This window comes from Symphodus melops (assembly GCF_947650265.1).
Source record: "Symphodus melops genome assembly, chromosome: 4".
Classification (NCBI taxonomy): domain Eukaryota; kingdom Metazoa; phylum Chordata; class Actinopteri; order Labriformes; family Labridae; genus Symphodus; species Symphodus melops.
Genome location: NC_136694.1, coordinates 16,592,139 through 16,710,780, shown reverse-complemented (window position 1 = coordinate 16,710,780; position 118,642 = coordinate 16,592,139). Strand labels below are relative to the sequence as shown.

Genomic DNA, 118,642 nt, shown 5'->3' with positions numbered 1-118,642 from the left:
GCAGTTCATTCGCTGTGGCTGAGCATGATGTCCATAAGAAGTGAAGGATGTGAGGTTGGGTTGAGCAGGAAACAGGGAGAGAAGTTTCCTGTTATGTATAAGAGCATGTTGTGTACCAATTAGACAGAGCTGTTCGGAGAAACAAGGCAAGTTTAACCAAGACAAATGAGAATGAATGATAAATAACTCCTCATATACAAATGATAAATGATGAACTGTTTTTCATATATGATCAACGTCTACACAGATAGACTTCACAGAACCATTCAGAATGAAAACATAAAGGAAACTTTTGATTTAACTAAAGGAATTGGTCTCTATTAAAGCTGGGGAAATTGTAATTATGGAATTCATAAGCTTGTGAAATGTTGAAAAGTTTTTTTTAATGTGTAAACGTTGTAATTCCTATTTTTTCATTAAAGAGGACATATTACATTATCCATCTTTTCAAACACTTCCCTGTGGTCTAAAAGAAACATCTGTGTTGTGCTTTGGTGAAAATATATCATGAATCAAGCACCAGAAGTTTAACACCTGCAGGCTTGTCATTTCCGCTGTTTTTGATTACTTTTACTAAAACACTATGAGTCAGAGTGTAAATGCATATGGATGTAGATCACATTTTCAAAGTGGACCTGTAACTGCTGCAGAGTATTGTATGGCAGAGTGCAGCTCGAGCTTCTCTCTCCATTTGGTTTCCAGTCTCGTCCTGCGCGCTCTCCTGGACGCACAAACGATCAGCTGAGCAGCGTCTCACTCTCAGAGGAAGATAGATAGGGCTGTGTTAAGTTACACTCCTTTTACGCTCTGTTTGGGGCAATTAATGACTTTTACTTCGTTTTAACATTTTATTTTAAACTGCGTATATCGAGGCTGTTTGGAGAGATGTAGGAGAGGATCGCTCAGCAAAAATGAACACAGGTGAGATTTTTTTTTTTTTTCACAGAATGGTGCTGGTTCATACGGTGTGTTGGTTTTCGCCTTTTTACCATATTTTGAGCGAGATTATTTGCTAGGAGGACCAACAATAAATCGCAGTTTTACTCATATTTTTACATTACATTTGTTCTTATAATCCCATGAATAGAAAGACAGTCCGACGGTAAAGTAAAGTGTGTGCAAAGCATTGTTTTTCGATGTAAGAGTAGAGCACAGAGTAATACAGCCAACTAATTCCTTGTTAACCAATTGCCTTTGTGAAAAGTAAAAAAAAAACTGTTTCAAAAGATTTGGCACCAATAGCTTATTTGTTGTATGAAGGATTGTTCTTGCGTTTCTTTGCTGCATTTAAAGTTCTTTTCTCTCAAAGCAGTAAATACAGTTTAAAAGGGGACCTCATACTTCAATCACAGGAAGTGAGTCAGGAAAATCCCTTGGATAAAAAAAAAAAAAAAACGTTTTCAGAGGATGTAAAGGATTACTCATTTATTGTGTCATTTTTTACCACCATTCTTTTTGTTAAGTTAGCTCTTTCAGTATGATCTGATGACGTTTGATAGGTTGCCAAATGACTTCTTTAGCGAATATTACAGAACAGTTAAGAAGAAAACTGCAACCACATAAGTATCTAAAATTTTTAGCAGCTTTAGGTCACAGGGACACAATACCATTGACCTGTAAGCTATTTTAAAGCACATAATCTTACAGTTTCCTTTTCCTGTTGTTCTCTCAGAGTGGGCCAAGCCTTCTGTTGCTCCAAAGCCAAGGTCTGTTTGTCACGCCAGCCTGAAGTGGCCCTCCCCTCTTATGTCTGCAGCCAGGGGTTCCAAACCCTCTATAGCCCCGAAACCTAAAGTCACACAAGAGCTTAATGGAAACCAGGCAAAATGTGTTCATGGAAGCTTTCTCACTACAGAAGTGGAAGGCGATGAAGAGCACAGGACTGAGAATGGTCTAAACAATGCTATTGAAGTCAGGTTGCCAACAGAGAAAAAACATAAAGTCTACATAGAGTGTCAAGAAGATTTAGAGAGGGAATCATGGGGGAATCAGGATGGAGAGCAAACGGGAGAGGAAGAGGAAGAAGATGCTGTTCAGCAGATGGACGAGGACTGGAGGTTAACAGACAGCGCTCTAACAGAGGAGGTGGACTCCCTGGAAACACTTTGGGTCAGTGATGCTGGACTCACAGCTGACTCTGAGGAGGTGATGGAGATGGTTGACACGGACATGGCGGAGGACATGAACACAGAAGGTTTCGATGCAGGAGAGGCCCTGGCTGACCCAGATGGCCTCTCGGTGGAAGACATTTCAGTAAATAGCATTGATGAGGAGGCAAGATGCTATGCTGCTGAAAATCAGCACATGAGAGAGAGGCAGGAAAGAGTACAAATCAACGAGATTGAAACAGGTGACTGTACCGCAGACGATCTGACTGAGTCCCTCACAGACGAACCTGATCTTCTTATCAATGATGCTGATACAAAAGTTTATCCAACGGATCGAAAGCAGAATGAAGATGAATCTGCTACTGACGGTGGCGTCACATGTAAAATGCTGAAGTTTGGACATGGGTTTAAAACAAAGGAAAAGGGCAAAAATCAGCAGAACAGTTCATTTTATAAACAGGTCTTTGATGCAAAGAGGAATGTGGAAGTGGAGGAGGAGGAGGATTCAATTCATGAACCTTATTATGTCTCTTCAGAGGATATTATTCAAGAAGAGATGAAATCCAAGAATGCCAAACTACAGGGAAATTATCTTTCATCAGCTGGTAACAGAGGAGTATGTGCTGAGAACTGTGACGAAAGGGCAAAAAATGGACAAACGAAATGTATGAACGTCGAAGATTACATGGAGCTTGGTCAAAATGGATACATCAGCAAAAATGTTGATGGAAACTTGGTAGGAAGTGATCAGAAAAGTAAAACTGAGATGTTGCTGAATCATTTGGACTGTGAACCAAGGTTCAGGCTTGTATCCATCTCAGTGCCAACAAACACAGACAGCTCCCTGGCATCTTTTCTCTCCCTGAATGACTCAGATGTCTTCAGAGATGAGGATGATCTAGATGGTCACATAATACCGTTTGTGGGTGATACCACTGACACGGAGAAGGATATCAGTGAGGATCATGTCTATGAAGAACCTGGGAACAGTTCAGAGAGTGAAAATGTTTTTCTCTATAATAGGAGGACAAATGAATTCCGTTCTGGCTCAGTGTCACACCAGATTAATAAAAACATGTCTGAGATGGGGTTGCAGTTCGTTCAGAAGCCCTACATGAGTGGATTTGGACAACCTGCAATGAGCAGCAGCCCCATGTTAAGCTCAGCGCTACACAAAAGCTACAACAAACCCCATTATTTGTCCCTCTACCCCCGCTCCCTCTCGATGGAGGCTCAGGACATGCCACTTGGTGCCTGCAGTTACAGGGAAGGATCCCCAAGACAAGGAGGTGCTATTTGTTCGTCTGGAAGCTTCTCCCGGTGTTCACCTTTGTCTTCAAGTGGCCTTTCCACTCCAACATCAGTGTCAGACATCCCTCCTCCATTTGAGCTGGCCTACATCACCAAGAGGCCCATCACTAAGAGTTCCCCATCGCTTTTTATTGAGGGAGACTCGTCAGAGAAAAGCAGGAAAAAGAAATCCTCCATCAAGCGCTTCCTGATGCTTAAATTCAGGCGGAAAACAGAGAGCAAGCCTGCTGTGGATGTCAGTGTACCCTCCCTTAAGACCTCTGTGGACTTCACCCACCACATGCCCAGCAGACTACTGGATCTTGATACACACAGTACAAGTAGCTCTCCACTGCTCAACTCACACTCTGCCAGTAAATCTAAGTTTTTGTCTGAGCCGGATTCGAGTTTTTTATTCTACAAGGACAGCAAAAGAAAAGGGAACTCTGTGGCCTTTCTTAATCGCAGCGTTGTTCGGGTGGAGTCCTTTGAGGAACGCTCTCGTGTGACTTCAACATCTCTTCCACTGACTAAGCCTCGCTCCATTTCCTTCCCCAACACAGATACCTCAGACTACGAGAATGTACCAGCCATCAGCTCTGACTATGAGAACCTTCAGGTCCCCCAGCGGAGGCCTGTCCGACAAGCCCCCTTTACAGACTTCTTTGACCGTCCCGGTAAGGTGATGTCCTCTGCCAATGACACTGATGGGTATGTGGACATGAGCAGCCTGCCTGGGTTCAGGAGTAAAACTCAGTCATCTGAACAGGAAGCAGAAAGGTACGCAAATAAAGCTTTTCTGGTGTTTAGCAATTTTGTTTTACCAACGTTTATTTGCTCAATTTAGCATGTTTGCATGCAGGCATAGTCAAAAAATGTTTTAGCTGAGAAGTATGGTGTATGCTTATAGACAAAACTGACCTGGTGATGGTGTTAGAGAAGAGGTGAAGCTATCATCAAAGTTCAGCCTGTGATTCAGGGGATGTCAAATAGAAAGTCTTTAATAATTTGATCATCAGTAGTATAAGTTGGTTGGCCTTTATGTTTGGTAACTTGCACACTGTTTGGCTCCATATGTTGTGGTCTGTAGTCCTTTGTGTTAAGCTCATTTCACAAATAAACTCCTGACATTTTATAAATAATTTCATAACATTCAGGCTTTACATTTTTTTATATTTTCAAGGACTGACTTTCAGACATGAACCTCACAGGGGGAGGTTATCTGTGTTGGACACACTCTTACGACTCTAAATACTGTTTGCTTTAGGTGAACGGGCAGCATGGTAGTGCATTATGCATGCAGAAGGAAGACATTCGACCTTAATGATAAATGATAACGATGGTCTCAATATTATTGATGATGATGACGATGGTGTTGTTTAGTAACAATGACTTTTAAGATGTTTCCTATACTGGTTTGAACTCTCAAGAACTCAAATGCACGTTACAGCAGCTCTGTGCTGCTGTAACACTGTAAATTTCTCCACTCGCGAGATGAATAAAGGATTATCTTATCTTATCTTATCTTAAACATCGTTTGCGCTTACTGACATTGTTTTCCTTTTTCTCGATCCTTGCTTATGTTGTCCTTATTCTCTGATGTACGTTGCTTTACAGTTTTATGCTGAAATAATAATTTTCAGGAAATGTTATTTGTTTCAGAGAATGTATGATCATAAAATCATTATTACCTTAAAGTCATGGAAACTCATGGACATTTCCAGGCAAAAACATGTTTGAAACTTGACCTCCAAATCAGGAGAATATGTCCTTTTTGAACCACAAATGTCTACACAAAACATCTTGTACTTGTTGTGATATAACAATTTGAACCAAAATTATGGATTGATGAGGAGAAGACATTTCAATCCATAGAACCATGCAGCAACTCTGTGCAAGTGAGTGCTTGTGTAGCTTGATGCAGCCGGACCCAATATTAGTGATGTCTGCCATCCTTTGCACTGAGCACAAGCCTTTTTTATTACTGCTCGGACACTGAGAACATCACAATGGCCCTGAAGGAGGACTTATAACTATTTATTATGTTGAATGCTGCTCTCAAAGCAGACACAGAGGACAATAAGCTCCTGTACCCCCAAGCTATGAGATGTAGAAAGTATGTTCCTGTGTGTTGTTGGGGCATGCTGGGTGGGTGGTATAGAAGGAAATGCTGGAGGTGATGACCGTGACAACGGTGGTCTCCTCAGATGTAAGTGAAAACAGGCTCATTTTAATCATACATCTAATTTAGTTGCAAAAAAGTGAAAAACATGTTGATGCTTTAAATGAAACCCCTGGAATTCATGTACTGGTGTTTTTATTTTTATTTGATCAGCCACACTGGGTGAACATTAACCCATCCCCCCAGCATTCCTGTTTGCCATGCCCATATCATACGGGCCGCTCAGGAAGATTAATAGTCAGAGCATTGTGGAGTCATTGCTCTTCTCTTAGCAGACCAGAACAACAGGCTAAGATACAATCTCAGTATGCTCTGTAGTCAGCAGTTGTTCACTGCAGCACTTCCCTCCCATCACTGTGGTCATCATGTGCAAGAGCAACAATGAAGGCTCAAAAAACGATGTTTGGTGATATGGAGGTCAAACCTTTGGTGTTTTTTAATACTGATACAGAACTGAGTGTAAGGGAAAATATTTTTTGTATTTTCTAGAATTTTTGTTGTTTTGTTGAATTTTTCTCAACAGTAAGTTGATTTACAGAAACACATGATTATAATCAAACATTTTTAATTTTACTAAACGAGCCCTATATTAGAATAATATCTTTAATCCAGTCAGTCTTTTGTTGAAGTCATGTTTCTATTAATTCCTAGTTAGGGCCTGTATTTGATCCTTTTTTGCACTCCATATGCAACCATAGCCCTATTCAGTAAAAACTTCAATATAAATCGAAAAACAAACTTCTTAACACTTACACAGGGGTGTCTGTAATTATATCAAAGCAATATTTAATTGGGCAGCAGACTCAGTGGTTTAGGCTGTTAGTTTTACAGTAGCCTGAAGGAGCAATATTAGCAGATCATACTTTGGAGATTGTTGGCGTCAGTCTCTCATCACTGGAAATCTTGTAACAAACCTGAGGCAAAAAGAAAATGACTATTTCTTATCTCATCCTGTAATTTATCTCCATAGATTTCCCCTTCAGCCATCCTACAACATGGCAGGAGAAGTGATGAGGGCAGTTTGATTCAAAGTGATATAAAAGCCTAATATAGCTCTGTGCATTTGCTGTGTGGTTCAAGCCCCCCCAGATATCTCATCCAAAGTTTGATCCCTTCAGCAGTAATGGACCGTGTAGCTCTAATGTGTGCAATGCTGAGACCTGAACTGCTCACATATGTTGTTCATACGCAGCTAATTTGCATCTCAGTGGGGAGAAATCCACTGGTGCTTGGAGTGAAACATGGCAGCAACACTTGCAAGGCGTTTGGTCACATACAAGATAATTGCAGATCTACTGTAACTTAAGGATGTTTTTATTTGCATAGTTTACACCCCCTATCGAACTGCAGTCATTAGCATATTAATTTAGGTTCCCTGCAGAAGAGAATTTGAAAGCGTAAAATAACGACATGCATCCCAAGTTGGGTACAGAAGTCACTGCAGGCCTTTGAGGTTTGGTTTATTGAATTCTCTGTATCTGCAATGTTTTATCTATTCAGGTTTGCTTCTAACACTGAATATGTTTATTATAGTAATATTTCAATATAGATAATCAAAAAGGAGCATAAAGATGGGCATAAAGTTGGTAAAATGAAATCCATTTGATTTATTCTTCATGAATAAAAGCTGTAGGGCAGAACACAGTCCGTAGGGTAAAACCAATAAGTCAGATTTGTGGATAATTTTTATTTTTATCTACATTCAAAACTGTAATGCTACATTTCAGACAAGACCAAGGTGTAGTTCAGTCCAGGGGTCAGCAGGATTTAGCAAGATGGAGTCACAATATTATTAAAGGACTAAGACCAAAAGTTTTTTATTTGTATGTTTTTACAAAAAGTTAGGTACGATTGATAATGAACATTTCACATTTTAGGGAATACACTTGTTAGTTTCCTCGCCATATAGTGGAGGGCAGAATCAAAACTTGAATGAAGAGGTTAGAACTAGCAGTCTTTTAGCTTAGCATAAAGATTGAAAATTGGGGGAAGCATAAAAAATGATTATATGTTTTTTTTTTAAATTAATTTTTTGGTGAATGCAGGAGAGTTTTGTTTCAATTGGACAAAGCCATTCAAACTGTCTGTTTTTCCATGTTGTCATTGAAATCTCAAAATAATCATACTATTTCTTTCGAATAAATCAATTACAGGAGTAATATCTCTGTTGGGTTGAAACTCATTAATGATGTTCATGCAGAGGCCTTAACTTACCAGCACAAGTTGACTTGTGTTTATTTTAAGAGGTTTGTTTAAACCATAAACTCATAACTAGCACAGATGCTTACTCCTGAATTATTTTAACCTGTATCAGTAATGTTTCTGTCTTATGTATGCACATTGAAGAATTTCACTGTACCAAATTGCTTATCAATGCATTTCTGCTGCATACAACATTTATTGTCTGCATATTAATGTTGCTCTGTTCAACATTTGACTCTCCTTTTCTCTCACCAGTGCCTATACAGAAGCCTACAACGTGTGCTCAGCGGCTCTTGCTCCACAGAACACTTTAGTGGGTGATATCCTTAAAGAGACAGCAAGCGAGGAAGACCAGGGACAAACATCTGATGAGGAAGATGCAGGTTCAGCCAACAGTTATGACAGACAGGTTAGTTCTGACATGTCCTCTCCTTCAAAAAGGGAATCATTTCTTTGTTCATGTGACGACATTCCCAATCAAAAGGCTGAAAGGATAACATAGTTGAAGAAAAATAGACTAAACTGTTTTCATCTTGGGCAACTGCAGGAAAAAGTCCAGCTTTTAATGTGAGTTAATGTGCTGCTACAAGGCTATCCTCATTATTTAGAAATGTTATTACTGCCTAGAGACAATGATAAGAGGGAAGACAGGGATAATTGTTAAAGCGGTGCAGAAAATGGATTTGTTTTTTAATACCTGGGGTTAAAACGAGTTAATAACATGATTGTTCACAGCCTGATGGCAGATCCAGAGCCTTTTACATCGCAAAAGAGCTGGTGGATACAGAGAGATTGTAAGTCACAGTCTAACTTTTCCATCTGAACTTAATGGTCATCAAATGGTAAGGTTCCCTTCACCCCCTTGGTTAATTGTGTTTTTCTTTCTTTACAGACACGTGAAAGCCCTCAAGCTTCTCCAGGATGTAAGGAATATACTCTTTCAGTTCTATTGCAATGTTATCCTCATGTATCTATCCAGATATTTTTTTATACGTTGTATCATAAAATAGAGTCTGAACTTCAAATAAAGTTGAAGTTATTGTTCATGAAAAGCAATCCATTTTCTGTAGATCAAGTAAACCCCCTCATTCCCTGCAACAGGAAGTTAATGTTCTGTGAACAAACAGGACTTTGTGCCCAACTCAAGGGCATCCCAGAAGTGACAATGATGTGCTAGTGACAACCAGTGCGGCCTGAGTAACCACTGATTCTGTGGTCTTATCAATGATGTGGTGTGATCTGATATTTTATGAGCTCCCTGTATTCACATTATGCTGTAATAATATTGCAGAAGAATAGAAGAAAGAACAAAGAGAGAAAGAAAAAGAAACTTTGTAAAACTATAAAGAAAAAATTTGTGTTCCAGGACTTTCGGGAAGCAGTGGGGGCAGCAGTCGGGGACGAGGGGGACCCTGTGCTGGATGAGGAGAGACTTAGAGAAATTCTCAATGAGCTGCCTGATGTTTACATCCTGCACCGCAGAATCCTCAACGAGCTGGAGAATCGAATTCGACACTGGTGAGGCACTGACACTGTCTCGTGTTGTCAACACAACCTGCACACAAATGGAAATGAATTATTGTGCATTATTGTCTCTTCTGTGAACACATTAATGCAGTTAATTAAGTCTTAAATGTAACCTAAGGACTTCTTGCATCACTTAGGGAAGAGAGCCAGAGGATCGCAGACATCTTTCTATCCAGAAAAGCAGAGTTTTTGGTTTTTACCACTTACATTGGCCACTATGACAGAAGTATGAGCCTGCTTGATGATAGCTGCCAAACATCACCTGCCTTTGCAGCCATTGTTCACCAGTTTGAGGTAAGACCGACAGGGCTTCTCAAACTATTAGTACAAAATGTGGACTGTAAAGCTTCTTACTCGTTTTATTGAAGATAAGAGTGAATATTTAAGCAGAGTTCAGTGTGTGTGCAGTGTGTCTTACATGCAGTGATAAGGATGAAGTGCATGTTTTGTTAAAGTAGAGATGGTGAGAAAAGTTTTTTACTGGACTGTGTATTACAGAAAGGCACCCTTGTGGCTGACATTCACAAATGCAAATCCTTTAAGGTTTAAGCAAAAGGAGAAAGGCTAAATGAAAGCAATAATGAATTCAGAGCAACAGCTACACAAATATGTGTACAGTTAAATGTAACTGTCATGACACCCAAAGGAAAAATAATGGCCTTGTGGTTAGATTTAAGAACAGATGTGTTTCTTAGGAGCCACTCAGAACAACAATTAAATGCTAACGTCTTCCTCAAAACAAGGGAATCCTTAAAATTTATGTTGGTTGCTCATCCCACCTGCTTCTTTATGCTCCACAACAGCACACTTTTATTAAGGAGTTATAATTAGCCTCAATTAAAGAACAGACACAAGACAGCGTTTTCTAACCCAGTCAGCGAGAGAAGCTATTAAGTTGATAAATTTAAGATATGAAACACATTAAACTGTTTGCTTGACAATTCAACAGGGAGACTGTAGCAACAGTTTACTATCCAATATTAAATCCAAAATTACATTTTATTCAGCCATGGACCAAAGACTTTTACAGTATTTTTTTCGTCACTTTATAGACCACAGAGGAGAGGAGTTGGCCGGATGTCTTTGCAGACCTGCGCAGTTTTGTTGTCTCTGATTTAAGGTCTGCAGATTCTGCGACGCACCCTGTGTCTTAATGTTAGTGCAGGAAGCTCAATTATCTGTTTGCCTATAAGCATTATGAGTTCCAATAATTACGAGTTTATAATTGGAAAGAGCTGACAAAATAAAGTGCAGCAGGACAAAATAAAGAAGATCTCTACGACGAATATTCATTTAAATGTTTGTTTGTGTGTGTGAGTCTTTCTTTGTATTGAGACACAGGATGTTGATATAAAATAGAGTCCTGTTCACACTCTCTCTCTTTTTTTTACACATTCAGTGAGACCTTCTGCCTGTTTGATTGCTTTGTCAAAGTTCATGTAGATGTCTGCAGTATATCTGGACATTATGAGCAGCAACGATACCATTAAAATGTTTTATCTGTTTAATTCACATCAGCAGCAGAGTCCAGCAGGGGAAAAAGTGTCTCTGAAACATCAGCTCCTGCAAGTCATCGTGCGTGTCGCCCAGTACCGCATGCTCCTCACTGGTCAGTCTGGTTCAGGTTTCTTTTCTGAATGAAACTGTACTTCACTCTTAGTTGTTGCATTCATTTGTTCTGTCTGCTCTTACAGATTACCTGAACAACCTTTCGCCGGATTCCCAGGAATATGAAGACACCCAGGGTATAGTAAACAAACCGCTGAAGTAGTGTGGACAGAGGTGGCTCACTGTTACTCACAGGGGGGCTGTACTCGCCTGTGTTTGTGGCTCTGTGTTAACACAGAATTTATTTGCACTCATTTGGCATGGAGAAATGGCCATGAGAGAGCCAATTTAGAGGGTTTCTTTGTTTGCAGTGGTAACCCACCAAGCAGTCATTTCAGCTCTTCTTATGTGATGACTGTGATGTGTAATTCATGAGAAGACAAGTCGCAGCAAAACTGTCTCTTACATTCGATAAGGGAGTTACCTTTGTCCCAGCCTGCAGACAAAGTTGGGCATCTGACTCATCAGTTTTATGTTTTTATTCCTTTCTACAGACATAAAACAAAGAGACATCTCAACATTATAAATGCTCATTGTGGAAGCGTTCTTGTCTCTGATCTGTGCTTCTTTGTTTGTTTTTAACAGCTGCTGTGGCCGTAGTATCTGACTTTGCAGATCAGGCAAATGACAGCTTAAAACAGGGGGTAAGTTTCATTTGTAAATCTAAAGGCTCACACACAATATGCACTGGATTAAAAACAATAGCAAATAGCATAGTACTTCAGATAAGTTTGTATATGTGAAACAAAACGTCTCTGGGTTTGAAAAAAGTCAAATTCTGTGAATGCATGAAAAATGGATCTTATGTACCATTGAGCCTGTCATTTGTTCAAAGAAAAGGTCCTGCACCAGTTTGCACCAGCTATCTGTAAATTCAATTGCAGCCTAGATTGAACATAAGTTTGAACTTACTAAAGAGTTGATGCTCTACTTACTTTTAAGGTGTTGCACGAACGGACATAGTTCCCACATAAACCATACAATAACTTATATGTACTACCAGCTCCTACAGTATGTTGTGAAGCACTTTGTGGCCTTTGTCTGTGAAAAGTGCTATATAAATGAAACACACTTACTTACTTGTGGGTGTATAGTTCTCTTTAAAATAACTTGGGATCAGGATGAGGAGGAGCAGAGGGTTTTACTAACTGTTTCGTTCCTCAGAAATATATGATTAAGTTTCTGTGTTGCTAACAAACAATTACACAACAGATGTCAAAACATTTGTAGTTTCAAAGTATTGTTTAGTGTAGACTGGACACCATCACTGAGGACAGAACTTGCCCTGAGCTGGAGCCACGGGGTGCTGCACACATTTTTAGAAGAAACAAAGGAAAGTTAAGTGCTTCCAGCATGAATGTAGCATCACTATTTACATTACAGGTTTGACTAATGTATACACAGGAAGTAATATTAGAGCAATTTCAGTTCAATAGATTAACAGAAAGACTCCAAATTGAGCATGAAGTGCTTGTGAATCCCTTCATCTTTATTGAGGAAAAATCCTCAGTTGTCAAAAAGTGTTGATTTTACTTTTGACCTAAAACACTTATTACATATGTCATAGCACAAGTCAGCTGTTAGTTAGAGTTCTAATTGGCAATAAAAACACTCTGAGATTGGGGCACTGTCATTTTAAGAATGCTAGCATGCTGACGTAGCAGGCTCTGAGCCTCGTACTTGCATGTTGACTTTTTATTAAGGGGATTATTATCACAGTTAATCTAGTTTTGGTCATGAACCAGTGATGGCATTAGTGAATAGTCTGACTCCCTTTAAAGAGAACAATTTATGCCTTACCAACCTGATCCAGGCTAACTTAGCCATTAATGAGTCATTGATAAGGTTATATTTCAGAGGAGACTGAAAAGGCTCGTTCATGGTTTCTCTTATTTCAGTGTCTCATTTGCTCTCCCTGTCTTTTTTCTGTCTTTGTCCCTCAGGAGAACTTGTTGCGTCTGGTCAACATAGAGTACAGCGTACTCGGTCAGAGGGACCTGCTGCAGCCTGGCAGGGTATGACTCTGATAACAGCATTGTTTCTGTTTTAAACTGCCAGCCCACCCTGTCTGCTCCACCACCCCTGCACTGCCCTTTACACAATCATACAGCTGGGAATCCCCAGCTGACCAGTTTTTTTTGTTTTGTCTTTTTTCGAAGTATTTATTTTGTCAAAAACCTGTAACGTGTCATTCTTACTGATCATTTTACTTTAATAATCATGTCAGTTTCATTTGATCCTGTGTATGTGCTTTTTAAAACCAGGTCTTTGTGAAGGAGGGCACCCTGATGAAGGTCAGCAGGAAGAGTAGACAGCCCCGCCATCTGTTTTTGGTAAACATAGTTTTTGAATTCACTTATGTACACATATCCTATTTTTCTGACTTTCATAGTACTTTAAGAGTAAGACGTGATCTTAATGATTTAAATACACTTATTAGTTCTAAATAAACGTCTCTGTCGGGTTGCTCAGCTTCTGCCTGGTCTGTTGCTGTGTGCAGACTGAGCTATTAAGAGCAGGTTTCCTGACAGGATGTTTCTGAATACTGACTTCCTGAGCCGGTTCTCCCCTGACAGCACAGGGAAGGACAACATCAGTTTCTTATATACTGAAGGATCCTGGTACACCTGTGAAGTCTGGGACTCCGATTGTGTTGTCTAAATGATGGTCCAATACATAGAGTAAATATTTGAAAATGTGCGGTCTGTGTTCAACACTTAGAATGTATTACTGAAATACATAGACACATCATAAAATGAATCAATATAAAATAACTTCATCTATGTACTAAAGCTTGTTGGTTTGTTTATGATCATGAAAATTGTTACATTAAAGATCAACAAAGATATTTTAAGAGACTAAAGGCCTGTCTCTTTAAATAATATACTGATTGTGTTAAAATGCCATCTACTCCCTTCTCCTCATTAGTCCTCAATATATATCTAGCTGATGAAACTACAAAGTTTAAATACTATTGTGAAAAGTTAACTACATTTGTTCTCAGTTTGATGCATGTTGTTCCCTCGACAGGACCATGGTTGTCTTCCTGACTAGTTGTGATATCCTTAATTCATGCTTTTATATTCCTACAGAAGATCATGTGAATACAGCTGTCAAACCCTGCACATGCATCAATCAGCAATGTGAAGCTCGTCTGTTCAAATAAAGTAACAATGAGCACTTTTCCTACTGAAGAGGGGTCTTTGTAGATATACTGAACCCTTAAATGAATATGAATGAGAGCAAACAGTTTGGTTCACATATTTCTCAATGTATGAATCAAACATGAGTGCACAGCCAAGTTCTGTTTAAGTCTAGTGTGCCACCTAGTGGAGAAAGGCTGCACATACATGAACAACAAAGCGTCCTGGTGTGTGTTATCGCTGGGATGAGGGAGGTGGAAATAACGTGCCAGGGTTGGAGTTGAAATCAAGCCGTCCACTTCGAGGACTAATAGCCTTTTCACGGGTAGTGCATATCACCACTACAGGCTTTCCCGTGCTCCCATTTCAAGAATTTACAACTGTAAGTAATGAGTGTTATCTCTTTCTGTTATCAGATGAATGATGTGCTGCTGTACACATATCCCCAGCAAGATGGAAAATACAGATTGAAGAATACTCTGCCCCTCACTGGACTGAAGGTCAGAGTCCTCCATTGACCAGGTTTTACATTTCAAATAGACATACGTTTTAATGGAATTACACCTGAAAGCATTTTTCTCCAACAGATCAAAACTAAAGGCAATAAAACATGAAAAAACATTTAACATTTTTTCTGGGGGGGCTTTTTGACTTCATTTGGCCAGGAAAGTGTTTGCCCCTATACTGTAACACTATGTCTTCTTTCCCTTTACTTAGTCTTTCTGGTATTTGACTTATCATTTGATTAATGTCCCAGGTCAGTAAACCCATCATAGAAAATGCCCAAAATGCCCTGAAGATTGAAGGAACAGACATCTCCATCACTCTGTCTGCGAGGTAGGACATATGGTAGTGTTTGAATAATGGATGGTGTTGAATAATGGTAGTGATTAAAGGTTGAAACCTGTTGAACCTTAGTGGGTATAAAATGTGTTACGCTGCAGCTTGGTGTGGATCATGTTATTGCTGACCTCCTTTAGAGTTGTAATAATATAGGGAGTTTTTGTTGATGATTTGCAGTTCCTTCCTCGAAAGAGAAGACTGGTTTTACACGCTGAGTCACACTGTGACTGAACATACTAGGGGTTCTTCGACATTTAACAGCTGCTCAGGAGAGGTGAGCAAACAATAATCTATATTTTTCACTTTCTGTTTTGGTCACCATAAGATTGAGTCCATTTGTGTCATGCGACAAGAATTGTCCCATGTAACTGCCAATCACCACACTGTGATAGTGCTTTCCTGTTTCTGTTTGTGCGTTCCAGGCAAGAGACTGTCTGCGTCTGGCTCTCGGAGAAAAAGCTCCTACACTTGTTCCAGTCTCACAGGTGATGATGTGCATGAACTGCACCTCAGACTTCAGCCTCACTCTGCGCAGACATCACTGCCATGGCTGTGGGAGAGTGAGTCACACACGAATAAAACATTGTGCTCTATAATGCTTTTCTATCTGTTAGACAGGATGCAACAGATTCTGTGTTTTTGACATGAATGCACTGTTTGGTCATATTTTGAGTGTTCCTGAGAAGCCTTTTATGTCTTTTCATTGTTCGCAGATTGTGTGTCGGAGTTGCTCGAGGAACAGATATCCACTGAAATACATGAACAACCGCCTGGCCAAAGTGTGTGATCACTGTTACAGCGAGCTTAAGAAGAGAGGTGACTACTAAGATATCTACTGAAAGACATCAGAGATCTATTTCCAGCTAACTCACTAAAATCTAGAAAGCAGTAAATAAAGGAGCAAGTCAATCTAATTCATCAGTTTAATTTGCACCTAGAAACAGTTATCTTTTGTTAAAAGGACTGCAGGTAAAGGATAAGGATCTAAAATGTATAACAAATTCCTAAATTAAATCTCTAAAGCTGAGCCTGATGTTTGATTGAAGAAAACAAAAGTCCATTTTGCAGACAAACAACAACAACTTTTGTGTTACTTCACAGTATACATGTTACTTGCTTACCCTCAATATAATTCAAGAAGAAGAAGCATATTGCTGTGTTGTTTTGTCATACAGTTAGATTTACAGTTTACCTGCTGTGTAGCTCTGTTAGTGCCGGTGTGACAGTCTTGTCCTCTGCTGTAATGAAATTGTGTATTTCTTTAGGAGGAGATGTGTTCTTGCTGTCAGGTGATGGCAGCCCTCGTCCAAACCGCTCCAGTCGTCCCCTCTCTTCTGTGTTCCAAAACATTCATCCTCCCAACATCTGGAGACATCGCAAAGGAACCGCCTCCTTCACCCAGGTACAGTCCAGTAATAGTATTCTAAATGTTCCTGTTTACTCACTGATTTGACAGCAATGCTATCTAAAGCCATTTACACATTGAGGTTCAGCACAGGGCCATAACAAAGTTCTGCTCTCATTATTCCAGTGTACTAACACATTGCATCCACAGAACCCTAATGGTGGGATTTCACATTGTGTTAAAGCATTGCAGTAGCCTCGCAAAAGTGTGACAGAACACACAGACCAGGAGCTTCACACACATTCAGAGATGCACACACACGGCACTGTTTCACCCCACCAGTTCTGGCATTGCACATTACCACCATCACCACCCTACTACGCCTCTGTTATTCTGTTACTACCTCCAATGGCAGATTTGCAGATGAAGGGCTTTAACATCCTGCCTTGAATGTACCGTATGTAAATGCCATAAGAAACATTACCATCCCTTCCTGCTAACATGCTGTGCAGGTGACAGTGTCGGAGGAGGGTTCCATCAGTGGCAGTCTGCATTGCAGCAAGAAGAGCAAGAGGAGCTGGAAGAGACTGTGGTTCCTTCTCAAAGACAAGGTGCTTTACACCTACAGAGCCCAAGAGGTGAGGGGAAACATGCACTCCCCTTTAACCTAAACAGCATATATTCACACTCACACTGTGAGACAGTGAGGTTTAAAGCTGTCAGGTTTTGTTGTTTAATTACTAAAAGTGCTAAAATGCCATTAGTTATAGTATCTGTATCTTATGATCCATTTCTGTTTCCCTGCTGTATTCTCTGTCTGCAGGAAAAAGTAGCATCTGAGAGTTTGCCTCTGCTGGGATTCACAGTAAAGCTACCTGACAGAGTGCAGGGAGAGGAGGAGGCCAACATTTTCCAGCTTTACCACAAAAAGACCTTGTATTACACCTTTAAAGCCTCAGACAACTGCACAGCCCAGAGGTGAGACAAAGAGACATCTAATAGCTAACTTCAAAATGTTTGAAGATGTACCATGAGAAATTGTATGCCTGTCTCTTTATTAATGTGTTATTACAATAAGGAAAGTAACACCAACATTAAAATGTTTTGTAATGAAGTTTTGTTTGGGATATGCATTAAAACCTCATGGGCAAAGTGTACAAATAATTATTGACAGACTATAGACATCACAAGACCTGAGAAAAGCACAAAACCCAATTCTTTCTGAGCTGTTCTGATTTTTTCTGAGCAGTAGTAACGGACAGCACAGTTCAATATGACCTCCGCTAATAATGTCTGTCATGCTTACAAAAAGAAAAAAAGTTGTGTTTGAACACAACTGCATGTCACATAGTTTTGTTTCTAATTTTATAATCCTATCTTCCTACAGGTGGGTCAATGCCATGGAGGAAGCCACAGTTTTATAGGATCAGCTGTTCTGGGTAGTTGGCTGGAAATAGAAGTCTAATGTCTTTCTTCTGCTACAAACCGACTGTGAAACCAAAGTGGTAATCTGATAATGTCTGCAAGTTGAAACTTGCCTAGCTGGACTGAATAAAATAAGTCATGATGTTCTTTGAGAGGGGACATGATTACCTACTTTGTCAACCTCCTGTGTCCCCCGCCTGCTGCTGCAGCAGGTGTGATGCTGAGAGCCTCGACAGGCGTTGGCCCAGATACCTGCCAGTGTAAAATGTTACATGGTGCGACCTGTATTTCCTCCCAGAAGCTGATATAGACATTCCTCCAGATCAAGGAGAAACTATTGGGGGGGAAAGGCATTTAATGATTTGAATTATTTTTGCACATATCTAATGTTTTAAAACCACATGAGAAATCATCAAAAAGATTGGACATATTATTAGTCATTGTACTGTTGCTTCCAGGGAGGCTGAAAAAACTGTCATTTATTTCACAGCCATTCAAAAATACCAACATCTGACATGGCCTGATGAATAATTTAGTTATGCCTTCATTTTTACATGTGTTCTTTCACTGCATTGATTGACTCATATTTTAAAGTACAGGCTGTGATGTCAAAGAATGGGTAATTTAGATCTTATACAAATGTGTGTTGCTTTATCATGTACTGTATCACAGGAGATTGTCATGCCAGTGAATGAATAATAATTGTGATATTTTCTAGACTTATATTAAAAGTAATTACTGAAAACAGTTTACCTTAATCACATAAGCAAAATAACTTCATTTACTGTACTTAACCTAATTTACTTAAAGTGCTTTTTATCATGACAAATCTTTCCAATGATTTCTTTATTGTTTCAAATACTTTAAAAAAGATGAATGTACATTCTTTTTTGGATTAATACTAAATATCCAGACATGCACAGATCAACTCTGGATCAAACTTTGTACTGTACTTGATGCAATGAATGTTTAAATGTCTAACAATATTATTTTAAAATAAAATAATAAGGCTTAAACGACAGAAATTCTCTTTATATTTTCTATGTGTCCTCTTGCTGTCCTCTAGGGGGCAAGTAAAACATGAAACTTTGAGCAGGCTGTCATTGACTTCCTGTCATTGTGACTTTGCTGAGAGTTCTGTAAACACATGAAGGCTGGATGTTAGCCTCCATGCTACTCAACAATTTACACTCCGGTTAAATACACTATTTATGAGCATATTTCATTCTAACATGTCATCTATGTGTGGTCTGTTTTCATGAAAAGCCAAGCTGGCTGTGTGTTTCAAATCTCACTTTATGCTGCTTAGAAGACTGACTGAGTGACACGTAGGCCAGTGTGCAGTGCGGCCAAAGAAAGGCCAGGCCTGCTCTGCTTCTTGTTCTCCCCTGAGAATTCCTGACCTGAATAATTTCAGGCAGAAAGTTTGCTTTCTGGGGCTGATGAAAAGTTGCTCATACCTCGTCCTATATAGAAGACAGATCATTCATCACTTTGCTCTCCCTATCTAGCCCTATTTCTGTTCTCTCCTCTCTCTCTATCACTTCCCTTTTTTAAAATAAATCTTCAGAGTTGTCCTTCCTTTGTTGCTCTTGGTTATGATACAAACTCCTTACAAAAAACTGTTTTTATAATAGCTTATCATCCCACATTCCCTGCACCTGTTTCTTCTCACTAAATCCTGCTGCTGGGTTAATTTCTTCTAATTGGCTGTTCAGTGCACTTTGTGAATGTTGCATGAAAAGATGAACCCGATTTTATCCTCATAAAACCCTAAATCTGACTCGAGAAAGAAATGTTTGATGTGAACTGAGAGGTGTCACCAGCTATACAGAGCCTTCATGTTTTGTTTTTTTAAACATGCTTCTGCTTATGTTTATCAGGTCATACCACAGCAGCAGAAACAGGAAATCATTCATTTGAGTGTCTAGAAGAGTTCATGCCAAAACTGCAATAAATAGTCATTCAAATGATGAAAGCTTTCTGTCACCAGATGGTAATAGAGATATTTTTTTCTTTATGGCGAGACTGCAACAGTGTCATAATCCAAGTTTACGTCCATATTGCTCCAGGCTGGAGCTATGCAGAGGAGCAAATAATCAATCATACACACAGCCTACTCAATAAGCTTGGACGCTTTCAGCCGTTTCATACAAGCTGGGCCTCAGGAATTTAAAAGAAAAAGGTGTCAAATAAAGTTAAACATTTCTCTTCATCAGTGGCATTTTTTTTTTCATTGACGTTGCTGAGACAGAAGAGTTGTGAAAAACATTTTGTAATGGCAACCTCACTAAGAAACTTTCTGTGCATTTTCTGTTTTAGAGTGAGTACTAAGTGCAATGTTTGTGTTCATGTCGTGAGTTACAACAGCATGCTTTCTTATCTTTCACAGAGTTGTGTGGGCAGCAGATCCTCGGGGGGGGGGGGGGAGAAAAGATTTGATCACATAATAAGCATAAAAAAACACGTGGAAATAGGACATATGTGAGAATATAGCTGGTTCCACTTGACATTGGCTCGACATTTTCGGGTTTACACCATGCCATGTCTTGTGCTTCTCAATGACGAGGGGAAGGGCGGGGGGAAAGTGTGAGAAAAGGCTGGGAGAATAAAGAGATGCACTTCTATGTCCCACTTAGCAAACTCTTTGCAGCCCACACTGCCAAGTCAATGTTACACCTATTCCACCTCCCCTAGCTTTAAATAGCCTCTCCCTCAACAGGAAAAACAGAGAAAAACACACAGCCTTCAGCACACTCCTCACCTCTGACTGAACATTTATTATCCCTGTTGCTCAAACAGAGAGGCTTCATCGTGCTTTTCATTCTTCTGTGACCATTCTGTCACCAGCAGCTAACTGCAGAGACAGTAGTATAAACAAATGTGGGGCCAGCAGCTGTCACTTAGAGATGCTCGAGTCTCTAACCTAGAAGAGAGTAGTCAAGGTGTTTTGTTTCTTGTTTGAGTTTCACTATTTGGGGAAAATTCACTTAAAGGCTCTCTTGCCCAGAATAAGATGAGAAGATTGATACCTCTTTTCCGCCTGTGAGTCCTTTCTTGTAAATATGAAGCTTGCACTAACTGTTTAGCTTCACCTGTAGCAAGAAGACAGGATAACTAGCAGCAAAACCAGCTCAGCTCTGTTTTAATCGGACAAGTTATGTTTTATTGGGGGTTATGTTTGTCAGACCATTTCTTGGCTGGGAGCAGTTGGTAGACAATCAGCAGACTCCAGGAAATCCATTCGAAGAAATAGTCTGGCACACAGCAATAATAAAAATGACATGGTTTTGTGCAATTTGCATGATTGCTCAATTTTAGCATTAAATAATTTCATAATTTTATATTCTTATCAAGATCCAGATTGATTATTTTTATTATACAAGCTGCTCATCTATTTACTACCTATGGAGAGAGCCAGGCAAGCTGTTTCCCCAGTCTTTATTTCAAGCTGTTCCCCAGCATCATGTTTAACAGACACATGGCCTTTAAGAGTAGCATCTAACTCTGAAGAGAGAAAATTTGTTTTTTTCCATTGCAGGACACTTCTTACAGACATCAACAACACAACATGGTTACATTTCAATAAACTGAGACTTATAAAGTAGTATTTGCTGTTTGGAAATATCAATGGGATTAACCTGTTGACTGCATCATGTGGCTAACTATAGGTAACTATAGCTGTACATGCCATAATTACACAGCCTGATCCTCAGCCTATTCATTCGAGAGGTGTTTCAGAACAGTGTGTAGTAATGTGTGGCTGTTTTCTGGAAGAAAAAAAAAACAGAAAGTGAGGTGCTACTTAACATTTGTCAGCATCAGAGAGGAGCAGACTTGTGCACACATCAAGCCTCCACTTTAGACTAACCAAAGTCAGAATCTTCTAGACCTCAAAGGAGGAGAGAGGAGAACATGGACACACGTTTCAGTTTGCTGTTCTTGGAAGATTTCACTTTGCACTGCAGCTGCACATACCATGTAGTCCTTATTCGCTGCACCTAAGCATGCAAGGCGATGTTTGTGTTTTGGTATTCTACTTAATTAAATAGTTAATATATCATCAGATGACACGAGAATAGCTGCTAGTTTCCCAACACATGTTAGCCTATATTTTGTGTGTGTGTGTGTGTGTGTGTGTGAGAGTGTGTGTGTAAATGCCTGGCATGAAATAAATAAAGATTGCAGATAATTTGGAATTTGTTAAAAACAAGAAAATATCATTCAGCTGCAAGGGAGCCAAATCTGACACCTCCTCACCAGAAAAACCTACATCGGTCCTCAAACCACCCCCGCAGCATAAAGCCCAAACCACGGGACCCCATGCCTGCAACGCCATGCTTTAAGATAAAAAACTAAAAACAAGACAACATACTGTAGATAAGGTGACTTGATCTAACGCCAAGCCAGCAACAATAGAGACGTTTAGGGTAGTTTTAAAGCATGTTTTTTCACCAGGTTGGCAACTATTGCTTAAAGATCATGCTAATCACCCAGGAGACTACTTGAAAAATAAAGCTGTGTTTAGAGTAGTCTTGGTAACGTGTGGGGGGGAAAGCATCAACAGACAGCAGACAACAAACGTTTATTCAAAATAGGGCAACTGGGTGCTTAGCCCCAACCGGGACTGCTGTGTGGTTGTGTGTGTGTTTGTGACAGGCAGAGAGATTGTGTGCGTGTGTGTGTGTGTGCGTGTGTGTGTGTGGCAGGTAAACGTCACAGTTTGCCGAGAAAGGCTCCACGGCACGAACGCGCGGCACACTTCCTCAATCGACGGAATCACAGAGCAAAAAAAACACCAACTTTGATCATCGTGCTGCATTGAAAAAGAGCCAGCACCGCGTCTGCAGGGCGAGGTGAGGCTGCTATTTTCTTTATTTGACTTTCTTTAACTTTTAAATGTGGAACAGGGGCTTAAAGAGAGAGAACAAACACTGCCTTCTCTTGTTTCATCTTTGGGGAAACACAGCGTACACTCGTCATCTGTAACCATCGCAGCTAACTGGCTATCTCCCGTCTTTACAGTCTGATTAAAATAGAAAAGTCTGTTTATTTACAGGTTTAATGATTGCGTGTTTTCCGTGACCATGTAAAAACGTGATATTCACGACTTAAGTCGCAGTGCTGATTAAATAACTGGAAACTTTCCCTCTCTAAAAGTTTTGGCTTATTCTATGTGTATGAACAAAAACCAAACAAACCAAAAAAAGAACAACAATGAAAAGCGCAGTATGTTACCTGTTTGACTGTGTGAAAATATTAGTGAATTATGTGGGTTAAGTAAAAGTCACCTTAGTTTGTCAGTCATGGACAGGTGAGGTGTTGCTGCCCTGCAAGCAGTGTGTGTGTTCACCATTTTCAGCTATTAAATGAATTTAACTGGGTCACTTTAAACACTACAACACAAGTTAGCTGTTTTTAGTTAAGGAGTGGCTGATCTGTAATTCCAGTCCAGGTCAGAGAAACACATGGGTCACATAATGCGTCGTAACACCGGGCGGTGAGGAGGAATGTGGGCAGGTCTGTGCAGCAAAGCATCAGCAGGGATTTTGGTAATTATATGCCGACACATGAATTGTCATATAGAGAAACCCTGAATGGAAACGGTTTTCTGAGTAAGACCCAATGTGACATCTGTGTTCAGCCAACTGAAATTCAACCACATCCTTCTTACAAAAATGTTAGAAGTGTCAGATTTCTCCCCCTTCTTTATAACTGCATCTTAAATCATTAACATCTACCCTTGCATGCATTTTGTGACACCCATAGTGTAGTGTTGTCTGTCTGTCTGTCTGTATATACTGTATAGTCTCTCAGGTTCGGCATGGATACTACTTCATTGCCACAACATGTGTTACCCACTCTGCGTTCAATATCTGTTTTGTAGGTGTTCTTTTTACTTCAGATATGGGGTTGAAATGCGAGCATACAAGCGTTTATTTTATTTAGTCATTATTTTAATTTACAAGTTCTTTGATATGATTAAGTTGCCATAGTGCCACACAGTGGATGTTATAGTACAGGCAAAATGAATGAGAAAAAAATCCCAGTCAAGCCAATAAAGTCATGTTTTTGTTTTGTATCAGGAAGCATGGTAAGTACATATGAATATTAGAAAGTTCAATAAAATGTTGAAAGTTACTACATGTGGAGGTTGCGAGGACATAACTACTTAATTTACCAGAAGGGACAAATCGAAACTGCACATGTACAGTTTGCGAGCTAATCGATCTCTGCTGCCCTCAATCACACAGTGTGCTTTTTATTGATCTCCACCCCCCCCCCCCCCCATCAGTGTTGTGAATAAGTGAACATGGTTATCAACCTCCCTGTTAGTCAACACTTTTTTCGGCCCTGTATTTGTTTGTTTTGCTGTCTGATTTTTCTGGTCTCAGTGGGCGGTTATGGGTTTAGGATTGCAAATACCAGCGAGAACTTCTGTGGTGCACTGCATGCTTGTATTTGGATTAACGACATGTTGAAGCTTGCTCTTCCGTTGTAGCACCCCCCACTATTGCAGCTGCAAACTTCAGACTCAAGGAAACACAATGACAGAGAAGCGAGGGGCAGAGAAGCACTAATGATGCCTGCACATGTGACATAGTCGTTGTATGTCACAAACACAGTTGTTGCTTATTAGAATAGGCATGTAGGTGACTGAGCTGTGACTGAAATGACTGCTCATTATATAAGATAGAGAGGCATCAACCCTTACAGTGTATCCAGAGACCAGAGATGCATAGACTGTAACAGGACAAGCTGGGGCTCCGTTTGTAGCACGTTAGCTTACGCAAGCAGTATTGTGCATGAAGCCGCGTCCACCAAGCACACAGGGTGGTATCGATCCCTCACCATTATGTCACTATGAGCACGTATTTCACCTCTAATAATAACTAGTTGCAACTAGTATTACTCTTTTCTGATGTCTTGTTTTCTTTATTCAGTTGTTGGATCTCTAAGATGTATGAACGATGATGAATGCCCATCACAAGAGCCCAAACAATGTTTCACTTTCGTGTAACCAGCAGTGAGAAAATCAGAACATTGTGTGAAAGTCAGGTGTGAGCACTTCCAAGTCTGCTGTATGTGGTCACATTGATCAGTACTGTGATGATGAGTTGGGCTTTCGATCGTCATACAAACACTGAAGTGTGACCATCCTTCATATCCTCATCATCTTCTTCTCATTTCCCTTGTAAGCTGTTATTCTACCGAACTGAGCAGTATTCACCAAGTAAAGCAAGGTGACTTGTACTTTATTGCGGTTCAGGCAGTTTTGAAAAACGATTTAATGCCAAGGTTCATATTGCAATGATTTATCAGTCAACAGGAAAGGAAATACATGAAATCTTTAAGTCCTATAAGCTCCTACTTTTATTCTACTTTGACCTCCAACAATGAGCTTTTTAAATTGATACCAAAAACCTGCAGTTGTCTGTCTTCCAGAGAACAGACGGACGCTGTTGTACTTGTAAAAATGTCAAGTATACCTCTTTCATTTCAAATACTCAGAAAGTAGTGAAAGACTTCATGGAAAGTCACAGTGACCCTTACTTAATGACAAACAGAAGACCCCTGGCACTTTTTGAACGCTTCACTGTGAACTGGCAGTATTCCTGCACACGACTATACAACATTATGCATTATAATGTTTTTATATCTTTTAAAACTGTAACATTTTGTCAAACTAAAGATGTCCTTATAGAGAAATGTCACTTGGGTAACTCTGTGTTTGTCATTCTCTGGGATCAGGTGACCCTGGTACTCCTCACCATGGCTCCTTTTTTGAGGATTGCCTTTAATTCCTATGACTTGGGGGTCCTGCCCCCCCTGGCCGACCCACCTTTCTGTGCAATCAAGATGAAGGAGGCTTTGACAACTGGTGAGAAACACTTGTACTTGTCTGCACTACAGTGTTGTTAATACAAGTAGATAACATTGTAAAAATAAAATAAAAACTGTTTCTTGTCCTGAACTTGAAAATATGTTTTTTTTTCCACTTTCTCTCCCTGTCTTCCTTTTACCAGAACGAGGTAAGACCCTGGTCCAGAGGAAACCCACCATGTACCCGGCCTGGAAGGCCTGTTTTGATGCCCACATCTATGAGGGTCGTGTGCTGGAGGTTTTACTGATGAAGACGGCAGAGGAGCCGCTTGCTGAGGTCACTGTTGGAGTGTCTGTCCTTGCTGAGCGCTGCAAGAAAGCCAACGGCCGCGCTGAATTCTGGGTAGGACTTAAAAAAAGACAATATTTTCCTGTAGGGCAATAACTGTGACTGTTAGTGTATTTGACTCTGTATCTAACGGTGTGTGTACGTTCAGGTGGATCTGCATCCCTCTGGGAAAGTGATGATGGCAGTGCAGTATTTTCTGGAGGGAGGAGATGCAGGTAAATAGAAATGTCTCTGTCTCTGCCACAGTGTTTCATTACATCTCTCGTAAGAGTTGCATGTGGTGGTGCTGTCTTTTGTTTCCAGTCGAGTAAGATCAATCTACATGCCACCAGACTGACAAATGATACCATATATGATGCTCTCAGTTGTTTCATTCTTAGAGTCTATTACTCCTAGAATCACCATCAAGGGGTCTAAGTGAATAGTCTGCAAAATGTTTGATAAGGTTTTCAAAAATGTCGTTCCAGCAAGGTCACTATCCTCTGGCAGCTCCAGAACATGTGACCTAATGATGCTGGAGCAAGCCCACAACGATTGCTTGAAGGATCCACTTCGAGAAATATCTTGTTCTGGGAGGATTTTCCTAACAGAAAATCTAAATGTTCTCTTTAACTTACTCCACCGCTCCCCTTGGGCTTCTGTAGTTCCCATCCTCCCCTTTTGTTTACTTCCTATACAACATGGTTGGGTGACACCAGGTATTTGCAACCCAACCACAAGTAGCTTGCTGAAGCTGCGATGTCTCATCCGTGCTTTTGCAGTACTCTGAACCTGCATTGTGCACTTTAAAGACTTTAAAGTTTACAGCTTGCAATATAACCCAAAAAGAGAAAATGATGTGTTATTAATCCTTGGAGCGAATTTTAGTTCACATTTAAAGTGCAAATCTTGTTTTTAGTCATGAATTTAACATATATGGTTTTTCTAAGAAAAGAAAAAAAGAGATGAATATTGTAAATAAAATAGGTTCTGAACAAAATCAGAGTTTATTTTTAGGCCATGTTGCCCAGCCCTTATTAAGACCATTTGTAAATTAGAAAAAGAGTTTAAACTCTTGATCTCATCAGAACTGAACGTCTGTTGTTTGATTAGACTTGATTGATGGTCCTGCCAACATAAGAAGACAACCTTTAATTGTCACCAGTATCTGGTTCAACTGATTCCAAAGCCCCCACCCTATTACTGTTTTGAGGTGTGAAAAGAATAAAGAACGACCTGCTTTAGCTTTGAAGGATACTGTCTAAGGATCCAACAGCAAGGATTATCTTAAAGTCAATTTAAAAAATAATTGAAGACCTGACAAAGCCTGCATATACTGTATTCCTATTTCAGTCTTATAGATCTAAATACTGCTAGATGATGCTATCTGTTCACTGTGCTTGGTCACGTCTGTCAGTTAAAGCAGAAGAGGTGTCATTAGCTGAAGCTACAGCCAGTCTATGGTTTCAGCCCTGGCTAGTGGCTGGTGGCTGCGTTTAAGCACATCATTTGACCTGCGTTGTGGGCCAACATAAATATGAATTTGTTCAACAGACTAGTGATTCTGGTGCAGACAAACAATGGTGACGTTGTTAAACTGTTCAGTTAGCTCGCCGCACAAATCCCTTCTCTTAAAAAAGAGGGGAGAAGAAGAGTCGCACATTTTTAGTTCAACATTTCCCCTGCACTTCATGTGTCCCTTTTAGCCCCTTTTCAACAATTTCACTTGCTACCTTGTTTTACTTGGTCTCTGGCAGCATTATGACCATTTCTAAAAAATGGTTTTAAAAAGTCTTATTCTGATTGGTGCAAAGGCATATGCATCCATCTTTAAACAAGAGCACAGATGAGAACATGTCTTTAACGTAATGTTAAATGTAGAATCTCCTCAGTCAGAGATAGGGTGGAAAGTTTCTGGGAAATTTCCGTTAACTTTCCATGGCAGGTTAAGCTTGAGAATTTTGGAAATATTCCAAATGACAAATTCCCAGTTGATTCCCGTTTATTCCCATAAATTCCTGTTAATTCCCATGGAAAGTTTCCAACTTTGAAAATTCCCGGAATTTTGCAATGCAGTCAGATGGCTGATTAAAAACTCGATAAGAGAAGAAAACAGGGTGAAGAGTCTTCTATATTCCTCAGCTTTGAGCTTCCACTCATCAGAAAACTAAATACCAGCCTGATGACTAATGTTTAAGTCCACAGACAGATTGTGTGAATGCCACAGAGGCTTTTCAGCCAATCGTCATTATTTAACATTTCAATCATTTACAGGCCATTCATGTGATAAATTGTTCCCATATCAGTAAGACTAGCAAACTGTGGCTAATACCCAAAACAATTGACTGACTGTTTCAAGGTGTAAAAAGAATAAAGGCCAACCTGGTTTGAAGGACAATCCAGTGTGTTATTCGATCGTTTCTGGGCATCAGCCTAAAGATCTTCAAGGAACCAACATCAAGGACTCTCTTGAATTTGATTGAAAAATGAATGAAAACAGACGCAAATATGAGCAAAGTGTTAGCTAGCCGTTTGACTGACTGTTTCTCTGTGCATCTGTTAGAAAGTAAACAGGCTGCCAAGGAAGAAGAGGCTCCTACCCTGCACCGTAGACGAGGAGCCATTAAGCAGGCCAAGATCCACTTCATAAAAAACCATGAGTTCATCGCCACCTTCTTCAGACAGCCCACTTTCTGCTCTGTGTGCAGAGAGTTTGTCTGGTTAGTGCGCCTTCTCCTCCAGCCTGCATCAAACAAACCGTCAAGGCAGCTAAAAGGGAACTCTCAAACTGAAGATCAGATGTACTTAAACCCCAAACAGAAAGAGTACAAGAGTGAAAATGAACACTCTGATATTTAGTTGCAATGGCTCATGCCGACGTTTGTGGATTCTCTTCAGAAAGAGTTGATGACCTTTTTGCTTGTAATGTAATAGAAGAAACCAATAAGGACAGTATGCCTTTCAAGATGTAACATCTGTTTGATGGAGTGATAATATTTCATGCTCTGATGGCCACAGATCTTCAGTACTCTGCTTTGAAGCTCATTGTAGTCTTACTAGAGAGAAAGTTAGTTTAAAAAAGGAAATCGACAAGGCTGTACGACTACTGTTCACTATAATCACCAAGTGATGAATCACCAAACAATTGACATTTACATGATGAACTGAAACTGACCTACTGATGACCTTTTCTCCCACAGGGGACTCAACAAGCAAGGTTATAAATGCAAACGTAAGTGGACAATAGCTCAATATGTGGTTTGAGCAATTTTTGGATTAGCAGACAAATGCAAGGATGTAAAAACTACAAATCCACTTTGTATTTTTTTTTTTTGATAAACCTCTCTTGTCTTTGTTTTATTATCAGAATGTAATGCAGCAATCCACAAGAAATGTATAGACAAAATCATTGGGCGATGTACTGGTACTGCTGCCAACAGTCGGGATACTGTGGTAAGTATCACACAGTGTACTGTGAGTGTTGTCCACATCCGAAGCATGTCAGTTAGTGTTTCATTGTCATGATGTGTCTGTCATCTTACAGTACAAACAACAACGTTTCATTGTTGAACGGGCAGGTGTTGCCAGGTCAGACGATACAACAAAGACACACAACAGTCAGAGTCCACATCCAAAAACAGGCTGTTTTCAATGATCATCAATATAGGTAGATAAAGCCTATCAGAGACAAACTGACTCAGATAGTGGTATCATAGAAATGATCAAACCCCCCCTCACCCCCCCACCCCACCCATGGGTTCAATAAAAGCTAGGGGCCGTCTCACGGTAAACCAGGAGAGATAGAAGAAACGTTTTTCAATCGGTGCAGTCACCTCTCTGACAGCACAGGCACAGAAAGGGAAGCAGAAGACAAAGTCAAAAGAAAAAGATGAGGCGGGGGCGTAGACTTGCAAGATTTTACAGGGCTCACGTCTTTCATGAAGATAATGGATCCCGTTTGTCCACTCAGTTCCAGAAGGAGCGCTTTAAAATTGACATGCCGCATCGTTTCAAGACCAACAACTACATGAGTCCCACCTTCTGTGACCACTGTGGAAGTCTGCTGTGGGGTCTAGTCAAACAAGGACTCAAGTGTGAAGGTACAGCACTGATTGTTAAGGTGCACCTCAAGAGTAATTCCACTTTTCTCTTTAACACATTTATTTGTTCTTTTTTGTAGACTGTGCCATGAATGTCCATCACAAGTGTCAAGATAAAGTAGCCAATCTTTGTGGTATCAACCAGAAACTACTGGCTGAGGCTCTGACACAAGTCAGCCAGGTGAGTTCATGGACACTGTCCTTCAACGTAAGGTTTTATCAGGTTGCTTACAGTTTGGCAGCTAAAGTCACAGTCTAATGAAATTCAAAGATGCATCTTCCTCAAAGTATTAGTACAAATACTTAAATTATAATATTGCTCATTCAGGCTTAGCAGATATCGGATTACATTTGTCTTACATATTTATCACAATACTCGAATGGATTTAAAAAGAAATACAAGGTTTGTTTAAATTAATGAGATTAGAGCTTCAATTAAAGACAATAATTCAATCCATTGTGATGCCTGTCCTTGAAGCTTTACACAGGAATATGCATTTCAGCTAGTGGTGTAACAGTTCACAGAGGTCACAGAGTAATTTGTTCTGTAGGTTGGAGGTCACGGTTTGGTACCATTTTGGTCCAACAGTAAAAAGCAACATAAAGTCCCAGATGCATATTTCTAGATTTATCTCATTTAATTTGAGCGGACAATTGTGCAAGTCATCAAGTGTTCTTTAGAACTACCTGTGACAGATGGTACAAGCTGTCATGCAATAAACGTTTACCAAAAAAGAGAGAAAAAGCAAGAAAATGATGCAAATATAAAAAGTAAAGCAGAAATGACTATTATGCGTTTTTTGTGTGTGTTTTGTTTTGTCTGTTTCTTGTTCTTCATTTGTTGTCTAATTTCTGTTACTAGCATTACCGCCAGCTGGATTGGAGTGTGGATACATCGATGTGTGATTGCCTATTTTTTCTTCCACTCAGGCGTATTTGTTTTATGACTACATTCACAGAACCGTAAACAAATCAAATGACCCTTAAAGGCCAATCATGAGAAGTGTTTTTTTATTCAGGGGTTGTAAGCTCAGAGGCAGTTCTGAAGTGAGCTGTGTATCCACTTGTTTGACTGTTGTCCACAGAAAGCATCTAACCACACTATAGTGTATTAAAAACAAAACATCAATATATTTAGCTTCACAAGGATATACAAGGAAAGGCCAAACTGTACTCCATTTATCTAACTATAAAACCAGTCTCAAGCCAGACACAGTGGGGTCATTATGATTTTGTCATTTACACATCATAATCCCTTCAAAGTTGGTTGATTATAAACCTTCACGCTAAGCCCCACCAGAATTTAAAGTCTTCAGTCGCTGTGTGACTCCACCAATTGTTGAGCGGGACACGTGACTCCAATGGGAGCCTGAGCTTAACTATCTGATGTGTGTGACTGGCCTGTTGTCATAACCCCTGTTGTATTTCTTTGTCAGGCCTCTCGATGTGTATAGTTTTGGAAAGAGTCAGAGTAAACTCTTTCAAATTGTTTGTATCATTGCTCCACTGTTTCATGCCTCATTTGTGGTATTTGATTTTGCATCAGAAATCCTCCACTCGCCGATCAGACCCAAACCTGACCGACCTGCCTGATATAGGAATTTACGATGAAGTTAAGAAGCTTGCTGGACTGGATATCAATGGTAATTATTATTCTTTAATAATATACAAATGTACTCATGTAATCAGTTTTCACTCTGTATGGATAATAGCACCTGAATTAATCGTATGTGGAGTTGATAAGTATCTAGGACAAACCTGTGAATGGGTCATCATGTCTCTGTCTGTTGAAAAGATGGCTCTACCTATGGCCGACTGTGGGAGGGGTCCAGCCCAAGACCTCAGTCTCGTTTGACCCATCTGACACGCATCAACGTGGACAACTTCATCTTCCACAAGGTCTTGGGAAAAGGCAGCTTTGGCAAGGTACAACGTGACTGTGTCTGTTTTAATTATACCATAAGATTCGGGCAACACTTCAATATAGGACTGTCTGGAGCATTGTCCAGTCTTAAGGTGTACAGATGATCCTGGGTGTGCTTCGTCGTGCTGACGTTCCAGAAACAGATCCAGTGGGAATGGGCGTGTACCATCCAAAGGAGAAAAAAAAAAAAAGGTGGTTTAGACAGACCGCTGTGTGCTCGGAGTATGTGTGAATGCATCTTTAAGGATGTCTGTACAGTGCTTTTCAGGCTGTATTTAGCAATGATCACTTCAGTGAAGGTCTTTGATCAAATGTAAAGTTATTAACAAGATAACTCAAGTTTGAAAACATCCCCCCAGGTACTCCTGGCAGAGCTGAAGGGTCGTGGAGAGTATTTTGCAGTGAAGGCTCTGAAGAAAGATGTCGTGCTCATGGATGACGATGTGGAGTGCACGATGATAGAGAAGAGAGTCTTGGCTTTAGCCTGGGAAAACCCCTTTCTCACTCACCTCTACTCCACCTTTCAGACCAAGGTACTCTTCCAGTTCAAATGTCTTTATCTTTTTTTCCCTAATTTACACTAATAGTTGGACTTGTGCCTTTTAACTATCGAAATGACCTGTGCCAACAGGAACATCTGTTCTTTGTGATGGAGTATCTAAACGGAGGAGACTTGATGTTTCATATTCAGGAGAAAGGGCGCTTTGAACTCTACAGAGCCACGTGAGTCCCAACCATCACACTGACATAATAACATACAGACTGTTAAAAAAAACAGCAACAGTTCTGTTGTGCTGAAAGGGCTAATATTTGCTCTCCCTATGTCCCCCTCTTTGTCTCCCTCGCATTATGTTTTGTTTTCTTTCACATGATGTACTGAACCCTGATGGGACTCTCTGTTATCCATTAGCCGATGATCACTAGCAATCATGCCTTGTAAGGGAGTGAGCAGCACTTTGTGTCTGTATATGTGTGTATTGGGAATTTTCAGATATTCCCACCCACATCTCTTCTCATGGCTCTACGGGAACCACTCCAGAAAACAAACAAAGACACACTGTTAAAAAGGTGTTATTGATTCTAAAGCTTGGTAGCACCTACACCACTGCCAACTAAAGTTTTGAAAAGACTCACATTTCCTTGAAGCGTTTCTTGGTTTCAAAATGAAGCTTTTAGGCAATAAGAAGATTATTCAAATGTTAGAAGCAAAGGTTTTGCTTTAAAGCTGTTTCACACATTTCCTGTAGTTAAAGTGCTGGGACTGTGAGATGACAGGATTCTCCTTTTATAAAAGGATAGACACCTGATGTTGTATTGGTATCCTCTGAAATCCTTCTCTCTCATTGGCTGTTTTCAGCCTGGAAGGATCTTTTACTCTCGCGTGAGGGACAGAGAGTGTGCTGTTTCATGTTCTCACATCAGTTTTAAACAGGACACGGTTTAAGTACACATTTGTTTAAAAAAGAAAAAAATGCTGGTGTGCTTCTGCACACATTGTCACAGTGGAATGGAAACGTTGTCATGTATTTGGTTATGCAAGATTTTTTCCTCAGGCAGAAAAATAACTGTAGAGTTTCCGGTGACCTCTTTAAAGCACTACGTTCCTTTTTCTCCTAGTGGCTACTACTGACTGGCTGACTGGGCTGACATTTATTCTAGTAGAAGTGAAGGTTTGTAGTGAGTGAAAATCAATAGATAACAGCCTATTCAGTCCTTGTCAGTTGTTTATTTACAGTGAATGTTGGATTATTGGGTGAGTTTGAAGACTACTCTGTCCCCTCTTAAGTCACAGTTGTTTCAGCAGACACAGATGACGAGAGAAGCAGGTCTAATCAGAACAGTCTAATCTTTTGGTTCACAGCTGCTCTCAGGTTTCATTTTATGAGAGCGTTACGCACCTGTCTACTACTCCATACAAATGTCCTCTTCAATAATTCAGCTCTTCACTAAAAGGAGTCTGCAGTGACACCAGTGTCCAGCTCTCAACAGCTACAGCTCCCGCCTGCAGCATCTCCTCACAGACGAGTCAGTGATATCTGCCTGTCTCTGCCATGTTTGTCCTTTAGGTTCTACTCCGCCGAGATCATTTTGGGTCTTCAGTTCCTACATACCAAAGGGATCATCTACAGGTCAGAGCAAAAAAAAAAAAAAAAAATGTAGACACCGCATCTTAATGGACAGTTCATTAAATACTGTTCTATAATACACGTTCATGGTTTGTACAAAATGTCCCTAAAACGTTACACTTTCAACATACCGGCAAACTTTTTTGGATTGTTTCCCTCAATTACACAATGTGAAACAAACTTCATCCCACGCATTCTCACACAATTTTTTTTTCCTAAAAGTTTTATCATTATTTTGTGGTAATAGTGCACACACTGCACTTTTAGACAAGTTTCTGATCTCTGCAAAGATTGGAGTTTTGAGTTGGTCTCAAATTAACTGGAAGCATTAGTTACATGAAAAAAAAATCCCCTTCCAAGTTATGCTGGGTAAATTGATAAGCAATCCCAGCCTTAAGTAAATACAGTTAATATGTATATAGTCACATGTAATGTTCTTAGAAACATTGTAAGTATTGACTGTTTTGTGGCTTGAGCAGTGAGCAATCAAGATATTACATTCCAGCTGAGCTTTATTACAGGCATGTATCATTTCAAACATGATAGTGTAACCAGGACTTCTGACTTAAATATATCGTAATTGCAAAATCAAAGTAAAACTCATGTTAATTTCTCATCTTGCTGGGTTTTTTTTGTTCCCAGGGATCTTAAGTTAGACAATGTGATGCTGGATCACGAGGGACACATAAAGATCGCTGACTTCGGCATGTGCAAGGAGAATGTGTTTGGGGAAAATCGGGCCACGACTTTTTGCGGTACTCCTGACTACATCGCTCCAGAGGTAAAGTGTTTCATTATATTTTCTACTATTTTAAAATCTGCCAATGATCTGATTTTATCAGTCTGCATAAAAAACAGTGCTTGTTTCTCTTTCATTGATTTATTTTTTTTTGTAAACATTGTGTTTAAACTCAGATCCTGCTGGGACAGAAATACTCGTTCTCTGTTGACTGGTGGTCGTTTGGAGTATTGTTGTATGAAATGCTGGTTGGTCAGTCACCTTTCCATGGAGATGATGAGGACGAGTTGTTTGAGTCCATCCGCATGGATACTCCCCACTATCCTCGCTGGATCAACAAGGAAGCCAAGGACTTACTAGAACAGGTTTGTGCCACACATTAGTATGGAAAAACTTCTGTCATAGGACCACATTTCTATATGTGGGTAATCTCACAATTCTGTGTTTGATTGTTTTATGTTTTAAATGTAAAGTTCCTGTAAACAAGATGTACAGGATGATAGAAATCTACAGCTTTTTGTTTTTTAGAAATATATTCAAATCCTACAAATACATTTGTAAAGCTGCATGTCTTACCCTTACTTGCTTTATCTTCTGCAGTTGTTTGAGAGGGATCCCACTCGCAGGCTAGGAGTTGTGGGTAATATCTGTTTACAACCCTTCTTCAAGTCCATTAACTGGCAGGCCTTGGAGAGGAGAGAGGTTGAGCCCCCCTTCAAACCCAAAGTGGTATGGCTTCACACACAAGTCATTGAAGCTTTAGTTGTGAAGAAAGGATGATTTATGCTGTGCCAATATAAGACTATAATCAGTGATCATCCCCTCTGTTTACTTGTTTTAATTTTCAGAAAGCACCGAATGATTGCAGCAACTTTGACCGGGAGTTCCTCAGTGAGAAACCTCGTCTCTCCTACAGCGACAAGAACTTCATAGACTCCATGGATCAGGCAGCGTTCTCTGGCTTTTCATTCATCAACCCTAAGATGGAGCACCTTTTAGAAAAGTAACTGTCGTCATGACAATCAGGTGGGGATACATCCCTACTGCTAAGAGACAGCCCCCTTATTCTGTGACCTTATTGAACTTTTAAGCACAAGCTAATGTCATGGGGTACGTGTAGAAATAATAAGAATAGAAACGCACCATTTTAATGTATATATTGATGTTACTGTGTATGTAGGCATGTTTATTTTTTCTCTAGGCCTATATGACTAATAACATAAAGGCGGGAGGTTGAAACTACTTCCATTCCACTTGACGTCACTGCTTCTGTCTGCAGCAGTTTTGTGTCTCTTTTTGCTAAAATACTATTTGACTCTTATGAGAATAAAAACTATGAAGAGGAAAATAATCCCAAAAGAACTCAACTTTAATGTAACTTTAGTGTAGATTGTGAGAATAAGGAGACCGCATGTATAGAGATCTCAGACCCAATTCTATCATGTTTAAATGTAAGTTAAGAGTGGAAACTGTCTTTGAAACATTTTTACCTTTGGATAAATTATGTCTAGGTGACGAAGTAAAACTTTTAATTATGTGACTGACTTAAAAGTGCCGTATAAAGAACAAATGTAAAGAACAGATGTAAAGGTTTTGCAGAATGCAGTCACTGAAATGTTGTATATAGGAAATGTATATGTATGTATGTTGTAATGTGTATATTTGTCTGCTGAGGATGTATTTTTTTTACCGCTTCCATCTTTTACATCTGATTAAAAACCATCAACTCCCAATTTTGATGTGCTTTTTTTAAAACAACCATTGTTTGCACTTCATTAAACCCATACCATAAAAGATAACCTCAAAAACAAGAAGATATTTTGTTTATTCCCATCAGAAATGATCTCTAGAGCCATGTGGGGTCAGGTAATAATGTAGGGTATCCTATTTTTAGCATGGACTTTTCCATTATTTTCAGATGTGTTTATTTAGTGTTTATTATTACAGTCTATGGTTTAGTCTAATGAAAATCATTGACTTTACTGTTCCTTGTAATAACTGTGCCATGTGGATGAGCTACTTAGTAAGAATAATGAGTTAAGTTAATCAATTAAACAGAAGTACCATATGTTTATTCCAAAAGACACTTCCATATATTGGTTCACTTTTAAAGAGTAAAATCAACTTTACATTGTTTTTATATATATACAGTATATAGTATAATGTTTAATGAGTTGGGGGAAACCGCCCAAAATGATATTAAATTGAGGAATTTTCTTTTTAAGAAATTGTAAATTGTGAAGAATTCATAACGATAAAAATGTATAAATGTAGTTTTGAAACAAGAAATTATTCGTACTTCTATAATATTGAGCCATTACATAATAATGGAGATAGAAGACATATTTACAATGGGGGTGGGGGTGGGGGAAGCCAGTCTACGGTTTTCGCCCTCTAGCGACACAGCAGTGTTGACAAATCTGTTTTACGTCATCGCGTAACGTGGTTCGTGCTTTGTGTACGGAAGTGCTGTACTACAACTTCTGTCTCCATGAACGCTAACGCGATTCCACACTTGTTCATATGGATTAATACGCAAATTTAAACGGGTTTTGAGGCAGTCACGGTAGCAGCTATTGCAGCATCACAGTACAATGTTGTTGCTTCGTAGAAAAAAAGGCAGATAGAGTGTAAAATTATCTTTTTTCTACCGGTGAAAATGAGTTCTCAAGATGTACTGAAGAATGCGTCCACATTAGCTTCATATAATGTGTTGCTACAGGTACACGAACAGATCCAGTGTAATCATAAGCTCTACATAACCCACTGTTTTAAAACTCAGTAAGTCTGTCGGTATATATTTAACGTTGATTTTTACGTGTGAGGTTTTTTTTTTTTTTTTCAGGTGATGTTTCGTGTGCTCACATTCTTGCTGAATGCATTTACTCTGCGGTTTGTGTCCAAAGAGCTGATTGGAGTTGTAAATGTCAGGTAACGATGACTGAGAAGGCAGAGGAGTGCCACTAACCAAAAAAAGCATTATACGAGAACATTTCACTGCACAGTTTTGCTGCTATGTAAATGTGTGTCTATCTTCATCATACAGACTTACCCTGCTGTACTCCACGTTGGTATTTCTGTCCAGAGAAGCGTTTCGGAGAGCCTGTCTGAGTGGAGTATCTGGGACAAACTACAGCTGGAGACAAGTCATCAACCTGTTGTGGCTAACGTGAGTTGACTTGATTATTGAGGTACAGGACGTGTGTTTGCAGCTTGGGGGTGCGTATAATTGTTTTGCCTTTTTTCCCCTCTCAGTTTACCACTGGGTGTGTTATGGGCAGCCCTGCTGGTCTGTGTCTGGCTGTGGTTCCTGGAGCTCCCCAACCCACAAACTATTCCCTACTACGGCTCTGCTGTGGTGTTGTTTGCTCTATCAGGAGTGCAGGAACTCCTGGCTGAGCCCCTCTGGGTCCTGGCTCAAGCTCACATGTTTGTGCGACTCAAAGTGGTTGCTGAGAGTTTGGCAATGATCGCGAAGTGCAGTATAACTGTGGTGCTGGTGATGTTTGCTCATGAATGGGGCCTTTACATCTTCTCTACTGCTCATGTGAGAAAGAGCTGATGTCTTCAACATTATGTGTGCATTTGCTGCCTCTCTATTAAATCATTTTAATTATAGTTTTTTTCTCTTACCTAGTTGGTGTATACAGGATTTCTGGTGCTGTGCTACGCTGTTTACTTCATTCGTTTCTTGGGCTCTCATGAGGCGTCCAAGAAGGGTTTTCCTCTGAATTGTGTTGGAGATCTGTTGCCCTCTAGAGCTAAAGGAGAGGTAATAAGTCAGGATGATATATTATTTGGCATTCAATCAGGCTCTATTTTGAAAGCCCCTTTTATTCAACAAAATGTTTCACATAGTGTTTTACAGACATCCACAATTTACAAAAAGAGTCAGCTACATCCGCCCCCCTCAATTCATGCACCAGTTTAAAACTAAAAGGGTTAAAAATACAAGACTCTATAACACTAGGAACTGAGAAACTGAGGAAAAGCTATCAAGAATTTTATTTGAGGAAAAGTAGGTGGTGGAATTAAAATAATGAAATTCAAGAATAAGACAGAAATGGGAGAAATTAATAGGATAATAAGACACTAACAGGTAATACATTCAAATCAAAGTGAATGAAGGACATATGATACAGAGAAACTAAAAGACACTTCACTAGAATATACTAGAGTAAGATAATAAGATTATGATTAACAATCTGCTGATACAAGATAAAAAAATAATAATGATTCTCTACGATTGCTCTGTTTATAGCCGCTGATTGATTGGACTCTAGCCCGGCTCACATGGAGCTTCTTCAAGCAGTCCTTCCTGAAGCAGATCCTCACTGAGGGCGAGCGTTACGTTATGACCTTCCTGAACGTCCTCAGCTTCGGAGATCAGGGAGTTTATGACATCGTCAACAACCTGGGCTCAATGGTGGCTCGCTTCATCTTCCTGCCTATCGAGGAGAGCTTCTACATCTTCTTTGCCAAAGTTCTGGAGCGGGGACGTGATGTCAGGAGTCAGAAACAGGTGTGAGTCATGGATGTAAACACAAACATGTATTTGTGGATGGTGGATGGCTCGAAAGGAATCATTGCTGGCTGGACTCCTTGTTTTGTCGACAGGAAGAGGTCGCCATTGCAGCAGAAGTCCTGGAGTGTCTGTTGAAACTGGTGCTGGTGGTTGGACTGATTATCACTGTGTTTGGTTACGCCTACTCTCACTTGGCTCTGGATATATATGGTGGCTCTCTACTGAGCAGCGGGGCAGGTGATTGAGCCAGAACTTGTTGGTGTATTTGGTAAATTTAACGACTTCTGTTGTGTTCAGTGTGTTTCTTTTTAGTCACAGCTCGTTTTTATTTGTTAAAGGGCCCACTTTGCTGCGATGCTACAGCTGCTACGTTCTCCTTCTGGCTATAAATGGTGTCACGGAGTGCTTTGTATTTGCTGTTATGAGCCAAGAAGAGGTCGACAAGTAAGAGTGAAAACATATGCACACTGTACTTCAGTTGTAACACACCATGTCTGTTTGCCAATGTTTGTGTTTTGTCCTAAGGTATAACTTGGTGATGCTGGCTCTGTCTGTGTCCTTCCTGTTCCTCTCCTACGTGCTGACGTGGTGGGCTGGCTCTGTTGGCTTCATACTGGCAAACTGCCTCAACATGGGCCTCCGAATCATGCACAGTGTTCTTTACATACATCACTACTTTCTGCCCGCTCAGTGGAAACCTCTGCGTGGCCTTTTACCCTCCCCGCTCCTCCTGCTGGCACTCGCTGTTAGCATTGTTGTGACAGCGCTGTCTGAGGTACAAAAGAATGACTAATCAGTGTTCTTTAGTCATGTGTTATCTATCAGTATTTAGATTAATTTTTTTTCCTACAATTTTCTAATCTTGAATCTTTGTGTAAACGCTTGCACAGCAGTGGTAGTAACTGGAACTTCTCTATTCTCTGGTTTCAGGGTGTATTCTGCTGTGACGGTGGCTGGTTGCTGAGGCTGGTCCACATCAGTGTAGGAGCAGCATGTCTCCTCATTGTGTTTGTCACTGTGGTTCTCACAGAGACTCGGCTCATCCAGTTTGTGAGGACTCAGCTCTTGCCCCGATACAGAAAAAAACACACTTAAATAAGACAGAGTGTGTTAACTGGACTGGAAGAAAGCTTCTGTTTTACCACAAAGAGGAGCTACTGATTGACTGTACTGACGATACCAAAGCTACGAGGGAACAAGTTGGGTCTTTTCTTGTTTGCGTATGTGTTAGCGTAGCACACGTGTGTACTTGTGCCTTTTGGGGATCTAAAGTAGGATTTAAAAATATGAATTTTTTTTCAGAAAACAGTTGAACTTGTGAGAGAAATAATTGTCTAACAATAAAACAAGGATGCTTTTTTAATACGTGGGATTTAATCTTTATGGAATAAATGTATGAATGTTTAACATAACGCAACAAAACAGCACAAAAAACTATCATTTGAAGAAGAAGATATACTGTATTGATACTGAGAGGAAACATTCAATTTTACATTCTGTTGTTGAACATGCTACACATGCCTGAGCTGGTGGACAACTACTAAACCAATTTCCAGATGTGGTCCGCACTGGGACTCGAGCCAGCGACCCTCCGATTCCCAAACCCAAGTCCCTGCAGACTGAACTACTGCCTCCCTGCAGAAATCCTTTTTTTAACATTTAATGTACAACTACTAATTTAATTGTATCATGTATACAATATGAATGAATATGATTGATTCATATAAGCAGTAATTAGAAAATCTATATTTGATGTCCATCCATCAGTTTTCTTCCACTTATCAAATTGGCAGCAAGCTATGCAAACTGTCCCAGGTGTCCTTCTGCCCATCCACATGTTCTTGCTCCTTCTCAAGTGTTCTCAATCCTGCAAGGTCTGGGTCCTCTCTGAGGTCTCCTCCAAGTTAGATGTGTCCGGAAGACCTCCAAATATTGTAATCTTAAATATAGCCTATATATGTGTTTTTGGTAAGGTTGAGAAACAGCTGAATTCTTTCTTGGTATATCCCTGCTTTAAGTTTTTCAGTTGTTATTCACAGTCTAACATGTTTTTATAATAACACATACTGTCAGAAAGTCTACACTGTCCAGGGTAGAGCTTTCACACCCTGAATGATAAGCTTTATGTCAAAATGTCCATTATGGAAGCTAAGAAGGTTTATCTTTAGTTAGTTTTTCACATTTATTGCAAATCCCGCCGTTCTTTGTTGGCCTTTACTCTGGGAAAGTAAACACTTTCTTTAGGCTCCCTGGAGGGCTAAATGATGTTTTGGTAGAAAAGCAGACGGAAGGGGTGGGGACTTGCTTCTTTTCTTACATGTAATTGTATGAGACTCAGGCATGGGGTAAAGTTTGTTGGCACGTTCGATGTCTTAAACAGACATCTACTTATATTTTGAATCATATTTGTTTTAACTTTGAGAACAATATGGATTGATATCTGAAGAGTGCTGTCGGGAAATGTCTGTATGGTTTGAAGAGGAAACAACATAACACATGAAACACAATTTGTCATAAACTTTCAAAGGTGTTTGCAAGTGTGCAGCAATCTGAAAGTTTTCTAATGAAGCAGCAGAGAAGACAGCAGACCCTGAGAGAAACCAGAGGCAGAAACAAGGAGGAGCCTGAACAGCTATTACTTCGTTTATAACTCTGAGGATCAGATTTATTGTCCACTGGTGAATCACTGCTTGGCTGTGTCTGTTTCTGAGTGTAGCCCCATGAAAGTGAAGGAAGCAATTTCTAAGGAGAGGAGACTTTTTTTTAAAAACATAAAACCATCCACTGCTGACCAAACATGTCTCAAGTAAGTCTGTTCAAAGAAAAGTTTATTGGATTTTTTTTACTTTCAGCAAACATGAAAAACAAACGATTGCAGACGTGCTGTCTAACTTGTTACTACCCCCCAGCTGGCCCCAGAAGAAGATATGTCAATGCAGCGTCCTGAGATGAGAGAAGAGGACCTTACTGAAACAAAGAACAAACTGGGATTGAGTGGGCCTGCGAAGAGTAAAACCATTGAAGTGATGGAGGAGTGTGGTGAGTACACATTAAAACAGGATTTGACACCAAACTTAGAGAGGAAGCTGAAAGGAAACAGCCTTTTGTTTTCAGTATACGGTAAAGCTACAGTCATATTATGGCAGTGAGTTTGAGTGAGGGGCGTTTCCCATGATGCACAAGTTTCCACTCCATATACAGAGAGGAAGGAAGGGTGTAATTGATGGGAGATATGTCGGTGTTTTTCCTCTAGCAGTTTATTTACTATAAACATGACATAACTTTTCTAAGAGTCTCACAACAGATTAATTTTGTGTTTTCTTATTTCACAGAGAAAAAGGGTAAAGCAGCTCCTTCAGTGTTCAGCCGAGCAAAGTCAGGGGCAGAGACAGCATTGAACGCTCGCTCAGCTCAACCAATCAGGAAGTAGCAGCAGACCTTTGGCCGTGATGTGATAACACCTTTTCCTCATTAGGGGTGTGTTGTGTTCTCAAGTTCATGAAAAAATATTTGAGCTTAAAATCTAGTTTTAGTAATTGAATAACACGGCTTGTATTGTATTAAATGGTAAGTTGTTCGGTTTTTTTTTCTTAATGAAGTTACAATTTTTTCAAAGAATTTTAAATTGTTCGAGATCACTTTTTGTAAAACTGGGAATGTCTGCCAGTTTTACAGCTAGAATAAAATCTTTGAGGGAAAAACCAGCATTTAACAATCTTGTATTTTTTTTAATACAAAAAGACCCTACCCGTTCTCAACCAAAACGTCTTTATATGGGATGTGTCCACTTGTTTTTTTTAACAACTGTAACTTCCATGACATACTGCCCACTCTGAAAAAAACACTTGCATAAAATTGATGGAAAATAAAAACTGAAAAAAACTGAGTATTTTTTTTCTCGTTTTATTCAAAAGATTTCATTCACAAGCTGAACAAATAAAAAATGTAAATTTCAACAACAAAACTAACAGTAATCGAGAAACTGGAATGAGCGGTGAACGTGAGAGAGAGTAGAGATGCAGGGAAAAAGAAAGAATGATCAACATGAACCACGTAACAACTGGCTGAGAACCTTACATAGAAAGCCAACTTTATTTCATAAATTTGTTATGTTGATCTTGCAGGATTTTTGCAGAAGACTTAGCATCGTAGAACAGCTCGTTGATTTCCTCTACCTGCTCCCTCTCCACCGACTCTTTGCCCTGAACACGGCCAAGCAGACTGGCTGGTGTAAGCAGCTGCACAGCGTACCTGAAAGGAAATAGGACATACTGTAAGAACTCCTCAGTGTAAAAACACAAATACAGTCTAACCATGGAGGGAAGAGAAAGAGGATTTTCAGGACCCTGGTTGTACTCTTATTGCTAAAAATAGAGGCTTGAAATATCCTTTCATAGCCGTTTCGGTTCATTAACAGTGCACTTAATCCACTATGGACATCTAATGGACATATAAGGCTAATTTCTCACAGAACACAGTGATACACAGTTGTATCTCTACCTGAGGGTGGTCTTGGTGCCGACTTCCGCCAGATGTGCGAGAGCTTCCTCGCTGATAGTGATCCCTTCAGTCTGAGCGCGGATCTTGATGATCTACAAACCACACAATTATAAGCGACACATGCACAGATGTACACACCCAACATGCAGATGTTTGAATGTCCAGGCTCACCTGCTTCATCTCCTGAGGTGTGTACAACATGGTACGGATGATCATGACTCTATCCAGCAGGTCCAGAGGAATCCCATGTGGAGAGCTGATGTCTTCTGTCCCCCTACAGGACATTAAATACACCACAAATCTTACATCTTAGCAAGAAAATCTTTTAAAGATCATCTTGCTCGCAACACAGATGTGTTAGTCCTCCAACCTGATTAAACAGTTCCCTCTGTTTGAGGCGAACACGACGATGGGGGCGATGGTGCTCTCGAGTGCTCGATGGAGGTAAGTGAAGCACTCAATGTCCAGCATGTGCACCTCGTCCACAAACAACACACCCGGGACGAGCTCCGCTACGCCTTGGTCGATGTAGCGGTTCACCACCTTGTTGATCTCGCTACGCAGTTTATCTAAAACAGGAGAGACATGCTCATGAATAATCAACTTATCATCATGTTCAAATAACCACACAGCTTTATAAGCACTGCTATGATGCTACTAGCCCAGAAAGTCGTGTCACCAGCACCAAACTAGACATTCACAAACCAGAAAGTTGATATTTCTCACACTTTTTTTTTTTTTTTTTAATGTAACAGTGTAAATTTCAGACCACGATAGAAAACAATCTAGACTAATCTAACCAAATGCACATCTTCTAAGGCTTTAGTTTGACAACATTTCAGACTTGTAAGAACGTGCAGGACACATTTTTTTAACAATTCCCTATATTCATAGATCTGCTATCCAGCACACAGCAATGTGATGTCATTTTGACCACAGCATTTGGCTTCCTCCTCCTGGACATTGTATGGAGGAAGATTGGCTGCTGTATAAAGGTGGTGAATGAATAAGGTGAACCTATGTTGTAACCATTGTGGGATGTGTGTTGGATGTTGTCTGGTTTATCCACCTGTAATTTCTGTCTTTTTGGGCTTCATCAGTTGTCCCATCATGGAGAGGATGTCCTGGCCTCCCTGAGAGCAAATGTAGATATTAAGAAATATACATCTAACTTTGTTGTCGGGCAATCTGTTTTCTAAGATGTAAGTCATTGTGCTGATATTAACAAACAGAAGGTTTAGTGTTACATACCTGAGGTCTTGCATTTGCAATATCCAGATCGTGCAGAGTGACATCTTGGACTATTTCCTTCTTTTTGTGGACATCACCTTTGGGCAGGGGCACGTACTCCTCTGCTTCAAGGTCAAACTCTGTAGCAAAAGTGTCACAGCGACCTTGTCTCTACAAACACAGAATAACACAAACGGTGTTTAATATTAACTGAAAAATTAATGTCTCAGCATTGCTTCTACCAACAGTAAAGACATTTGCAAAAGTAAAAGCAACAGGGTGGATGAGCAGGTGTGTGTCTGAACCCAGAGCCAGCCCAGCACAGAGAGGAGGGCATGTTACTGAGGGATGAAAGAGTTTCAGAAGGCAGGTCATGATACAGCTGTCAACAGTAACAAATGTGTCGTCCAGCTCGGTCTGTGGCCCACCTGCACTGATTAAAGGAACTGTCATCTTTGCCTATCAACACAGACCACACGACCCGCTGCTAGAAAAGAGGCATAGATGGAGAGATAGAGGGAGCATAAAGAGCTGTGGTAATGACAGAGGCTCATTCCAGAGTACAGTAGAAATGCAGAAGAGCTTTCATGCCAAACTAAAGAAGATGAAAGAACACCTCCATGAAGGACCAAGGAGGGCATGCAAGGGAAAAAACCCCCCAAAACACTCAACTTTAAAGTGACCTGATAATTTGCCTTTTTTATAAACATTTCTTTTTGAGTTTGTGGAGGAAAAATCAGGTTCAGTGCATGTCAACTGTTTGGGGTGAACTAAATCTGAAACTTTTATTTATTTATTCTTTTTAATAGGTCTATGAAACTAAGTAGCTTTACCTTCACGGCTCCACTGTTGGCTTCAATGTAGATGACATCTCCTGCTTCCACGCGCTCTTTCTGGAGACTCTCATAAATACTGGGGTCCAGCTAAGACAAAGAAAAAACATTCATAAGTAGGACATCATTTTCTTTAGTACAGTTTTGCTGGATTTTGCAGGTTTGCATCTAGACACAATCAGGATGCAGATGGAAAGAAAATGACATGCAGTATTAAAAATATGAGGTATTAACTTTTTCTTGGTAAATTGATATAGTTTATGATGCAGTTTAGAGCGTTGTTACAATTTGTACACCTGATCCATAGCTCAGTGTTTAACATGGAGGACAAAAGCTCTGAGTCTGACCTTGAGCTGCTTTGTGCCTTTGCCCGTCTTCAGGCCGATGATGACATGGCTGATAGTTTTTCCGTAGCCACCCATGGGATTCTCGGTCTCACAGGGGGTCAGCTCTGTCACCTCTCCTTCATACACCTCCTTTGTTTCTTTGATACGCAGTCCTGTATGTTGGGCAGGTAGAGTACTGAGAGCTCAATCGGGCCTTTATATTGCTGCATCAACTATTTCCCTCGTCTCCTTCAGTATATTGAACAAGGATTTTTCTCTTGCAAATCGAGCATGCGTCTGCACATGAAATGTGTTGGCATCATCTTGTGTAACTTGATCTCACACTGTTCCCCTTTCATGCAGCGTCCAGCCCACAGGTGGCTGATCCGCTGCGGTGAGGGTCAAAAAAGCAAAGCTTAAGGCAGGGACTGTCTGTCACAGCATTCTTATCAAGATAGTGTTGACAATTCAAAAATGAGACCCCCCTCCCCTCTGTGGAGTTTATTTAGGGGAGGAGCAAAGGTGCTAAAGACCACCTCTCCTCTCTGTCTGTGCTCCATTTCCTGCCTTGCGACAGGTACCGTCAGCAGCAAGGACCCAGCCTTCCGTCCTTCTCAACAAACTCCAACAAACTAAATCCACTGTGGAGTGTAGCCTTTCAGCTCATGACAATGGAGCTCACAGTGCACCTTTCTCTGCCTGCCGTAGGATTCCCCTCCTAGGGACTAAGCCAGGGGTCCTCAAATACAAAACTTAAAGGGCCACAAAGATTTTCTTTAATGACTCAAAGGGTAATTTATTGAGGTCGGTCAGGCCACATGCAATAATACTGTAACATTCCAAGCAAAATGTCCTTTTCATTTAAAACAACAAGAAACAAATTCAAGCTAAAGTAAAAAGTCATTTCTATTTTTGTTGTGACATACACCCTGATTTAAAGCTCTTCATACGTGTGCAAACTTGATACCACCCGCAAAAAAACATGTTATCTATGCTATCTACAATGTGCAGGCCACATCCGGCCCGCCGGCCGCCTTTGACGACCCCTGGACTAAGCTGAACATATCAGGGGCATGTAGTCATACAAATAGATCTTGCTTTATTTTGTTAAACCTGCATGTTTCCTTCCTTTTTTACTCCTTTTGCTCCAACTATAATTTTCAGAAAATTGTTTTGAGTGTTTCAAATCGTCACTTGTAGCTTGTGTGTAATTAATCAAGTAATCATAGATCTTTAGATGACACTCACCAATGGCTCTCCTGAAATTCTCCATAAGTACTTCTGTTTTTTTAATCTCTGACGAGTAGACCTCGCTGCCAACCATGGGGCAGAAAGGCACCTTATTTCCCAACTCCTGTGCTAAGGCCAAGGCGAGGGCAGTCTACAGACAAGAGATGGACAATAATTTGTTAAGATATATTCTGCAAGAGCAGACCTGATTTTCTAGTACTTGAGCTCTCCACACTTACTTTTCCTGTGCCAGGCGGCCCTGCCAGTAACACTGCCCTTCCTGACATCTTCTTTGAACGGATGAGCTCAACAATGATGCCACAGGCCTGCAGAGTGAAGGACATATATGTACATCAGTAAAATGTCAAGAATGTGACATACAAGTAAAGTACCTGAGTTGTGCCATATGCTGAGACAATAATAATAAAGCCCTTTGTTTAATCTTTTTCTCACTCTGTACATCTGTCCATTTATTATTATACAATAACATACTAAAGTAACCTTACTCTATTCTCCCCTGTTTAAAGTACTTATCATTTGTGAAATGGCACACTTCATGTCCCATTGACGTTGCATCAGTCTTACAGTTTTCCCTCTTATAGATTACAATGTCTATTCTTTTTGGTCAGACCATTTTTCTTCATTCATCAAATGTATTTATATATTTATTTTTACAGTCTATGATTTATACATTTCAGTGGTATACGAATGTGCTTTCTTCTTTTCCCCTTTAGCCATGACCCAAATACGAAACAGCGACCCCACCGTGCTGGCGGATAATATCGGTTAGCTCACCTTAGCACCTGCGACAGCAACATTTTACTTCAATAAAATACCTCACCTAACAAAGCCATTGCATCAAACCTAACAAAAATAACTTGTTGTGAAAGGGCCACACTACCTCTCTTGCAGCCTCCTGACCGACGAGCCCACACGCTGACTGTTTAGCATTCCCGGCCTCGTCCAGCCCGAGTCCTTTGACATGACTGTGTGAGGCGATGCGCTGAGTTTTTGTGGTGCTCTTTACCTCCTCGATCTTCATACTTGAGCTTACTTACAAATGTATCAATTCAAAAAGTGTAAAGCGGGTCTATTTTAAACAAAATACCCTAAATGTCTTGGATTTCTTTCACCGCCACAATCGGCGCCGAAACTCAAAACACAGACGAATCGGTTTCCATGTGGGTTACTAGGGACCATCAACGGAAGTCACACCCACTTAGTCAATCGTGAAATCTATTGGACCTTGCTGACAAATGCAACTTATTTATTTGCCAAATGCCCTGTCAATCCTAGCCCCCAAACCCCGCCCATGAGGTTCACTTCCGTTTGTGTTTCACGTTTCTTGTCGTTTTAAAACTGCAAAAAACTTGTGAAAGTATAAATGAGAGGAGCACACACGCTGAACGGACAAGGGAGTGACATATCCCAAAAAGTTCAGTTCAGCAAGTAACCATTCTGGTGCATTTGTATGTTTGTTGGTTTGTTTTACATGTGTTCGTCACTGGGAACTCTTCTGCTTTAGCATGTTGTTGTGGGGATGAAGTGCCGTGACACCAGAGTGAAGGCGCTCCTCTGTTCACACGTCGAGTGAACCCTGAAGTCTTTATCTGCAGCTATCTTTGTTTTTGAGGCCAAAGTAGGTACAATAAGTTGTTATTGAATGAGTATCAGTATCAGCTGTAATATAATGTGGATGTCAGCGAACAGAAAGATGATGGACAGAAGTTAGAGCGTGTCATCTTTGGGTCCGAGCTGAGTTCAAGGTCCATGTCAGAGTTAAAGTTCTCTAATAACTCCTGTTAACTTGACAATTAGACCGCTTTAACCATGGCAGAGTCTGGAGCATGCCGCATCGCGACTTTGAATTTCAACGTGGGCGTGCTCGGACATGTGGACAGCGGGAAGACCTCTCTGGCCAGGGCGCTGAGCAGCACCGCCTCCACGGCCGCCTTCGACAAGAACCCGCAGTCCCGAGAGAGAGGCATCACGCTGGACCTCGGGTTCTCCTCCTTCACTGTGGACCTCCCTGACCACCTGCGGGACGCTGAATGCAAGCAGCCCTCCTATGACAGCCTGCAGTTTACTTTGGTGGATTGTCCCGGGCACGCCTCTCTTATTCGGACCATCATTGGAGGTGAGCTCTTTGCAGGTTTGATTCTAGATAGAGGCTGTTGTATGAAAATCCTTATTGTCTCTAAAACCTCTCGTCTTGAATGCATGGACTCTCAGAGACAGTGTACGGAAAACACACAGGATGAACTGCACCAGGTTTCCTGCAACCGCAGGACATGGTTGCAATTATTCGATCAGTATTGAAAAGGGCAGACCAGACTAATCAATCATTGATTTAATGTGATGGAGCCTATATCACAAGTCTGAAATATTCATGAAAGTATTCATCCATCATTTACGTAGTCTCGTAATTTATCTACCTCTCATACTTTAAATACATATGATACTATTATCCGTGTTTACATTACAAACAGGACATTTTGCAGGACTAAAACCTAACCTTTTTTTATTTACCTCCTACCTAACCTGCAGATGGCAGATTGTCCTGATTGGTGTCTGATGAATGATGACGTCAGTAGCAGCATGCACACAGTGTTTCAGCTTGTGTTAAATGTCCTAAAACAGGCAGGGTAGAAGGAAATGCTACGTTTGTTTTATTTAGAGTAAAGCATGTGCTTAACAAGAACTGAAGTTGTGACATGTCAGGCGTGGAATTGTGCTCATCTCAGGTTTGTCAGGGTTTAACATGAACTTAGATGTACCTGTTCTTTCCCTCTATGTGTTGTCACTCTTCTGGTGTTTTGTTTGTCGTGTCTTGTAAGTTCACATGAGATGGCCAACTTTTGACATGTTCAAAATAACATACTCCTACCCACCTTAAATATCAAACCCAGTCTGTGTTTTTCACTAACACTGTTGGTCTGAATGCAGCAGCCGTGGCCAAATAAGATGCTGCCTTCACTTCATCATCAAGTTAGAACTATCCTGCAGATGGCGCCCTCGTTCCACAAGCAGCCAAATAGATCTTGTTATTTATTTACTTGGCTAGTTGAGACTGTGAGAAATACATACAGATGTGTAGCTATCCAGGGATGTAATGACTTTCTCTTTATGCATTAGTCACACTATGAACAACCAAGATCAGTGTTTTTAAACTGAGAGCGACAGAAGCAGAACTCAAACACTGAATGCTGTTGTGTCATGTAACAACATACTAAATGTAACCCATGAATCAGGGGTGGCATATGCTGTCGATTAGGGAGGAAGGAAAGTAGTGGGATGGGGATATGTATTAAACTTCCCCTCTTGTCCCAAGTGGGGAGAGCACAGGAAAAAGAGGGAGCCAAATCTAAGGAGAGAAAAGAGGGGAACACAGGAAAGAGAGACTACCAAAGTTAGAAAAAGAAAAGAGGGAAAGGAAAGACAACCAAGTGAGCTGCAGATTTAGTTTCAAGCCTCTAGCCTTTTACGCTCTGTGCTTTTGTGCACCCCTCCCCTCATTTCTTTTCTTTTTCCTCTGTTATTTTTGGGTGTCTGGGTCCGTTCCTGTTTGTATTGCTGTTGTCAGCTTCATAGCTTTCACTCACAGTATGAACCTCCTTCATTTGATGCCTAGCTGGAAAGCTTAGTTTCTTTAGCAGCCAACGTTTGTGTGATCTGTGCAAGGTTGCTGCTTTTCTCCTGCATCAATCAAATGTGTCATCTTCTTGATGTTGTTTGTATTTTCTTTTTCTTTTTCTCTAGGTGCCCAAATCATCGACCTGATGATGCTGGTGGTGGATGTGGTGAAGGGGCTGCAGACCCAGACTGCAGAGTGTCTGCTGATAGGAGAGCTGACCTGTCCTCGCATGGTGGTCGTCCTGAACAAAACTGACCTGCTGCCACCCGACAAGAGACAGAGTGCTATTGAGAAGATGACCAAGAGACTGCACAAAACTCTGGAGAGCACCAGGTCAGAACTGTATGGAGAAGGATTGGCTGCTAAGTGAAGGCCCTGGCAGCTTAGTAGGTCTAGGGCCATCTCATACTTTCCAGGACTGAATGTACAGACAAGCTTTCTTGCTTCTCTCTCTTTTTTTGCGTTCGAGATGTTCATCTTTCTGACCCACTTCATTACTATTTAATCAAAGCATGAGGTAATTTTAATGTTATGGGTTTTTGTTTCTCAACCAGATTCAAGAATTGTCCTGTGATTTCTGTGGCAGCGAAGCCTGGGGGTCCGGAGGCTTCTGACACGGAGGAGCCAAAAGGAGTGCCAGAGTTAATAGAGGTAAAGTCCTAAAACACATTGTTGTCCTTCTATTAGAGCTAATTCAACTCAAAAGAACAGAAGTCTCCCTTTTGACCAAGTACTTTAAGTCAGATGAAACTGTTGATGTTTTGGTTATTTCTCAACTTTTTTACTTTGAGTTTATTAGTTTATTTAAACCAGTGACAGTCTAAAAAATAATGAATTAGTCTCTGGAGAGAAAAAATGCTTTGCACCAGATTGAACTCACTATCTAATTTACATCTGTTGTCCCTGGGCAGATGATAACAACAGTAACATTCAATTCAACCAGTCATGCACGCACGTACACATTTCATAAGAGAGAAGACATTGAGGAAGTTTTTGCAATTTTTGCATGCCATTTACCTCGGAACTGGGAGGCCGGAGCTGGGAATGACGTCACTCCTGAGTTGAGCGTGTTCCAGTTACAAGTCAGAAAAGCAACATGGACACCTCCAGGAGTACCTTTGTTTTGTTAGCCAATACCAGAAGATAACAACTCACTAACGCTGCTACATGCATTAACATACGGTTGATGCACGTAGCAGCCATGTTGGATTCTAATCCAGTTGACATTTGCTGGACTGGAAATTTGGAATTTCCCACTTTCTTGTTTAACTCGAACGCAGCAAAAGTTTCAGACTAGTACTGGAGATTATTCAATTTTTTAATGGATTTAATTCAATTTTGAAACAAAGGGTGTCATCCTTTGATATTCATTTCTTACTTTTTTTTTTTTGGTTAATTTTGATCAAGATATTGAGATTTTTTTTTAGTCCTCAGTGTTCTCTGATGGACTTATCTGATTTTATATTTGAGTGTGAGCTTGCGCACACATCACCCCAGTTATCTTTTTTGAGTGGATAAATGTGTGTTTCTTCCTTTTCTTTCGGTTGTCTGTCTCAGCTGCTGAAGAAACAGACGTACCTCCCTAAGAGAGACCCTGCTGGCGACCTTCTGATAGCTGTGGACCATTGCTTCTCCATCCGAGGTCAGGGGACAGTAATGACTGGAACCATTTTGCAGGGCTCGTTGGCCATCAATGACACTGTAGAAATCCCAGCGCTGAAGGTATGTTCCAAAAGAGCAGGCATGAATTATGAATCTGTAATATTTACAAGCCAGAAACATCTCAAGAGTGCAGGAAATTCTTTGGGAGAAACCACAGAGTTGAGGAGGTTCAGAAGTTGACTGGAAGTGGGCAGACGGAGGGAGTATGTCCAAATGGGTTCAGAGAGGATGTGTCAGTTGTGTGAGGGACGGATGAGGGGAATGGGGGTGGGGAAGGGGGTCACTGGCAGCACTGGAGTCAGCTAATTTAGACCAGATGCATGATTCCAGCCAGGGCTAAGCATAGTTTGTCTGCAGTTCTCCTGTTCACCTCTAGGTGGCAGCAGATGGTTAAATTAAAAGTCATTTCTTCACAAGTGTGATGTGTACCGTAGCTGTTCACTCGGTTAACGTGCAAAGACAAAACACCTCAGACACAGCTGTATGAAAGATCTCTCAGTCATTGATGTGCCGATGCAGACAGGTTATCAAGTAACGCATGACTTGTGATTTGTTTTGAGCTGTAGAGTTAAAGCTCATGGTCATCAGCAGACGATCTAATGGTCAACAATGAATACTTTGACTAGGATCTCTTATCTAGTAAGAAGGACCTTCACGAACCATTTGATGATTTGTTCATAGATGTATGTGCACATTCTATTAACAACAAAGCCTTCTGTTGTGATTTCCCCCTCTACTCTTGTTTTTATTTCATTTCTTTATGTTATAAGTATATTCTAAGTTGGCTCTAATGCTGTTTAAGTTTCTAAATGAACACAATTAAAAGTGTAAAATTCATGAACATGCTCATAGAAGCAATGTAAGTTTTCAAACTTTGGAGGAAGAATTTCATCATTTTGTGTTCTAAAATCCGTTCCTTTTGAAAAAAAGATTACAAACATTTAAATTCATTGTTGGGAAGCTATTATTTCTTGTATTGTTTTGCAGGTCACCAAGAAGATAAAGTCGGTGCAGATGTTTCGGAAGCCGGTGTCGGGGGCCATGCAGGGGGACCGCGTGGGTGTGTGTGTCACACAGTTTGACCCGAAACTGTTAGAGCGTGGTGTGGTGTGCACCCCCGGGTCCCTGCGCACCCTCTATGCTGCTGTCATCTCTGTGAGGAAAATAGGCTATTTCAAAGGCTCTCTTGCCACCCGTGCCAAGTTCCACATCACAGTGGGTCATGAGACCGTCATGGCGAGGGTTGCTTTCTTCGGCCTACCACCTCTGGGTGCTTCAGATACTAAACCGTCTGAGCCCTGCTCACTGGAAACAGAGTTCACCCTCGACAGGGAGTACTTCTACCAGGAGGAGTATGTGACCAGCCAGGGAGAGGGAAGTTCAGGAACAGACCCTGAGCAGTGGGCCTTGTTGGAGTTTGAGCGGCCAGTCACATGCCCCTCACTCTGCCTGGTGATTGGTTCCAAGCTGGATACAGACATTCACGCCAATTCATGCCGGCTAGCTTTCCAGGGCTGTCTGTTACAGGGGTTTGAAGATAAAGGCTACGCGGAGACGGTCCTGCCTTCTCTACGCATCTACAAAACCAAACACAAGGAGGGACAGGTGGAAAGGGTGAGTGGAAAACTGAACAGTGTGGTTTTTCTTTTCTTTTGGTCTGCTTTGTTTTGTTTTTTTTTGTCACCTTGAGTGTTCACATTGCTCCTCTGCCCTCACGATGACCGTGCGCTCCTCCTGGCTCTGCCTCTTCTTTAGATGTTTCTCATTGCTGCCGGCACTGGAGCATGCCCTTCAGACAGAGCCCCTATTGTAAATTCGTAAACAGACACGTACGCACAAACAAGCATGCATGTGCAGCCCTGGGGAGGCATGAGTGAGGCATAGCTGGGTATGCATGCCTTAGCATGTGCTGTGACGCGGAGGTGTGCGTGGGTGGCCGCCTGACGCCACTTACACTGTCTAGCTGTTAGACGTTGGTACTGTTTGGACACACATGAGTGGCGCAGGAATACCCACATGACTACTGGAGTTTGCTTCTCTCTTTCTCTCTCTCTCTCTCTCTCTCTCTCTCTCTCTCTGTTCTGGTGTGATAGCTCTCACATTCTGTCCTTAATCCTCGGATACAAATCTTACAGATCTGAACCTCATCTTATCTTAAGTGTTCAGTCGTCAACGTGTAATTTGACATTTTTTACAAACAGTCAACGTCATCAGTCTGAAGATGGGTTCTTTTCACTTGTCCTTCTGCGTTTGTAAGTTACGTTTCTCTTTCTGCGCCCTGCTGCAGGTTCAGATTCAGGTCAGGGGTCAAGTGTGTGAACTAAGTTTCCTGCTGTTAACACCTCGGCCCGTTGAAAGCTCAGTGACTGCCTCAGCAGTAGAGGGAGGTGCGCGAGAGGTCAGACAGTGGTCATGCCACATTTTGTCACTCGTATGGCTCTCAGAGAAAACCAGTCACGTTTGAAGGCTTCAAAGAATTCTTTCATGCCACAGAACACATAACTGGCATTTTTGAGATACGACGTCCTCATCCAGTCACAATTCATATGGTCTGCTGGACGTGTACAGCAACTTTTTTTTTTTCTTTTTTTTTTTATCAATGCATCAGTCATGCTCGAGTGACGATGAGGTCAAATGTTCAGGAGTGAATGAGGGTGAGGAGGAGCAAGAGACGAAGAGCCGACGGTGGGGGCTTTGAGTTGGAGACAGAGCGGTGCCCTCCTGTGATCAGATTAGCGGCGGGTTAGGATCAACTTAGCGATGGATGATAAGAAAGAAATACAAACAAATATAAAATGTGCAGGAGGATGAAAGAGAGAAGGCTTTAGAGAAGACTCAGAGAAAACTCTTCTTCCTCCTCACCCCGCTGCAATGACAAAATGAAACCATGACAGCTTGGTTGTTTTGACTTCATTCTATCTTTTCATATGTGCTGTGCTCATTTTTCTCTTTCCCATTCAGGTGACCGACGATTACACTGTGATCGGGCGCAACCTGTTCAAAAAGGAGACCAACCTCCAGCTCTTTGTGGGGTTAAAGGTCACACTCTCGACAGGGGAGACTGGCGTTATCGAGGGTGGGTTCGGACAGAGTGGGAAGTTCAAGATTCGGATACAAGGTAAGGATGACCTGAGGTGAGGATATCTTTAAGAGGCTGCCACACCAGCGCTCAAACCCCAGAGGCTGTTTCACTGAGGCTGAGTAACATCCAAGTCTTCTTCGTCAACGCACACAGCCAGAGCCCTTCTTATGTCTTTTGTGGAGGTTTTGGGGGACTCCTAGAACACTTCTACGGATGCTTTAAGAGGGGTAGACCCGACATCCTGATCCACATTCCCATAATTCCTCTGGGGATCGCCTGTGTTCCGGGGGAAGTCTGTTCTGTGTTTATTTTACCTTCTGTTGCTCCGAACCCACTGCTCCACACCGGGAGGGAGGAAAAAACAAAAACATTCAGAAAGAGAACCTAACCTACATCCTCTTCACTGCCTCACACACACATATGCCCCAAACTATCCCCGACACACTAACATTCATTTTCATGCATGAACATGAAGCAAACGTGGTGGTGTTCATGTGAGACTCCTTGCAGGCAGAACGGCAAAGGTTGTGCTATTCTGCTGATAAGCTGTAGGTCAAATCAGGGATACCAAGATATATGTACAAATAGGGCCTTTTCCAACTCTATTCATTCACTAACGAAATGTCATGGAGAGTTTAGGTGCATCTGTTCTTCAATGCTGACATTTAAATGTTAATTTTCCTTCACCTTGGGACAGTTTAGTCTCATCAACGTTTTACCTTTGCATGATGTCGCTGCCTGATGCAAAACTCTGAAGTTGCTTGGAGTTAATCATGTGAAAGAGAAAAAAAAAAGTTGATTTCACAGTGCAGTGACGGCAGAATAGTTTCCTCTTTGTAAAGGTTTGATGGATAATAGATTGGGGTTGGGATGAAATATTGATTTGACAATTATCAAATCACTTTTATCAAATGGTGTACTGTGGGGCGGAGACTCTTTGGGTGCCTCATGATTCGATTTCAATTCTCGGGGTCACGATTCGATTCAGAAAAATCGATTTTTCCGAGTTTATGAATCGATTTTAAATCTTAAAAGAGAAGAATCTCGAATTGTTTTCCCCCACTTCTACCGTACAGGTATTTTGATGAAATAAACAGATTAAACAGATTTCTCTGGCAGTTTGACTCACTGCGCTGCTGCTTGGTGACCCCTCATGGTGACATTTTGGATACGACTGAAGGTTGAAATATGTGAACAGAAGAAGATGAGGAAGAGAGCAGAGAAAGAAGTAAAGACCTGAAGTCTGATAAGAGGTGAAACTGCCACCTCAAACAGCAACGAGTGAAAAACAATCCTTTATAGAGACACTTTCTTTTCTGAATTGAATGACTGGTCATTATATATTGCCTTGGATGATATTAGCAGAATAGCCATCAAGTGATATTATTATTACATGTAGCTACTTATGTATGTATGTCTGCATCCCGAATAATACAGCACAGGTCTTGTTGCTGTTTGGTAATATCTTCAGCTTTCTTTGCTTCCGACTTTCATAGAATTTCTCGTTCATTTTCTGTCCTGTACAGCCGTCCATCCACTCCAGTAGATGTTTGATATTTTCTACAAATGAATACTTTGAAATGTGTTTGAGGGCAAACGTAAAACTGCACTAACAAACTGTCAGTTGAACGTGAACATAAACCCTTTAGGTTTGGATGAGTTTTTGTGCCAGTAAACAGACATTCTCAGCCGATCAAAGATAACAAGTTGAGATTTCTGGCTTCACTGCAACCATAATAACCCTCACATTGGCATAACGATAACAAGAAGAATGCTGGCGCCGTGTTGTCCACGAGGTCAGACAGCCTCTGTGAAAAGCAATGAACCCAGAACATTTTCTTACCTTGCAAGCAGCAAACATTTGCTATCTGCAAAACATAGTTTGCATGCAGTAAGACCGGGAGCTGGATATAAAGGCATAGAAGACGTTTTTTAGAGCATGCCGTGAGGAGCGTCAAACAGTAGAGCGATCTCTCACTAAGGGCTGCACACCAGGCCCAAGGGAAGGAAGAGTGACAAGTGTGCATCTCAGAAGATGTAGGAGACACGATACAGAAGTGAGGAGCAACTGACATCTGGCTCTATGCACATTTGCATCAGTTACATCAGGAGGACGGAGGCAGCAGTTGATCTTGAGGTTAGCACACTGAACAGACCTTTGCTCAGCACCTACTTTAAACATAACAGGGAAGTAAAGATCTCAATCAGGCATCAGATATACAGTGACGTGATACGGTTGAGCTCAGCACTGAGCACATGGTAGAGCAGGACAGTATGATCTAGATTGGTTACATAAGGGGACCCAATTCTTACATGTTATGTTTTTACGTAAGCCCTTGTGTTTGACCTGACTGTTTATCTTTTCTTTAGAGGGTCTTTTACCGGACACCAAGCGGTTGTTGTCCTCCACCTCCAAGAAGAAAGGGAAGGGTGGAGGTAAATGCGAAAACGAAGAGGAGCCCAAAATGGATTCTCAGTCTGTGAGCATTCACTTGCATTTTAAGCGGTATGTCTACGATCCCCACAAAAAGATGGTTCAGTCGTGACCTTTGTTGCACACACTTCAGCCTGAAACTGTGCAACAGTGTTTGAGATGGGCAGAGTCAGAGGTCCTGTGGAGGTATAAGGGGGGGAAAGCAGGCCTCTGTATCAGGGCGGTGATTGCTTCTTTCCCCCCCCCCATCAACCTCTTTTTCTGGGGATGGAGACAATCTGATGAAATGCGCTGATTGAGGAATGCTGAACGCATATGTAACAATGATTGTTTTGTCTTCTTTTATGGAGATAAACTAAATCCAGTTTGTTCCGTCACAAGCTGCTTTTCTCTTCCTCAGTTGAGTTGTCTTAAAAAAAAATCGGTAGTTTTCTTCTCCTGCTTCCCTCTTGATTAAATTCATTTGACATGCTTGGCAGTTTTGATTTCTCTTTGTTTTTAATTCAGCACAACATATTAGCCAACATGATAGAAATACTGAACTCTGATGTTTTGTTCTTGCTTTCTGCATATTTCTCTTGAGCTGGTATGAAGGCCAAGTATTTTCTTGGTGTAAAGTCATCGACTTAGGCTGTGGGATATTAGACTTCTATCCATCTTCTGTCTATGCACTTGTATTTACTTGAATGACAGTTGAGAGCTGGGCGTTAACGAGGACAGCAGTCGCACCAGAGGCTGCTTTCATAAAGTCCATTTTTCTATTTTCGCAAAGTGAAATAAAAAAAACTATGCTGAAACTCTTTTTCTGACTGGTGTCTTTTCGTGGGATTTTTGGGATCTTTGGTAATCAAGTGGATGCACACATTAATATAATCGTGGTGGATGAAACAGTTGTGTCCCAAACAAATCTGCTCGTTGTAGTTTGACCGTGGAGGTCAAACTGCTTTGTGTGCATACATATCTTATTACATTTTCTTCACACTGAATATTGACTGAATCCTAAGCTGATAGGTGTGACCAAGCAGTGTTTGTGTGTGTTGGTTTTTTTTCTCTATTCTACAGCATACAATTAGCAAATTTTAACAGAGAGTTTTCTGCTTATGATTCGTGATGTCACGCTTTCTCCTGAACCAATTAGACACATTCACAATCACAGCTGTAAGTAAACATTCATCACTGCTTTACCTACCACTGTGGCCACTGAATCACATCGCACACGTCTGTAGAAGCACAATCAATGCTTGGAGTGTGAGTCTGGAAAAAAGGATCTTTGGCTTATTTTGAACTTGTTGTGTAGTATCCGGAGTTAGAAACGATCTATGTGTAACCACTTAACAAGCTTTACTTTATATGTCTGTAAACAAGTGAAGAGTTTACCACATGTTGTCGGGTGTACAGACGGATCATTGTTGTCATAATAAATAGATTTCATTTCATTTTGGATTTGTTGCACACAAAACACATAGAGATGGTCTGTCTAATTAATCCTTTGGTTACTGAAACCACAGCAACACCAAAACAAATCTGACAATTCAGGGTCTTTGATTTCACTTCAGTCTAACAATTCTTTGCTTGTACATTTCCCTTCACTGAGTCACACTCTCACACACAGCTCCACACATCATTACTTAGAGAATTCCAACAAGCTGATGCTTAAAATGTCTCTGATCTTCTTGATCTGCTGAACTAAAAACGTCTTGGCACACGTAGTGACGGACGTAAGTACGAGTGTCTGTAGTTCAACTGAATCTGATACAAAATGTGTCAGTCCAGTATGATCGATACAAGATGAAGAATATCCACATCTCATCATCTTCTTGATGCTGAGTAACCATTTATTGAGGGACCCACATGTCTCAATTTCATTTTACGTATGTGTCTTGTTTCAAATAACTTTTAAGTTCTTATATAAATACTTTGACAAACATGGAGTTCTGGGTGAGTTCCGAGTTTCACTGGGTTCTTGTTAGTTTAAATGACAGCTGCCTGCATGTGCAGTGAAGCTGTTGAGAAAGAGAGAGCGAGGGAGATGTTAAGCTACATGGAATACGTTGACATTGTCCCTATCAAATACTGTAAATGAACACAGTTTTTTATGATATTATTGTCTGTAGGAATCATTGCAAGAATCGAAGAAGAGGCAGTAGTACATGCTTTTTGTGTTCAAAGTGAAGACCCACACATACAGTGTGACGTTGATGTGTTTACATGAGTGAAGGGTGAAAAATAAATCACAACGAAAAGAAGAAAAATATTATGGATAATTTCACATGACCTCAGAGGATTAATGTGCAAATGTCTCTCTGTGTGACTGTGTATGTGTCCGGGCACAGCAGTGTTGTGGAGCACCGCACTAAGAGTGCAGTGCGCTCGCTGTGAAGCTGATGATGTCAGCAAACTGACTGTCCCTGTGAACGGGAGCTCTATCTCAGAAGGAATCTGTGGAAATGAGAGAGGGAGGGAGGAGCAGCAGGAGCAGGAGGGGACACTGGAGGGATTGTTCCTCTGAGTGACAGTCCTTTTAGTCTTATCTCCTCTCGTTCGTCTTACAGAAAACCACACAGAAAAAAAAAAATCAAATCTGTCGCTTTGTTCTTCTGTGTCTCTCCCATTTCTCCTGTTTGCCCCCCCCCCCCCCCCCCCCCCCCCACACACACACACACACACACACACACTTTCCTACTGAACTCATTTGAGTTTTATTAAGAATCTTTTTTCTCTGTCCATTACTGTTCGGATGTCTCCTCAGTAATCAGTCATGGAAAGCATCTTTTAGGTTACCTAATATTTCCTAGGATACTATGACAAAGCACATGTTCTTGTCAGTGAAGCAGTACAGTCAGTTTGGGATGGAGGTGAAACTCTGTTGGATTCATATCTGATCTGTACCGTTATCTTTTATTTAATCCTTTGTAAAAAAAAAAAAAAAAAAAAAGAATAAAATGCAAACTAATACATAGATTAGCTGAAAGCAGTTATTCTTGAATATTATTAATACTAAATCATGATGTAAGCATGTAATGTTTATAAGATTACTTTCATCAACCTTGTCTTTATATAGATCCTCCTTAATTAATACAGACATGGGAGTGTGGATGCAACATGTTTCCCTCCCTATGTTTTAACATGCATGCTAATCCTGTTGTGTGCGTGTGTGTGTGTGTGTGTGTGTGTGTGTGTGTGTGTGTGTGTGTGTGTGTGTGTACGTACAAAAAAGATTTTGGGTGGACTGAATAATCTGCTTTAAGAGCTGATTGTTGCAGGAGGAAACAAACAGACTATGGGACTGCAGCTATGAGTGTGTTCACGCCTTAGCTCAGCGCACACACACCAAGAGACACCTGACATAGACGAGCGATCACATCCTAGCATTCATTGTATTTTGGTCCACATCTAATACATTTTTTAAACAATTCCCCTGTAGCCTTCCTTTTCCCCCTGCTCTAATATCTCTCCTCTTCCTCCGTAGAGATAAACACAGCTCAGATCATTTCCCCACAATACTCTCCTCTTTTTTTCCTGAAGACCCCTCGATCAGCCAGGGGTCGCAGGGTCAATATCTGAGCTCCTGAATGTTTATAGATGGGAAACAGTGATTATGAGACATAACGAAAAAGCAGAGGCAGGTGTGTGGAGGCTGAGGGTTACTGATGAGGGAAAGGAGGAGGGCAAGAGAAGAGTTTTAATGTGGTTCAAGGCAGAGGAGATTTAAAAGATTTATTTGCAGTCATTTAACTGATAAATGGTTGAATCATTAATTAACAATCTAACCAGTGGGGAGACAGTTAGGCTGCTGATGTTACTGAAATATATTCCTGGCTAACACTTCCATTATTTTCCTGTCTCTTTGTCTGGTTGTACTTTCTTCGCACAAAATGCAACTTCCTTTTTTTTTTTTTTTTTCAGTGGCTCTGTTTTTGATCCAAACATCTCCCTTCAGGTATTGTTGTAGGTGTTTACATGTGACTCACATGTATATCATCTTTAAAAAAAACAAAAAACATTATTAACCTCCTTTGATGTTTATTACTGATTATTTGCATGTGACAGCTTCACCGCACTAATGAGCAGACTCAGATAAAATCACCGTCAGGCCCCTCACTCCTCTCAACCCTCGCCTGCCAATATAATTAACTGGGATGAAAATGGGCATCATTTAATTAATACCGCCGCAGCCTCTTTCAGATGACTCCTCCATTTCCGGTGCTGCTTATCTTCCTCTCTCCCCCTTCAGCCGTAAAAGTCTATAGTTGTTGTTCTTTGTTCTTAAACTTTCCTCTGAATCTTGGCTGAAGATATAAACTGGCCTCTGTCATCAATACTTTTCAGATATCTCTTTAATATGAATAGATTTGTTTGAACATAGACTTAACGTCTAGATTTATTTGCAAATCAAGGCAGTCAAAGAGGAGTTAGTTTTGCATTTATTTTCTTCTCTCCTGGTTCCTTTTCCTGAGTTTGAAAGTTGTTATTTCAACTGAAATCCTTCAAGTTCTTGTGAATAACATGGACACAATACATACACATGTGGTATTATAAAGCTCAGAGCATATAACGATTACATGCAGCAACCCTAGTCCATGACAGATGCTGCTTAATCTAACTCATCTAAAAAGATAACCAGATTTAACTGTTTCAATACGACTTTGTTTTAATGATATTAGCCATTTTAATCTATGTTTTAAAACGAGGCTTATTCTTATAAAACTGCAGTGTTTCAAAATCTCTGTTAAAAATAAGTGAACATGTTTATTTTACTCCAAACAGGATTGTTAGTGGTCAGAAATCTGTAATGTTGAAGCAATTCTGCTTTGTCCTTTGCATATTTAAAACTTTCTCAGTGGATGTTTCCACAAAAATCTTGCCTAAGGAATGAGGAGTCCTAAAGACCAGTGATTCTCAGCTGCTCTGTACATAAAGACCCACCAGCAACTCCATAAAAATTGGTGACTCAAATTTTTACAGCCAATAACATTAATTTGGTGAAAAGTTGTGCAGTTTGGACCTCGGACAAAAACAAACGTGACAGAGCAAAGAAAACATAAAAAACATGTTTAAAAACATTTTGCACATTTTTATTGCAGGCCCTCCTTCTGAACCCTCTAAAAACGGCTCGACCCACCAGTTGAGTACCAACGTTAAAGACCTCCATTGTTCTTCCATCACCTCAGAGTTCTTTGCATATCTATTCCTGTCTCATTTACGTAGACAAAAAAAACCAAACAAAACATGCAAATAAGTGCTGGCACCTCAATAAAGCAATCTATTGATGAACTCGACACACATGCACACAATGTCTTACTGCCACTGTCATCCCCTCCCCTCCCTCCTCACCCTCTCAGGATGAGGGGACAGACAGCGAAAAGGCAGTTGAGAGCTGATGGACAAAGGATAGACCAAATAGTCGATCAGCTGAGCTCAGCAGAGTCCAGTTGTTTAGGTCAGGGGTCATTAGCAGCATCACCTTGAAAAACGTCCGACAGCTCCTCCAGTCTTTGCTGATGTCCTATCCTCTTCTTTGCCTTCACACACAGAGGAAGGGGAGGAGATACGCAGACATACTGTTTAAACACAAATTCTTGCAGTTGTGATTGAAGTGAAAAGGGAAAGCAGGGAAGAAGTTTGTCTTCGTCATGCACCATTTTATCACACTGAGAATGATTTACTACCTTTGGCTATAATAAGCGACAAGGCATTCCAGTGCAGAAAAACATCACATTTTTTTTAAACACAATATAAAATGTCGAACTCGGTTAAAACTTCTTCATGTCATGTAATTATGTTGGCAGTGAAATTGTGAGATTTTATTTACCTCTCTCACTTTCTTAAAATATCCAAAATGAAATGCATCCTAACAATTAAGAAGGCATGCAAACATTGAACACCAATGTCAGGAAGCAAATCTGAAGTCGGTTTTATCCTTCCATTTCTCTCTGACTGTTTTTCTTTCTAGCGTTTATGTCTGGATAGACATTTAAGACGTTACATTTTATTAAAGTTCTTCATTTTGATTTGAGGTCTTAGTCTCTGAAATGTTCCCACTAATTTTGTTAGGTAGCTCGAGTTCACTTGATCAAGATGGCGACAGGTAGAGGCTGCAGGTTGGCAGGTCCTGCGAGCTCACCTTCCTTAATACGTTCTGAGGAGTCGCCAAAATCATCAAAAAACAGTGGACCTGATGCTGAGTCACAGTTGCCTTATCTGAGAAAAAGTGGGCGACTAAATACAAATCAGTATGTAGTTATTGCCTTGTGTGTGCTTGCCGCGGTGTTACTGTCAACGTGGAGTGACTGGCAAGCTCTTTGCAGCCGGTCGAATCACAGCGTGATGCGCCACGTACCACCTTTCAACACATGGAGTAAACACGCCATTTACGCATCTGTTCTAAAACACGGACGCGCAGTTGTGCCATTGTCGATCAGCTCCCGTTCTGATAAACGCCGCCGAGGATCAGCTGTTTCAACCTTGCTGTGCACTTTACTCCTACTGTGCGGGGATATACATCTAAACCCCGGACCTGGCGGTAGGGAAGAGCTAGCGGGAGCTAACGGCGTTACACTCATGTGTGGATCTGCAGCCACGCTCGCAGTGAGTTACCCTTACGAGCACACACAAACAAACGGACAAAATTGCTTGCCATCTACACTAGGCACAGTGGAGGATAGACTTGTTACATCGCAACTTTCTCCTTCGGTAAAGTTAGATGCGCCTTACCCTGACGGTACCGAGACATTGCGTAATGAGATCCTGTCGGGTGCTTTTGCACAGACACCACGCACAGATGTACTTTCTCCGGACACTGGGATAAACAAACGGAGTGGTGCTGTGGAGAAAGTTGGAGCAGCACGTGACTTGGTGCGCTCGTCTCATCCAATCATACCGTGTCACCCAAACGCCGTCACCAAACAACAGAGATACAGACTATTTCAGACTGTTAACCACGCCAAAGTACTCTGGGACCCAAAGGTTAAACCTAAAGGTGTATTTGGGGGACACCTAAATATAAGAAGTGCTGTATCAAAATCTGAACAACTTGAACAGTTGCTGACACATTCCAACCTTGACTTCTTGTGTCTTTCTGAGACTTGGCTAAAACCCACAACCTCAAATAGTGCTGTTCATATTCCAGGTTACAACATTTACAGGCGTGACCGCGGACATGGCAAAGGGGGCGGAGTAATGATCTATGTCAAGGACAGTTTTCAGTGTTTACAAATGGAATCAGTGGGAGATGCTCTGGAATGTGTGGGGATAAAAATTAGGCTTTCCCCGGAAATGTCATTTGCTGTTCTTATTTTGTACAGGCCTCCGACATCAAATAATGTATTTTTTGATCATTTAACTGACATCCTTAAAAAATGTGATGCTAAAGAAATACTTCTCATGGGGGATTTTAATATAAACTGGCTCGATAAACATGGTAGAAAAAAACTAAAGGAGATTACTCAAAAGTGCAATTTTACACAAATGATTGAAAAAGCAACTCGGATCACTAAGACTTCTCAAACACTCATAGACCTAGTCTTTTCAAACAAAGCTGACCGTATTGGTAAAGTTTACAATTTAATAACAGGTCTTTCTGATCATAATTTAACATTAGTTTCAAGGAAACTGTCAAAAGCGCGCTACCGAAATTTACATATGGTTGACTCTAATGAATCTGTATCCTATATCCCCAGGAAAGATATCGAGATGTTTGATAATGAAATAAGAAAGGTAAATTGGTCCCAAATGGTAAATGATAAAGACAGCAATGCAGCTTCTAGTGACCTGATAAATATGTTTCAACAGCTTGTTTCTAAACATTCTAAAGTGAAAAAGGTAAAGCCTAAAGGCAAAATCCCTCTACCTTGGTTAAATGATAATCTATGGAAATTGATGAGAACTAGAGATTCAGCATTAAAAAAATCCCTTAAAACGGGATTTAAAACTGATCGCCTGATCTATAATGGACTTCGAAATAAAGTTACCCAACATTTAAGACAAACAAAAGCAATATTTTTTATGAATTTAATCAAACAAGCAAAAGGCAATTCTAAACAACTTTGGCAAACTATAGACAAACTAACTGGAAAGATGCAAACTAAAAGTGGAATAATAGAGCTAAAAATAGATGATGAATACCACAAGGATGGTCTAACAGTTTCAAATTATTTTAATGATTATTTTATTGATTCAGTGAATGAAATTATCCAACACACTCCTGGACTGCTTTACCCTTGCTCACCACCTCAGCCCTCCACTCTTGAGGTTTTGTGTTTCAAACACATTGAATATTCTAAAACAGATAAAATAATACAGTCCTTATCTAACTCAAAAGCTAAAGATTTCTGGGGACTTGACAGCTCTATCATTAAAAAACACAGGGAGATTTTAACACCAGCTATAACTCATATTGTAAATAAATCTATTGATGAGAGTGTATTCCCCAGTGTCTTAAAAACAGCAGTCATAACCCCAATTTACAAATCTGGAAGCAAAAATGAAACAAGCAACTACAGGCCTATTAGTATATTGCCTGTGGCATCCAAAATTCTTGAAAAAGCAATCGTAGAGCAGCTAACCGATCACCTAAATTGCAATAACTTTTTGCATTCAATGCAGTTTGGTTTTAGACGTAACCATTCCACTGATGCAGCCTGCTGCTACCTGATAGAAAACATAAAGGCCAGCTTGGACAGAGGGGGCACGGTGGGTGCTGTGTTTTTGGACTTGCGAAAAGCCTTTGACACGGTAAACCACTGTGTCCTCCTGTCCAAACTTTCTAAGTATAATCTGTCCATGGAGACATTGCAATGGATACAATCATATCTCTCAAATCGGATGCAGTGTGTGAGGGTAAATAACGCATTGTCCTCACTGAAGCCCTGCACAACTGGGGTCCCACAAGGATCAATCCTGGGACCCTTGTTGTTCAGCATTTACATCAACGATCTTCCGGCTGTGTGCAAAGACATAGACATCATTATGTATGCAGATGATGCTGTCATCTTTGTACATGGGAAGGACATGGAGCAAGTAGCCACTAAATTGTCCTCAGCCATGGACAAAATAAGTAACTGGCTTAAATCTTCTTGCTTGACCTTAAATATTAAAAAAACAGTTGGAATGTATTTCACTAAGTCCAATAAAGCCAAAGATATGCCTAACATCTATATTAATGGACAAAAAATTAACATTGTGACAGAGATAAAATATCTAGGTGTCCATTTGGACCAAACTCTGAGCTTTAAAAAACACATTAAAAGAATGTGCAACTCCATTAAATATAATATCTCCACCTTTAGACACATTAGGAATAGCTTGACTACTGAAGCATCTTTCATGTATCTCAATGCCATGATCTCTTCACACATCACCTACTGTTTGTCCTGTTGGTCTCAGGCCAATGAGACCACAATCAAACAACTCAGATCTGTCTACAATCAGGCATTAAAGGTGCTTGATAGAAAAGCCCTTCGCCATCATCACTGCAATATTCTCAATAAATATAACGTATTAAGTTTTGACAATGTAATTCAATATACAAATCTAAGAACCGTTTTCAAAATTGTTAACAATACTGCTCCACCCTCAATGAAAGAATTCATAAAACTTTATTCTGAACAAACGACCCGAACATCCCGCTCCACCACTCGCAGAAACTGTGCCGTCCCAAAGAGGTCCTCTGTATTTGCACAGACAGCCTTTTCATTTAAATCTATTCAACAATGGAATCAACTTCCTGATAGTCTGAAGCTGTCTGTGGATCTTAATAACTTCTCTAGAAACCTAAAGAAACACCTTCTCAATAATCAGCTGTGTCAGCATCAGCGCACTTAAATTTTACGCATGTAATTTTGTTGCTAAAGTTTTTTACTGTGTTAATATTAATTAACATAGTAAAAAACGTAAAACTTAAAATATTAATTAATTAACAGTTTTTAGGCTGTGATGGTTTTCTGGAAAAGAAACCATCTGATTAGTTTTAAATGACTACTGCTTTTAAATGACTACTGCATGTATTTGTTTTGTGCTACTGACAGTTATTTGTAATGTCATGTTTTAATCCTGTGTGCACCTGCCCGGGGACAGCAGATGGAAACTAGCATTCGCTAAATCTGGTACAAAGCATATTTTCGAAAGATTAATGTATTTTGTACATTGTCCCTGACAAATAAACTAATAAACTAAACTAAACTTAAACTGACAAAGTCATGAAGGAAAGGCCTGAAGCTGTTCCCTTTCCAGCGTTGTGTTACTGCTGAGGGACTTCAAGCAGCAGGGTGCAGCGTTTCAAATTGGGGGTCCAGTTCAACTGAAATTGCTGCTGGTGGGGGTCATGTGATGCGTGGGGTCATGTGAAAAGTCACTTCCACTCTGGATAACCTTGTAAAAGATGTCAAAGGGATGTCAACTATTCTTGGATGTTCATGCTTGTTATACAATTTAATGAAATGTCTTCAGGGAGCCTTGGAGAGTCCACTTAGCTCCCTGCTACCCAGAGGTAGATGTTATGTTTAGATTAGTCCCCAAACATGACAGTCATAAACAAAGAAACGTTTTACTAAGTCTTTCCTTATGAGTCGAGCACATTGTGTGGTTAAGAGGCTCAACCCACTGAGCCTGAACTATATTAAGAATACTATCTGTTTAAAGGTTTGTATTATTTTAAAATCTTTAAGTGTCCAAATTGAGAATTCTCTCATAAAATGGTAATAAAGAGAATCAAATCTTCTGTTTCATTGTTTTAAGCTTGAAATACAAGAAATGCTATGTAGGATAGTTCATTATTAAAATATATTCTTAATAACTCTCTACTATAATACTATAATAATAGTTGCATTCCATTCAAAGTAAAATGCTTAAAATATTGGCAGCATGTCTCCCTCAACCTTTATTTCAGACTTTTCTTTAACTTTGAAGTTCAAACCTGCCATGACCCCATTTTCGTCTCTTGGCAGTAGCACAAAGTTGATGTAAAACGTGACACGGCAGCCTATCTTGAGGAACTGTGGCTGCATTGGCTTCATTTGCTGCTGAGGGACCTGTACAGTGATGATATGATTCATTATTACGAGCTCTTTTTAAAAAATCTAAAGTATAAACATTAGCAGCCCGAAATGAAGACGATTGTGCTTTTTTAGGAGAAAACCCTGATGTTGTTTGAGAGCAGTTAAATCCTTAGACATTGAGTTGCTGCTGTGAGGGTCATGGTTAGATTTCTATTCTTATTGGACAACTGCTGCAGCACCATACAGATGTTTTGATGTCACAGAAAAATGAGGTATAGCCTATTTAAGAACCTCAGGATCAAGACTTTAGGAAACCATAAATGGTATTTTAATGATCAGAGAAAACAGTTTGAGAGTTTGAGGTTCTTCTAAAAAAAAAAAAAATACTAACATATTTAAAACCTCCAAATAACAGATTATCAGATTCAAGGACATTTATTGTACCCTGAGGTCTACGCTGCCTGTACTGTAATGGCCCTGTGTGTATACCTAGTTAATCTTGGACTGACAGCCAGGGACAGTGGTGTTCCGACGGGCCAGGAGAGTTCTTTATGGGGACCCCGACATGGCTCTTGTTCAGTTTGGGACCCGTCTGAAAGCCAAAAAGCATCAGGCTGACCCAAACACTTCCTGATGGGGCTTTTAGCGTAGCAGAGTGAGTGACTGAGGTTTAAAGGAGATCTGACACTGCAGCCTGTGGTGCTGCTGTTTATGTTTGGATGCTAGCTCTCCACAAAAGCTGTGTTTATGAAAACAGTGGCCCGCTGCCCATCAGATAGGAACCCCAAGACTGGGACAGGGACAACTCCTCTGAGAGAACTAAGAAGAGATGAAGAGATGGACAAAGCCAGGGAGAGAAGGACGAGAAAACAGGGGAAAAAAGACAAACAGAACATGTAAAAACATGGAAGGGGGGTTTGTTTGACGAAAAAAAACATCGAAATCAGTTTAAGTAAAAGCTCTCTTCATGTCTCTCAAACTCTTTATTTCCCATGTCCTGCCCCACTTTGTCTCATTCTGTCTTTCCAAATATTTCACCTAAACTAGAAAAAGAACTTTGCCTCTCTCCATAATCCCCCCTCTGTCTGTAATTTGATTTCTTCCCTCAGTTTTACCCCTTCAGTTGTCTTCCTCCTTAATTAGCTCATATCCCTCTGGTTTGCCAGATTGAGGCTGTTGACACGCACTCGGCACAGCCCCAGATCCAACGTATATATAGATAAACTGCCCTCCAGATCAATATATGCTTCCCCATTTCTTTTTACTTCTTTCAAGAAGCCTTAATTGCATTTTTTTGCCTCCTCTTTGTGTTGCTTGGAGACATGCAGCTGTAGTTCTCTGTTATTTTCGGTTTGACATAAATGTGTTGAAACCTCACAGTTGAAAATATTATATTGTAGTTTTATACGTCTATGTCAGGTGAGGTTCACATTTTCTGTATTTCAAAGAGAAAATGTAAATTCACGAGAAGCACTATTCTAAGACTCCAGTATTGCAATACAAAGACGCTTCATGGGTAGTGTTTGGTTCAGTGTTATGCTCTGACACTTTGGCTCTACGAATATTTCAACTGTCCTAGATCATTTTAGTGTCATCAAAGGATCGAGGATGGAAAAGTGCTCCTTAATCAAATTGTTTTACGCAGCTTTCGTTTATTTCCCTAATAATCCCCTGAAGCAGCTGGAAGACTATTTACTGTCTGTAATTTGCAGTCCTGTTGCTTTTTCTTCAAGCGTTAATTAACCTTCAAATGGAGAAATTATTGCAGACACACAAGTATGCAGGCACGACACACACACACACACACACTCACCAAGAGACAGACTGACAATGGAGGAGATTTTGCGTGCTTTTCATCCGAGAGCTCCTTCCCTGCTTCATTGTCTCTCACACGTGTATATTCCAGACCTAAAACATGCGAGTCAACATTTATTCTCCTTTTTTTTCTCCTCTCCTCTCGCATTTCCTTTTGTCCACCAAAGTCCGACTCAATCTCAGCCTCTGGATTCTTTGTGCTCCCGTCAGCGCTGAAAGAACGTGGCAGGTTTAAAGATGACACATATCTGTTTTCTGCTCAGAAACCAGTTAATTTTCCGGCTTCATCTCCATTTGTTTCTTTCTTTGACTCCTTTTTGTCCTATATGTCATCAGTGTGATTACGTAGTTGTAAAACATTCTAATTTTTTTGATATAGGAACTCATTAGCTGTTCATTCTAAATTAAAAAGCTCATTCATATGAAAATGGGGCATTGATAGGGATTTCCTCCGCTACCAATAATAGCTAACCTTACATAGCAAGTCTTAATTAGAAACTGACTTGATTGACAGTAGTAAGCGCACATGCATACGTAAGCATTAAATAACACATTCCTCTATGTACTATTATACTTATTATAATATGTTTTTTTTCTCCTCTCCTCATTAGTTTTTTGGTCACGCCTCATGATGTCAGCCGTCTGATAGCTTAATTCATGCAGTGTTTGCTGTTCCAAAAAGATTCCCTTCAGCCTTCCTCTCCTCCTCTATTTACCGCTTCATGGCTGCATATTAAACATCAGGTGTGTGTACATAAAATCATTGTGAGGAGGCGCAGGGTGGCAGGGAGACAACAGAGCGGAGATCATTCTGAGGAGACACTGAACAGCAGATGCAATGATTGATGGTGCAAAACTAAACAAATAAACCTCCTTTTCTGTCTTCTCTGATTCCACAGCTGCGTCTTTTAATGACCTGTTGATTATTATTGGTTACTATATTGGTTACTTCTCTCTGTGAGAGTAGCAAGTAAAATGAAATTGTGGGTCAACTTACTTTAAGTGATTAAATGCACTTTTATGATACGAGTGTATCCAACTTTACTTTCATCTCCCTTTGTAAACATTTTAAATAGTTTAAAGCAGAAATAATGTTGTTTTGATGTCAGTCTTTAAGATGACCGTTTAATAATGATAATATGATAAATGACCAAAGAAAGTTTAAGCTCTCACCAAATCATGTCACAGACAGGTTTATTAAACATGGTTTATAAAGTGACCTGTTGTTATTGTTGGTACTGTAAACAGGGGTTTCATCTTCCATGACCTGCTTCTTGTATTTGCCCTCTTGTTTTAACAGATACTACAGAATGTAAACAAGAAGCTTTTCAAAAATACCAGTTCATAACTACACACATTTAATATTATGGCAGCAGTAACGAAGTCTGGTAGCTAAGTGGAGAGGTGGCAGGACACTTCATGACTACTGCAGAGGGGCCCTCCAACAAGGCACCAAACCCCCAAAACCGCTGTGGTGCTCTCCCTGCGTAGCCGTGTGCAGCAGCCGCACTCTGACATCTCTCCATTGATGCATGTCCACAGGTCCTGTTGGTGCATGTGTGTGATTCAGGCCTGTGTGTGAGAAGCATGTCTCTACAATAACCAGAATGTCCCTCAGAGATTCATAAAGTTTTAAAACCTTGAAAATAAAAAAATTCAACACGGTGTTATTTTACACTTACAACCATACGTCGAAATAATCAGGGCAGATTTGGAAGCTGCTTCACTCATTGTTGTTGAGGAAATAATTAATGATCACTGAATTAAAACATAATAGTGAGTTAAATGTTTTCTTCTGTTATTTTTAATCAAAGTTGTCTTCATGGTCCAATATTGGTACAAGCTGTCAAAGTAAAAGTACAAAATAAAAGTAGTATAAAAGTATAAAAGTATAAAATACAGATATACAAAAGTAAAAAGAGAGTACAAAAAGATTTGCATTCAAAACAACAGCAACAACTACTGTGCATGGTACAAATAAATATAAGTCACTATCTTTGTGAAAAGATGGTGTTTTATTATTATTATTATTATTTTATTATCTTTTATTGACTATAAATGCTAATGGTAGGTCAAAACTAACTAACATAATTAGGTGGTATTTTTGTCAGAACCTGCAGAGAAGAGAAAGTTCGTAACTGAACTTGTAAAATCATTACAAAGTGATCAGTTTATGATTATGCAGTTTTGTGATGTAAGACTCTGTTACCTTGAGCTTGATCAGCTCACATGTCAACATTTTCAAAGTTGTTTTTCCCCATCGTTCCTTTGCCGTAATAACTTTCTCTTTACATTTAAAAAAACGAGAAGAGTTTTTTAAGCTGTTCAATTCGACAACCCAATACACCCACAGTAATTCATAAGACCGTACAGATGAGGTTATGAATTGTGATTAAAAGTTTAGAAAGTTAAACTTATGCACTCAAAATTCACTCTTCCTTCTCATCACAGTGTTATGTTTCAGTTTTTCAGTTTTTTGTAAAATCGTGGTTACTTTGCCCAGACACAAAGAAACAGCCAGATGACGGTAAATATAATTATTATGAATTCAGCTGTCTTTGCCCCGTAGTTTCACCGGCCCTGTCACAAGCAAGTGTGGCTGTCTGTCTGTCTCAAACTAAGAAATCAGATTAGACATACCCGAGGCTCGTATGCATGCTCACAGTATGTGTGGATGGGAAGATTTAATGGAGGATTGGGGTTGAGGGGTTGTCTCTTTACTGATGTCAGGCCCCAGGCTTCAGGGTAGTGTCCCACGGAAATGAGCCATTAAAATTGAGGATGTATTTATTTTTCTCTTGCTTTTTTCCTTCTCTGCATTTGGTACGGATTGCAGAAGTCAGCCAGGCTATTTGGGAATGAGTTTTTGCGGGATGAAGTAAAGTCTTCAGTGTAGAGTGGTCTGTGAGTTCGATTTCGTAAATGGAAATGCTGCTTCATTTATCATGGCTTAGTTATTTAATCAGCAGTGTTTGTCAACAGAAGTTCGAGCATGAACCAGCAGACATTTCAGTAAAGTTGAATGTGCACCTTGAACTACCCAAAATGTAACATTAACTCAAAATGTAATAAAAAAATGTGACAAAGCCCAAAATATAATAACTGGTCGATAATGTAACAAAATGCTGAGCCCAAAAATGTAGTAATTTTTTGCCCAAAATGTATTGGATATTTAAAACACAAAATGTTTCTTAAGTAATTTCAAAAATAATAATTGTTTCTATGTGTACCATCCAATGGTGAAATCAAGTTTGTTTTTGTAACTGTTTTTACAAATTGTTAAATGTTTTTATACTTTACATAAATCAATTTGAATTCATTTCCTTTTTATGATCCGACAGAAATACATTTAACAGCCCAAAACGTGCACTGTTTCCCTAAAAACAACAAAAGGTACTGCAACCCAGTTGTAGTTACAATAATTAGTTAATACCATCACTGCCTTTCTCCATGTAATGATTAGTCTATGCGGAGGCCTGTCAGCTCTCTTTCTGGCTTCAGAATGATCACAGACATAAACAGGATTTTCAAAGTGGCACTTCAAACAGCTTGACTTGTCTCTTAAAGGATCTGAAAAACATCAACCTTAAGCTGACACAATAAATACAAACTGTATCACCCAACTATACAGAGTCTCATGCTATTTTCTGTAAACACCAGCTCTGAAAGACTGAAGTTTGTCTCCTAATCCACCTTTTCAGAGTCTAGTAGTCGACACATTTATATTTAGAGCTGCACTGCTGTGTGTTTGTGTTATGCAGTGTGTGTTTTTGCAGCAGTGATTTGGTTTGCACAGAGGTCAAGTAAATACGAAACTTCCAGCAACCACGATGGCCATTGTCTGCACTGATCCCTTCCAGTCTTCTCGCTCTGCATATTAATGTGTTTAATAAAATATGTGGTTGATTTAAAGCCTCAGTGATCATCTCACATGGACAAGATTGGCTGACTGCTTCACTCATCTGGAGGCAGTTTTGACTTATGAAAGACACATCTTGGTTCGCTTATTGATGTTCTTCGCTTTGCTAATCTTCTCCTTCCTCTTTATCACTAATGAAGCAAAAGTGTTTTTAAAACACACACAAAATGTGCATCCTGTTCTCTAATCGTTATCTTGTTGTCAGTTAAGTGGATGTTTTAATCCATCTCTATCTCATCTGGTTCTTCTCATGTTTTTATTAAGTGTGTATTTTGTAGTGCTGAGAATTAAATATGTGTTGATAAAATGAGAAGCCAATTCCATCATTGTAACATCTCTTGAATCTGTGTCGTCAACAAGTTAAATTTAGACCAGTCCAAAAATGTAATTCTGAATCTCAACATGTTGCATTTAAAGACACATTACTGAAAAATTAGCATCTCTGTCCAGGTTGGGCCTGCAGTCTTTACATAACGAACTGGTGCACTACTACAACACACCATGCCAGTCCTGTAAATGATGTCTATTCATATTGACTTTCCTCTTGTGTCAGATTAGATCTACTGTTTTATGCTATGTTGACTGTCTTGCTGGTCATGTCTCAGCTATGTACGAGATCATCTTTAACGACCAAACGGACATTTCTCTAAAGTGCCATAAAGAACAGCTAGAAACCTTTATGATTTCGATGTAGCATTTAAATAGTTATCAAACCAGAGCGAGATTAAGAGATGAGATATCAAATCATACTTTAGGTAAGAGTGTACTCCTAAGATGTTTACAGGAACAGATGATGGCTGCAATATAAATGAGTAATAGAAGAAATGAACATGCATACTAAAACTCACACAAAACAACGACTCAAAACATTAAATATCAAAGTTGAATAAAATAGATAAATAAAACGTGTCTTCACAGGGATACGATCAGCACCAGCACAAAGTGGTGTTGATTTTTTCAAGAGCAGAAGTGTGAACGGCTCACTTTTTAGTTAGAATTCAAAGATGGTCACGTGTGAGCTGACGGTGACAATAGGAAAATTTTACAAATCTCACTCTGGAGTGTTCTGTTGTCATAAGTGTAGTTAAATGGTTTGTGACTATTTGCAAGTGTGGCGCAATCCTAAATCATAACGGGGCTTGAGTCCCCAAAATGTGAGACCATTACACATTCAAAAGAAAAAAAAATCTACTTTGGCTCTTCCCTCCTGCCTGTGTATGAGTGGAGGGTTGAAAGAAGTCCGCGATGTTCTCTTACCGAAGAATAACGAACATAACTCTCCATCTATCAGTCCGTTTTTTTTGCCTCAGATGCTCTCTGCTGTGATGCAGTGACTCAGATTTCAGTCCGCCCCTCTGGAGAGTTCTAGGTTTTCTTTTGTATAAATATGAATGAATGTTTCGTCTGCACGCATTTAAAGGAAGGTAATTTCAGCGGCCTGTGAAAACACTGCAGGGCAGAGTACCAAGCGATACGTGAGTGTAACTGACTGTAAACTCACAAATAGGCATGCACTTGATTTTTAACACAAGAGGAAAGGACACATGTAGACATTTACAATCACATTTTCCTGCTTTGAAGTCTGTCGAGGCCCGCAGGCTTTAAAAACCGTTCAGTATCTCTCTGTGAGTTCGACCATATGCTTATTGTGGTGAGTCTAAGTGTAATAATTGAGGCTTAATGACATAACTCCCACCTGGAGAAGCAGGCTTTGAGCAGCCATTATTAAGCCTGCTACAGAGATAAGGTCGCCATTAGCAGAGTCTGTTCTTTTCATGGCTACTGCAACAAAAAGAGTGACAGCCCCTTAACACTAACAGAGCCCACTCAGACTCGCTGCTTTCTCTTTCTTGGTCCTGTCTGCAGGGATGTGGCAGAGAGCATTGTGTTTGGGTCAGAGGCCGTTTTAAATAAGCAATAAATGTTAAATCTGCCTGACATCTTCAGTATCCATTACTGCAAAGAGCATGCTGGGGGGGAGATAGAGACGGAGAAAAGCGTGAGCCAAGCTGGTAGACGGAAAAGATGAGATCAATAGAGGCAGAATGGAGGATTGATTCAAGCTCTTAGATCTTTCAGATTAGTGGCTCGATTAAAGACAAACATGGAGACTTATTCATGTGACCTTAGCAGTGACAGCCTGAACTAAGTGGTCAAAGAGTAATTATGTTCAAACTCCGATATCACACTGATGCTGGAGATCTGCAGATGATTGCTTTGCTAGATTTTCTAAAATCTCAACCAGACAAAAATTTGTATCGCCCAATTTTTGTAAAAGGCCAGTGCACGCTGCACGCTGTCACAAATGTTGCCCTTTTTAGGAGACTTAACACTCTGCCTCAGATCAAGTCCTTGCTTTGCTCAGTGATGCCACATGATGTGGGATCTAATTTCTGGTCTCCTCTGAGAGGAAGAAAATTGTGTTGAATAACAAAATGTGTTCTTGCAAGTCCTGAGGCATTTAATGCAGAGATTATAAACAATGGAGCCTTCATGTGGTGTGCTGTCCCAAAAAAAAATGTACAGGCAAATTGACAATGTTTGCAAATGATTGTGCTATCTGCTGGCGATTGTAGTCTGTCATTTAATCACAACCAGTCTGACAAGTCGTGGCTCCACCCTCTCATCTGAATATGGTCTCTTGTGCCTCCAGCATACAAAGATGGCAACATTTCAAAAGCAAAACTTGAGGAACGACGACAAAAGTTAACAAATCGACACATGACGTCTCAGTTAACTTCTTATATGAAGTGTTTGTGTCAAACTAAACCTGCCGAGCTAGCGACTTACATGCTAAAATGTACTATGGAACAGTCAATGTGTTAAGTGCAGTTCCTGCATCTCTCTGCGCTTTATGTCTTGTGTAATTCATGAAGCTGATGAGTTTTTTATGATTGGCAGATGAAGTTTACTTATGTTGCCTACACCGATACGACTGTGAGAGACACACAAACAAACAACACTTACAGCAAGAATTAGTGGAAGACGAGCCTTGTTTACGCTTCTGTTCGAACGGCTATTTCTAAATTAGATGAATAAATTTAACAGCTTAATTATTTTTGGTGCTTTGAGCTATTATTCTCCTCTATAGGAAAGTGAGGGGTGAGATGAGAGAAAGGGAGAGGATATATGATCCCTAGAAGACAATTACAGACAAAGTTCCTCTTCTTTTTTTTTCTTTTTTTTTTTTTTTTACTTTCTCCGTCTCTTTCATTTAGTCCCCATCAGGCATAACTTTAGTTCTTTCACTCATCATGAGATTGGCTCCAAACAAAATAAACTCAATTAACCTTATTTCTCCTCCTTAATTCCTAATTTCTAGAAGACTCCTTCCAGCAAACACCCACTCAAGGGTTCTAAAAGTGTTCCTTTAAGTTTAAGCATGAATATAAAACAAGCAGTCTTAATCAGAGTATAGAGTCGTTACTAACCACAGCCTGTCAGTCTGTCCACTTCCAGCCCCACACATGGCGTTTTTGGCCGAGCATAATTCAATCAATTCACACTAACTCTCTCCTCCTCCCCTCTTTTCCTGCTGAACTTGCCAGGTCATGTTCTGTGGCTTGTATGTTTGATTGAGGCCTCCCTCTTGTGTCTGGAAGAGAGGGGAGGTGGACTCCGTGGGGAGAGAAGGCCTGGTCGCATCGGGACTCAACTTCCCTGGGCTGGGAAACAATTAACCCCCCCCCCCCATATTTCTCTATTTCTCCTCTGTCTGTCCTCTGCTATTCTTTTCTTTCTCTCTTGCTTTAACACTCTGTCTCTTCCATCCCAGTCCTGGGGCACTACATACCCCCTTTATTTATTTATGTATCAGGAGACGGAAATGGACTCCCACCCAGGGAAGAGGGGTGAGAGGGAGGTGACTCGTGAGTGTGTGCACATGGATCTGAGAATTTGCTTTAGTGTGGACATGCAGGCATCCAGTACATACAGTATGTGTTGTGATTTATGGGGGAGACTCAGTGTTTAAAGGACCTCCAGTGAGATTTTGGACTGTATCATTAAGATGCATGTAGGGTTGATTTTATCCCAGCTGTTTGGCTTGAACACCCTCACAAATATAGCAAGGGTACCAAAAGAGGTGATGTAGAATATTTCATGTACTGTAGGAAATGTAGGAAATCACATTTGTAAGACATCAAGGATGTAACATGAGTAACATTGGAAGTAAACGAAACTTTTCTTTGTTTATTGTTGTGCTTTTTTTTTTCTTTCTTGAGGGGTACACAAACCCAAGAGGATATTGCCATGGCAACAGAACAGACTGTCTGCTCTCTCTTATCCTTTAATTATCTTATTCATGCTTTTAATTTTTGATCACATTGTGAAATGCAAACACAACACATTTTTAGGAAACTCGTTGATATAAGCTGATTTGCATTAAAAAAGCTGGAGGAATTCTGCAAAGCATCCTTTTGACCAAACATGACTCACGGTGCAATAAATGTCTGCATGAATAAATATTGCCTCATAAAATGCGAAAAATCAGCTAAAATGAGAAAAACACAAAGGAAACACTCTGTATAGCTAATCAGGCTCACAGCGAGATGAGACGTTGTGATTGGGTTGTACACGTCCCTGCTCATTCCTGTATGAAGACCTTTGCTTGACCTCTCGGTGACCCCTTTAAAAGAAGTCAAGGACTTCTGCTCAGTTGCTTTGGGCTGGAAGTGGAGGAAGACAGGGTGAGCTGAGGTTCAGCGGGCCAGCTTTCTCTTAGCCCCAGAGTGTGTGTTATCACCTCCATCAGAGCAGCACACTGCAGTAATTTCAGTCTGTGATCTCCGTCTAGCCCAGCTTGAAAACACTTTTTTAACATTCTCTCAAATATTCTCCCCTGCTCCTCACATACTTCAGATACTTGAAAGCAAATCATTTTGGAAGAATTTTTTTTCAGTCCTTGTTCTGAACTATGTGTGATTTATTGTAAAAATCCCACATACGATGACAAACTTAACAATGAATCAGGTCACGTCTGATATCTGCTTCACATTTGTTCTTGTGTTGACAAGGTTGATCCAATGAATTTATCCATTTGGATTTGGACAAATGTCTCACGACAATTTAAAGCAAACACCCTGAGGTGTAATTGTGTCCAAGCAGGAGGCAGTGTCATAAAGACAAATGAATGAGATAATCCGTGTGTGGGATTTACAATCATTTTATTCATATTTGTCCATATACTTGAGTCTAAAAACATCTAGATATGTTATTTATTGACTTATAATCAGAAATGATGAGACATATGTGATATGATGTTAGAGGGGACTCATTCGTTTCACTAATGAGTGTATTTGTATGGTCAAAAACTAATCGTATTATTTTAGTTCCTGTTTTTAAAACTTCAAATGAAAAATAAAAAAAACAAACTAACGTTTCAAAGGTGTTTTAGAGCACTTTCACACATGTGTGAATTATTACCATGATAACTGTGTGTGAACAGTGTATGCTTTATTAAAGATGAACGGTAATCTGTCAGGGTTTATTGGCACATTACAACATTTGATTTCGTCTTTTTTTTATTGTGGACTGACTAGTTTTTGAGTTCGACTGAAAACGTTAATAAGCATTACCGGGATAACTCCAGATGTCACATAAAAATTGTGTTCTTCACAGTAGAGTATGAAACACATAAACAAACACACACATGAAGTACGCTTTGTTTGTGTGTATTTGCATGTGGTTTGCGTGGCTCTAAGGCAGCAGCTTATCACCTGCACGGGACAGGTCTGTTTTCTTATCTCTCTTTTTATTTATATTTTTTCTACCTGTGATTGGCTTTTATCAGCCCTCTGAGCTCTGATTGGCTGTTATCTCTGCTTGCTGCTCTGATTGGGAGGTCAGAACACCTTATTGAAATGGGGCATGAATAGTCTGATAACACACTGATAGTCCAGTTCAACCCTAACTCGCTGATAATGCTCAACGTTATATCCTTTATCCCTCATCCCCTTTTCACCAGACCCTTCAGCCTCTCCATCCATTAGAGTTAGAGTTGATTATGTATGTGAACAATGATCCTCTTTTATAACTACACTCACTGCATGGGGTCATTTCTCTTCATTTTGAATATGTCTACCTTTAATTCCAGTTTTTAAAAAAAAAAAAAAATTACTTACTCTGCTTGTAAAACACGACTTTTACTTCACTAGAGTACTTTGTTTTTCTAAAGCAGTACTTTCTTAATCTGGATATACTTTGCACACTGGTAATACAAGCTGTAGGTGTCATTCAGTAAAACTAATAGAAGGGTTTTTGGTGGGGTCACCACGGAGTTATCTCTGAATTGGTGTAATCATTGTATGAGCTCACACTGCAGTTTCTCTGTATTATAGACAATAGGAGCACATATATAAGACACACAGGCAGATACAGGACTTTGAACTCTTATCCACTACTTGATATCATCTGTTGTGAAAACAGATGATTCATTTCTCCCACATGGTGTCTATTTCTACTGCTCTGTGAAGTGTCCCATCAGCAGGTCCTCCTTTTTTTGTCTCCAGGATATCCGTGTACTTGAATTTGTACCTCTAGGGGGTAGTAGTTATCAAGAATGCTTAACCTGGTGACTGATTGGAGTGTGTGTGCTGAAAACAGTGACGACAGAACGAATAGATTTAAGGACACTTGAATTTCTCTCTGTTTAAATACTTTGAACATTTAATATCCTAAATATCATCATCAGCTTACTACTGTTGACTAAATGAATGTAACTCCCTTCACTTCTGCACAGTTCAGTTCGACTACAAATGAACCCCAAACTCTAAATGTTTAAATGACAAAAGATTGAAGGCACTATGAGTCTTTGGAACCGACCTCACTTTATTGCTGTATTATAACAAAGTGAAAATAGTGTTTTTGTTGTTTTTATAGCACTGACAATAAAGATTTATTCTATAGTCTATGTTCGAAAAGGATGGAAGGGAGTCAGCTCTGTGTTTGCGTTTAAAAAAAGTCTTGATGGAGAGTAACTGTTCAGTACATTAGTATGATTGTTGAAATTCGATAGACAATCTAATTGTGACAGAGCAAGCACAGATATGCTTTATGTTGTATACTTTATATGAAATATGAAGCGGAGATGAATACGACAGAGAAGAGCATGCTCCTGAGGTTTTCCACAGTGGAAAAAAAAGACATACTTTGCCCTGAACTCTACTATTCTCTCCCTCAGATCAGACATTCGGTCTTTAATGTTGTATATCAAACCCATCCAGATCTCAATTATTATTCGTAATGAGGGTCTGACTCTAGAGGAATCCCTGTTCCATCTGCAACCTTCAAAGGTCCTTAAAAAAAAACATCTGAGGCTCTCTATCGGACAAAGTTTCTCCTTCATTTGAATAATTCTCCTTAATCGGCCAGAGGGAGATATGGAAGTAAAGAGCGTGCTTTTAAAGTCCTGAAAGTGAAATGTGATCTGTGGCTCACAGGAGGGAGGTGTGGTGGATATGAATAAGAGTTTGGGGATCTGTATCGATCTGGAACTATTTTATTAATTTCTATCTATTGTAGTTTTACAATGTGATTGCACCGTGTTTTTGGTATATCCAGTATATTCATACACATAATCATGCACACTTCCTCTGAGGTAGAAGAAGAGGTCAGTAGGTGTTGAAAGGGCGTGTGTGAGTCTGTGTTTGTGTGTGTCTGTGTGTGCATGTATGTGAGTGTGTGTTCAGAGGGCCTGTATCTCATTACATAGGAGTGTGATAGCCATCAGAGTCAGAATAATATTTAGCACATGCTGCCTGCTAATGAAGCGGTAATGTCCACAGACTGGAAATGAGAACCAGAGAGGCCTTTCTTTCCTTTATCCGCTCATCTTTAGAGCTTGCTTCTTCCATCCCTGCTTTAATATTGCTAATCAAATAACTGAATGATGCTTGTATTTACTTTGTTTGTGACAACTTTGTTTTCCAAAATCCTGCTTACTTCTTCCGTTTGTTGATTTGGAAGTGTTGGAAAAGAACCGCAGGAGGGTGAAATGACTTATTCTCTCAAAAAGGAAAAAACACTCATTCAAGCATTTTAAATGTAACACAAGATCTAGGATTTAAAATAAATTCAAGATGAGCTTTTTCATGACTTGCGGATATTTATGAGCTAAATTATTCAGGACACACTTTGCTTGACTGACAGGTTGAAGCACTTTTTCTGCCAAAACGAAATGCTTATTTAGCATTACCATGGATTAAATATACATTACAAATAAATGTTCAACCTTTGTGCAAATCTTGTTAATTATTCTCACAAGTTAAATGGCCCCCAATGGTGTCAATTCTGTTGTGGCAGTTAGTGAAAGTAGAGATATTTCTACCACTATGACTGTACTTCAAATAAACTGTACTTCATTTTTTCTATTTTAGGACCTTGTTTTAGATTCTGAAAATTGAATTGGCAAAGTTACTTACTGTGTATTAGTTTTTTTGTCAGAACCACACTAACTGAGAGCAAGAGATACCCGAGATGGAACTGCACCGAGATAAGACTAAGACATTTAGGATTGAAACCGAGTCAAGACTACCATAACCATCTCTTAATTGTGTAGGAGCAGTAGCTTGAAAAAACCTCAGAGTTTTACAAACAAATACCCTTTTCACACATACGGAAATCTCCTGAAAAACCCTATATCATGTAAAGCCTAATTATTCGCTCAGACTCCCAGTGAGCTTGTGAGAACGCTGCAGCAAATTCTGCGGAGAATGCAGCTCGAGCTAATAGAGAGGGGGAGTGACGATTCTATACTGTGACTGCTACACGGTGCATAGAGTGTCTACATGCAACCACTACTATCTCCCTGCACATAATTCAATGGCTGCATTACGTTCTCTTTTCACCAGTCTGTCCTTTGTTGATGTTGTCATTCACTACACATAACTACACACAGCATTGGTATAAAGGAAAATAAACCGTGAGGAGCATAATATGGTGTGAATAGCCAGGTCGGGGGAATCTCCGGAGCAGTCCTCCTGAAATTATCTCAATATTATCCGGAGTGCTGATGTGAAAACAGGTTTACAGTAATTATAATAGTACTAACAATAACAATACCCCACTGACTTACGTTACTGTACATATTAGTGATGAATATTGTATTTGTTGTGTTATTTTGAGATATTAGTTTGCATCATAACGTTTCAGTCATTTGTTGTGTCCATTTATCTGCATTCAGAAACACAGAGTGAGACGACAACAAAAGGGTTTCTTTGTTGTGAATGCAAATCTATCAGAAGTCACAACTGTATCTGTTACAAGCAAATCAACTGCAGGGCGTCAAATGTGCAATGTTTTCTTTTTGGTGTGAAAGACTCTTTTTTACAGTAAGTTCCATCTCCTTCAGCTGCAGCTTTTGTATTTCTCCAAAAGGATAATTCAAGATTCATCTTGCACTCTCTGGCTGATGGATAGACTCACTCATAGAACATATTAACCTTTATAAATGAATTCCTGATTGATTATAACATTATAAAGCAACAGTCACACACTTACATAAAACAGTCTCTCATTTCCCCAAATGTACTTTGAAGATTGTCGGACCACACATACGACTCTGATGGTGGATTAGGTTAAGAGTCAAAACATAAATAAGGTTTTATAGCTGAACAATAAAACATTCATCTTGATTTGATCCTCTGCAGGTTTACTGATCTGCATTTGGGTTTTGTTTATGTCAGCTTGGATTTTTAGGTGCTTTCATCTTTGGGTTCATGTGACTGTTTTATGATCAGTGCATTAATAAAAGTTAATAATAGCCTTGTGTTATCAAGCAGGAAAAAAGACATGAAGTTGTGTATATGGCTAATAAGTTAGACAAAAAAAACAACACAATTCTTCTCTGAAATTAGTCCATAAAAGGTGTACGTTATCTCTCTGCTTTACACACATATCCACACTCTGTCACACACAAATGCACACACAGTCAGTGTGAGCAGTCGCTAAAGGCCAAATGCAAATCCTCTGAAATTTAAACCAATGGAGAAAGCAGGCCTGAACTCAGCTTATTTGGTTAATGTCATTAAGTCTGTCTGTGTCAGTCACCCTCCACACAGCCCATCCTTTCTCTCTTTTTACAAACGCCCAGACACAAAAACACCTGCAGAAAAGAAAAAGTGATTGTTTCAACTCTCACCCGTGCCCCCTGTTCTCTTTCTCTGCAGCCCTCGTCCTTGTCGAGAAGATTTACATGCCCCCTTTTTTGCTCCTTTTATGCAGAGACTCTCTTCTATGGACACCCCCCCCCAACACCCACACAAACACACACACAGTTACTGCACAAACACAGCTGACAGGAGGTGGAGGCGCTGCCATGACACAGTCGCGTGCCGTCCAACAAATCCCTTTCAATCCGCCAGCCAGCAGGCCCCTAGTGGGCTTGTATGCGTCTTTGAAACTGTTCTCAGTTTTGCAGTGTGTGCTTCAGGGTATTTTATAGGGTTTGTAGCTTGTAGTTTTTTTAAAGGCTATTAGGCCTTTGGATCAGGCAGACTTATTGATTTCTGTTTTTAAGACAAAGAAACAAAATCACAGTCACTTGATTGTCTTAAAGATATTGGTATCCTGAACATCAGATACAAGTTTGACTTGAGCCAGCTTGTTGCACTCATCAATCCTCCTTCAAATCAGTCTCTCTTGATTAATCAATATGTCTATCTAATGGACCAGTCTTCCAATAAATCTATCTTATCTCTTTTATTTCTTAAAAAAAGTTTTACTAAGGATTGGTTTCTACTTGACAAATTAGGTTAATATCCACCTTTGTAAAATCCAATATGTTGAAGCGTGCATTGCAAACCCAAGCAGAAAGACAACACAGCAGCCGTTGTAGCAGTTTGGCAAGTTTATTTCTAACATCTGCTATGGTCGCTGACAAAAAGTAAAGCTGAGGATGATGGGACTGCATCTATTCTAAAACCTGTATTGAATCATTAAGACAGGTGTTGGGCCAACTCCATTTTGACTTGAGGACGCTAGACGTCGACTTTGGGGACGATTATTTGAACCATGGCAGTCGATAACTGTCATGTGTGAGGACTGTATTATTTCTTATACCATCTTTAAAAATTGTAAAATAAAATTTTATTTTGCATGCAGTCATAAAGTTAAACCAATATTATTTTTGAGTAAAATATTTTTAAAACTAGAACATTTTAATTACTTAACATGATTTTGCTTTGAGGATGTGTTCAAACCTTAAAAAAGAAAACAGTTAAACAGTTTCATCAGTTGTATGCATTAGCTGTGCCCTTCACACACTACATAAGGATATTGCTGTTTTTCTTTGCTCTTAGGACTGTTTAAATCATGCATGCGAATAAAAATCGCAGACTTAACCTCTAAGTTTGGTTATACATAACATCTTTCCCTCCTTACATCATGTCTAAAAGATTTATGGGATGCAGTCAGTGACGGATGGCTTTGATTTGCGTTGCTGTGTGGCATTTTAACCAGGTCTTTAGAAACAACTCTGCAGCTGCCTCCTGATATATGGCAACTGTGTGTTAACACACACATACACACACACACAAACTCATGCACACCCACGCACACACACACACACACACACACACACACACACACACACACACACACACACACACACACACACACACACACACACACACACACACACACACACACACACACACACACACACACACACACACACACACACACACACACACAGCAGCCCTCCAGCTCTCCTCAGTCCAGGGGGCAGTAAAGTGGTTATCTCTCTCTCTCAGATCCTAATCTGACAGCAGCTTCTGCCTGTTGCCAGGTTACCCCTTGGGCGTCAATCTCTATTTAAATCCTCTTTGCCTCCCGCCCACCCATCAACACCAACCCTGCACACCCACCACCACCCTCAACTCCCCTTCTCTATCCTCCCCAGCCCTGTGATTCCACTCTGGTCCCCAACTCCTCCACCTTCCCCCAGTCTGAGTTTGACAGTGGCGTCAGGCTGGATTCACACAGAGCAGCAGGTGACACATGGATGCTTTGGAATCAGCTTGAGGAGATTTTAGGAGACTCTCTTGATGAAGTTCATTCTACATGCTCTTTTGCTACCCAGTGTATAAGGGGTGTGTTTGAGAGAGCTATGGGAGGATGTGGGCAGAGTCTGCTCAGACAGATGAGGGGGAATGATGGAGAGATAGAGTGATATGGTGGTCTGATGTCTCACAGAACGTTCTCCTCCTCCTCCTCTCTGTCCTGCTGTGGCTCGTGAATGGAGATCTATTGTCTGTGTTGGATAGGGCGTCTTGGATGTTGACCCTTCCCCAGTGGTCACAAGGGGAACAGGGTGCATGAGAGAGCGCATATTACAGCGCAAACACAAAGACAAGGCCACTGAGGGGCCCAGACACTGTGCCAGTTTGACCTTGGATAGGCTGTACAGTAGTGTGTTTGTTTGTGCTGTTGGTTTGATCTATTAACTATTGTTGACTGGTTAAAGAGTGGAGGCGACAGACGACGTATTGTTTTCCATAAGGAGGAAGGAAGAATCCCAGGTGTTTGTTCAAAGGTTCATATGAATAGATAGGTCGATATATAGACAAACTGAGGGGATTGAAAGATGTACATCACACACAGGTCTGTTTGTTGTGTTTTCATGTGTTGTTCAAGTTTGTTGCTTTTTTGAACCTAACTATAAAGATGGTTCTTAAGAGAGAAAAGACTTGTTCTTTCTTCCTTTGTTTGTGTTGATAAAGGTTCCCACTTGTTGGGGGAACATTATGTAAGAATTGGTATAGTGGTTTTATTTGCTCCTTGGTGTGTGTATTTATATTTATGGTATAATTGATACATGGTTTTCAGACATCCACAGATTATGTTCATGGATTCCAAAGAGGGGAAGAACGGGATTTGAGCATCCAATGATGGCTTTACTATTCCAAGTTATTGGTTGCTCCTGCTGTTCTCATGCAATGGCACTGAGCCTTCTTTGGCATTTCACAGCAGTGTTTCATGTCAGGATCCCAGAGGAGTCTGGGGTTTTGGTGGAGGTGTTCCTCTGCTATGTTTTGTGTGTCTGCAGTCCATTTGGCTTTCTCTGGTCAGTGTGTCCGTCAGTGGGTTGTGTTAGAGGGCACGCTCGATGCATCTGAAACCTCCAGGCTGACGGCCGGCAGGCACTGCTCAGCCTGTGGTGCTCCACCTGGCTGATTGATGCGGGCCTGTTTGATGTCCTCTCAGAGAGAATGAGCTCCATTCATAAGCTGCTGAATCCTCCACACTGCCAACCCCACCCCTCACTGCTGTCCCTCCACTCTGTTAACAGCTGAAATGTTACCCCGCTCAGTGCTCACAGTGGTATGAGACGGAGGTGGACCGACAGCAGTGTGACAGACAGACTCAGGATGACCTCCGTCTGTGTGGACATGCTGCCTCAGGGGGTCAAAATTTCTCTGCTTTTCTGATTCAAATAAACTTTGCAATCTCTCGTTTACCCTGTTTCACATAATGTCAGTAATCCAGATAAAAAATTCAGATTCACAGATTCATTTACTTTAAAACACAACAGAAATTTGTTGAACTGAAAAATAACATTTTTCTTGAGCTTCTGTCACATTTTGACCTTTAGCAAATTGAAACTTGCAAATACTTGGTATTTTTACTTGAATGATGATAAATGATTCATCCATTTAATTGCCCCCCAGGGACAAATAACGTTTTTTAATTGAATTGAATTAATTAAAAAAGATCTTTAAAAAAAAAACAAATTGTGAAAGTTTGCTGACAATGAATCTCTGGTACAATGTTGTCATTTTTATTTCTTTAACAGTTTTTTAACAAGATAATCTACCAAGAGGGCAGCAGGACACAGCATAATAAACATTACATGATTATGAAACACTTTGCAGACAATAAGTTGGTTCACACATAAAGTGCATAAATTGTGATCACAGATTACAATGCAAACACACTTTCCCTGTCCAATGGTCTTGTGTTTTTTCACAGTTAAGATCGAGCCAAACGCTTTAAGTGAAATCAGTCTGACAGTTTTAAATCCTTCTGGAGAAAGCACCATACAGATGAAAGAAAGCTCCATGTCTCACAATATCCTATATGTCTTTTAGTCTGTTATTGTTTTTGTCCACTGTTGTAAAAATCACATTTCCCTCTAAGGGACACTAAGGCTTTGTTCGGACTGTCGCCTAAACCCGATTTTTCCCCAAATCAGATCAGAATCCAATCTAACTGACTGACTGTCCACATTACAAATTGCAAGTGACCAGATCCGTTCTGCCTGTCCGTATTGATGTGGTCTGATCCACATTGATTTCTATGGTAACAGGTTACAACCTGCAAATACAACAGCAAAATGGATGATAATCTTTTTCTTGACGCTAACAATCTTGTGGAGCAGTCAAGTTCGTTCGATCAAAGTTACCTTCCGACTTGCTGGTGTCACGTTGCAAGTGATGCAGAAGACATTAAAGTGATCCAGATGTTCAGATTGGGACAGATCTGAAGAAATCAGATTTGAATCGCATTTGAAACCACGTTTGAATCGGATTCCGAAAAATCGGATCTCATGTAGCTTTTTGTGTTCAGAATGGCGAAAAAATCAAACTACATACAATCTGGATGTGCTAAAAATTTGATTTGGATTTGCAATGTGAACAAGGCCTAAAGGTCTGATCTGAACTGAGAGGAGCAATGGGGGCAATAGGGACGTCTGCTTCTTTTGAAGTATGAACATAATGAGAAGGAACTGAACCAAGAAGAGCTTGATAAGTATGACTCAGTCAGTGTATATACCTGTGAACCTTCAATGATGGCCACTCAGATTTTGTATACAGGTCACAGTGATGAGTAAGGTGTCTACCACCATAACAAATCTCAGGCCATAGTGAGCCACAATGATACATAGTGCCCAATGACTCCAAACCTTCGTTGTAGCACCCATATACAGGCCATGTCCATAATCCAATGAAGGAATAAACTTTGAAGAGACAAGAAGTTTCCTTGCTCTGAGGGAAAAGCAGATTTACCCTCGATTAAAATCCTCACTTGTAATGTAATTCACCTTAGGTTTAGAGACCACTTTGGCAATATGTGCCTTGAAAGACATCTCACAATGAATAAGAAAACCAAGTACATGTAGCTCTTGACAAGCTTGATTTGATCGTTGTGGAAAGTTGTGATCGTGTGTATGTTGAGTCCTTAGCTTATCAGACAGTCGAAACAGCTATTTATGGGGAAAACGTGAGTAAATCCACCAACCAGCACATCTAACTAATGGTCACTTGTTATCATGTTATATCTGATTCGTTTGATCTGAAGTAGCTATATAGGTACAGGCTGTAGCCTTCCTTTAGATGAGATATTAAACTTTTATTAAAAGTTTAATATCAAAATATTGTTTGCAAAATATTGTTTGCAAACAAGTTTATTTCCCAAAAAGTGTCTTGTGACTCGTAAGACTTCATATAAAACATTCCTAATTCATTTTGAAAAATATGTTTTGCATACGCGCCTGGTCATGCATGTGTATTCCTTGTTGTTTCCTTGTGTCACGGACATGTGAGTAAGAGAACCTCGCAATTTTATATCAGAGAGATCTGTTGTTGACAGGCAGAGTCGAGGTCAGTTCCTGGCCCCTCTCAGCACGTTTTGTCTGCAGGATTCCTGGAATGTGCAGGAATGTGGGCTTGGACAGGTGGAGAGGTCTTCCCACAGACACACACCCCCGTTTCTCTTCTCTACCTCCACTCCCTGCCTGCTCCCACTCTTTCAAGTTCCCCCTCATTCTGCATCTTAAGAATGATTTCGAGACAATGCCCCTCCTCTTTATGTCTCTTTGAAATAAAGAGACACACTATGATTTTACATTTCCAGCCATCTCATCGTATTTCTCTCCTCTCTGCAATTTTCTTCCCTACTCGGTTGAGTTTAGGACACATACAGAGTTATAAGCTCACATTTTCTCAGACTGACTGTCAGGATGTGTCAGGGTTTTAAATGTAGACTCTACTTTTTAGGACAAGTATTCCTCAAGGTTAAACAGGAGAAATCATAGCCTGAAGTAGATCTGGATAAAACTGGGGTGTGTATATATAGATTGTCAGCTTCCTTCATCCCGTTCCTTCACTTTGATTGTTTTCACCTGTTAGATGATTATGAGATTATTGCTGAACCTGCTGCTCCCACTGCCCTCAGTTTTATAGTCCTTAGTTCTGAAATGAAACATTAGGACAAATTGTAGATGAGGGATCTAATCAAATATTTTAAAACTGGCAATGGCTACTTTTTGAGATGTACCGAGAGGATATAACACAGTGCAAGTTCAAATGTTGTTTCTCAGTTTTATTACTATCACAACTCTACTCTAATCTACTCTTTTTCTTCATTCATGTCATCCCACTTTCGTGCTGTGTTGCCAAAATCAAGACAATCTGAAAGTTCCTTGGGTGTGGTAATGGATGCTTCATTTTTTATTGATTTAGATTAAAATAATATTAAAGAAACAAACAGAGCATAAACAACTCATACACTTGATCACACCGACTCAAACAATTCAGAAGAGTTAGATACTAGGGTTTTTAATTAGCATTGTTAGAGAATGCTCGACTTTGAAGCATGACTTCAAGAATAAATATGACGACAGGATCTGCATTTTCCATTCACATAAATCTATTATTCTGCTCGGGTTAACATTTTCAATTTAGCAAAGCAGACTTATCTTCTGGGATGCTTTCATACTTTCAGTAACCTTGTGATGCTTTTTACAAGTTCCATTTAGACTTTATAAACTCTGTTTTTCATGTAACAGATTACTCATGTGAGGTTTTTTTCTTTTTTGCTTTCGTCTTGCTTTGTTTTATTATAACACACACAAACCTTTCCAGTGTATACAGTGACAAAAAACATAATCTGCATTTTTGGTTTTATTTCTTTACATGCTCAAACACTGTTCAAATATCCCACGTTTCTTCCTTCTTTCCTTCATTAGTCTTTGAACAGGACTGCGTACCAGCCTCCTCTGCCCCTTTACTGCATCATCTCTTGGGTAACCACAGCCAACCAGAGCCAGCCGGACCCTCTGACACCCACTCCCACACATACACTGTCCTGTAAGACTTCTGTTCCCTCTGATTAGATTTGTCTTCTGAAAATTCAATCTAACTCTGAAACAAACACCGTTTTATTCACCCGAGGATACCACACAAACACTCTAAAACATGACACTGAAACTCTACTTAGTTGATTGTTTATGTGGTGACTCTGATTCTCAGTAAAAGCTGCTAATAGGAGCAAATTACTGCCAACAACTTGGAAATAACAAGTGCTCGACTGCTCCGCTGTAATGGAGTTAGGGCTGACCAATCCGATTATGGGCCTGAGAGGGGGCTCAATGGAGTACCGGGGAGGGACGGAAGGGATGTAGAGAGGGGGGCGTGACAGCCTCAGGGGACAGGGAGTGGAGGGTACCTGGCTCCTGGACGGGAACTGTTGCTGTTTGGCAGTAATTGTGTTTGGAGTGGACCATGGCTTGGGGTTGCTCCTGCCATCCAGACTGGAGTAGGATACGTGATCTGGTCAGTCTTTATTAGCAAACATAAAACATCTGCTTGGCCAAGGGTTTCTTTTGTCTCTCTTTAACAAAATTATGCCTAAAAGGCTTCAGCAACACTTAGATTGACACATTTCCATGTAAGGATGGGAGAAGGTTTTTTTCTTCAATTCAGATGTCTTTATTCATCCTACTATGGGCAAGTTGGTTGAAGTAGCCTGAACATAAAATGCATAAAACATAGCTATAAACAGACAACAAAAGCCCGGTTTCCACCAAGCGTTTCAGTTTGGCTTTTCTCAGTACAACACGCATTTTGCGGTGCTTCCATAGACTAAAGTCGGGAAAGATTCCCAAAATACCATCCCGTACCGTCCCACTTTTTGGGACCCTTCCGTTGGGGTGCCATGAATATCGATCCGACCCTAAAAAGTGGAGCTAAACACTGCAGTCCGTTGATTGGTCGAAACAATCGTCACTTGTGACAGCTGCAAACACAACCCCTCCGTGTTTAAACAGTCGATTGTTTATTTGTCTGTATTTCTCCTCGCCGCACACAGCCTTCTCTAAACAAAGCTTGATTGCGTTTTGTAATAAAAAGCCACATGCCAGTGACAGAGTAGATCAATTGCTGGAAGTTTTCCATTGTTGGTTTTGTTTTTGTCGCGTTTTTCTCTTTTGTTGAATTTTTTCCGCGGGTTTGCTATTAGCGATTAGCTGCTATCATGTGACGCTATTACATAGCTGACAGGGCTATCGGCATCTGGCTTACACGCCGCCTATGCCGGCTGCAGGATCAGCCTTTATCAATCCATACCATACGGACAACAATAAATGAAATAAGAAGAGATAGAAAGTATGAGATCGTAAGATCGTAAGAGAATACTAAAACAAAGCAGCCTGTTAAATAAATAACTGCATTAAGGGTCATAGGTCGAACTGAACAACAGCTGATTGCAGTAAAAAAAAACAACTTGAAAACACGTCTAGCAGAAGTTCAAATACATGTCTTACACCAATTATCAGAAGAGACTTGACCTTACTGCTAAGGCTGTGTCTGTGTTTTACTGAGATGCTGTCAAACCAGCAGAGAACACTCTCTATAATACAATATTATGACATCCTGAAGACAGCGGAGGAAATTCATTCTGTAGACTTAAAGCCAAAGTATACTGACTGCTTGCTGGAAGATCTGCTGTTTACTAAATCAATTCCAAATCTCTTTCTTTATGATCCAAGTATAGGCTGTTCTTTTGCAATAAAATTCTAAAGATGATTGAAGGATTTATTGCGTTTAAGGACATATTACTGCATGCAGTTTCAGCCTCGTCGTGGATGTTTGTTTTTTCTTTGAGAGAGACACATTAAGCTGGCTGTGAACCCAGAGGTCGGCGGAAACACAGATCTTAGCTCTCAGGGTCGACTTTGTTTGACGTCTGGAAATGTTGGAGTGGTAACTCAATCCAGGCCTGTTAATCATGGTTAATGCAAGTTTGATGCCGCTGTATTTCTCCCTCTATCTTTCGCTTCATTTTGCCTCCATTACCTCGGCCTTACTTCCTCATTCCACATCCTCTCTCCTCCCTTCCCTCCCCTCTTGTCTCCCCCTCAGGCATCCCAAACCTCATTTACACAGATATGTTTAGCCAGCACAGGAAGCAACCCGTGCCCTTAACAAAATTATGGCGCAGCCAGCGAATGAGCCGCGGGGCTGGTCTGCAGGGACCAATCACAGAGGGGCTTGGCTCTACCACTTCCTGCTTAGTTGGACTCCAAAATACTGACTTTTCTCTAGCCCCCCTTTCTGCGAGATGATTTTAGACCTAAATGAACGTTCACTTCCTACATCGTGAAGTAATGTACTCCATTACAGCTTTTATATGTGCAGCTTTAAACAATGTTAATGATAAGAGCTGTAATGATGTAAATGCACTGAGTGCTGCGTTAACAGACTCAGGGTGCACTGCCGCTCTGATTACTATCTCTGCGGCGCCTCAGTAATTTGGCTCTGAAGTTTGCTCTATTAATGGGACTCTGCTTTTCCTTTTTCCTCTCATATCCTTTTATTTTCCCGGTCCCTGCATTCCTTTTTACGTCCTCTTTTTCTTCCAGGCCCAGTTTTTAAAAAATCACACTATTTTTGCAGAGCTTCATTGCCTCAGTGACGAGTTGCTGCACTTTTTATGCATTATGGGTTTTTTTTTGACTGCCTTGTTGCATTTGTTTTAGTCATCATGCATCCCCGAATTTGCAGTTCAATACTCTAGTGGGAAATCAAAGAGGCCATCATTGATGTTTAAGAAATATTTGATATATTTTTCAATCTTAAAAAAACAACCTATCTAGGGGCAGAAAGTACAGAAAGCCTTAAAACAACCTTTTCTTGCATCAACACATCATGCGTGTTGTATCTGTAGGAGATATCCTAAAGATGGGTTTGTGTGTGTCTGATTCCTGATTAATATTCCTCTGTTGTCCATGATCTCACAAGGAGCAGGATGCCACTTCATCAAGCCTCTCCTCCCGCTCCTCTCCTCCTCCTTGAATCCGTTTTAGTATGCATCAGGGACTCTAGAGGGGTATAACCATGTGTGATATCTCTCTCTCCTTCATTCCAATCAGCTCTCCCTCCATGCCCTCCGCTCAGGTAATTAACTTCTCCCTCCCACCTCCGTCCCCTCCACGCCCAGCCTCTCTCTGCTCCTTATCTGCGCTCCTTTCAGACTGTAAAAACTATCAGCCCCCCCCCCCCCCCCCCCCCCCCATCTCACCCTGTCTAATTCCTCTGAAGGTGGGGAATAGGTAGAAACTAATCCAGACCCTCCACCACATCCACTCACCACCTCTGTCTCACAGCACCTGAATTACTTTCTATCCTTTCTTGTCCCTTTTATAAAAGCATCAGGGCTTTTCACCTTCATCTTGAATGGAGATTCAAGAGCTGGAGATTGGATTAATTACACATTTTACCCTGGTCAGTAGAGAGAAACTTGATCGACACTCACTTTAACTGATTAGGAAACACACAAACGCTGAGTCGGAAAGGTGAACACAGACAGGCAAAATCTTTGCCGTTTTAGAACTGTGATGGATTTAAAGGTATTGTAATGGCTTTTTCCCCCTCTCAGTTCATTTGTATTGACAACTTGTTACTTGTCTGTCACACAGCGGAGAGCAGGGGGCTCCCAGATCTATGAAAAGAGTCAGGCCAACAAAGACAGAGGAGGGGAGGAAGGGATGAAGAAGCTTTAATCTTTCCTCCAGTGAGACCTCTTATGCATTATTTCTAATTCAGGATCTGATTCAGAGTGTCTGTAAAAGGGAACTTGCACATTACAGGAGTGAATGGAGAATACAAAGACAGGTACAATCTGTGACAGATAATCACAGTCATAATTACCATAGTTTGATAAAGAAGAGACAGCAATGATTGAATAGGACAGGAATTTAGCAGGAAGACATATGTGCTCCCCTCTTGACTTCTTTCTTTCTCTTTGCCTCTCAGTATACATAGCCCTCACTAATAGCCTGTGACTCGCTGAGTTTGAGGTCAAGTGTTAAGTGTTGTGTGTGCGCTAAGGATTTGTTCCAGATTGTGTGTGGTTAATTGTGGCGATGAGAAGTGCACTGTTAAAATTTTGCGCAAATGTCAAGCACATGACATTTCAGCTGAAATGGATCGTAAAATCAAAATCAGCAAATAATTGTCTTCTAAAAGGATCAAATGAGTTTGGATCATCAATAGCCTCTTTGTTTAGGATTTCTTAACTATACAGGAGAAGAACGGTTACTCAAAACTGTTAGTGTCATCTGTTTGATTAATCGAGTTGTAGTCTTTGAGATTGAATAAATATTTAATAGAATATTTTTCTTAGCAATTTACTGCTTATTCATATTAGCATTTCAGATTTCCTTTTTTCCCCAAAATAGATTAATGCAGCTTTATATTTTTATTTATCAAACTAGTGTTGAGGACTGGTGGATTGTGATCCAAGAATTAGTCGTTGGGCATGTTTCAGTGGAACGGGAATGTGTGCCTGGAAAAAAGAATTCTGTTTGTTTGTTTGTTTGTTTGTTTAATTAATTATTAAATAGTAAATATGATTGGTTGACCACTTCTGGGTGAATTTTACAGTGTGTATTAGTGTGTACCATTTTACAGTGTGAAAGTTCTTTTGTCAGGTGTCTTTTGTGGACATTCATGAAGGAGACCCCTCTCTCTACCTGGTATTTAACCGTCAGCTCTTTGAAAGGGTTCTAATACCAAATCAGATCCTCTCTGCATTGTGCATCTGCTTCCACTTACACAGCCATCACTGATAGTTGCAACTGTAATGACTTACCTCCGTCACGGCCTCAGCACACATAGCCTATAGGACAGTATAAATTTCTGAATTCAGGCCTCTTTCTTTTTTACTCATGTCTCATGTTGCAGAGACAAAGATACAGATCCCTCCTCCTTTTACACCTCAGAATATAGACCTGCACAAAGACTTGATTCACACACCCTCCATAGACTCTCCCCTTTCTTAACTGTTTAACACTTTACATCCAGAAGCACAGCACAGGTTGGCCTGCGACTCAGGTCTCCTTGCTGTTACAGTAAAAGTAAAAGCTGTCGAGGCCGTAGCTGTGTAAACCCTCGGTGAGGGAGCAGGATGGATGGATGGAGAAAGAGAATGACTGAGATAAAAGTAGAAATGGAGAGCTGAACATGAGAGGGTGAAACAGGAGGAAGGGAAGCAGTAGATTACTCATAGTTCTTATCTCAAAGTGAAAAAAGCTTACAGCGTTGAGAGGAGAGACATAGAAGGAGGAAGGGGAGAGCTTTTAATGGCTTTGGGCTGGGTGGTCAACAGCTCCGTATAAGACCTGGCGCTCCGTTTGTGTCTGACCTTCCCGTGTAGTGACACTGCATGAAGATGAAATGTAACTGCACGTTATCTCTGCTCATCACCCCCCTCTCCTCCGTCTTGTCAACCTTCTCAGGAAAGTAGTTGTTTGTAGCAGTGGAGTACATACGCAGATGTCTTCTTTTTTTTATTTGTCGTACATGGGAAAACATTTTTAACTCAGAGTTCTTTTGTTGATTTGAATCCCAATGCACTTAAGATGTGTATGGGACACAATGAACACATTCCTGTTCTGTTTATGTTTTTAGACATTTAGATTTGTTGCAGTCTCTTATAAAAGATGATTATTTTCAGATTCAGACTTCTACTTTTTGTGCATGCGCTCAGGTGAATAGCAACACCTGTGCTTGTCTTTGACGAGTCAAGACGTCTGCTGGAGCACAAATAAATGTTTTATTGGTATTTTTAGTTCTCTATGGATTAATCAAAGAAGATAGAACATCAGTGAGCTTTGGAGTAGATTTTAAAGAACTTACAAAGTAGATTTCCCTTCCCTTGTTTCCAGTCACCATGTGAAGCGTTACAGATGTAATAATTATAATGAAGTCAATGAAATAAAAATGCTCAGTCCTCAAACGTATTCACTGTACATGTTCACTGTACACGTCACATTGTCACGCTCTACGTTTTCTCCGTTGAACTGAAAACACAAATTTAAAAAAAATGCAAAACTTTGTAAAATTAAATTGTCGTTGTTTAAATGAACTCCTAGTTTGAATGCTAACATATCCATCAGCATCTAACCTGAGCAGGCTGATGACCTGAGGACCATTTCATGCAAATGACAACTCAAACCTTCATTTATCTTTCATCTATTCTTTATTACTGCTTTAATTATTTCATAACATACAGTTGTCTGATATTTCATTAGTTCACATACAAATCCCATCTTCCCTCACACAAACATGACATGCACACTATGTCTGTTTGTTTCAACCAGTGTGCTGATTGGCTTGTTTGTTTATTTCAGTTGTTTTTTAACAACCCTCTCTCCTCATCACCTTCTTCTAACAAAGAGTGCATCTTTATGGTGTTTATTGTGCTGCATCGGCCTCATCTTTATCGCTTGGTGTTCGTGGATCAGATGGAAGAATTAGAAACCACAGAGGTGTACTTGGTACTGTTTGTTGTTTATCTGTATTTCTTTTCATGAGCAGGCTGTTACCAAAGGCCTTGTGAAGGAAAAGGTCAAACAGTAAATATTAAGTGGTACAACATGTTAACAAAACACCATCTTGAGGCCTACTTTAGGTCGTTCCTGTAATTTAAAAGCACTATACCCATCCCTCTTTCACTGTTTGACAGATGATACAAAGTATTGTTACAAGCAGCTCCCAGGAGAGGGAACAGATTGGAGCACAGGATTCAGCAGGAAGGAGGACTAATGAGATGCGAGGGATGGTCAGAGGTAGATAAGATTTCTGTGTCAATCAAACACAATCTGAGCAGAAAATATGACTTTTTGGCCGTAACGAACAGACTTTTCCTTTAAATAAAGGCCAACTAGCACATATCAAAAAGACAAAACGGGATCTTTTTTAATGAAAAGACAACTGTGTAATTTTTTTGGGATGGGTCCTCTGCTGTGTCCCTCTGGGTCTGTCTCCTTGAGTCTAACTGGATTAGGATGGACAGACAGAGATGGAACCAGCAGGAAAATAATAGTATTAGTACCTGCACACTGAGCACGAGTGATCCATTGTCAATCCAAACCTATTCAGCTGTGATTGACTGGTGATAAGGACTTTCAAATGAAGAGCACTTTGCCCTCCACGTGATAACCATACATTTATAGAGGGAGCATTCACAGTCTAGCAGAATGAGTACACTTTACATGTATTAGCATTGGCTGGTTTTAAAGTTTTGAGCCACTGTAAATCAATTAGAGAGAATCTGCTCGTAAACCTGCTTTCCATTGACCATCTTTGTTTTTAAGATTACAATGAGAAGTAACTAACTGACAGGAATGTGTCCATCAATAAGCCTGCCTTGTATCTTTGCTCCCAGAAAACAAATCAGGGATGTGGCTGTTTCCTATAAGTCAGCTAGAAATGTCCTGTAAAAGGTAGAAATACCAGATAGCAGAAAGTAACAGTAATAGATCATTTGTGAGCTGTAATCTCCTGTGATCTCCATTAAGTGGCAGCAAGCCGAGAGCTGGCCTGATAACCTTTCTGTCTGGGAACCAGCACTATCTGTTAGAAGAAGACGTCATTGGATTAAACATACTCACCTATATCCCAAAACATCTGATCTCTGACTGATAGTTGTCTTTTTTAATTACTGAGTGAAATTACTGTAAAGGCGGACAGATGGTGAAAATGTCATTACACTACATCCATGACATGTTTTCAAGCCTGTATACCTGTATTTCTGAATTTAAATGCTGAATATATCTGTTTAGCAAATGTAAGTCGTCAGTGTGTGGTTTTCATCCTGTAGATTATATGATGGATGTGGCAGTTATTAGTTATTCATGCATGTATCTGAACTGATTAGCATGGCAGGAGTGGAAGTTGAGTTTTTCTTCCTCAATTCAATCAACGTGGAGTGTGAATCAAGAATCAAACATCTAGCAATATTAGCAACGGATGTAAGGATTATACATGGGTTCTTTTGTTTCAGGAATACAGTAGATATTAACACAGCATACAATATAAGCGGAAGTCTTTCTCAGGAAGTCTTGAATAAACACTCTGGATTTTAATATTGTTTTTGTTTCGGGAGCTTCTGCTTCTTCTGAGCTTTTGTTTCCATGTTGCTTCTAGAGCTCCAGATGAACGTGGTCATCAGGATTTATGCTTTGTTTATCATGACATAGCAGAATTTTGCCCCAAATTTCTTGTATGTGAATCCACTGTTTGTTTAGTTATTTTCATTCTGAACCCAAGCTGTTGACGCGATATTCAATGCGATTGACAATTAATTTTTGTCCCTTTGGTGAAATTGTCTTGGACTCAAGCCCTAAACACATTCAACTCTCTCCCCTGTATCATCAATAAAACAACAACAAATAACAATCCACTTGTAAATAGAGAAGCACAATAAAATCTTCAAACAAATAATACACATTACGCATATTAAAAAAAAATGTGCACAGCATCAAAACATACAGTACCGCCACACTACTGAATAAATGTCATGCTGCATTTTAGATTTCACTGCTATTATTCAAAGCATCCTCATTAAGAACTAATTGACCACAGGTTAGTCAGAGTTTTCTCAATGGCTTTTATATCCTTAGTTTATCAAAAAAAAAAAACAGATGGCAGAAGAGGATGAAAAAAGGAAGGGTAATGAAATCATAAACACGGCTTTAGAATGAAAAATGCCATTTGTTATTAGAGTGTCTGAAGGAAATTTCACAAATGATTACACAAAGTGTGTACAACAAGCGTGTTGCAAATGAGTGTCTAGAAATGTGATTAATGATGGTATACATGTGATTATGTACTGTTGCTATCACAGCTGATTCTTTGTTGTTATCTGAAAGGAAGTGTGCAGGCATGAAAGAAGTGTGTGTGTGTGTGTGTGTGTGTGTGTGTGTGTGTGTGTGTGTGTGTGTGTGTGTTTGTGTGTGTGTGGAGAAAGCAGTAACACGCTCTAACACAGTGGAACTGGCGGCGCTGTTCATTTGTCAAGAGATGGATTGCGGCCATTGAGAGGAAAAGCTTTTAATTTGGCTCTGATGTTGTAATTAGGTTTCAATTCGCAGCGCTCACTAAGAGGAATAGGGAGCATAATGAAGTTAGTTATCTTACTGTGTGTGTTATGAGAGTGGAAGAGGAGGGGGGGGTTAAGTATACACAGTGTACATTTCTCAGTGACCCTCATACTCTCATTCATTGTGTAATGATGTTTATTACGGGTATCACAGTTCCTCTAAGCATTAGTTAAGTGGCCTCGACACATTACTGTAATGGAGAGCGAACATGAAAACACACTGGAACCCGATCCAGCTCCTCCCTGCTACTCTCTCCTCTCTTTTTAAAAAATGTCTCTTTTTACTGTATAGAAAATATTTTAACTCAGTCTCGCTCTTCCTTCATCTTCTCCCTAGTGTCTCCTTCCCTTGATCTGCTTTTTGCTTGGTCTTGACCGAGCTGATGTCACTAATGGCTGCGTTCAATATGCAGAAAGGACATGACATGGGAAGTTCAGGTTACATGACCTGGGGGAAAAAAAAGGAAGATGGGAGGAAGAACGACTTGGCTATGAGAGGATAGAAAGGGTATTGGTGTGTGTGTGTAAATAGGTTTTCCTTAAAAGGACAAAAATATAAGAAAACAATTATTTACATTCCATATAGACTAGTCAGGAAGAAAGGTCTGATAGATTTCATTCTAGAAAAATGACTATTTCCTTTTTACTGGTTTTGTAGTCATATCTCTAACTGTTTGATAACTTCTTGCTTTTTGTGTTTTAGTCCACACTTGTGCTTTGTGTGTGGCGTGTGTGCGCGTGTATTTCGCAGCGACACAGTCGCCACATGACGACCCCTACATGACCCCTGAGAAGCGTGTAGGCGCCGGGGTTCAGTCTGACTCTTGTCACATGATCCCTTGCTGCCCTCCCTCTCTCCATTTACAATGGAGTATTAATCTGAACAACACACACACATATACACACACACACACACACACACACACACAATTTCGAAAACAGTTGCACATACTTTGCTCGAAACTTAAAAAAAACACACACAAATAAATGTTTCTTTGTCTCCTTGTAGAGCGTTTGGTCAGGGCCTGTCAGCTGTAACATTCGGGGAAAAATCAATGTTCATCATGCTTTTTTCAGGACCATTTCTTCTCCATAGGATTCTGAGTGTCTTATGTCACGGTGCAGAGTCAGGTGTCCTTGTACATGGAGGCAGAAAAACCTTCCTTCGAATCATGCGTTCTGTGGAGGCATTCAGATGTTTTATATTCACCCTTGATGTCTCTGCTCTTTACTGTCCTGAGGACTCTCTCTCGCTCACAGGTTTGCCATCAAGGCATCAGCAGGGTGAGGGACAGATGAAGTGGTCTGAGGTGCAGCTGGTTTTGTGCTAATAGAGGATGTCGGCGTCCTGTCAGTTATGTCAAATCCTTGTTCAGTGTTTTATTTTGGAAATCATATTTTCTTGCTTGTAGAAGCTTATACACCGTTACCCGGGCGACTTCCTCCTACCTCTCCGGTCTCTCCCACGGTTGGGGCCTCCAACCTTCCAGCATCTTTGGTGTGTGGGCTGACTCCAGCCTGGTTTCCTGTTATAGAAATTTGCGGAACCATGATCCCCCTGAACACACACACACACATACACACATAGAATCTCTTACACACACGGGGACACACACACACACACACACACACACACACACACACCCTCAGTAGCCCTGTTGCCATCTGTAGGTGAGTGTGTCTTTGAATGTGATATACTGTATGTGTTTCACTTTCTCACACAATGGGGTCCACATACGAGAACCAACAAGGCTGGTGGAGAAGGAGAACTAAAGTTGAACGGGTGAAGAAAAGTCATGACACTCACATACACAAGGCGCTCACAGTTCTCAAAAAGACCTCTCAAAGGTTATCGTATTGACAAAAGGAATACTGTTATGATATACATATTACCATAGAAGACCTGGCTGCGCCAAATTATCCATACTGCTCTTTAACTTTGAGCTGCTGTAATAAATACTTTTCACAGGATCTAATGATAATATGAGATGTGAAAGTGGCCTTTCATTACGATGAACCCGTAGAAAATTGGAGGCCCACGGTTTCCCCTTGAGCTTTATAGATGCTTTTTTTCTCTTTCAGCTCATTGTTTTGTTTTTCATTTATCTTTATAGTTTTGGATTCAGTTTGCAGAAATAATTAACCAAATTAAGTCATTTATTCTCTCCTGGAGATGGAGAACAAAAACAGAGCTTCAACAAAAACTAGATTTGATTACTGAGGTGGTAACTGACTCCACACTAAATGTCAAAATCAGCAACTGCAAGCTACAACGCTATACCTTTCCCACTGATCAAATATTGCGACAAACAGTAAGCTCAACATCAACTAATCTTTTGGAGTACTTGTACAAGGGAAGATGTTTATACATGTACATGTATGTGTGTGTGTATGTATGTATGTATATTTTTTTCTTTACATATACATACATACATATCTTGGATATATATGTGTGTGTGTCTATATATATATATATATATATGGATAATAAAATATATAATGGATACACCTTGATTAAATCGCATGCATAAGCTTTTTCCTTTTACAATAAATGCAATACTTTCAAACCAATCTTCTTGAATATGAGATGAAACATAAATTTTAGTTTCTTAATAACGTGAAAAACATACAAAAAATTACTGTTGACATAGTTACGCAAAAGTGACTTTCAATTTTCTTGGACATTTTATACAGCTATAATAAAAGCAAATTAAAGATTTGAATGTGATTTAAAATTAAAAGCAGGGCACACAACAAGTTCACTGACATTAGTTTACAGGGTGTCTGAGGCACTTTCAGTGATGCAGGTGTAACTGAAGAACAAAAAAGTACAAGTTTCAACTTATCGTTGGAGAAGAGCGGGGAAGGTGAGCAAGATGAGGTTTCAGAACATGGACTAATAACCTCACAGTGTCACTCAATCTACAACGATTGTGCTGCAGCTCCTTGGCTGTGTTGTAACAGCAATCTGAGCACCATTGTCCTCATATTATGTGTCCCAGGGCAGTGGTTCATGAAGGAAGTATTTTCTTAAATGACTATAAAAAGCACAATGAGAGGGTGTAAGCAAGCAGATTGATCATGTTTACTTCACAATAGATCTAGTCTCGAGGAGACAGTCGGATTTTCTTTCACTCTGTGCACTTGAAGTGAGTGTGTATAAATCTCAGAATTAACTTCTATGTACACATTATTCACATGTTTTATTATTTCCTGGATTTCTGATCAGTGTATGCTTTAAGAAGTTTATAAAATTGTGAAAGTCTATGATTGTTGATGTCAAAGTGATGTAACTGGCTAAGCTTGGGCCCAAATAGACTCCAGCTCTCTCACAATGGACAAGGTCTGTCAGCAACATAGTTAAAATATTATTGTGCTAAAACCAGTCTGCTAACCCCTACTCATCTGTAGCCGTCTGGCTCTCTCATCAGCAGGTCAGGAGAACAAACCCCCAGGAAGAGTTTGAATAGAGAGGAATGTGAAAAGACATCACTTGATAGACTGAGGATGAAAACTTCCTCATACTTGTATATTTCAGTATCTGGTGTCCTCCAATTCTCATCCAGCTCCAAACCTGTCTCCTGCAATTAGCCTAAAAAAGCCCCTAATGTGAAACAAAGAGTTACGCAACAAGGTCCTTCCTTCAGTAACATTACTTACAAAAATCAGTATTGCAAAAGTTTCATACTTTTCATACTACATTTGTATTTTCCAATACTATCTAGTTTGGCATTATTGTTATCATTGTCATTCTATTACGTAAGTATGATCAAGTATAGGATAGGATAGGGTTATGTATCTGATATGTCAAGCTCTGCACTCCACTGAAAAAACTTCTTCAGAATTGATTTAATTGTCATACTGCCCTGCGTCTATGTATGTGTTTATGTATGCCGGCCTGCTCATGAGAAGCTGAATACATCCCAGGTTAAACTGTTTCGGAAACTCACATTGTGTTCGAGCTCATTCAGTTGTAGCAGCTGCATTTGCCTGCAGAGATTTCTGTGCACACAAAATGGCTCTTCTGCAGGTGACAAAACAGCCCCTTTATGCTGGAGCTGTATAAAGGACAATACAACAATACAGTAGGGTGTTGCGGCCACGGCAACAAAAGGAGTGAAATTAAAGATGTGAAGAAACATTGAGAGGCCGTGTGGAAATGGTTACAGTGGGTGGTAATGGGTTATGGGGGGGGGGGGGGAGGAGGGGTCTGCTGTGCTAAGAAGCAGACAGATCATGTCTATTGCTGTCTTTCTTTTCTTTTTTCTTTTGGCTGCCTCTTTTTCTCCCATCAGTCACAACCATGTCTCCAGTTTCTATTGGCCTGTTTTCATCCCTTGCCCCACCTAAGTGTGTGAAAGTTGTGTTATGTTCTTAATGTTTGGGTTTGTTTAAATAAAGGGCAGGAAAAAAAGAAAAGAAAAGAATTTTACCATTAAAAGAGTAAATTATAAAAAGTAAGAAATTAACGATTTAAATAGGTCAGTTAATGTCAGACAAAAAGGTGCTGAGCGAGAGGAGGAAGGGTAAAAGAAGCACGCAACACAAATTAGAAAAAAAAAGGAAAAGCAATAAAAGGAGAGGAAATGAAAAGCAGCTTGATGGTGGAGGCTGATAAGAGGTCCACTCGTCAAAAAGGCAATCAGTTGAATACAACAAAATGTTTAGAGGAGAAGTGAGAAAGAAGAAGGAAAAGGAGATAGCAGCACATATATAACACATCGCAACACTTTTATGATGAAAGTCTGGAGTCTGAGGAAGAATTCAAGCTGGATTTGTATGCATTATCGTGTATTTGTGTGTGTGTGTGTGTGTGTGTGTGTGTGTGTGTGTGTGTGTGTGTGTGTGTGTGTGTGTGTGTCCGGTTTTGCACATTTAGCTCATTATCAGTTTTGACTGTCGTCATTTCCAGCAAGCTGAGTGAGATATTAGAGCTGGGATCTGCAAAGGGAAAGGTTAGAACTGTAGAAAGAAAAAAAGTGGAGTTGCAACATATGAGCTGTGTGCTGTGGCTGGGTTCTAGCTAGTGCTGCTCAGCTCTGCTCTAGACAACCTGATCACTTAAGTCAACAAACACAAGCCCCGAGGTCTTCCTCCTTCTCTTATAAACACGCTCTTATTCCTGTCACTGCTTCTCCCTGTCCATCTTTCATCAGGTCTTCTCTTTTCTGATTGTTGTTTTGCGGTGCGAAACTCTCTCATTAGTGCATGTGTCTTTTTCTTCTTTGTGAACTTGTTCTTTTCAATAATGTGTTACTAGGAAAAGAAGGGGCCTCTATTCTGGACTGTTGGAGCTCTGCAGGTCAGTAGAAGGTCAGCTGAAAGACGACCTTTACAACATAAGCACTTAGTCTTCAGAATCAACCCCGAGCAATAATTATCTATAGTCTCTCAAGCATCTCTGTTCATGGCTGTCACATGAACACTGATTTCTTTTGGGTACAAACCAATGAGCAGATGTCAAGTTGACAGAAGAAAAATGTTTCTACTGGGTGTGGCAAACTGGATAGGTAGCATTTTTGTGACACTGGAGTGAAAGTTAAGATTTAAAGTGTCTATAGAATTTTGTATTCATCTCTATAAATTCATCTCTATGAACACACACACACACACACACACACACATATATATATATACATATACACACACACACACATGCCTGACTTTTGGTATTTAGAGAAATCAACGGAAATGCATATTAGTTTTTGTTAATGTTCTGTTAATGAGGCTGAACTTTCTCAGATGTTGTGTGTTTTTTGAACAGGTCACTTAGGCATTTTAAATCTTTCTCTCTTATTCAGACATACAGTATATAAGCCAGTATGGGTGCAACGTACCTGTGGTTTTTTTTTTTTCCTTTCTTTTTTCTGTACTGCGCTCCCGGCCTAGATACCCCGCCTCTCAGATTTCCTAAGGGCTGAGCTCTGGGCCTTTTGTCAAACGTGTTATAAGATAGGGGGGGGGGGGGGGGGCAGACGCCCAGTCCCAGGTGCCCTAACACACAGAATGTTAGCCTGGTGCTGCCGATTTGCTCTGTGGGGTAGATGCATTTGTCCCTCGTACTCTGCTGGATCCTCCCTCCTTCTTTTATTGGAGCATCCAACTGAAGAAAAGAGCTGATTGTTTGGAGACAAGAGGGATGAATTTGTCCGCCTCAGATGGGAGAAAAAAAAGCTATTTGAAAACGACTCGTTAGTTGTGAGGGATGTCCCAGTTTGCATGGGGAATGCGCTGTGATTACTTAATATTTGTTCAGTTGTGTTTATTGCCATTTGCAGTTTAAAACCACATTGAAAAACATGTGCAAAAGGTAAAGGTATAACTAGACAAAGACACAAGACAGTAAGTTTAAAAAGCAGACAATATAAATATAGATCAGAAAAAAGCAGAGACAGTAAAGCCACATGAGAAACAAAACTGTAGATCATACAAGCTTGGTCAGGCTGAGCAAAGTACATTTAATTTAAGATGATTCATCCTCCTAAATTTCACTTATGTATCTTGAATTGTTTTGTTCAATTCACAGTGAGCTATTCTCTGTGTGTTTCCTGAAAACCTACATGATATATCATATCTTCATCCATGAATGTCATTATAAAACTCTTTCTCTTTATGGGGTTTTTGAGGTAGACCTCTGCTCCTTAAGTCTTTCATCTCCTATATCACCATCTCTCCGCTAACCTGCTTGTCTGAAATAACTTCTGGCCTTGTTTTTGATTCCCTTAGTTGTGTTTGGTAGAAAAGCAAACGGTCTTGCAAAGGTTGGAGCTGATTTAAGATGCCCACCCAGTCCCCAAACTCTTAAACCTCAAGAGGACTTTACGCCTTTTCCAGCGTTGTGCTTTATCTCCACTTTATGAGAAAAGTATCCTTCTGCTCATATTGTCAGCCAGGATGTGAAATTTCAAAGGGGCAAGGGGAGGTTAAAGACTGACATAGTAAGTGCTTCAAAGGTTAAATGTCAGGAAAGACTTGAGAGGAGGCTGCATGCTGCACTTGAGTTGACCCTTAACTTCAGTCATCTAAGACTCACAGGTGGAACCTCGAAGTAGATACATCAGCTTCAGATTTCTGAGCAGTTCAAATCAGAAGACAAGACTTGAACGCTGACATTATTTTTATCTTATCTTTTCTTCTCACATCTTTCTTTTAGCATTACATAATAGCAGGGTGTTGCACAGAGTTGTGGACACCACATAAGAGCCTTTATTTTTAGTGCTATTTTCATGTTTGTACTCTTAGTAAAAGCTGATCTCTTCCCTAAACTATGTTGCATTCTGTTTATGTATGTATTCCCATCCTTTCATGCTGGTATGAAAATAAACGTTTCTCACTGATTTGTGCTTGAGACAAACATATATATATATATATATATATATACTACTATAGTGTGATGATTCAGTAAAAATATGTGATTTGCTTCTAAAGATTTTGAACTGCTCTGCCACACAATAGCACTGTGTCTTTGACCATAAAGCAGGTTTTATCTTCACCATGACTTCACACAAGTTGTGAGGAAAATTTAATAATTTTTTGAAATCCAATCATTTTCTAAAGGCGTTAGCAGAGATTTTAGAAAGTATTAAAAAGACATGTCTTACATCACTACTGTGCTGGCATCATGTATGAATGAGAAGGCCAATGTCATAAGAGTATTATCTAATGAGCAGATGCAACTGGTTGAGTAATTGTGGGAACATATGGCTCCGCCTGCTCGGTTTCTGTCTCATCTCTAATCTGCTGCTCTCTGTGAAGTGACCTAATATTAGAAAGAGGTGCTTCATGTCAACAAAGGTTACAGCAGGTATGTTAATGCACTTATACTGTGTTCAAGAGAATTACTGCAAAGCCTATCCTGAAAGAAGAGGATAGGCTTGTTATCAGTAGTGTTACAAAAGCCCCTCTGTGCCCTGGTCAAACAATAAACTTCGTTTTTTTTAACACATAAAAGATTCAATAACAGGGTCTAAAAATGCTTGTATACCCAGAAGTTAAATAATAATTGTTTTCAGTCATCATTGTTGTTTCTTTATTGTCAAGAAGGGGTATCCAATGACCTACATTTCAGCTTTATATGACAGGTCAAGTAGTAAATGTAAATCTACTCCAAAAAATTGAAAGTGGCAGACACTTACGTCACATTGCTTACATTTATTCACATAAGGTACAACAAAATATCAATCAATCAATCTTTATTTGTATAGCGTCAATTCATAACAGGTGTTATCTCGAAACACTTCACAAAAGCAGGTAAAGGACCTTACTCTTCATCTGTTAACATTAACAAAAGAGCAGGTAACAAGACCATGCTCATTGTTATGTTTACAAAAAGCAGGTAAAGGACCTTACTTATGGCTATATTACAAGAGCCCAGCTTAATCCGTCACAGCGTGGCAAGAAAAAAACTTCCCTTTAAACAGGCAGAAATCTTCAGCAGACCCGGGCTCATGACGGAACTGCCATCTGCTAAACTGCACTGGGCTTGAAATGGGATGGGGGAGATGTGATAAGATGCAGAAAGAAGGATAGGATAGGGGGAAATGTAAATACCCAAAGCTCACATCAAAACACCACTACCATGTCAAATGTATCTATGTTTTAAATGTCAGTGTGTCAAGTTCAAGTGTGCTACATCTTGATTTCACTTCAAAGCCAAAAGCAAACATTATTCAACTAATAATCTGTATTCTCGTATCAGTGTTTCACATCATCTCCATTCACATATTAAAAATGAATACCCCTTTTATGGCCAACATACTGATTATGTCAATCTGATTGCTGTTCAGAGGAGAGTTTTAGGAAGATCCCCCAATATAATTACAGCAACAGTTTATAACTTATGCAGTTTTAAAGTCAACCTAATGGTACAATAACTCTCAACAGGAAGAATGGTGTCAATCCCAATTCCACAGAGGTCCCCAGTCGCCTGCTTTCAGCACTTTGTAACTTTGGCAGCAGGCCACAGTTCTCTCCTGAGAAGTGTGTACAGCCTTCAGCCTTCTGTTGAAAAGAAGCCAGTTAGCCCGTTTGATACAATGGCTTTGGCTAAAAAACGGAAGAGGACGGTGATGAATGAAGCTAAGCAGAGAAGAAGAGAGACTGACGAAGCAATAAGACAGACTAAAGTAAATATTGAACTTAGTCAGTGGACATGGTTCTTTGGCTTCTTACATCTTTTGTCCGGTGTCAAGATGTGCACAGGCTATGTGTATCCAATAACTTTAGTTTAATTCACTACTTACACCACTAATGCATTAGCAGAGTATGGGAAGCAAGTTTGGGTACTCTTTTACTTACGATTTCCCCTATAAGTCCCAGTGCAGAATAACTTAAAAAAACACTACCACTCACTGCATGTTCACTATAAAGAGAAGCAGTTGTTATTATTGAATGGTGCTCCCTTTAACTACACAGAGCCGCATGGTATCGCATTTGTGTGGGTAGCACTATTTGATTGCAACCCTTCTTCACCACCCTCTGATTGTCAACAAATGGACGCTGTCTGTTGGGGAGGCATAACAGTACTGGGTTTTTTTATAACAGTGCAATTGAACTTAAACACGTTCCACAGACAGCTTCCCCGTTACCTTTGCACTGCTCTGTGCTGATGTGCGGATGTGTTTGTAAGGACACTCTAAATGATGTCTCTAATTCCATGTTTGGCATGCTTCTGTAGCTGACTGAAAGTAACACTGGTACCGCAGATGAGGCAATTGCTGTGATGATTAAATTCAGCTGTTGACAAACTTGACCTGAGATTAACCTTTCTATTGACAGCTGATAGGCCTATCCTTTTTGAACACTGTCTATAAACCTCCTCATGAGCTACTGAGAACCTTTAACAACCTACCTGTAGCTCATGAGTGATGTGTTGGGGACCCTCTGATAGAGGGTAATAAAAAGTATGTTCCTTTGTTTAGCAACACTCATTTTGTCATTTGCAGCTATGTATATGATCTCCCAAAAATAAGGAATAGTCAATTTTTCATTTTTGAATATGAAGATATATAACATTTTCAGGTCTCTATGTGGATGTGAAGCTAACCAGTTAATTTAGGTTAGCACAAAGACTGGAAGCAGCGAGCCTTGCTCTTTCTGTAGAGGAGCATTAGCAATTGTAATGCTTGTGTGAAGATGGTACATTTTGATGTAAGGAAACTGTACTGCATATTTGGGATTCATAACTTTGCCTGGCACAGAATCTTCTGGAACTTTTATGGGATGGAAGTTGTACGTGACCATCAATGGATTTTGTAACATTTGGATAGAAGAATGCTGGTTGTCCCCCCACCCTCTAAAATACCACTCTAAATAGCAAGGGGTTCACTAAATTCTAGGCATGAAAGCACATAAGTGTTTCTCAGGATGTGTAAGTGTCCCTTTAATGTGTAGCTCAAGAGATAAACATGTATGCATATAAACCAACAGAGCATTAAATACACAGAGGATGAACTTTAGCTATGTGTCCCATGCTCAACATGGTACTATTAATGAGGAGGAAAGCTTTGTTAGTCATATGATTTTCTGCATCTGTTGTCTTTATGAAGACAGACATATATATTAAATACTGGATATTAAATAGAAGGAGAAGATGGGATAGTGAACTTGATCTCTTTATTTCTTATGAGTATAAATGTTGACCAACTCAGAGAAAGCGCTTCAGCTAAAAATATATAATCATTACTGTTGTAACAGTATCCATAATATGACTCGAGGGATATAGTTACAGAAAAATAAGGCAGTGAAAATAAATTATCTTGATAACAATAATTATAACAATAACAATAATTATAATAAACAGTATAATCAAATTTAAAATTATAAACCTTTTTTGCTTGGTTGTTTCTTTGTGGAAAAATGTCCATAAGCAAAACAAACAAAAAAAAGAAAGAAAAAAATCCAGCATATTTTATATTTAAAGTTGTGAAAGGGTTTCTCAGTCTGAGACGTCCCCATCAGACTCAGATATTTACAGTATTCACAGTTTATTATAAACCTGTTGGGCACATACTGAACCACGCTTAAGTGGTATAAAACTTAGCTTTTTATGAGTATGGCTGACTGACAGGAAGGAGAATATCTCTGGCTGTCTTACTCCAACAAAATATGTACCTATAGATAAGGAGTAATCCACAACGCATCTGTTCTCAATCAGGAGAAAGTTCTCCAGCGTTCTCCTCTCCTCTCCCTCTCAGCCCATGGCCGTAACCATGTTAGAGTGGTGTGGGTGCCCAAAGGACGGGTGCAGTGGGGTGGGCGTAGGGAGCATGTGTCCTGTGTGGCTGAAAGGTGGCAGGTGGCCCATTGACATGTGTCCGGCCAGGGAGGCTGCACTGAAGGGAGAGCTCTTATCATGCAGGCTTTTTGAAAACTCCTCGTAGCTGTCGCTGCATCGCTTGCTCTTTTTGGATTTGTTGGACATTTTTCGGTTGCGCGTCTGTATTCCCTCTTTCTTCATTGTCAGAGGTCGATTCACCTGTGTAGAGGAAAAAATTAGGGTTTTAGTGATCTGCTTAACGTTGAGAAAAAAATATCAAACCAAGTAGGGGAAATGTAAACAAATACATTATTATGTATTTATACATATTTATACATACACTATATATGTCTCCATATGGCTAACAGAAGGTAAAAAAGACCACCACAAAGAAGATTAACATAATTTATTTTGTTATTCCTTACGTCTCTTACCGCTGCCAACAAGTTGGTGTTAGCAAAAAACACTGCTTACGTATGTACATGTTTTCCCTCCTCAAAACAAAAGGCTTGTTATAAAGTACTTTAATTTTCCAATCTTCATACAATCTAATAAAACAACAAAACCACATAGTCAGTCACTGAATATTACCCTGTCTGTGAAACTTATTGCCAAGCCCATTGGTTTTACCATGGTGGGAAATCATTTCTTTCAGCGGTTACAGGTTTGTAGAACGTGTTTATGTTGAATACATTCAGTATTTTCCTAAAGCACACAGGCACTGCAGTTTGGATCAAACTTTAATCTAAGACGAACAAGTATTGCTTTTGCCGGGGACTATTTTTAGGTGGAATGTTATACAGTGCCAAATGAAAACAATTATTTAAAACAATTGTGAAATTCAATATAAGATAGCAAATCAGGCTTAGGCTACACCTACAATAATAATTTATGAGAATAGTTTATTCATGGTTGTTAGTTTTGTCATTTATAAAAACAAAAAAAAAGAACTAGAATCAGCCATCAGATTCATCCTTTAAAATATGCCTCATAAGTCATTTGTGAATTGAGTGATAAGCAATAAATAATCGAGACAAAATCCAGTGTTTGTATTTATTCACAAGTACTCTGCTTTTATATCAGTCCCACCATTGTGACTTTTAATGGGATTGCGCCTCTCATAGAAACAAAAAAACACAAAGAAAGATAACACCAACCTTTCCAACAGTCTCCCTCTCTCTCCCACCCTCACTTATCCCTCAACAATAAGTGTAACCTTCCTGACTTTACTTCCCGTTTACTTGACCCTGCCTGCTTTGTGTAGGCCCTACCTGGCGATCAGCAGAAACTTACATTATGCAGTTTGTAGTAGAGGCCGCAGGCATTGCACACAGGGTCTCCGTTTGCATTGCGCCTCCAGAGTGTGGTGGTGGTTGTCTGACAGTTAGCACAACAGGTACCTGCTCTTCTGGCAGCAGACTGTGGAGAAATATGGATAAGGCTTTAAGAATTAACTTGGAATAATATTTCATAAAGTGAGAGATGACAATTCTAAATACAGCTGCAAGACAATAACAACTTTTGATTTTGACATTACATAATAAATCTTAAATCATTTATCAAAAGGAGATATCTTCTTTCATGTGTTTCTTGAAACAGGAGTTTAACATTAATTATCACTATTGCTTCACATACATATTGGTAAAAGTTCATTTTGATAACAGAATGCATATGTAAGTAATGCTTAAAGCGCTGACCTAAACGTGTTCAAAGTGATCACTTGTAGGTACCTGACAGTCCAACATCTCATAAGACATGGCAATTCTTTATGCCTGATCATATTATGCTTTTACTTCTGTTTTCACCACAACAATAATGTTTTACTCTGCATCCAGAATCTTCTAATAAATGTTTCTATCAATGTTTTATTTGACAAAAAGATCTTCAATTTTTGAGATATGTTATATCCTAACTCGATGTGCCCATAGTTCTCCTCTGAGGTCATACACCAGCCATAACTTTCCCTATCGTCTTTTTAATGTTCGCTCAGTACTTTCTCTGTCACGCACGAAAAGCTTGACCACTGTGTGAGAGCACGGAGCCTGCAGCCAGGAGGCCGCGGCAGGAAACAGGCGCTGGCCCCGCTGCTTTATCTGGACCGGTCACACATCCGGAGAGGAAACAACTGGAAGCTGCAGCTCAACGTAGCGAGCCCCGAGCCCACCGAAGCGAATTGAGCACGGTCTGATATATGACTGGGTGTGACATTATGGCAGAAAGATGTTCAGGTGTTGGCAGGTCAGCGGCCTACATTTCGACCCGTTTGTCGTAGCAACCTACACTAAATCAAAACAGAATCACTGATCAGGTGATTTAAACAAATAAATATGGTGGCCTACGAATAATAATAAGAATTGATAAAGGCTAGTAAGCCTATTAATATTTTTAACCAATACGTTGTTGCCATATTTGTTTCTGGATTAACCTTCAGCAAGTGTGACGTTGCTCACCTTTTCCGTGCGCATGCGTTTTAGAACGATATTCAATCTATTTCAGTATGTGTGTTAGTTTATTGTTTTGTTTGGTTGGTTTGTCGCCTCAATTTTCAACAACACCCCCTGCATTCGTTGCCTTCAAAATAATACATTTTAAAACCACCTGTAGCGAAAACGTGCGCTGTAAATGAGGGTGCTGTGAAATGAGCAGCGTCGTTTGAATCTACTATACACCGTCTGTAGGCTACTTCATTTCATGACTGCTTCTTGCTGAATCTTCAAATAACAATACATACAACTCATTATTATACGATATTACAATTATATTTCACCCCTAACATGCACACTTCCATAACCATGTTTCTGCACAATAGCTGAAGTGTTTAGAAATTTAAACTCTCAGATTAGCTGAAATGAAATTGGGCTGACTGTACACAGTGCTCTACTCTTTATGGCCTTTTTGAAAAAATATTCTTCTAAACATTTACTTATAAAGTGCTACAGAAACCTCCCTTTGTGGTTCCAGCTGTAAGGCAATACAAGCTCATAAACAAATAGGTTTGTAAAAATAGAAAATTTTCTATCCTCTTTGAATAGTAAAATAAATACCTTTATTTTATTTGAGAAAAAAATATTACAATCAACTAATTTAGTTTGAGTTATGTGCAACTACAGCCCTGTGAAGCTGTGCTGACTCTGCTATCAATGACAGTATCAGAAGCAGCAGTAATAATGATAGCAGAAACAACTGAGATAGTCCTTCTGTGTTAATAGGCTGAACTGAATGAGCCAGAGGTGAACGACACTCACAATTCCTGGAAACTGATTGGGAAAATATAACTTTCCTGCAATTGTATTCCTTCTCCCCCTCTCCCTCCACCTTACTCTTTTTTTATTTATTAGCACCTTCACACACACACACACACACACACACACACACACACACGACTAACCAGCCTGCGTTTGGGTTTGATGAGCGGTCTGTTCTGGCCGTTCATCTTGTGGTACAGGCCGCAGGCGTTGCACAGATAGTGTCCCGTGCTGTCGCGTCTCCATAGAGGGGTAGAGGTCGCTCCACAGTTCACACACTCACGACCCTCTGAAGAAGAACACACTTTGTGAGACGTGTTTGAAAAATTACTTTTAAACCTATTGCTCAATTGTAGATCTCTTATCTGGCCATCATGCACATTTGTTAAATTAATGATTGTGTGTAGGGCCACCATTATGTCATTCTGCCTCTTATGTGGAGTATGTGTGTGACTCAGTATTTTTGTGGACATGTTGCTTTTCCCCCCATAGATTAGCAATTGCATTTCCAAAATACTGTTTAAGATAAAATGCATTTTTGAGTTAACTTTTCCCCCTGGTAGAGAAATAAACAAAACAGCAGAGAAAGATTTACAATCATTAAATTTAACATCAGTTGAAGCATCAAAGCAGTCTGATAGGTAGATTTTTACAAAACCAAATCAATTTAATGCAATATATAAAGAATAAATGAGCTAAATGTCCTACAAACAAACAATAAGAAAAACATTAAATAATGCCGGCCAGTATTTCATATTTAAAACCAACTATCCATGTAGTAGAGTCGCAAAAGTAACTGTCTAACATGTCTAACTGAATAATAAATAGGTTATTCATGTTATGTTAGATAGGTCACCCGACACTATAAACTGGTCAAACACAGCCAGACTTCAGCTGGCAGCCTCTTGCTTGAATCAAATAACAATCAGGACAGGGTATTAATGTCTAATGTAACAGAGACAAGACTGGGAGCCTAAATGCTCACGTTTGGCTCTGTGCACCTGTGGGTCTTCCTTTCATAACTCTGGGCCTGATCCAGTTCACCTGCAGCTCAGGCATCTTTACAGAGTCATGCTCCATAAAGAAGGATTATTAATGTTTATCTTTGTTGAAGGTCTGTTAAGGAGTGTCATTTGACAGCATCATTGAAAAATATAAATAGAACTGTTTTATACATTATTCTTCTGCTGTCATTTTCAAATTATAACAAAATGTGACAATAATCAACAGCCGGTATAATTAAGGTTTTGCAATGCAGAATACATCAATCTGGTAACATTGGAAACATGAGTCTATTGTCATATGACATTTACTCTAAGTACTCAGACAGGCAGTATATGCATAAATTTCCCTTCAGTGAATCAATATTATAAACGTTTTTCTTATCTGATATGTGAAAGAACGGCTGACTTTAAATATTTGGCTTCAATGTTGAATGTTCTGCATTAATACACAAGACTATATGTTTAAGACTATTCTTTAATTAGTCCTGTTTAATTAAGACTTAAGTTAATGATCCTCTTTAGATTATAATCTTAAACCATTCGAATCTTAATTATTATTTTATTAAATGTATGTCTTTGTACATGTATCAAATGATATACAATCATCTGAAATGAACAGATTAGTCTACTTAACTATTATATCTGTAAAATATGCCCTAAAAGAACAACCAAATAATACATTGTTATAAGATTTAAAAAGCTCATTTTTGTATCACATATAGTCACAAATGTTATTTTCAGAAGGATACCAAAGTACACTTTATTGTTTACTTGACCATACCCATAACAACACCTTATGTAAATGTTTTTTGTTTAATGTTTTTGTTTTTGTATTGCCATCAGTCAGCTCAGTAAACGGCAGACAAATGATATGCTAATTTACGGACTGAATAATTCATCTTTGCTGTTTGATTTAGACTTCACTTTCTGGGACTTATCCGCGGTGTGTTTCAGGTGACTCACCGGTGCAGGAGCGTGTCTTGCCCTTGTTCTTGGGGATGAAGCTGGATGAAGGTCCCAGCAGGCTGCCGGGGTGAAACAGACTGCCGCCGTACTCGTGCGCCTGGAGAGAGTAGGTGGGATAGGTCGGAATGGGGTGGTGGGTGGAAGGGGTCTGAGCGCTTATGGACGCTAAGCTGTTCCTCAGAGGAGAGGAGCCCTCCATCTTCATACCATCAGTTAACGACACATGGTATTTGATAGATTCCTTCTCGTCCATCCTGCTGGCGGAAGGAGACATGGCACCGGGGTCCGGTGATACGTCCTTTGGTGGTGTGGGTGGGAATGTGTACAAAGACTGGCTGGAGTGGGACGGCGGTGTTAAAGAGGAGGCTGTGTTTGAGGTGCTGCTGCACGGGTAGACTGCGGAGAGGCCAGCAGGGGATGCGGATCCAGGGTGATGCAAGCTTGGTTTGCTGAAGGGGCTGACGGCCCAGGCGTTGTGGTGGTGGAGGCCTGACAGGGCTGCTTTCCCTCCGTCCAGCCATGAAATTCCCGGACTGTGGAGGATTTGAGGCCGGCAGACCTGAGTCCCCGTCAAACGCGCTAAACAAATAATTCAAAAGTGAAATAATTATTACATAAACATAATGACAGTAACATTTGAGGTGTTTCGTAGCATACGAGAAAAAACACTACCTGTAGATCTGTCGTTAAATTTAAAGATGTAAAGAAATTAATTTACAACTACAGGCTACTGCTATTTCTTGAACTTTTAAGTATAAGATAAGTATAAAAATGGTCCAAGTTTATGTGGGCAAATTTCCTTTAGGCCTATCTATTCTGTCTGATCTCAATATATTGTTTTCACAAAAGGGACAGTTCGAAATCATTAAAAAAAATAGTTTGAAAAATAAAAATGTTTACTCAATATGACATCAATATAATCATATAAAAGTGCAGAGAAAAAAATTTATTTTTATCAACTTGTTAAATTGCCGAAAATGACACACGTAGTTGATTAAATAGGCCTCGATAAAAAAAAATCTATCTGAAGAAAATGTAAAACAAAACAACAACAAAAACCACTGCACTACCCAGACAGTTTTTTTTATGAATGGAAATAACTTCTTTTT

At 40.0% G+C, this 118,642-nt stretch overlaps 7 protein-coding genes across 11 annotated transcripts in view; 5 read left to right on the top strand and 2 right to left on the bottom strand.

Annotated features, from left to right (window-relative positions):
- The first annotated feature begins 701 nt into the window (after positions 1 to 701).
- fgd5b (FYVE, RhoGEF and PH domain containing 5b) lies at positions 702 to 18,698 on the top strand. Of its 3 annotated transcripts, none has more exons than XM_079341559.1 (21): positions 702 to 921; positions 1,673 to 4,178; positions 8,038 to 8,191; positions 8,518 to 8,576; positions 8,675 to 8,705; positions 9,149 to 9,300; positions 9,447 to 9,603; positions 10,831 to 10,918; positions 11,004 to 11,054; positions 11,503 to 11,561; positions 12,861 to 12,932; positions 13,182 to 13,250; positions 14,477 to 14,560; positions 14,818 to 14,897; positions 15,081 to 15,177; positions 15,326 to 15,463; positions 15,617 to 15,719; positions 16,169 to 16,305; positions 16,761 to 16,886; positions 17,072 to 17,226; positions 17,636 to 18,698. In XM_079341559.1, the coding sequence occupies exons 1-21, from the start codon at positions 912 to 914 to the stop codon at positions 17,670 to 17,672; spliced, it is 4,365 nt and encodes a 1,454-aa protein (XP_079197685.1). In that variant the 5' UTR covers positions 702 to 911; the 3' UTR covers positions 17,673 to 18,698. The 3 variants fall into 3 exon arrangements, with proteins under 3 accessions (XP_079197685.1, XP_079197686.1, XP_079197684.1); XM_079341560.1 differs by having other exon boundaries at positions 10,828 to 10,918; positions 16,761 to 16,859; XM_079341558.1 differs by having other exon boundaries at positions 10,828 to 10,918.
- Positions 18,699 to 22,026: 3,328 nt separating this feature from the next.
- prkcda (protein kinase C, delta a) lies at positions 22,027 to 36,447 on the top strand. Its single transcript, XM_079342035.1, has 18 exons — positions 22,027 to 22,529; positions 25,426 to 25,555; positions 25,701 to 25,900; positions 25,995 to 26,061; positions 28,389 to 28,545; positions 29,026 to 29,057; positions 29,193 to 29,278; positions 29,796 to 29,925; positions 30,006 to 30,106; positions 31,472 to 31,568; positions 31,721 to 31,851; positions 32,209 to 32,382; positions 32,481 to 32,572; positions 33,916 to 33,978; positions 34,618 to 34,756; positions 34,891 to 35,079; positions 35,315 to 35,443; positions 35,563 to 36,447. The coding sequence occupies exons 2-18, from the start codon at positions 25,447 to 25,449 to the stop codon at positions 35,719 to 35,721; spliced, it is 2,055 nt and encodes a 684-aa protein (XP_079198161.1). The 5' UTR covers positions 22,027 to 22,529; positions 25,426 to 25,446; the 3' UTR covers positions 35,722 to 36,447.
- Positions 36,448 to 37,108: 661 nt separating this feature from the next.
- Positions 37,109 to 40,604, top strand: rft1 (RFT1 homolog). Its single transcript, XM_079341190.1, has 10 exons — positions 37,109 to 37,436; positions 37,560 to 37,645; positions 37,761 to 37,883; positions 37,970 to 38,261; positions 38,352 to 38,486; positions 38,976 to 39,236; positions 39,332 to 39,476; positions 39,578 to 39,683; positions 39,765 to 40,014; positions 40,170 to 40,604. The coding sequence occupies exons 1-10, from the start codon at positions 37,374 to 37,376 to the stop codon at positions 40,332 to 40,334; spliced, it is 1,626 nt and encodes a 541-aa protein (XP_079197316.1). The 5' UTR covers positions 37,109 to 37,373; the 3' UTR covers positions 40,335 to 40,604.
- Positions 40,605 to 41,891: 1,287 nt separating this feature from the next.
- mustn1a (musculoskeletal, embryonic nuclear protein 1a) lies at positions 41,892 to 43,126 on the top strand. Its single transcript, XM_079341192.1, has 3 exons — positions 41,892 to 42,045; positions 42,149 to 42,278; positions 42,572 to 43,126. The coding sequence occupies exons 1-3, from the start codon at positions 42,037 to 42,039 to the stop codon at positions 42,667 to 42,669; spliced, it is 237 nt and encodes a 78-aa protein (XP_079197318.1). The 5' UTR covers positions 41,892 to 42,036; the 3' UTR covers positions 42,670 to 43,126.
- Positions 43,127 to 43,304: 178 nt separating this feature from the next.
- Positions 43,305 to 48,588, bottom strand: ruvbl1 (RuvB-like AAA ATPase 1). The gene is made up of 11 exons (XM_079341191.1): positions 48,260 to 48,588; positions 47,598 to 47,684; positions 47,377 to 47,509; positions 46,150 to 46,301; positions 45,803 to 45,892; positions 44,991 to 45,140; positions 44,809 to 44,872; positions 44,110 to 44,308; positions 43,911 to 44,013; positions 43,740 to 43,831; positions 43,305 to 43,490 (listed from the first exon to the last, which is right to left on the bottom strand). Exons 1-11 carry the CDS (start codon positions 48,398 to 48,400, stop codon positions 43,331 to 43,333), a joined length of 1,371 nt encoding a protein of 456 aa, XP_079197317.1. The 5' UTR covers positions 48,401 to 48,588; the 3' UTR covers positions 43,305 to 43,330.
- Positions 48,589 to 48,669: 81 nt separating this feature from the next.
- Positions 48,670 to 58,648, top strand: eefsec (eukaryotic elongation factor, selenocysteine-tRNA-specific). 2 transcript variants are annotated; one of them, XM_079341189.1, is made up of 8 exons: positions 48,670 to 48,997; positions 49,177 to 49,495; positions 51,118 to 51,325; positions 51,547 to 51,643; positions 52,550 to 52,714; positions 53,642 to 54,268; positions 55,616 to 55,772; positions 58,107 to 58,648. In XM_079341189.1, the coding sequence occupies exons 2-8, from the start codon at positions 49,189 to 49,191 to the stop codon at positions 58,280 to 58,282; spliced, it is 1,737 nt and encodes a 578-aa protein (XP_079197315.1). In that variant the 5' UTR covers positions 48,670 to 48,997; positions 49,177 to 49,188; the 3' UTR covers positions 58,283 to 58,648. The 2 variants fall into 2 exon arrangements, with proteins under 2 accessions (XP_079197315.1, XP_079197314.1); XM_079341188.1 differs by having other exon boundaries at positions 48,670 to 49,495.
- Positions 58,649 to 111,595: 52,947 nt separating this feature from the next.
- gata2b (GATA binding protein 2b) overlaps positions 111,596 to 118,642 on the bottom strand; it is an 8,057-nt gene continuing 1,010 nt past the window's right edge. For both annotated transcript variants that reach the window (XM_079342245.1, XM_079342246.1), the window contains 4 exons: positions 117,531 to 118,112; positions 115,707 to 115,852; positions 113,612 to 113,737; positions 111,596 to 112,537 (listed from right to left, as the gene is read on the bottom strand). In XM_079342245.1, coding sequence (XP_079198371.1) covers positions 112,253 to 112,537; positions 113,612 to 113,737; positions 115,707 to 115,852; positions 117,531 to 118,112 — 1,139 coding nt within the window. In that variant the 3' untranslated portion in view covers positions 111,596 to 112,252. The remainder of the gene's footprint in view (positions 112,538 to 113,611; positions 113,738 to 115,706; positions 115,853 to 117,530; positions 118,113 to 118,642) is intronic.

Bases quoted from the DNA above. Each gene is read 5' to 3' on its own strand.
- eefsec (XM_079341189.1), top strand. From the start codon at position 49,189: ATGGCAGAGTCTGGAGCATGCCGCATCGCGACTTTGAATTTCAACGTG. The intron at 52,715-53,641 runs GTATGTTCCAAA...ATTGTTTTGCAG, and splicing joins TAGAAATCCCAGCGCTGAAG to GTCACCAAGAAGATAAAGTC. The intron at 55,773-58,106 runs GTAAGGATGACC...TCTTTTCTTTAG, and splicing joins GTTCAAGATTCGGATACAAG to AGGGTCTTTTACCGGACACC.
- ruvbl1 (XM_079341191.1), bottom strand. From the start codon at position 48,400: ATGAAGATCGAGGAGGTAAAGAGCACCACAAAAACTCAGCGCATCGCC. The intron at 44,873-44,990 runs GTATGTAACACT...ATTTGCTCTCAG, and splicing joins TTGCAAATGCAAGACCTCAG to GGAGGCCAGGACATCCTCTC. The intron at 44,014-44,109 runs GTTGGAGGACTA...AATGTCCTGTAG, and splicing joins AGAGGGAACTGTTTAATCAG to GGGGACAGAAGACATCAGCT.
- fgd5b (XM_079341558.1), top strand. The intron at 14,898-15,080 runs GTAGGACATATG...GATGATTTGCAG, and splicing joins TCCATCACTCTGTCTGCGAG to TTCCTTCCTCGAAAGAGAAG. The intron at 15,464-15,616 runs GTGAGTCACACA...CATTGTTCGCAG, and splicing joins ACTGCCATGGCTGTGGGAGA to ATTGTGTGTCGGAGTTGCTC.
- rft1 (XM_079341190.1), top strand. From the start codon at position 37,374: ATGAGTTCTCAAGATGTACTGAAGAATGCGTCCACATTAGCTTCATAT. The intron at 37,437-37,559 runs GTACACGAACAG...TTTTTTTTTCAG, and splicing joins CATATAATGTGTTGCTACAG to GTGATGTTTCGTGTGCTCAC. The intron at 39,237-39,331 runs GTGTGAGTCATG...TTTTGTCGACAG, and splicing joins ATGTCAGGAGTCAGAAACAG to GAAGAGGTCGCCATTGCAGC.
- mustn1a (XM_079341192.1), top strand. The intron at 42,279-42,571 runs GTGAGTACACAT...CTTATTTCACAG, and splicing joins TGAAGTGATGGAGGAGTGTG to AGAAAAAGGGTAAAGCAGCT.
- prkcda (XM_079342035.1), top strand. From the start codon at position 25,447: ATGGCTCCTTTTTTGAGGATTGCCTTTAATTCCTATGACTTGGGGGTC. The intron at 28,546-29,025 runs GTTAGTGCGCCT...TTTCTCCCACAG, and splicing joins GTGTGCAGAGAGTTTGTCTG to GGGACTCAACAAGCAAGGTT. The intron at 34,757-34,890 runs GTAAAGTGTTTC...GTTTAAACTCAG, and splicing joins CTGACTACATCGCTCCAGAG to ATCCTGCTGGGACAGAAATA.